The 144,179-nt window shown below is 35.0% G+C and overlaps 1 protein-coding gene across 6 annotated transcripts; it reads left to right on the top strand.

The window, feature by feature from the left end:
- Positions 1-29,491: 29,491 nt before the first annotated feature.
- Positions 29,492-141,946, top strand: LOC149784930 (ferric reductase 1-like). 6 transcript variants are annotated; one of them, XM_089978558.1, is made up of 17 exons: positions 30,973-31,135; positions 42,656-42,865; positions 49,134-49,276; positions 54,914-55,005; positions 60,686-60,821; positions 65,619-65,792; positions 78,106-78,201; positions 80,581-80,761; positions 87,395-87,505; positions 92,164-92,279; positions 101,742-101,828; positions 105,430-105,504; positions 112,585-112,684; positions 118,779-118,910; positions 133,447-133,514; positions 138,555-138,661; positions 139,623-141,946. In XM_089978558.1, exons 1-16 carry the CDS (start codon positions 31,117-31,119, stop codon positions 138,657-138,659), a joined length of 1,845 nt encoding a protein of 614 aa, XP_089834684.1. In that variant the 5' UTR covers positions 30,973-31,116; the 3' UTR covers positions 138,660-138,661; positions 139,623-141,946. The 6 variants fall into 6 exon arrangements, with proteins under 6 accessions (XP_089834687.1, XP_089834685.1, XP_089834689.1 ...); XM_089978561.1 differs by lacking the exon at positions 30,973-31,135 and adding an exon at positions 29,492-29,831 and having other exon boundaries at positions 138,555-141,946; XM_089978559.1 differs by lacking the exon at positions 30,973-31,135 and adding an exon at positions 29,887-29,949 and having other exon boundaries at positions 138,555-141,946.
- The last annotated feature ends 2,233 nt before the right edge of the window (positions 141,947-144,179 follow it).

Raw genomic sequence — 144,179 nt, 5'->3', positions numbered from 1 at the left:
ATTAGTTTTCATCGTAAAATGATTAATTAATCGCAACATTAATTGGACTTCAAGGGACGCAACATTAATTAGACTTCAAGGGACGTAACTCTTGTCATGCGACGCTATCACAAAACGAGTTATCTCCCTTTGATGTTATATATGAAAATCGAATTATATGACCCGTCTTTTTTGAGATCGCTGTTTGATATATTCGTTCTGCAACAAATTGTATTGAGGCGATACAAATGTCAAAATATTTTCCTGCCTCATTCATCGACTGAAATATTTTTTCCTCGTGAGTTGTTGTATCAAATGACTTTACGGGTTTTGCTTTCTTTGAGTATTTACCAGTTTGGCCTTTTTTACTATTTTCACTCTGAGAGATGGCTTGCAGATTACACAGTCTATTATTTTGATAATTAGAATCAATGTGATCAATAACGAGAGTATCTTTGATCAATCCGTGGAAACATTCATAGATGATTCTGTGACAGAGATATTTTTTCCCTCCAGCAGTAAACATTAAATACCCGTGATTGTTTTTCCATCCAACCGGCTTCTTCAGTCTACGATTTCTAACAATACCGTCGCGAGATGCTTCGTAATTGACGAGCAGGGGATGCGGCTGAAATTCTTGGTCCATTTGTATAATAATACTACTTGTCTAATTTATTATTTGGTTTAATTATGAATCTTTCAACGTAGTCTTGGGGGGTTTTGATGACGAAGTCGGCGGTGGGGTTAATGACGGCGTTTTTAATTCGCTTGTCATAATAGCGTTTTAGTTCCCTGTATCGCTTTCCGCCACAATTGATACACAACTGTGATTTTCCTCTTACACCGACGTGGCAAACCAAGCACGGGAGGGGGCCAAGAGAACCATTACGAACGCTTTGTAAATGATACCCGCAGAATTCACCTCTACATGATTTATTGCACGGGGTTGTCGACCCAATCATCAACCATTTGCAGTGATTCATTATACTATATTCTTTCATTTAAATACTTGTTTTAATTATATGGATGAGTTCGAGAGATTGGCAGCAATTAAGCCCCGGAAAAATATTAGGTTTAATCTCGATAGAGTCCTCAAGGACACACCAAAAGCGTTAATAAACGATAAAACCCTGTTGAGTAAAATACGCGATTGTATCAATGAATTCAAGCGTGATGGCGCATCTCACAGTTGGTCAACATTTCGAATTGATGGCATTGTTGATGCTACCATGAACGACAACCGCGCAGCAATGATAATATCACAACTTGACGGTAAAAGGTATTTCTTCAGAGTAAAATTCATTGTCCGGGTGGAATCAGGCGATTGGATCATGCGTGATAAATTTGAACCAGTTCTCAGCGACAAGAAAACAGTCACTGTCAGCCGCGACTCCAAGCCGGGGTTGTTAACCGGAATTGACAAACCATACTATGAACGAGCGTATCCTGAAACAGCAGTTGTTTATGGAATATACCTGTTAAATAAGAAACCTGATATCGGAAAACTGAAACCGATGAAACAGTCAACTGGGATAAATTGTGTAGCAGAACGAATAATAGAGCATTTTACAAATGCATGTCGAGGAAACAAATTGACTGATTTACGACGTAGCAAAATCAACCAGTGGGAACTAACCGTAAAAGAGCGTGGAGCAACCATCAGCGACATAGCGAGATTAGAAACATCGCTGAGATTTCCAATAACCGTTACAACGATAACCGGTGAAGTATTATACGAATCGAAGTATAAATCGAAGGGAGCCCCAATCAAAATTATTGATCATAACGAACACGCATGGACGCCCGTGATCACAATATTTCCACGGGATAGAACAGTAAAGTATATCCCCGAAGAATTCCTGGGAGAACAATTCTCCAAGGACGGTTTTCTCGCGGAGAGGAAACTATTTGATGCTATTGCCTACTTGTGTAAAAACGACCCTGTATCAATGTGGTTACTTCGCAGCGCTGAAAACGATGCGGATACCTTTGATCAGTTTGTAAGACCAAACGGTGAATTATATCGCACTGAAGCATTTCACAACAGGATGAAAAAAACCGCCATAGAATTTGAGGAGCATGATGAACAACTGCTAACAAATTGTTTTACGATTCCATCGGTTGTAGCTCATGTTGCAGCAAGGAAAAATGCGTGGAGACCAACGCGCAGAGAATTTCTACCGGATGTACAATCCAGTTGTTTGGAATACTATCACGGTGGACTATGGAACACTGAATACAACCGCGACGCTATGATCTCGGTTGATATGGTTGCCTGTTATCCAGCGAGTTTTCTCGGGTATGGATCCGCCGCTGAGTACTTTAGACGATTTGGACACCCCAGTCATGAAATGATTCGTGTTGCTATTAATGGACCACTGCCTGATTTTGATTTAACCGGATTCGCTCGCATAGTATCATTTGAATTCGCGGCAGGACTCCATCGCTGTTGCTATATTTGGATCGGTAGACACATGGCTGAAAAGAGATGGCTGCCAATAGCGCTGCTACGGTATATGATTGATTGTAGCATGCTAGTTTCGTTGATTGTCAGTGACGCGATTATATCATACCGGGCACAGACTGAAGTCTGGTTACCAGAACCGGAGCGTCTAGATAGCATAATTGACGAGTCCAGAAAAAACATTGATGCCGACGAGGAATATATCATCGAATGGTCCAGGAGGATATTTAACCAACGAAACCGCGAGGCAAAAGATCTCGGTAGAAGAATAATTGGTAAGTTCACACAAGGTGGAAAAAACCACGACTACAAACGATATTGCTCACGGCTGATTATAGATGACGCAGAATATGATTTCGTAATCAAGGACACAGTGGCAAAAAATAGATACGTGAACTGCAAAACAGCTTTCTTGTCCAATGGAACGAGGTTGGGTACAGTTGTTACCTACAGCGATGGAGACAGCCCGGCGTATCCACATTTGAGGGCGTCTATGCTGGGATATGCCGCTATCAATTTATTCTCGATGATAAATAGATTCCCCGATACCGCGGTTAGAGTAGCCGTTGATTCGTTTTATGTTGACGTAGCGTATAAAGGAAACGTAGCCGAGTTTACTAGTCCGGACGAGAGTTGGGGTACATGGAGAATTAAAAATGAAATACGACGCGATTATTCCCCGTCAGCAGATGTCACCGTTGAGAACAACTACTTACGCGGTGATAAATTGTCAGAATGGTCTAATGCACCATCGTGTTCTGATCCAATTTGTAGACACAAGACGGTTTATTTAAGCGGCTGTGGCGGGTCAGGAAAGACGACTCGGGCAATTGAATTATTTCGAACGCGGGCAAGTATAATCGTGCTTACACCGACCCATAGACTAGCGCGAGAGATAAAACAACGAAATGTTGACGCCGTTACTTATCACAGCTTTTTTCGATACAGCGGCGGTAAGTGGACTCCTGATCGAATGGGTGAAAAATTTATTCCCGACATTATCATCTGGGATGAGATATGTACTGTTTCGTTAGATACTTTACAAATGTTTCTTGAGTGGTTGCTGCGCGCGAATACAGCGGTAATCATGTGTGGGGACCATGGCCAACCACCACCATTTGTCGGCGAGGGTCCACATGATTGGTTAAGGGGTTTTGTGGACTATTATGAAGAAACCGATACTGATTACCGAGCACTTGATGAACAACTGCGCGAGGTTAAGAAATTAATCAGATTACAGCCGGATAGAATTCAATGTGAAATAATTCGCGAGGTGATTCCGGAAACGCCGTTAAATGAATTCTGGGAAACATGGAAACCAAACGATTTGATTGTAGCGAGTAGAAAGATAGTCAGAGACACACTTCAGCGGAAGTTGTTTACGTTGCATAAGGAAAAGTTTCCAACGCGTCCAGTGCCGTTATGTTATAGACCCGCGGACACACGGCGGCAGAACATTGAAGTTGAAATTCCAGGTCGGACAGAAAAACAAATTCTCGTGCTGAATGATATCGTGCTCGTTGATATCAGCGTCGTCGAGGACGCGCTACGTGCTGATAAATCCCCGTGGACGCTAGGATACGCAACAACAATACATTCCTCGCAGGGACTAACCATCACGGACACAATTGTTTGGATAGTTGATAATCGCATCGAATGGTCGAATCTAGTCTATCTTGCAGTGTCCAGAGTACGAAGGATAAATCAGCTTCGAAGAATTGTTATTGACGAAGCCACCGACGAAGCCGGCGACAAAGTCACCATCGATGCAAGCGTCATTGATAGAAAACTCTCGGGTTACCGCCAACAGGATAAAAAAAAACAGCGGCGTTTTGATATTGATGCCGAATTAATAATCTCGCTACGACAACAACAGAATAATCACTGCGCGAGTTGCAATTGTATAATGAGTTGGCGTTATTCGGATAAAGACACTCGCCAATTTACCGTGGATAGGATCGATAACAGTCTCGGTCATGTCAAAAACAATGTGAGGTTGACCTGTCTTGAGTGTAATAGACGCAACGGCGCTAGTTAAGACCACGCGGGGGTAATTGAGTATCGTTAGGTATCACTTGTAGTTGCTCGCGTGTAAATCCGCGCTGAGGAGCAGTTGAATCCAGTCTATAGATCGGTGGTCTACCAGTTGATCGTGTTATCGTTGATATGTTATGTGTGGTAACACTCCAAATAGGATCGGTAGCCCTTTTTTTACCGCCTTCAAGCTCTCCTGGTTCATATAGATATCTAACAGTGACATCGCCAAGAATCGGCTTAGAAACGCTATTTATTTTTAATTTTCCGGGTATATACTCGTATTTAATCGCGTCGCTGGGCTTCATGTTGATTACTCGGGTAATCTCGTTATTTAACGCTGCAATTACACCTGGCAACCTTTTAACCCATTCACGAGATCGTTTTTCTTGGATGAATTCCTTCGCGTATTGATATCCAAATAACCGTTCAGCGAGAGTCCGATTGAATCGTTCAACAATTGCCTGATCACGATGTAGCGCAGTATGACCTCGTCGTATCGCGACGCTATGATGTTTCAGCGTTGATAAAACAGCGCCGCGAAATTCACTACCAGGATCAACTTGTAATAGATTTGGCCAGCGCAGAGGACCTCTTCGATAAATCCGCTCAAACGCATCGGCTACTTCAGTTGCTGACTTTGTTTTCAACGGTTCCGCTTGTTTGTATCGACTCGCAACATCAACTACGGTTAGCGCGTATTTGTAACCGTTGTCATGCGGCAGAAATAGTATATCAGCCTGATGAACTTCATTAGGTACGCTGACATCAAAGCGCGAGAAGTTGATTTGTTTAGGCGGTGGTAGATAGATTTGCCATATAGCCTGTTTGGATAACCAATTAGCCGCAGTGGTCTTTGTTACCTTTGCAGCGCTTGCAAGCTTACCAATTGCGGCCTTCCCCTTCCAGTATCCTCTCGGAGAATAATAGATGGAATCCATCGTTTTTCTTGGATGATTGTTATTAATTACCAGCGCCAATCATTAATTTACCTTTCATAGCCGATTTTACCAACCATGAGGCCAATTTTTCTTTGACGGATTTATCAGGAATAGCATTTAGCGCGTGAATTAATTTTACATCCGCGATATGACGCTGTTGCAGATCGCTACTTTTGTAAGCAACATCATGAGCATGACACGCCTTATCGATAGCGTTTATTGGATACTCACCGGGTTTGGGCTGATTTTGATCATCGAGTCTAATATCTAATCGTGTTCCGGGGCCACAGTAGTTATATCCTGGGAGGTGTTTTTCTCCTGGATACTTTGCCCACGGTGTTCCGGGGAGTTTTGCCAATTTGGCTGCGATGTCACCTCCTCGCTTTTTTTTAAAACATCTCCGGGTCTAATAGAAATAAATCTAAATTTCTTTGTACCGCATTGTACACACTTACCAGTAAGCGCCGATCTGTTATTTCTTGTCGTAACGGTTGTCATATCATTTGTGCCAGTACGCACTCTACACTTCACACAATATAGATCCATAATTTATGTATAGAGATATGAATATAATTGATTTTTCGGCGACTAAAACAAGAGAACCAGTTAAGCATGTTGCAGCGTTACCAAACTCGATCCGGATGATTATCATCGGACCATCTGGATCCGGCAAGACGCAATTGTTACTCAATTTAATAATGAGATGGATGAAGTGGGATAAGTTGTATTTGGTTGCTCCTAGCGTAGATGATCAACGATGCTACGAGGTGTTGAAAGATTTCAACGAGAATGCATCAGCGATCGCTAAAAAGAATGTTATTGAGTTTATTACGGATATCAATGATGCACCGGGTATTGATGATATTGATGGCGACGTTAACAATCTAGTCGTGTACGATGATGTTATGTTAGACAATCAAAAGAACCCAGCTAGGATATTTTCCAGAGGCAGGCATAAAAACACTGACGTGATATATGTCACTCAACGATACACTCAGATTCCAAAAGTAATCAGAGATAACTGCAATATTCTTGCTGTATTCAACGGCGTTGATACACACACGCTACGAAATATTTGGCAGACATGGTGCGGCGGTGACATGGACTTTAATGTTTTTCGAAACCTTTTTAGTCATGCTCAGTCGACCCCACATGGATTCATAACGATAAATTTACATGATCCTCGGACACGATATCGTATCGGACTTGACCAAATATTCGGTTAGTTGTAAATAATTTTCATTGTAAATAACTTCTTAGCAGCAGAGGGGGCAATGACATCGACGCGGTCGTCGACGTGCTTACCGGACGCTGACGACGCTGGGAATCGGCGCGCAGAAGGTGTTAATTAAACCAAATGACGACGCGACGATCCCCCAACGACGTCGTCGTTTTTTTTTTACCAGGCGCTGACGACACTAGATCGTTGAGTGCAGAAAGTAATAATTAAGCAAAATAACGATTGGACAAAATGTCCGATTCGCCCCCTCTGCTGCTCTGGTCGTTTTTAAACACTGTATATCTGGTCGTTTTTAAACAATGTGTATCTGGTCGTTGTTAAACACTGTGTATCTGGTCGTTTTTAAAGTCTGTGTATCTGATTGTTTTTAAACACTGTTTATCTGGTCGTTTTTAAACAATGTGTATCTGGCCATTTTTAAACACTGTGTATGTGGTCGTTGTTAAACTCTGTCTATCTGGTCGTTTTTATAGACTCTGTATCTGATCGTTGTCAAACACTGTGTATCTTGTCGTTGCTAAACACTGTGTATGTGGTCGTTTTTAAACATTGTGTATCTGGTCGTTGTTAAACACTGTGTATCTGGTCTTTGTTAAACACTGTGTATCTGGTCGCGTACCTGGTCGTTTTAAACAGTGTGCATCTTATCGTTGTTAAACACAGTGTATCTGGTCGTTGTTAAACACTGTGTATCTGGTCGTTTCTAAACACTGTGTATGTGGTCGTTTTTAAACATTGTGTATCTGGTCGTTGTTAAACACTGTGTATCTGGTCTTTGTTAAACACTGTGTATCTGGTCGCTGTTAAACACGGTGTATCTTGTCGTTGTTAAATACTGTGTATGTGTTCGTTGTTAAACTCTCTGTACCTGGTCGTTTTTATAGACTGTATCAGATCGTTGTTAAACACTATGTATCTTGTTGTTGCTAAACACTGTGTATCTGGCTTTTAAACACTGTGTATCTGGTCGTTTTTAAACACTGTATCTGTTCGTGGTTAAAGACTGTGTATCTGGTCGTTGTTAAACTGTATCTGGTCGTTGCTACACACTGTGTATATGGTCGTTGTTAAACACTGTGTATCTGGTTTTTAAACACTGTGTATCTGGTCGTTGTTAAACAGTGTCACTCTGTTCGTTGTTAAACAATGTGTATCTGATGATCTAAAGTTATTTATATAAAACATAACTCATCTTGGAACGATATAATATTTTCTTTTTTTCAATTGAGTCATGCGTTGATAATATTTAGACTTAAGGATAGGTATTACTTGAGGTAGTTCAATATTACAAGTTTCAACCTCTGTTTACTATTACTTGAAATGTATAGCTGGTCAAATATGCAGGAACCTTAGGACTGCATATGACCTATTAGAAATACTCCCTAAAGTGTGACAATACAAGTGTTAGGGCGTCCACTTCTTTTATGCTGGAATGACAGAGATCTAAGCAGAGTTATAAACAGAACAACACGAAATCCTCCTATATAAAATATAACAATTTAATCAATTACATAAATAAAAGTAAAATTGAATATGACATTTGAATGATACAATTTCTCATAAAACTAAAATTACCAAATTTTAATAAGCCCCTCTGGACGTCTTGTCCTATCTACATCACCACAAAGCAATTCATTGGCATCACATTTCCAGGCAGAGTAAAAATCAATTCCCAGTCAATTATAATTCATATCATTAAAATTAGATGAATCCACACAATTCTCCCAGTTAGCATCATACGTAATGCATGAAACTCATAGACTACATGATTTCTAATACATAAAATAAATTCTCACAATTCTCTGAAAATTCGTATAATATTATATGGCATTCTTTAAATACAAGATTGATATAACATTCAAGACAAATCAATACAAACAATTAACTTCCTAATTCAAGGAAAATTTATGTATGAATTTAAAACCGATGCATGCAACAAATAATTAAAAGCTTATATTAATTAACATATGGCATACCATTGAGACAAATCGTGTGCATTCCGAGACTCGCTTTCTTTTCTATGAAGCCGAATCTCTCTGTTTCGTCACAACCTTCTGACACCCGTCCCTCCCCCGGAGTCAAAAACTTCCCCTTCCGTAGGAAAACTTGGGCTGACTAATTTCGCGAAGGAAATTATTTTGAATTTCGTATTGGAACCCGCCCTCCCATTTAACTTATCCAGTCGGGATTAATTTCAACAAAAATAAAACACGCTTATCGACGTTAGAGTAATTATCTCTATTCCTATTTCGCATTTATCAATAACTATTTGTGGAAAGAAAAAAAAAATCATTTTATGACACTTATTTCCAAATGTCACAAATCGTCCCTGGATTGTCTCTATTCTGTCGTTTCCCACTCCTTAACCCCAAGTTAACACATCTGTCTAACCGTTATTCAAATGAATTCTAATTAAAAATCAATCAGGCACCCACCCAGAATGGTTAAACCATCGCAGCTAAGCGACTTATCGCTGGCTGAGCCCCTGCGTCAAAATTAATTGTTATGTATCACGCTGACCGCGACAAGATTGACTTCCGTTATCGGGCAGTAATATTCTTCTTCAATATTCGCTTTGTTACAAGGAGGCTACATCACAATACCACTCATGCAACTCTGAGAATTTTTAAGACGTGCGACTAGTGTCTAATGCTCAATTCACAAGCTTACACATTGTTTATTCTCAAGTTTGTTTTATGAAACACTGCTAAAACTATAACCAAAAAAAAAAAAAAAAAAAAAAGATGATGACTATCAATGCATCATTCCATCATTCCTGCCAAGTGGAGTATACCGGTAAAACTATAACATATTACGCTGATGACTATCAATGTGTCATTCCTGCCAAATGGAGTATACCGGTAAAACTATAACATATAACGCTGATGACTATCAATGCGTCATTCCTGCCAAATGGAGTATACCGGTAAAACTATAACATAAAACGCTGGTGACTATCAATGCGTCATTCCTGCCAAATGTAGTATACCGGTAAAACTATAACATATAACGCTGATGACTATCAATGTGTCATTCCTGCCAAATAGAGTATACCGGTAAAACTATAACATATAACGCTGATGACTATCAATGCATCATTCCTGCCAAATGTAGTATACCGGTAAAACTATAACATATAACGCTGATGACTATCAATGCATCATTCCTGCCAAATGGAGTATACCGGTAAAACTATAACATAAAACGCTGATGACTATCAATGCGTCATTCCTGCCAAATGGAGTATACCGGTAAAACTATAACATATAACGCTGATGACTATCAATGCGTCATTCCTGCCAAGTGGAGTATACCGGTAAAACTATAACATATAACGCTGATGACTATCAATGCATCATTCCTGCCAAGTGGAGTATACCGGTAAAACTATAACATATAACGCTGATGACTATCAATGCGTCATTCCTGCCAAATGGAGTATACCGGTAAAACTATAACATATAACGCTGATGACTATCAATGCATCATTCCTGCCAAATGGAGTATACCGGTAAAACTATAACATAAAACGCTGATGACTATCAATGCGTCATTCCTGCCAAATGGAGTATACCGGTAAAACTATAACATATAACGCTGATGACTATCAATGCGTCATTCCTGCCAAGTGGAGTATACCGGTTAAACTATAACATATAACGCTGATGACTATCAATGCATCATTCCTGCCAAGTGGAGTATACCGGTAAAACTATAACATAAAACGCTGATGACTATCAATGCATCATTCCTGCCAAATGGAGCATACCGGTAAAACTATAACATATAAAGTTGATGACTATCATCATTTATAGGGAATAAGAGCTTTAGAAACAAAACACGTGTTGGGTATTTTAAAGCATAATTTTGTCCGTTTTATTGCATATATGCTTGTTAATTCTTGCCATCGAAGATTCTGACCAACATTCATTTCCAAATATTTTACTAACGATTTAATTTCACCCACCCGACCTGGTTATTGGTTCCATAATGCCTTCTAAAATACAAGTATGCTCAATGACATGACAGTCTGTTAATTATGTAAATGACACGAAAACACGTTGATTATAAACTGTTGAAACTGAATGCAAACTAACAGTACACCACAATCGATCAAACTTTCGTTCAAATAGTGCATCTCTGACACCCACACACACGAAGCACACATAAGCAGAGATCGGCAAAGCCTCATGTATATGTGTTATGCGTATCACATAATACACAAAAGTGAAAATGTAGAATAATGAGAGCGGCTAATAATGTAGCATGTGTAAGGAAATACAAAACAATGGTATGGAATTGCATTTTTATTGCTGCTTTTATCTTACAGCCTTCAACAATGAGAAATATATATATATATATATATATATATATATATATATATATATATATGACAGAAAAAAGATATAAATATAATGGAGTGATTGACATGATTCTCTGTTTTGATTTAGTCTACATTGAAGACACTTTTAATTCATGTTTTTAAAACATTTTGAAGAGTTAATCTACATGTATCACTTCAAAAAAAGGTTGTATATTCTTTTAGTGATAATACACTTGCACACACAAGAAGTTTTAAAACTGATGCCAATGTAAAAATGTTTACCATTTAGTAAATAACATGCTATCCTGAAATATTCATGAATCATTTTACTTTTAGATAGAATATCAAAATAAAATCTATTGGTGATGCAGCTTTTTTTAAAGGAAGTTTCCACCGTTTTGGAATCATTGTTTCCTTTATATTTTTAATGGCAACCACATCAAACTGCCATATTAGGTAGTTTGTGTCCCAGCATCATAAACAGGGGTTGCTCTATACATAATGGCCTCTTCTTGTATCTACAAAACGAATCAGAAGACATAAGTAAATATGTTACATATCACAGTTGAATTTTGAATGTGTGAGATTTATAAGTTTGTTTACTCGTGTTTTTATTTTTACACTTAAAAATAAATATCTGAATAAAGGTTCCTACATATTAAATAAGCTGCCATTTGAACAGTGACATTGTCTTACTATGTAATATATAAACTGCAAATTTTGGAAATACAGGAATTATGCCCCATGGGTCCCACTACTAGTTAATTTTTTGTATAAAAACATCTTTGTACAGTTTTGTATACCAAGCCTATAATAATCTACCATTATTTAGACACCTGTAAGGATAACATTTTAAAATTAATAATTAAAATATTTTTTTCTTCTGAGTTGATGGCGGGAATACCCCCCCCCCCCCCCTTTCACCGAGCAGGCCTGTATATAAGTCTGAAGTATACAAATGAGTGAGGAGGCAGGACATATATATTGGTGATTTTGTCTAGTTTATTATGCACGTTGTTTACGCAATTACGTCTTAATTGAGGTCCCGCCTCCTCTGCTGCTATATTAATTAAATCATTATATTATAATAAAATGGTACATCCGGAAACTTAAACTGCAAGAATAGCACGAGAACGATTAGAAGCAATAAAAAAAATTCTTCCTGTTAGAGATTCATTTAGAAAAAACCTACAAGCGCAGCAACAATCACAAGTTGAGTACGAAGAAGACACTGAAAAACTATTTAAGCCCGTCACTGCAGCTACTAAGAAAGCTGCAGCGGATGTTGAAAAAACTATATGGGGAGATTTTAAGGAGGAAGATGAGAAGAGGAAAGAGGGTATTTTTCCAGTATTAAAACAAACCGCAGAACAAACTAAAAAAATAGCAAGAAGAACCAAACAAACAAAAAAGATTTTACGAGATCTTCCAACTGATATAGCTGCAGCTCAACCTCCACCTGTCGATGAAGAAATAATTGAAGATATTGGAAAACTTCGTACTGAAGTCACCGACGTGAGAAAAGAACTTGCATCTGAACCCAAACCAGTAGAAGAAAATGTTAAATTGATTGCAAAATTTAACGATGGGTTTGTTGAAGATATTAGAAATACTAAAAGAGAAAAATTACCCGAAATAATATTATTTGGTATATTTAATAAATCTAATATTTATAAAAAAAAACATAAAAAAGTAAGTAATGATAATCTTATTAAATGGATATATCGCGTATATAGAAACAAAAAACAAGCTAGAGGTCCAGAATACAAAAGTCTTGATGAAGAAGTAAGAAGACTTTATAGAGAGAGACTAGAACAACTAGAACAAGAACAACTCTCCCAGCAGGAACCTTCATATCAACTTCCTCCACCGCAGCAGGAACCTTCATATCAACTTCCTCCACCGCAGCAGGAACCTTCATATCAACTTCCTCCACCGCAGCAGGAACCATCATATCAGCTTCCTCCACCTTTACAACGTAAAAAAATTTCTGCGCCGGTAATGGCATTTACACCGACAGATTCACCACGTGGATTTCGAAGTGATTCACCTGACACACACCCGGTCACCACTGAATCATTTTATCCGGTAATGCAACCACCAGTATTTAAAACACCTCAAGATGAACCTAAAAAAGTTTCTGGTTTATGTCCTGACAATATCCTCAATGACGTGTCACGGTTAGAAGTTCTCATAAGGGGAAAACGTGCCGGAAATAACTCACCAGAAATAACCAATGAAGCAGCTGATATTTGCCAGCGATTATTTCGCGGCGGCATCATGGATATCAGTATTTACCGGGAACTTATTGATGAGCTCGTTGATGATTAGTCACCGCGATTAGATAAATGGTAAACAAAATAAGATGATAGTACACAATAATCATCGTAAATCCGTATCAGTCAGAGCGGTAAACTCACGATTACCAATCTATGGAGCAATTTACAGAGATGGACTTGGTGATGTTATTCAGGCATTATTTACAAGGTTAGCCCCAAAATCAGCGCCTATTGCAAAACAATTATCGATGAAAGCTATCGATGTTATTAGTGAAAAGGCTCCTGGTGCAATTGTCAATGTTGCTGGTAAGGCGTTCTCGGCGATCAAAGATAGACTAGCACGATTAATAAGACGAAAACGACAACCAGTAAAATTGCCAAGTACTGAAATTATGCCCGCAGATGTCAGTAAAATAATAAATCAAGCTGCAAATCAAAAACTAGCAGCGTTAGCAGATCGGGGACTCGGTGAATCGGGAAATAATATCTCAAGTTTAATATCCGGAAGTGGGACTTCACGAAGTGGAACTTCACGAAAGCGGTAATCAACGTGTTAGACGAAAATAATTACAATAAAATGTTCAAGCGCGTATCCGACACAGCATTTGACATGGAAGCACCTGTCCTTAAAGATGAATCGGTACGTGATTATCAGTTTTATTCTTATGACGCACGAACACCAGATCAACGTGGAGGAAGAATTGAACTACAAGTTCATGACACAAGTAGATAATTTTTACCCGCTGAGGCTTTTATTGAGGTAGAAGGTACAATTGTAAAAGCGGATTATAATACTAATTACGGAGATGCAGTAAAAGTTGGTTTTGTCAACAACGGCATCATGGCATTATTTGGTAGCGCCACGTATATGATTGATGGAAAAAATATTGAATCGATTCAGAATGATGTCGACGTTGCTGCAACAATAATAGGATTGGCAAGATATTCTGATGATTATACAAGATCAGCAGGTCCCACAATGAAGTTTGCGAAAGATAATTCTGATCACCCTGAAATCAATCCGTATAATATAAGACGACCAAGAAATTTTGCCAATGCCGCTGATGTTGATGTGTGGCCAGTGGTTCATGGTTCTAATGAAAATTTCAACTTGGGATTTACAATGCGTAGAAATATGTTGGTAGAAGGCAATAGAAGTTTTTCATGTACAATTCCACTATCGCATATTTTTGGATTTTGTAGGAATGTTGAAAAGGTTATTTTTGGAGCTAGACAAACGGTTGTTCTTGTAAGAAAGGGTGATGATAACAATGCTCTGTGGAGACCTCTTGGTGATGCTGGTAAAGTAGTATTATCGAAACTTTCACTGTGGATGCCGGTAATGACTCCAACGATCGCAGAAGAACAAAAATTGATTTCTTTCATGGACACAGGTGGTAAATCCTTGTTGTCATGGTTAACAACAAGCACGGATAATATGCAAACTGGCGTGAACGGTCAGTTTACATGGCATATAGCATCACGACAAGGTATTTCTGCACCACGGCATATTTTTATTGCGTTTCAGAACACTAATCGATTAGGCTCACAAACTCACTCTCATATGATATTTGACCAACTAGGTATCACAAATATTTCCTTACGGATAAACGGACAACAAGAACCAACAGAGAATATACAACTAAATTATGATCAAAATCATATAGGACGTGTATATTATCGTTTGATGTCATTCATGGGACATGATCAAAATGAAGATACTGGGTTGCAAATATCACAACATGATTTCAGAACTTTGTATCCGATTTATTATTTTTCACTGGAGCATCTTGATCTATCAAAACAATCTGTCGTTGATATACATCTTAAAGCAACATTAAATACAGCTGGTGCTAATTATAGAGCAATCGCGGTTATACTCAGCGATAAAGCCATGTTACTTGAAGATGGTAGTGGTCGAATGAGGGTCGTTGATGCACCAGTGGAAAATCTTTAATTATTATTTGGAGCGTGGCAAGTATTTATTATAAAATGCCATATCATCACGTTAGTGTCAGTCTGACTCCTGGTCAGATTAAGAACCTTCATTCAAATTCAGCAAAAAACTGCGGAATGAAAATATCACTAAAGCGAGATCAGATCACGGGTGGTCAAAATAAATTATCATTATCAGAACGTCTGCTTAAACATTTCAACGGCGCTAAACAATCAAAAACAGGAGTCAAACTTAATCTCTCTGCGGGTGCGATTAAGGACTCAGCTAAAACCGGTGGTATTTTTCCACTTCTCGCGGCCATTCCAGCATTAATAGCTGCTGCTGCTCCAGTCGTAGCAAAAGCAGCCGCATTAGGTGCTGTTGGAACAGCTGCTGGAATGGCCTTAAAGAAAGCAACAGGAAAGGGATATAAAAAAGGGACGCGCCCTAAGATTACCGGGATCTCGTTGGGGAAGTGGTCTGAGGCTTCCAGGATCACTTCGTTAGACACTCCAGCATCAAATTTTGATTTACTTGATGCTGATAAACGATTAAAAATAAAAAACTTCAGAGGTGTTTTTATGCGAGATCAATTACCGAAACAACCGAACAAACTCGAAACAGGTATTATTAATCTTGACTCGAATTCAGGACCCGGTACTCATTGGGTATCATACGCGGTTGATCCACGTGGAATCGTTTATTTTGATTCATACGGGTTAGCTCCACCGCGTGAGTTTATCAAGTATGTCGCGCCACTTCACGCGCAAGTTTGGTATTCAACGCTACCCACCAAACAATGACAGATCCGTCAATATGCGGCCGTGAAGTAATTAATGTACTTAACGCTATATCAAAATCATCCAAACCGCCACATAAAGTCGTGCATGATTATACAAGCAACCAATTCGTTTTAAACAGATCTTAGATCTTAGATCTTATATAATGGTTGATATTTACGGAAGAAGATCTTCTTCACGCATTAAGAAAAAGTCCGATGACGTTGATCTGTCAAAGTACGCGACTAAAGATGAACTCGCTGATATTATGAACCTGGCTGGAATTGACCCAGATGAGGTTGTTATTTTTCAGGATCGATATGGTAAACTAAAAACCAGCAATATCAAATGGAATGATATAATTCGACGAGTACTTGGTGCGGTCACGGATAATATCCCTGTGTTTACTGACGGCGGTAGAATCAGGGATTCAAGTGTATCGTTTACAACCATCAGAGATCAAATTACAGCAAGTGTTGCTAATCGCGTGAAAAATACCGGTGACACAATGACGGGAGAACTCAGCATGAACGGGAATAAGATAGTAGTTTTGAGAGATCCAACATCCGACGAAGATGCCGCAACAAAAAACTACATTGACGTCAACTACAACACCGTAGATGATAAATTATCCACGTTGCGGGCCGAGTATGATGTGCACGCAGGCGCTTTTGGAAGATTTCGAAGAAATTTTCAAAAAACCGATGAATCCATGGATAAATTCTTCGGCACTCCGCACGCCGTTGACATAAAGCTCGTTGATATCAAGACGAACATCGACACGACTAAAAAAACACTCGAAAATATACCGCAACAGTCACTGGCGTGTACAGGCTGTCTGTGTTCAGTGCTGCAAAATTTGAAGTATTTACAACGTATCCTTGGCGTCATTCAACTGATAAGTTTTCCGGGGTTGTATCTGTTATATTAAATAGCGGAAACGAAGAAATATTTATTCTGGAAACAGCTGATAAGAAATTAACTGCAACATCTTTCTGGTGGTGTTTGGAATTTGTAGCTGAAACACCTCAATTGGTTACTGCATAAAATATAATGAGTTCCTCAATCGACGTTCAAAAATTTAGGTATAATCAAGCGCGTGAATGGCAAACGAACTTAAAAGATCGAGTCGAACAATAAACAGTAAAAGTGAAGAAATATCGACGACGACTAGTTATCGTCGACGTGATCGTTTATTCAGTATCCGCTGTTGTTGCTGGAACCGGTGTGATATTATCAACAATGATAATGATGGCACCAGTAGCCGTAACTATCTGTATTTCAGCAGCAACAACGATTGCAGGTGTGCTCAATATCATTGCAAAAAAAAAAAAATATGTACTTGCACGAATGAAAAATTATCCGATTACATGATAAGATTACATACAGCGACGGTCGCATACTCGAAGTTATCTTCGTTTTATATGAGCGAGTCTCAGTGGTGGAATTATATCTGATTTTGAGTTTTCAGAAATGATTAAAATATATAACAGGCTGTTAAAGGTACGAGTATTAATGATGACAGAATTACTCCAGCAGATCGTGACGAACACAACCCCGCACAAGATCACGACGATCTCGGTAAGCTCGACTAATCCTGAATTTAACATCAATTTTCCAACTGCAATTCCAGTAAAAGAAATTGCACTAGCGCAATTACGAGTATACCATAGTTGGCCAAATATCAAATCGAGATCATTTAATGGTACATTAGCAAATAATTCTGACTGGGTTGTTGTTGGAATACCAACTGGTAATTATGAGATCGAAAAAATCAATGATGAATTTGCGTGTAGAATAAAATCAATAACAGGAAAAGAAACAAAAATATCAATTAACGTTTATCAACCAACACTATCTTCTGTAATCCAAATAAACTCTCCTGATTATGTCGTTGATATTTATCAATCTTCAATCAGAAACGTGCTAGGTTGGCCTGAAATAGCACCACCAATATCAGCACAGATGCCAGAACCAACTCGGGCTGATTTTACATCGACGAAAAGTTTTCATCGTAATATTAAAATGAATTATACGAGTTTTTGGTGGAACATAGAAAAACGAGTATGGGATAAAAGGGATCAATTTCGTGTCGATAAAACTGGTGAATATTATTGGCTTTTACACAACGCTGATAACGGTAATAACCTGTATAATTCAATTTACGATATAAATATCAATAATGTCATTAATATCATAAATTCAGATCACGAAGAACAATTGGTTAATTTACGTGTTCTTTCTCATGAATATTTGTCTGATTTGACATCTACGCGTGAAGAAATTATTAAACGAATAGATATTTTAAATCATACAGCTGATACCATTGAATATTTTCATAATAGAATCATAAACTTGGTTTTTGAATCATCGGGCGATTATAGAAGGTTTTTCGCAACCAAATACAAAATACCCGAAGCTGACATTGCAACGTTTAAGTTCCCTGATTATAATCCAGATAGATTAAGAAAATCTGTCAATGATCTCATTGATGAATATTTTCCTAAAATACTCGATGAGTGGAGAAAAATAACCCCACCAGCAACTGTTCTTGGCTATAATAATGATCCACATGGCGGCGGTAGACATGTATCTCCGGGAATCGTTAATATAACATAGACAATCGCAGTTAATCTAGCTTGTGACGTAATCGATGGCAGCTATCAAATAAATCTCGGAAAATCAAATCAGGCTCAACAAGGATATATCCTATAAACGTTCACACCACAAGTTCCCCCTGGGGATTTGATCGTGCAAGAACCAACTAATCCTGTTTATCTGCGGTGTCATAATAATATGTTAACACGAATAAATTTTAAACTCACAGACCACATAGGACACTTAACTGACCTGAGGGGAGAGGAATTGATTGTCAGTCTGTATGTGAAATCTTAAGATTTCTGTCGTAGATTTTTCAGAAATATTGTATTTTATCAGAAATATTTTATTATTGAAACTCAAAGTCAGGTAAATCGATCAGTTTGTTAATCTTGATATGTATTTACGTAGTCAAAATCAAGTAAATCGATCGGTTTGTTAATCTTGATATGTATTTAGGTAGTCAAAATCATGTAAATCAATCAGTTTGTTAATTTTGATATGTATTTAGGTAGCCAAATCATGTAAATCAATCAGTTTTGCAAAAAAAATCCTATTATTATTTTGAAATATTTTTTTTATTCTGAAATTGATATAGTGATTGGTACTCAAAATTAACAAAATCAATCAGATTGTTTGTTTTGATATAGTGACTGGTACTCAAAATTAACAAAATCAATTAGTTTTGCAAAAAATACTGCAAAAAATATATTATCATTCTGAAATATTTTATCATTATTCTGAAATATTTTGTTTTATCAGAAATATCTTAAATTGATATGGTGGTTGGTACTCAATATCATGTAAATCAATCAGTTTTGCTAGTAATCTGAAATAATTATTATAATCTGAAATAATTATTATAATCTGAAATATTTTGTTTATTCAGAAATTGACTAGTAAATGGGTACTCAAAATCGTGCAAATCAACCAATTTTGTAATCCTGATATGTAGTTAGGTGCTCAAAATTAACAAAATCAATCAGTTTTGCAAAAAATACTACAAATAAAATATTTTATTATTATTCTGAAATATTTTATTTTTTTCTGAAATAATTTTATTTTATCAGAAATATCTTAAGTTGATATGTAGTTAGGTACTCAGAATTATGCAAATCGATAAGATTTTATGAAAAATAAAAATATTTCTGATAAAATATTACACGTGTTCGGTCGTTTCACCAACGAGGTTACTTTGGATCGTTTGACGATCTAACATAATTTTTCTTAATTGTCTTATACGAGTACTAATCGTTTTCTTTGCCTCGTATTCGTGGGATAATTCCAATCTAATTTTTTCTACTGCGGCAGAGAGAGGAACGAATTCCTTGACCTGATCATCTTTTACTGCAGCTAGTGACCGGAACATCGCCGCCTGAATTCGTTTTATGAACTTGTATTCAGACGACAGCGTAAAACCGCCATCACTTTGACGTTCTTCTAAGATTTCAAAATCAGAAATAATCTTTACATGATTCAGTTCATGAGATATGTTAATACTGTCTTTTTCTAATTTTTTAATAGCAACAATTACATCATTGATATTTTCATGGTTCATTATTTAGTATATATATATATTTAAAAGAAAAAATATATCCTCAAACCCCTAGTCGAGTGTTCTAGCGAGTTCAGGAGGATGTTTCAAGGACGGCACAAACATATAGCATTTACATATTTACGACCCAGAACTCGTAGCTTGCCACTGCATTCTACCAAGTTCAACGGGCACACAATGCAATGAATGAATGAAATATATACAATGAATGACATGAAATATATACAATGAATGAAATCTTAATTAAGGACAGCACAAACATATACAATGAATGAATGAATGAAATATATACAATGAATGAAATCTTAATTAAGGACGGCACAAACATATATGGGGCCATTTTCTACGCTCAACAGAACACCCACCCCCAATAATCAGCCCTTGGGTGATACAAAACATGTATCAACCACCAGTGACGTGTGGTTGGAGGGGTTCTGTTGAGCAGAGAGGAGCTGGCGGGGCCCAAATTTAATTATAAAAATTACTAATAAGCGTAAACCACCGACAGTTGTCAGTCATGGGATTCGATCCTGGAACCTCAAGTATCACGGTCAGATACGTTATCAACTGAGCTATCTAATCATATAACAATATATGTTTCAGAAGTTATTATATAGCTACAGATCGGTTTCTGAATAGATTGTGTATATTTCAGTATGGATATAATAAAACAGCGGTTTCTGAATATATTGTAAATATTTCTGTATGGATATAATAAAACAGCGGTTTCTGAATATGTAAATGAGCAGCGTGTTTCTGCCTTGATTTCTCGTAACAGATTGTAAATATCTTGCGCTAACAGCGTGTTCTGCCTTGATAAAATATATTTACATACTACCACTGCACCATCAAACGTTTTACCACCTTCAGATCGGTTTAAATATTTCTGTATTTCTAAACAGATTGTAAATATCTGCATTAAAACAGCGTGTTTTGCCTCGATTTCTCGTAACAGATCTAAAAATAACTCCGCTATATTGTATGATGTAAAATACGTTTATTCTTCTATTTTGTAAGTTAGAAACCATAAATATCTTTCTTTGGTATAATTATTGATATTAATTACGACGTAGATGATTAATTGACTAATTACGACCATAAAAATCATAAATCTACGAAGAAAGCTATATTGAGAGAATTATCTCCCTTTCGCATAAGTCAAAAATAAGTAGTATAAAAGTGAGGCTTTTTGCCAAAAAGGATAAATAATTAAAAAATGGTTAATAAGTAGAATTCGAGGTAGTGATGATAGTTTATCTCATTAACAATATTGGAAGGTGATTTTCTGTTTATATTTCTTGGAAAAAGTGGATTTATATATAGTTTCGACGACAAATTGTACTGAAAGCGGATTAACATCAAAATATTTCGCAGCCACGTTCATTGATTGAAATATAATTTCTTCGCCAGTTTCTATGTTTGTAGATTTTACCGCCCTCTTTCCGGTTGTTTTACATCTCCCATTATTACCACGTGTATTATTCTCGCTCTGTGTAACAGCTTGAAGATTGGATAAACTATTGTCAATTTTCACCCCCTTGATATGATCGAACACAAGACCGTCTTTGATCAACCCCTTGTGACACTCGTATGTGGAACGATGACAGAGATAAGGTTTCTTCCCAACAGTAAACAATAGATAACCGTGATTATTAATATAACCAACCGGTACTTTTTTCTGACAATTTCTGATTATACCATCAATATTTGATTCGTAGTTTGTTATTATAGGATGTGGAATAAATTTATTTTGCTCCATTATACAATAATATTATTTACTTAAATCATAATTTGTCTGAAAACATAGATAATCCTCCACGGATTTTATAGCGTTGTTATTGACTCTGTCAGGGTCGTTTTTTTTTGGTCATAATATCTTTTAAGCTCTCTGTATCGTTTACCACCACAACACGCACACAACTGTGTTTTTCCTCGTACTCCAGCACCACATCGCAGACATGGTATTGGTCCTAAGCTTCCACGGTGAATGTTTTGCATGTGTTGTCCGCAGAATTCCTTTTTACAGGATTTATTACAACGCGTCAATGAACCCACCATAAGCCATTTGCATTGAGACATTGTATACATAATATTTTAATTTAAATATTTGTTTGAAATATAATATGAACGAATTCGATAGATTATTCCGAATAAAGCCCTGGAGCGTGGATAAATTTAATCTCGACAGAATATCTCCTGACCTACCGATGCAAGATCTGGTTGATCCGAAAAATAAAAGTTTGATTAATAAAATTCACGACGCCAAGAAAGAATTTCACGCAGATGGTGCATCTCATGTCTGGTCAACGTTTAAGATTATACAACAAAGATATCATCGACGCTACGATGAACGGCAAACGAGCGACAACTATCATTAAATACCTTGATAATCGAAAGTATCTTTTCAGAATAAAATTTGTCGTGTTGACAGAAACAGATGATTGGATTATCCGTGACAAATATGATCCTGTCCACGGTAATAAAAAAAACTCGTACTAAGTAAAGATTCCAAACCAGGTCTATTGACCGGTATTGACAAACCGTATCATGAACGAGCATATCCTGTGACCGCGGTTATTTATGGAATCTATGTGATAAATGAAAAACCCAACGTTGATAAACTGGCGCCGATGAAATTTTCAAAAATAAACTGTGTAGCCGAGCGAGTAACAGAACATTTTAGAAACGCGGCCCGTGGAAACGGTCTAATGGATAAAAGACGTAAAATAATAAACACGTGGGGAGAAATGGTTAAAGATACCGGTGCGTCTATCAAAGATGTCGCTGGGTTAGGAAAAATATTAAAATTTCCAATAACAGTAGCGACGATAACAGGAGAGATTTTGTATGAATCAAAATATAAATCAAAAGGAGCTTCGATCGAAATTATTGATTATAACGCACACGCGTGGACTAACGCAGTAATAGTGTTTCCACGAGATCGAACTGTTAAATACTATCGCGGAGATATGTTTGATTTTATTAACGAAATAAGTAAAAACGATCCTGTGTCAGTATGGTTATTTCAGAGTTCTAACGACGAATCAGATATAAAAGAAAAGAATAAATTTGATCAGTTTGGAAGACCAAATGGCGTTATTTATCGAACAGATCTTCTTCACGAGAAAATGAAAAATCTTGCACTGCAATATACTGATGATACTGACGAACTATTGAGCAACTGTTTTACTATTCTGTCAGTTGCGGCTCATTTTGCTAGAAAGAAAAATTCGTGGAAGCCAACTCGGTCTGATTTTCTCAATGACATAATATCTAGTTGTGACGAATACGGACACGGCGGACTATGGAATACTAAATACGATCATAAAGATGTTATTTCAGTTGATATGGTTGCATGTTATCCGGGAAGTTTTCTTGGATACGGAGATTGTTCTGTGTACTTTGAGCGATTCGGTCATCCGACGCACGAGATGTCACGAGTATCGATAAATGGACCATTACCGGAATTTGATCTGACTGGATTCGCTTGTATCGAGTCATTCGAAATGTCTAAAGGACTTCATCCAATTCGTTATGTTTGGTTTGGAAAACATTTTTCAGGAAAAATGTGGGCACCAATAGTACTATTACGGTATATTCTCGATTGTGCGATGTTAACACGGTTGATTGTAAGTGAAGCAATTATATCATACCGGAAACAAACCAGAGTTTGGTTACCACAACAAAAGAAATATTCTGATGATTAAAATCCCGATATAACCGATTACGACAATAAAATTACAAAAGATCTTGGTAGAAAAATAATTGGCAAGTTTACCCAAGGAGGAGCATATCATCACAGACGACATTGTACAAGATTGATTATGGATGATGCTGAGTTAGATTTTATAATCGCTGATACAACGAACAGAAATAAGTTTATAAGTGGAGAAATAGCTTTCTTGTCAAATGGAACTAAATTAGGTACAATTGTAAGTTATATGGACGGTGAGTCACCGCAGTATACTCATTTAAGATCTTCAGTGCTCGCGTACGTTTCAATAAACCTATTATCGATGATAAATTAAGTTTCTACACTCGCTGTCATAGTTGCTACTGATTCGTTTTATATAAGTAAAAAATATTCAATACTGTTAGAAAGATTAAGCATAGGCACTTGTGCATCATGGGGTTCGTGGATAATAAAAGGGGAATATACACTCGATTATTCCGAATCCGCTGCTGTTGCGGTTAAAGATATTTATCTCATAAAATCAGGCAGAAATAATCAGATATCTTCTGCACCATCAGTATACGATCCAATAACCAGAAATAAAACAGTTTATCTAAACGGACCTGACGGTTCTGGTAAAACCACTCGAGCTATCGAACTATTTCAGAATTCATATATGATTGTGCTAACACCTACACACAGACTCGCGCGAGAAATGTAACAACGAGGAGTACAGTCATATACTTATCACAGCTTCTTCCGATGGAAGGGTGATACATGGACATCTTTAAGGATGGGAGAAAAATATATTCCAAGGATCATAATATGGGATGAAATATGCACTGTACCGCTAGAAACATTAAAAACGTTTCTTGATTGGTTATTAACAAGAAATACTGTTGTGATAATGTGCGGCGATCACGGTCAACCACCACCCGTAGTTGGACCATCTCCACGTGATTGGCTAAAAGATTTCGTCGACCACTACGAAGCAGTGGCTGATGATCATAGAGCACTTGATGCAGAATTAAAGGAATTTAAAAAATTAATCAGACTACAACCGAATAAAATTCAGTGTGAAGTAATGCGCGAGATAATTTCAGAAACACCCATCAAAGACTTTTTGCGCGCGTGGAGACCAAACGATTTGATAGTTGCAAGTAGAAAGATAGTTCGTGATACACTTCAAAGGGAGTTGTTTCAGTTACAACGAGAAAAGTTTCCAACGTTGCCAGTTCCGTTATGTTATCGACCAGCAGATACGCGACGGCAAAATATTGACGTTGATATACCAGAACACTTGACAGAGTCAAGGAAACAGAATCTTGTGTTGAATGATATTGTTGCAGTTGATGTTGATGTTGTTAAAGATGCTCTACGTGCTGATAAATCCCCGTGGACGCTTGGATACGCGATGACGATTCATTCATCTCAGGGATTAACCATCTCTGATACAGTTGTTTGGATCGTTGATGATCGTATCGAATGGTCGAACTTAGTTTATCTTGCAGTGTCTCGAGTTAGAAAAATATCTCAACTGCAGAGAATCGTCATGGACTCGTCAGTGATCAACGATGATATTGACAGTGATATAATAAGAAAAAATTATCTGGTTATAATCAAGGTGACAAAAAAAAAACAAACGCGATTTTGATCTTGATGTTGATTTTATTAATGCGCTGAAACAACAACAGAATAATCATTGTGCAAGTTGTAATTGTATAATGTTATGGCGGTATCTGAAAAATGATCCAAGACAATTTACCGTAGATAGAAAAAATAACAATCTTGGTCATACATGAGAAAATATCATGTTGACCTGTCTTGAATGCAACCGACGTCGGGGCGCTAATTAAGTGATTTGGGTGGTAATTGTGTGTCATCGGGAATTACTTGTAATTGTTCACGTACAAATCCACGTTGAGGAGCACTTGAATCCAGTCTGTAGATTGCAGGTCTACCAGAGGATCTTGTCACGGTGGATATCTTGTGTGTGGTAATACTCCAAATAGGATCAGTCGCTCTTTTTTACCACCTTGGAGTTCGCCGGGCTCATATAAATACCTTACAGTGATATTACCTAATACTGGCTGTGCTGAAAGATCACGTTTTGTTGTACGGATATATGTTTTTTTGTAATTGCATTAATAGGTTTCATGTTGGTCGTTCGAGTAATCTCATTATTTAACGCGGCTATCACACTTGGTAATCTTGCAACCCATTCACGAGATCTTTTGTTTTGAATAAATTCCTTCGTGTATTGATATCCAAATAACCGCTCAGCAAGTGTTCGATTAAATCGTTCAACAATTGCCTCATCACGATGAATTGCAGTATGTCCTGGTCGTATTTTGGTATTATGTTGCTTCATTAACGATGATACTGGACCAATAAATTCCTTGCCAGGATCAACCTGTAGCAGCTGTGGCCATCGTAGACCACCTCGTTGATAAATTCGTTTAAACGCAGAAGCAACTTCAGCAGCTGTCTTTGTTGACAACGGCTCTGCTTCCTTATATCTACTTGCAACATCAACAACAGTTAGCGCGTATTTGTACGTTTTTCTTCGTACAGTATCATGTGGTAAAAACAGAATATGAGCTTGATGAACTTCATTAGGAACACTAACATCGAAATACGCGTACTGAATTTGTTTCGGTGGTGGTAAGTAAATTTGCCATATTGCCTGTTTGGATAACCACGCTTTAGCAGTAGAATGTTTAACCGCTGCTGCATCAGCAAGTTTACTAATTGCTGCTTTACCTTTCCAGTACCCATTTGTGGAATAATAAATCGATTCCATTTTATATATTACCAGCCCCTAGCGCTAATTTACCTTTCATCGCGGATCTTACTAACCAATTAGCTAATTTTTCTTTGATATTTTTATTTTTTTTATAGAATCTAGCGCATGAATTAATTTCGCGTCTGCAATATGCCTATGTTGTAGATCATTGCATTTATACGCAACATCATGAGCATGACATGCTTTATCAATAGCATTTATTGGTTCCTCGCCTGGGTTTGGTTGATCTTGATTATCAAGCCTGATATCGAGTCAAGTACCAGGACCGCAATAATTATATCCTGGTAGGTGTTTTTCTCCTGGGTATTTAGCCCACGAAGTTCCCGGTAATTTTGTTAATTTTGCTGCAATATCACCTCCGCGTTGCTTTTTTTTTACTTGACTTTGGCTTTGACTTTGACTTTGACTTTGGTTTTGGCTTTTGCTTTGTTTTTTCACCTGACTGAGTGGAGATAAATTTAAATTTCTTTGTACCACACCGCGTACACTTGCCCGTAACCGCTGATCTATTATTTTTTGTGGTAATAGTTGTTAGTGTATCCGTCGGGGTACGCGTCCTGCACTTCACACAATATAAATCCATATATATTTTATACAGCATGGATATAATTGATTTCTCAGCGAGAAGAAAACGAGAAACTGTCAAGCACCATCCTGCGTTACCAAATTCCATCAGAATGATAATAATAGGACCATCTGGAAGTGGAAAGTCACAGTTGTTACTTAGTCTTATAATGAGATAGTTAAAGTGGGATAAATTGTATTTGGTAGCCCCGTCAGTTGATGATCAACGATGTTATGATGTGCTCAAGGATTTTTATGAAAACGCGCAAATAGATAAAGATAACGATGTTATCGAGTTTATAACCGATACTGATGAAGCACCATCAGTAGATTCCATAGACGGATTTATTAATAATTTAGTTGTATATGATGATGTGATGTTGGACAAACAATCAAATCCAGCTAGGATTTTTTCTCGAGGTAGACATAAAAACACCGATGTTATTTATGTTACTCAACGATACACACAAATACCAAAAGTGATCAGAGATAACTGTAATATTTTAGTTGTGTTTAATGGAGTTGATACACACACGATTATAAATATTTATTAAACTTGGTGCAGCGGTGACATGGATATAATTAAATTTAAAAACTTCTTTTCACGAGCGCAAGCTACTCCGCATGGATTTATAACAATACATTTGCACGATCCTAGAACAAGATATCGTATTGGACTTGATAAAATATTTGGATAAATTAATATAGCAGCAGAGGAGGCGGGACCTCAATTAAGACGTAATTGCGTAAACAACGTGCATTATAAACTAGAAAAAATCATCAACGACAATGGAGTAATATTAATTAGAAAAATTCCATAGAGACTCTCTCAGTAAAGTGTCGACGCTAATTTAAATCTGTCGACGCTTTTCTTTTTTCCGATCTTTTATATATATATACTCCTTAAAGTTTGAGGTCTTGTGTACTTTTTTATTTATTTATTTATTTCTCTAGACCCCCTCTGTTTCATTCTCGGATATGCCCCTGTATCACGGAACTGAAAGGCTTTGCATTACTAGCACATCTATTGATTAAAAACATCCCCCACTCCCGATGTTAATCGAACATGTTCTAGTTTCTAAACAGATGTAAGTGACGAACCTGATTTGGTGTAAGTGTTGCTGGGATTAGGTCGGGATGAACCGTCGTCGGTCTTTTCCCACCTACGAAATGTTTGCTGCAGATGTATATCCATCTTGTGATTTTGTCCGTAGTAAAAGTTTCCCTTCCACAAGCATACACCTAACACCCACACTTCTCGAGATTTCTTTCGGTTTTGGAAATGGAATCCAAAATGCACACGTCATATGTTCACGATCTGAATATCTACTATCGCTGTTACAAAGTACAAAGTTCTGCAGCCTAGACTCCGAGCTATAAATAGGCGTGCTATATTTAGCAATTAATAGTGGCGGATTATCTCTGCTGTACGATTTTGCAATCTTTCACCGTACCCACTCTCTATAACTCACACATAATGGCTGAAAATGACAGTACTGCATAGTCAAACACACAGTGCAGCTTTAATGTTTTTTTTTTTTTTTGGGGGGGGGTGCACCAGACAGAGACCCCCCCCCCCTTAGCCAAAGAGTAAATGTTTTTATGTGTTACTGATTTCCCCCGATATGTTGCAATGTGTTTTTATATAATAGAATTTTGTTCAAAAATTTAATGAATTTTTGACGGGGTATTTTAGACTCCCTAGTGTATTCCATAGGTTTGTTCTTCCGAGTAGGTTTTTATCACCTAACTAGGAGTCCCGCTCCTATTTTTTTTCTTTCTTTTTGGTGACCTTGGCTAGAGGTCCCTATATCCTGTGTCTGCTGTAGGTGTTCATGCTATATGTTTGTTTGTGCTATAAATGTTTTCGTGTAGGGATAGCCTTATGTCGTATCATACCTAGTTGTCTTATGATCCTCATAAACGGATCTTATAAATTTATTCAAAGGTTAATTTAATATATTTTGGAATTTAGGCGAAGTGGCGGTGCGTTACATTTTATTCAAAAGAAAATAGTGTTAGTGTTTTGATGTGTGCTATATATGAGTCGCTCTTCGAAGATTTTGTATAAATTTATCCGAATTTGAGAGAGCTCCGTATTTTCTTTAATATTTTATACTTCACTCCCTCGAAAGGTTGCTTCTATTTTCTTTATTTCCGAGATCAAAAGTCTTCCAGGATATGATTTTATAGAGAGAAAACAAAATTTAAAAGGGGAGGAGGGGGGCGGCCGGTGCGAGTGCAAAGTCCTTTTAAGGTTTTAAGCTTTAATGGACGCAGTTCCGACTAGTACAACGAAAAAACCGGCGGCGATACAGATGGAAATATCTTATTTATTGTTATTTCTTTACTACCCACACATTTTCGGATTACTTCCGCCATCTTGAATTTCTCCACAGGTATCCAATGGCACGTGCCTGGTCTCGTGTGCGGAGCATCATGGGAGGTCAGGATATGAGGCCTGTAACACTTAACCAGACGACGAACGTAAATCTTGTGCATCCGATAAGTACAGTAAGCAGCTGAAAATTATTTTCAGCTTAGCACATGTACATATTGTTTATTTCTGGTTGCGCTGGTGACTGCTGGAGAAAATTGCTTATAGGAGTTTTCAAATCTGCCTGCACAGCTTTTGAACAAAGTACATGATTCTCTATTAGTAAGTATCACTTACTTTGTTTACACAGGGTTTAATAGAGCGTGAACTAATGAACTGATCGTCCGGATTGTGTAATTCTTGTAGTTTTGTCGTCACAGCAAAATGCAAGAGCATATATGTAAGTATTGAGGGAAAATACAAACAATCATTAGCGTTCCAAAAACATTGAAAGGGTTAATTAGGTGTAAACATTTAAAGGGTTAATTGTGTGTATTTAAATCGGAGATAGCCTCAGATAGGTGTTGAAGGAAGCGGGAGATGGAGTGAGGTGGTGGAAAATATTGGAGAAGCACATTTGTATGAAAACCTCTATAGATTTTCACCCATGATATTCACCCCATATTGAGAATATAGCATTGTACAAGTTTTAACAACAACTTAGTTACAGACATGTTAGAGTTGTAAGGCTTCTACTAGTCTGACTGGGGCCTTGAGTGGACGAGTGGTCTAATGTGGGTATGTGAGCAAGCTTGCCAGTAGCTTCTCATGGGTCGGTGGTTCTTTCCGGGGTTTTCTCGGGTTTTTCCTCCACCATTTACACTGGCCACCATTTATAGCCTATCTTGTGTTAAAAATGGTCTTAAACCCTACAACAATAACAACTTATCTGACTAAAAATGTCTTCTTACCCATCCCACCCCATTTGTTTTATATTTTCGATTTTTGGACATTTTCACCAGGGCATAGACCCGAAATGTCTAAATATCACAAATGGGGTGTAGACCCTACCACCAAACATAAATGTCCAAATATCAAAAATAAAAGATGGGATGCCATGGGTCGGAGGAAACTCGGACATCAACAAGTGTTGACTGTGGGCTCGCATCCTAGCTTACAGTTTACACATACACGTACTGTTAAATACAAGTAACATTACGATTTATAGAGCTACAATGTAAGAAACGATACGAACAATAAATACCATGGTGCATCATACAACGCCTTGCATATCCAGCCCGTGTACACATTTTCCCGCTGTCACGTTTTACACTTAAACGTTACCTATTAAGCAAACTGCGTAACATCACACCTTCGCTGCCCACGCAAGTTTTGATGAGGGCTGTTAAAATGACGTGTTTGAATTCTTTTGTTTTAGCAACGAGGATAACACTTCTGAGTGTAATGAATCATTCGTAGCACGAGGTCATTCCTCCATATCAAGACTGAAATGTATGCGGACAGGCTGCCCATACTATGGGAGTATGCTCTTTCAGCATTAGGCCTCACGGCCGATAGGCTGCTACGAAAGGGTCGAGCATGGAAACTTGTACAGTAATACAGTTGTATGTATATTGGAGTGCTAGGTAATCATAGAATGTAAGACGTATCACGTCATGTTTTTGTTTTGGTAGCATCAGAAACAAATGACAACAAGTGATACGTCTTGCATTTTAGGACGAGAGAGCTATTCTGTCACGGATCTTAAAGTTAACGGTTGGCGACTAAGTAAATATACACACTGGCCTTCAAGATGTTATGTGTGTTTATTTGTGATCTTTGCTCTATATTAATATACATTTAATTTCCGGTTTAAATCATATGATTGTGGGAAACCACGACAAAAAGACGCTTGATACTTTTGGAATGTAATGATGGTGACATGAATGTTACTGAGTTACTGATAGGATAAACTTCGTGATGCTGTGTGGAACGAACTATAGTGTGTTCATGGTGTCATGTATGTACTTCTTGGCTTGTGTAAATAATGACCTTCGAACAGAATATGAACTGATGAGGATCCGAATAAAGTTAATAATTTCCACTTAAAGCTATGTACAAATTCTTTTTTTTTAAACGACACTCGTTACTGAAATATTTCTGTATGACCTGCATGACTTTTACTTTAGCACAATGCAAGTTGCAAGTAAGTTGTTAGCACAATGCAAGTTGCAAGTAAGTTGTTAGCACAATGCAAGTTGCAAGTAAGTTGTTAGCACAATGCAAGTTGTAATGAAATGATGTCCCATTACGACAACATGTGTCGCTGTAGCATTAAAAACTATAATTCGATAGATAATTATGCTATTTACTTTGATATCAGATAATGTCAATGGTTCTTTCAATCAATATTTTCTATACGGATTTCTTAAAAGTCTCAGCATAGCTGCATCTCTGTCTTCGTTACTTTTATAGTCAACGTCAGTCTTTTAAACTAATGATTAAACAGCAAATTCGTTATCGGGGAAATTGAAAATGAAGAAAACTTTTCAGAGGATTAAGACACCGGTGAAGACAAATATATTCTCTCTCTCTCTCTCTCTCTCTCTTAGGTTTTTAACGTAGCTTTAACAGTTTTTATGTCATAAGGCTATGATGTCTGCAGTGTGGCAGCTTATAGCGATGTCTAGCACTGGGGCATTTTGCCGCCGACATTTAGCACCATGGCCCACCCAGTCACATTATCCTGACACCAGGCCAACCAGTCCTAGCACGAACCGCTTAATGCTGAGCGCCAAGCAAGGTAGCTGCTCGTACCATTTCTAAAAGACTTTGGTTGACTCGGCCAGAGTTCATACCCGTAACCTCCCACTTCCAAGGCGGACATTCTAACCATTTAAACCATAGGAGCAGTCGAAAATATTGTTATTGCTACTCCTCTTAAATGAAAGGTCATATTGACATGGGTTTTCACCAGGAGAATATAATGATGTCTAGTCGGTCCTGAATGATAATGGTACCAGTCTGACCTTAAAGGTTATTATACAGTGTTCTGTACCTTTTGGATTTTATTGAACTAGTCGTGTACACATCACTGTATACTAGCCACTTTAACATATTATTACCTAATAAAATGGAATACAAGACCATGTTATGCCAATTACATGTGTTATAATGAAGGGTCATACAGTGCGAGAGTGTTGCACCTGAAACTTCAAAAACCAGGTTATACATGTTTTAACAGGAAATGTGTGATAATGAAAGGTCTTATAGTGAGGGAGTATTGTATCTGAAGTTACTAGACAATGTTATAACAGGAAATGTATTATTATAAAGGATCAAATAGAGAGTGTTTTATCGGTATGTTACTAGACAATGTTATAACAGGAAATGTATTATTATAAAGGATCAAATAGAGAGTGTTTTATCGGTATGTTACTAGACTATGTTATAACAGGAAATGTATTATTATAAAGGATCAAATAGAGAGTGTTTTATCGGTATATTACTAGACTATGTTATAACAGGAAATGTATTATTATAAAGGATCAAATAGAGAGTGTTTTATCGGTATGTTACTAGACTATGTTATAACAGGAAATCTATTATTATAAAGGATCAAATAGAGAGTGTTTTATCGGTATATTACTAGACAAAGCTATAACAGGAAATGTATTATTATAAAGGATCAAATAGAGAGTGTTTTATCGGTATGTTATACTAGACTATGTTATGTATGTTATAACATGAAATGTGTTATAATGAAGGGTCACAGTGATGGAGTGCTGTACGGTAAAACCTGTTATGAGAGGCAGCCCCTTCTGCCAACAAAAAACAGTTTCTCAAGACAGGTGGTCTCTCATAACAGGTTTGTACAAAAAGACGTTTACAAGGTCCAGTTTCATAACAATTTAAAGAAACATAACCACAGTCACTGTACATATATTATTATTTTTTATTAATGGTTCTTGCTAAAATATTGTATGCATTCATCTGAAACAAATTATATTGCAAATAAAGATATACTTCTGTCATTAAACATAAAATCACATTTACATTTGAAGATCATATGTACATGTATTAGCATATACAGTCGTTTCTGATTTACTCCTTTTCCCTTATAACACCCTAAATTTGTTTTACCGGCGTTTAAACCACTATTTTGCGAGTGGTCGGGGGAGGGTGGGGGTATTTATTTTTTTTATTTTTTTTCAGTTACAATAATTGTTTTCTCCAGCGTTAAAATTTATCTCGTTTTAGCTGGCGGTTGTTCCGTTGTTATTAAGGTACTTGTCAACGTTATTAGTGCTCAGTTGCAATGTCGATTGTAAATAACGTTTTGACTATATTTTATAGTCTTTGGGAAAATATGAAGAAAAAAAATAATTGCATGTGCATTGCATATTTAACAATTAATGAAATAAAAAGAAATATTTATCTCATTTAGAGACAGAATTATTAACTTAGAAACAAAAGTCCACCGCATAATTAAAAAAAAAGACATACAGGGATTAACTTTGTGAACAAAGTGTGCAATCTGGTCGCATCAAATTGACGACAGCTTGGTGACTGGGAAGTAATCATTAACATCTGGGGGTGGGGTGGTTAACATACATCCCAGGCTTTCAACACTATTAGTCGAATCCCTCAAACGATTCTCACTTGCTGGCTTAATAGACGAAGACCCTATTCACCTCCAGACAATACGAATTAACTCTGAAGACAAACGATATATGCGACCACTACGTTAATTTGGGCACTACGGTGGCAAATTCGCGACATATATATTAGCCTGGTTTACGGATTATACCATCTGTCACTGTATACAATCCAAGTAGCCAGAATCCTTTTTTTGTGTGTGTGCTTTTCATCCGTGTTTTTAAGCAGAGCTATCTTTACTATTCAAGCGGTCGTTGTTACAAATGATCACATAAAGTTCAGTGGTGTCTGTCTCTTTTCTCGCGATAGGGACGGTCGTTCGTATAGTTGGATACGGCCGGGAACCAGGCCAAGTGCTGAAATAACTACAGGTACTTTTAGCCAGGTCTACAATATAAAATATGAAACACTAAAAGAATAACTTCAAAATTTCAGATACCGGTAACCAGCCTCTCTTTATTTATTTTTTTATAGAACGTACAAGCGTTCATTTGGATTAAATAAAGGTCGGTGGAGTTTTTCCCCGTTTTTGCAATTGCGGTCGTTCATAGAAGCGTCGAAATGCATATTTTGCCAAGACATCGTGGTCCGTGGTCGCATTCAGCAGGTGGTCGCTTACGACAGAGCGGTTCTATAATAAAATCGATCAGCACGATTGTGGTCGGAAATGACCGGTGGTCGCTCATAGCAGAGGTCGTTCATAACAGTTTTACTGTACCATTTTCTTAAATGTCAGACAAAGAGAGCAAATAAAATGTTGATCCTGATGTATATACTGTAATACATAACTATATCATGTTAATTAGAACATATATACTGTAATACATAACTATATCATGTTAATTAGAACATATATAATGTAATGCATAACTATTTCATGTTAATTAGAACATAGATTATGCTTAATTGATTCATTTTCTTTCTGTAAGATCAATAAACCTGTGGACATAAATGCAATCCAAAACATGTATTATCGATACTCAGTCGCATGAATATCAACAAACCATAAATTGTACGCAGAATCTACTCTCATAAATTATGTATGTAAATCTTATTTATAATATCGCTTGGGGCACTTGTGATATGTGTCATTGACTAGAACATGTTACCAGATATATGACTCAAACATGTTGTAAATACATGACAAACATAATGAAATAGATTGAACCATAATTTGACCCATTTTTCTCAAAAAGAAAGAAATATTTGAAATCTGAAATTCAAAATGTTTCATTGAAGAATTGATTTTTAAAAATAGATTTCCTTTATCACCCAAAAACAGTTTAAATAATTTTTTTTGACCATATTGAAGCAATTGATGTTGGGTAACAACTTCAGTTTAGGTGTAGCCTTTTCCCTATTTACTGTATATGCACTTAGCATTTTATGTGATGCAGGGAGAAGGAGAGTAAGTAATCATTTACAAACCTGAAGAAAACAACCCGGAACAAGCTATTTGCCCCTGCAAACTGAAATGGGATTAGAAGTACAAAATAATATTCATACACAGATAAGGAACAGATTAAGCTCAGAAATGGTCAACAGATTAATGCTACATCTAAAGTGGACAGTTTATGAAAATTTTGATTTCAGAAGAGACCTAACAATGTGGAATAGGAAGAAAGAGAAAAGGAAATTTAAGTGTTGGTTAAATAATGAACTGTAGTGATTACCCACCCCTTTTCTACTCCCATCTTGTTTTGGCAACAAAAGGCGAGATCCCCATATACATTCTGATAATATCTCTGTAGTACAGACCCTGGGGCATCTTTATAATTAATACAATTTAAGGTTTTTGAAAAGTACAGGAGATCTGCCTTCACACTTATTGTGTCTTGTGTTTTGTTGTTATAGAATGTTTAAACAATTTGGAAAACAACAAACAAACATGCTTAGTCGACAACTTCTCTATTGATTGTCTGCAAAGATCTGTAAACCAGACCTAGTGACCTTTGAAGTTTACTTTATTAAGGTGTTTGTGTGGCAGTTTAATGGTTAAACAAATCAATGAAAGTTGATACAGTGTGTAATGATAGTGAGATATCCTATGACCAGTGTCCAGTTATGTCCAGTTGCCCGAGGTTCAGCAAATAAAGTGACTGGTATACCTGAAACTCATTCATCAGAGTTTCTTTGTAGGAAGCTCTGTGTATGGGGTGGGGGTATGGTGGGGTGAGGTGTGTGATATACAGAGTTCATATCCAAGGAAGTTTACTTCATCTGTATTTACCTGGCGGTAAGATTACGGCTATTTACTTTTTGCTCTGGTATACCAATCTTATACTTTTGTTAAACCAGAAGTCCTTGGTTATCGTCCATCCAGAAAACAGATACAAAAAAAGTTAATGGCATCAGGGGTGGCACTTTTTGATCAGAATGACTGAAACTATTTGCAATGGAATATACAATAGTCAGAATATTTGTAATGGAGTATCGCCATAATCACAGTATTTGGAATGGAGTTTGCAGCAGTCCCGAAAATTGAAATTATCACTTGAGATTCATACATTTTAATACAAACTAATTAATTTCTTGGGCTATTCATTGACAAATTAGGGTATTGGACAGCATGTAGTGTTCACTAATAATGACAGTAAAGACCAAAAACTTGAGACCCAATTATGTTATGGCATCAGCAGGCCAAGTTTAATTCTCCAAATTGTTTCTCAGACTGAGAATTTACTAATATCATTGATTGAATTGTGAAGCATAGTGTCATAATATTTTGATTTATCTGTAAAAAATTGTATTTTATCCCTGCAGAAAATCTTAATCATGCTGTAAGCATTGAGAAAGTCAGCTTTGATAATAAAAAGTAAAGGATGCCAAATCACCATTTAAGTTATCAAAAGTAAAATTCTTTTCATTGCAGTTAAATATTATAACATCAAGTTTTTTGTATGCTACCATAATGCCATTCTTTACATCATGTAAATTATGATGTCATAATCTCATTGTAAACAATCTGTAAATGAGCTTAGATTCAGTTGTATTTTCCCCTCGCTGGTCTCTGCAAATTCAGCATGCAGATATGGTCTGGGCAGGCCAGGACTAAAATATTGCACTTTTGTAACCATTATGGACCATGCCAATGTCAAACTACCAAACAACCATTACAGTTGATGGGTGAGTTTCCATTTAACCGTTATGGGAATGATGTCACTGACTTGTTAATCAGGAGACATTGATTTTTCTAGTAACTGGTCTGTGATATTGGCTTCCAAATTTTGACTAAATCCAGGCAGTATCATAGCAAGATAATGTCAAGTCTCTGCCAGGTCAGGTACTCTGCTGTTTGTTCTACAATTGATTTTTAAAAAATTGAAGTGTATAGCACCTGAGTGTGATGTATATTTAATTTGTATTGTGTATTGGCTTAAATATATGATTATATGTTGCATATATTTAATTTGTATTGTGTAACTGACCTTTGTCCATAATTGAGTGTGAATTTGGGCCTACCTGACTTTTTTTTAATCAACAACATATTACATAGCTAATAATTTCATATATATTTTAAGATTATTACTTGGAGGTATACATGTTTTCATATGTTGAGTTCAATGTCTAGTTTTTTATTTATTTATAAAAGTTAACAACAGGAGGTTATTTACAAATTTGATGGGGAAATGACCCTCATCCTGGTTCTGTTATTGTGTCTTGGCTATATATATATATATATATATATATATATATATATATATATATATATATATATATATATATATATATATATGTGTGTGTGTGTGTGTGTGTGTGTGTTGTTTAATTCAGAATTACTCATTCATGTCTTCACGTCAGTCTTTAGTGGAATCAGTTTTAAGTTGTGCTGAAGCTAATATTTAAGAGGATTTATTTATTTAAATTAATCATTGGAATCACAAAGTGTTTATTGATACTTTTGGGATGAAATTGCTGTTTTGGGATCATTGTAAAATCATTCAAGGACAATTCAGATTATATCATTGTGAGACATCAAGACAGCACATAATCACATTCCAGGCTATTGGTACATATGGAAATTCAAAGTTGGAATGCATTCAGAATACCTCTAGAATTCATTAGGAATACTCTGTTCTTTTGGACTTGTAATAACTTTTTGGACTATATGGGATTTAATTCACAATACTGTTAGTTTTATAAAAAAATTTCACCTTGTATTTTAGGAAAAGAAATCATATGTTGAATTTTACAAACCTTGTTCTTTTTTTCCTTTTATCTGTTACTTAATTTAAGACTAATTAGGTGTAACATTGAAACATTATTAGCAGATCCACAATACATTCTGGTCATATGCTGCATGTGTTATATGCAAACAAATGTGGTTGAGTGAAATTTAGTGCATTATTCCCCCTCTTTTGAGAATCCCCCACAAGTGGCTACCTTTTTTATAAGGCCACCTTGGCTGGTACCAAAATTTTATATATTAGCTATTTAGTATCCCTCACCCCATATATAAGGTCATGTTTTCATTTCAGAAGGAGTGGTCTTATAAGAGGGAGACCAGTATAGGTGCAAGTGCATACATGATAAACCATACACCACTGTGCACATATACACTCCTGTGAGTCAGAAATGGATGATGGTTATTTGTAACCAGCTATTTTTAAATTCTTCATTCAAAATCAAAAAAAAGTTTTCAGGTCATGCCCACATTTCTGTGAGAATTAAATGAATGGAAGACAGTCTCTATGTCGTAAACAATGCCTGAAGGGCATATAGTATGTGTGAGAAGAAACTTCATTGGGCTATATCCTGTACAGCTAGGTCAGAATTGATAAAAGGACACTGTTTGTATACCTGGTCTACAGTAAGCTGTTTAAGTATTAGTGAGGTAAGTTGGTAAATGTGTCGTTAAGAAACTCTGGCATTGTGGGTGTATAACTAGTGCACAGGTTGAGTATTATTTTTGTTCATCATTTTTGTTTCTCACTTTTCTCCTGTGTATATTTAAAATTTATCGACTATAAAATAGATTTTAAAAAATAGCTATTTTTCACCTTATTTTGTGTCTCTGCTGAAAGTTATAAGAGAATTATTGTTTTCATGGACAATTTTAAATATTGTGTGCCAGTATTGTTTTCTTCTTCTCATTTTGATGGTTGTTCATGTCATTAATATATTGAATTTGATAGTATTAATTCAAATTGTTACTGATTTTTCATGATGTTACTGTCATTCCTGATTTGAAGGTTGGTCCAAAATTTCATGGACGCTGCACATACTTATACATCAAACCAATCTGCATAAATCAAACTTTTCCATATGTAAATGAATGAAATTATGTTGAAATTTATGTGACTATTTTGAAAATACCTGGTAAAACAGTTTCTTTTTAAAGTGTACCTTACCCAGCACAGTATGAAATGTTTCCATTTTATATTGGTTCATTAGTACAGTTTAGATGGAAATATCCCAGCAGAATTTTAGTACTGTATTACAAAATGATGTGCTTAAATCTGACTTCACTCATTTACTGTGTTTCACAAATTTGAGAGTGGTATGTAAAATCAAACCCAAGGAAAAACATGACATCATTATAAAAACATTACATTTGATCATCATTCAGTGTTGCATACAACCCTGGATAATTGTTGATTAAAACAAAGGCCTTGAGTTCCTTTGAATAGTTTCTGTAACCATGTTTATGTTAGCTTGTAGTCCATGTGGCAAAACAATTGTGGGGAGGACAAGGATCATTTTTGGTGTTAAGGATAGTGTGGAAAGTCAAGGGAATAGACTTGGCTACTTAGTAAACAACATAGCATTTGTCTAGTAAGGATAAAATTCCCTGCATTAGTAAATGTATAACTCTGTAAAGTTTGGACCCGGGATGTGCAGAATTAGTGAAGAGAATACGGGAAATGAAAACTCAGTACAGTTGGAAGAATTACCCGAGAACCATGAAGAAATGAATCTCGGCCATAAAGAGGATGTAAAAGTTGTATAAAATGTTACCACATAAATTCAGAAATTGAATATGTTTACAAAACAATGAAGTTTCAGTTATGTAGCACTTTGTTTCTACATGCTGTGTCAGTAAATGTTTTGATTGACTCTTATACATTTTCACCTTTTTGGATTTGGAAAGTTACAAATATGGTTTAATAAATAAGTCTGTAAATAAGGGATTTAATAAATAAGTCTGTAAATAAGGGATTTAATAAATAAGTCCGTAAATAAGTGATTTAATAAAAAAAAGTCTGTAAATAAATGATTTAATAAATAAGTCCATAAATAAGTGATTTAATAAATAAGTCTGTAAATAAGTGATTTAATATAAAAAAGTCCATAAATAAGTGATAATAAATATGGCCATCAGAAGCAGATGTTTTTTTTTGGTTATTTTTCTTGTTGTTGTTGACAATGTTGGCACTTTATCAATTTTACATTTATTAGTTGTGATTTGTGTTTGTGTCAGAAATAATACTGATGTTGATGATGGAAGTTGAAAAATTATGATGATTGTACAAGTAGTAGTTGTTGTATTAGTGTGATAATATAATCATTAGCAATAGTACAGTACATGTCAGGGCAGTAGTTGTATTAATGTTAATGGAGCCATTAGCAATAGTACAGTATATGTCAGGGCAGTAGTTGTATTAATGTTAATGGAGCCATTAGCAATAGTACAGTATATGTCAGTACATCATTTGTATTAATGGTAATGGAACCATTAGCAATAGTACAGTATATGTCCGTACATTATTTGTATTAATGGTAATGGAACCATTAGCAATAGTACAGTATATGTCAGGACAGTATTAATGGTTACAAAATAATTAGCAATAGTGCAGTACATGTCAGGACAGTATTAATGGTTACAAAATAATTAGCAATAGTACAGTACATGTCAGGACAGTATTAATGGTTACAAAATAATTAGCAATAGTACAGTACATGTCAGGACAGTATTAATGGTTACAAAATAATTAGCAATAGTACAGTACATGTCAGGACAGTATTAATGGTTACAAAATAATTAGCAATAGTACAGTACATGTTAGGACAGTATTAATGGTTATAAAATAATTAGCAATATTACAGTACATGTCAGGACAGTATTAATGGTTACAAAATAATTAGCAATAGTACAGTACATGTCAGGACAGTATTAATGGTTACAAAATAATTAGAAATAGTACAGTACATGTCAGGGCAGTATTAATGGTTACAAAATAATTAGAAATAGTACAGTACATGTCAGGGCAGTATTAGTGGTAATGGAATAATGAGCAGTAGTACAGTACATGTTAGGACAGTATTAATGGTTACAAAATCATTAGCAATAGTACAGTACATGTCTGCAGTATTTGTATTAATGGTATTGGAATCATTAGCAAAAGTACAGTAAATGTCAGGGCAGTAGTTGTATTAATGGTAATAGAATCATTAGCAATAGTATAGTACATGTCAGTACAGTAGTTGTATTAATGTAATGTAATCATTAGCAACGGTACAGTACATGTCAAGGCAGTAGTTGTATTAATGGTAATAGAATCATTATCAATAGTAGACAGTACATGTCAGTGCATTTAAAGTAGTGCAGCAATAGCTATATTTGCATGTGTCCAACCCACATCCTTTTTGTTACAAATTTGGCACACTAATCATTGAGCAATAATAATGTTGAGGCAGGTACTGTAGTGTGTTTGCCATTAGGCAGGTACTATGTATGTCATTAGGGTCTCCATTTTTGGCTGAAGCATTTTACTTTTGATAATATTAATTCAAATTATAACTGTAATCATAATCAAGGTAATGTAATAAAATGGAGAAAAATGTTAACCTTGAGCATATTTCTCAGGTTAATTATATTGGTTTGGTGATGTACAGCACATTAACTCCAGTAGTTTATCTAGTGCCAAGGCAATCAGAATAAATACCTTGCCCAAAGATACCACAGTAACCAGCCAAGATTCATTCATTGGTAGGATTCGAACCCTATCCCTTTAATTTACGAGTCATGGATGTTGACTGAGCATTACTAATGTTGAAACTGATGCTGTGTTTTCCCATTAGTGTTTCATTCTCTGCCTTGGGCCTACAATAACATTGTACCTGGCCCTTTAATTACAAACTGGACTCTGTGTTGTGAATGATCTGGTGGCCTAGTTTTTGGAGTGACTGCATTGGATGTGGGATGTTGTGGTTTCAAATCCCGACTGAGCCATACTGAAGACTTTTAAAAATGGTACTAACAGCTGCCTCGCTTGGTGCTCATCTAAATGAGGCTAGTGTTAGGACTGGTCAGCCTGGTATTAGGATAATGTGACTGGGTGATGATGCTACATGCCTCAGTGCTAGACATCACATTAAACTGCCACACTGCAGACATTGTAGCAGTATGATATGACTAAATTTTTTAAAAAGCTACATTAAAAATACAAAACACACGCACACACTCTGCATTATAAGTAAAGTTTGTTGACAGAGGTGCTTCAAATTGAGAACCACCCTTAAGACTGACTGAAAACAAATTACACCAAAATCATTATATTTTCCAGGTAAAATGATGGACTGTAGAAAAATATTTGCCGAGAGTTTGTTGCTGGGGATGCTACTATTCGGACAGGTGATGTGTCATTCCAGTGGAGCACCTGGGAGTGTCTGTTCTTCTATGATGCCAGATCATGGAGTCAGTGCTAGTACTATCTCTGCTCCCTACACTATTACAACATCCAAGAGTACATATATGCCAAATGAGGAAATCATAGGTGAGAATTTTTTTTATTTACTGTCTTGTCTTTTACTTTTTCATTGCCTCTAATTTTTTTGTACAGCATTAATTTATAAAAGTCCTAATTTTTATATATGTAAATTTTATACATTCACCATAAGACAGATTGTATTGTTATGATGTTGTCTGTCTGTCTGTTACCAGTTTTGGTTGAGCACAATAACTTGCATACCTGGCGCACTAAGTGGCCAAGTGGTCTAAAGCATTCACTGTTCCGGATCACTGCCATCTCGCCTCTGTCTGCCTGGGTTCGAGTCTCAGGTTCAGCTAATATGAGTATGTGAGAAAGCTTGCCAGTAGCTTCTCATGGGTCAGTGGTTCTTCCCGGGATTGTATTGTTATGACGTTGTCTGTGACCAGTTTTGCGTGAGCACAATAACTTGCATACCTGGCACCCCAAGTGGCAGAGTGGTCTAAAGCGCTCACCGTTCTGGATCACTGCCATCTCACCTCTCTGCATGGGTTCGAGTCTCAGGCTCGGCTAATATGGATATGTGAGAAAGCTTGCCAGTCAGTGGTTCATTCCGGTGTTTTCCAGGGTTCTTCTTCCACCAGTTATACTGGCCACCATGTATAGCCTGTGTTGAAAAAAGGCGTTAAACCTTACACAGGATTCCCATGCTACTGGGAAATCAGGAAAAAGTCAGGAGAACTGATAATTTTTTTCCCAACCATGAAAAGTCCTTGAATTTCACAAATATTGATGAATGTCGGGAAAACCCTGGAATTTTCCGCCACCACTTGACGCCAGAAGCAATCACATAATTGAGTCGTAACTAAACTGATTGTGAGTTAAATTTTTTGAGTTCTAACCAGAATAATCAGAGGGTGCAATATGGATCATTTGGGTGCATGCAATAAACATATATGCTTAGTGAATCCAAATGCTCAGTGATAAGATTCGTCTTGTAGACTTCTATTTTCAAAGTCAGCTTGATATCCGTATCTCTCGTTACATAGAAGGTATGAAAACTAGTCTGGCATCACAAGAGGCCACCATGATCATGGCAAAGCGTAGCCGCTTACCTTATGGCTGAGCAAACTTAAACATTGTTAGATCGAGTGATACATTCATGAAATCGATATGAAAATTACATATTTTCTCAGAAATTATCAGTATTCAAATCATTATGTCTTTAATCTGCTGAAAGACAAGATAAAACTATGGTGTTGATGAAATGTTACCTGGCACTCGCAATTTGCATTGTCAGTCGCATGAGTACACAAATCTAACAACCCACATTTTCAAATGTTGTAGAAAGAAAAGAAAAAAAATATTAAAGTCGTATGCTGATTGTAATAAAAATACAAAAATGAAAGAAAACAGACTTCTCCATATTTATATAAACTGAGAACAACTTCTGGAGTTTTGTACCACGTGACTAGCATGTTGACCTCTGCTCTCTGCTTGATAAATCAGACTGGCCAGATTGCTGGTTTTTACAAAAAGTATCTGACTTTCAGTTAAAATAATTGAATTTCTGTACAACAACATTAAAAAGGAGTTTGTTGTTGACATCACATGACTATTGGACTTCGATGTCATTGTTTAAGATCTGTGAAGTCATGTGACTAGTAATGCAGATGGCGAGTACAGGGTTAGGTTTCATCTATGCCATATTTTTGTCTAGTCTGTCAGTGGATTAAAGACATAACATTTATAATACTTGCCATTTCTGAAAAAATAAATCATTTTCCTATTGATTTCATGTAGGTACTAGTGGACATAACATAAATTTACATTTTCTAGGCCCGTTGGTATGCAACTACTATATGTTGCTACTGCACAGTGTTGGCAAATTCCAAATTTTCTAAATGCATTTGTAATGACCCCACACCCCAACCTAAATGTTCAACTATGAATAATGGGGTGGGAATATTCAGAGGAAACTCAGATTAGAAAATGGACTGCTATTTGTTTTAAGCCAAATTTGTAGTCCAAATTGTTGAATCTCAAAGCTGAAATGAGAAATTGTTGTTCCTTATATTAATTTATATTTTAAAAAAATGATTCGAGCCCCTATATTAATACAGGTTTGGGGACTGGTTTAATGAATTACAAGAAGACAAGTTGATTTTACAGAAAATTCAGTCCTTGTTTATACAACAGTATATAATTTTGAAGGTCTTTTGTCGAAATTTAAATCAACCCTTTTGAATTTTTTTTAAAAAATGATGACCAGATCGTCTTTAGGAGATTAGGTTGTTTGAAAAATCTTGTTCTGGATTTTATTGGCACAGATAAATTCGGCGTTAAACTCTTGTCGTTACAAGACAAGATTCTAATTATTTTCTTTTATTGTTTTTTTTTTTAATACTGTAATAGAAAATGTTACTTTCTATGAGATGCATATATATATATATATATATATATATATATATATATATATATATATATATATATATTGCTATGGAATTCTTTAGAATTAATGGTTTGAAAGGAAACAAAACATAATTTATGTTCATTATGTTGTTCCCACTTAGCAAAATATTGCAGCAAAATAAAGTTAGAATTTTTATTTTGTACATTGAAATGACTTTACATGTCAATTTATAGAAATATAATCAAACTTGTTTTGTGCGATACATTTTGTGGTTTTGTACATGATCATCTTTTCCGTCTTCAGTGTTTTTTGGAGAGCCTTGAAAGAAAAACAATTTTTAGATTTATAAAAATGCATGTTTCATAATCTAAAATATTCTTTAATTCCACTCAGTAATGGCCATATATGAACCTTGAAAAAGGTAATTTCATCCTGGAAAAACCCAGGAAATGACTTGGAAATTTATCTTTAGAAATGAATAGGAACCATGCTTACAACAACAACAACAACTTGAGTGACTTCAAAATGATATTTGTCAAGCTCAAGGTCACTGTGACTGAAAGGAGAAAATTGGCTTCTGCACAACAACTTGATTCTCCATTGTCTTTAATTACCAAGCTTTGTAGATAGCATGTTCTTAGAGTAAAGAAGAAGCCTAATGATTTCAAGGTCAGAAGCTCAAGGGAAAAGGTCACTGAATGAAAGAAGAAGAATGGTCAAAATGCAGTGTGAGCTTTTGGAATGTCCCTTTTGCATTTCATATGTAGTTTGTTCTATTCTAAAACTGCTGAAGAAATTTTGATTAAACTTAGTTGAAATTTTATGTCTTATTTTTTTGTTGATGATATGTGTTTATTTTTCTTTTCTTTCTTGGAACCATTTGATTCTATGCAGAGTAACTGAAAGTAAAATCTGTTTTCAGCATCTCTGATGAAAATGCTGGGTCAGCTGTAATCAGACTTTGGAGATGTGCAGTGTTAATTATGAGAGGTCAATAGTGTAACAGACTTGCTTTTTGTGGGTTTTTTGTTCTCCAAGCAGCCATTGGTCTTTCACATCAACCTGGTTGAAAACATTATAGACATTTTCCGTGAAACCATTATGCTAATTTGTATCAGACCTTTGTATAAATGGTTTTTATTCCATTTTCTACAAGGGGCTTCCCTAGCAACCCTTTGTGTTTGATGGTAACTACAGGTAGGTGAAAGACATATTTAGGACATCTTCTGGACCTCTAGGTCAGTTTTAATTGTTATCAGTAGGAGTTATCCATCCTGGTACTGTTAGACTTTACAATTTCAAGGTTTAATGAAACAACCTTTAAATTATGGATCAGCATAAAATTTGAAAATATGATTATGACGGTTAAAGCCAGACATCGTCTTGTCCAGGTTTGCTCTGTACCCAGGTTTTCATATTAGATTCAGTAGAGTTGATCAGGAAATCAGATTAACTTTACAGGGGTAGAAGGTACTGCCTGATGGAATGTGGAGGCATACCTTCCCATCTGCTCTGGTGGTCTTCTCACCCCAGTCCCTGACTGGTTTCATTATCTTTTTAATTCATCAGATGGAATAGTTCTTGTTGATTCATTTGTTCAGCTGATTAACATGTCTTGTCAGTGCAATGTTTATACACCTTCTAACAATGGGTGTTTTCCCTGTTTGGGTCATGTGGCATTAACCCCTCTCCCCCCCTCCCCCCCGGTTTCTGTGGGCTATAGAATCATAACATATTTGCAGCCAGGATTTAAATGATATTATTCTTTAATGCAACTGGGAATTGACTTAAGGGGGCACTCACCAATTATTATGTACTTTTGAGAGACTGACGTATGTAAGGTGAAGTTATTTGCATTTGAAACATGCACAATGGAGAGAATGTTGGCATACCTTTGTGCTACATTAATGTAATGTGGATGATATTTCTTTTGGATATTGTACTTTTGGAAATTGTACATGATTTAAACACACTGCTAACTAAAATGACTGCTCCCTTGTGCTAAAAAAATCAGCCTGAATTAGGCTAAAGTACACTATCCATAGCAGATATTAAAATGGGTAAAATGAATTTTGCCAGACTAGACAATACCAGCTTCTGAAAGTGCAATGAATGAATTACCAAATATATAAAATGTAAAAAAAGTTAACAGCTCTTTTTTATACAATTTACCTCTGAAGTTCAGGAAGTGAAAATGACCAAGTGGAGCATGTATCTGGAGTAAGGCCAAGCTGTATACTCTATAACCCAAAGTACACCCATCAATCATACACCAAAATAAAGGGAATTAAAGGTTCTTTGAATTATACCTAAGATATACAAGGTCTTTTTTAAATAGTCAGTATAACCAGTGAGGAAAGCTGGGGAAATTCTTTTTCTTTAAAATCCTAACCCTATGCAAAATATGAAATTGTAGAGCGCTACCTAAGTAGCATTTGAACATAAAAAAGCAAGTAAGTTTTTATGTAACAATGATAGACAACTCTCTGAATTATTTACTTCATAATTGTATTGAGTTTTTATCTAGAATCATGTAAACAACCATTACCATTATGAAATACAAAACTGCCATGGCATTATATAAGATTCTTTCTGTTTCTGTTGGCATTTGATTTTGATTCTAGCACCATTCCTGGTGTGATTGTTAGATTGTCCACAGGTGGATTGTTAGATTGTCCACCAGATTAATAAATGTTTGGATCAAAACTTCATCCTTCAGAGTCTGTTTCCAGAATCCTGTTGGACATGACGCAAGCTGAAACTAGAGTTTCTGGAAATGAACTTGAGGTCATTAAGGTCAAAATGTGTTATATGGCCTCTCAGGTTAACTTAAAGAAGCTTTCACTGCATCAGTCTACACGTCTTTGATATTTTAAATGCATGTTTTCCAAGTCAGCATTAGAAGTACTTGATATTTTGTTACAACAGTTTACAAATGGATAATACTGACTACCTAATATTGAAAAGTATAGTTGTCAGGTCTGTTTTGTTCTTCAAAAGTTATGGCTTTTTTTAAGCCTTCCTAATAAACACTTGCTGTCATAGCAGTCAGATAGAATACATAATTTTGAAATCTCAGAACCACTTTGCCAATTTTGACTACACTTTGTTGGATGGTCATATTCTATGAAAATTTTGTAGCAAAAAGCAGGAAAACACTTTTGAGGTCTCTTAAACTCTTGTACCTATTAACCTCTCTCAGGTGGGCATAATATCTTTCAGTTAGCTTTTGTATGTCGACCATTCCAATGAACTGCTGCCAACTTTATCATCCAGGCAGGTGTAAATGTTTACCTAATTGCTTATTTAGAGATATAAATTGACGTCATACAATACTTTGTCCATCTGTTGGGTCACGTAGACAGTTTTGGCCATATAACATATTCATTTGCAAATCTTTAGTAAGTCCAGTTTTTGTCATCTAGTTTTTATCAAATTTCTGCCAATATTACCATAGAAACAAAACAGAAACATATTCTGATAATTCCATAACTTCTTTGCTAGTTTGGATAAAGCATGATGGGAAAACAGTTTGAGACATTGTCATCATCCATGTGGCTGTGCTAGGGAGGTGACTGTTTAGGAGAGGTTAAATTAATGCACATGAAAAGATGAGCTGGCAACAGCAGGTTATGGTTATATACAAGAGGTACCCATTTTGGATAGTTAGATTGTATTTCATGAAATACATTCTGTTAATGTATAGATTTTCGAGGCCTTTCTGTCAGCCATTGGCTTCAATCACAATGACATAATTTTATTTGGGCAGCAACCTGGATGAATGAATAGTGGAATGGAAGATACATGTGTTTTATAATAAAAAAAAATCAATTGTATGCCAAAAAAAAATAATTGAAAGAAATCAAGACATGTAGATTAATCAGCTACTTAACAAATTCATAGTGCTGTTTCTCATTGCAGTAACCCTACAAGGCAAGTCTGGAGAGTACAATATTAAGGGATTTCTAATACTGCCAAGAAAAAAGAACAGTACTTCTCAGTTAAACACAGTTGGCACCCTAACTGGGGACTCGGCAACACGTAATCCTTGTACTGCACCCACGGTACTGGTATATCTGTTTTTCTTTCTCTTCAGCTGGTTATCTGCTTGTCGCAAATAAGAGAGAGAGAGAGAGATTGTGAAATTTCCTAGTATTTAAAAGATGAAAAAATATTAAAAATCATCAAGTACAAATTATTAAAATTCACTTGCACTTCTGTACTCAAGGTCTCATCTATCCAACAAGTCAGACCTGTACTATTCCTGACTTTATAAACTAGGTACTATTAGTCTTTGTTATCTCATTAGCAAAGTTTCCTTCCTATACGCCATTCTTCTTTCTGAATTTGCCTATCTCTTTCTTCTTTCTGAATTTGCCTATCTCTTTCTTCTTTCTGAATTTGTCTCTCTCTTTCTTCTTTCTGAATTTGTCTCTCTTTTTCCTGCATTTGTCTCTCTTTATCTTTTCCTGCATTTACATTTTTATTTCAATTTCTTTTTCTTCTTTTTGAATTTGTCTCTTTCTTTTTTCTTTCTGAATTTATCTCTCTTTTTCCTGCATTTGTCTCTCTTTATCTTTTTCCTGCATTTGCATTTTCATTTCAATTTCTGTTTTCTTCTTTTCGAATTTGTCTCTTTCTTTTCCTCTGTTTGCATTTGAGTCACTCTTTCTTCTTTTTCTTTCTGAATCTCAAGTTTTCTTAGCTCCATTGCTGTCTGGTGTTTTAATTTAAATTCTTTGCTGTCTGGTGTTTTAATTTAAATTCTTTGCTGTCTGGTGTTTTAATTTAAATTCTTTGCTGTCTGGTGTTTTAATTTAAATTCTTTTAATTTCATTTCAGAGTTTGATAGAGACTTACTGACAAATCTTAAAGCATTTCCTTTTCAGCTAAATTTTTAACCAAAATATTTTTCATCTCCTGTTTTAACAAAGTCAGTTTTATGTCAGAAAGAGAATAGCAGTTGGCAAGCTCCAACAATTCATCTTTCCTTAAACATTCAAACACTTCATGGGTCAGATTGGAAACAAAACTCTCCACCCTAGATTTTATTGTGAAAGTTTTTTGGTTTCACTGTGTAAAATCAAAAGACAAGGGACTAAGAAACTCATGAAATAAAATGAATTTAAATTTCAAAACAACTTAAATTTCTCTGAAATATTTCTGAAATTCTTATTCCCAAAGAGCCCACAATTTCTGTTACAATTATATGGTCATAAACTAAGTAACAGAAAGAAGCAAAAACAAGTTTGGTAAAACTTGACAAATAACTTAATGATCAAAGTTATAAATACAAATGTGAGAGGAACTTACAATATTATAAAGTGAATCCAAAATAATCCTGAAAAAGTTCTATTAAAGTCCAAATGAATGAAAAGTTCCGTATAAATTTCAGAATTGAAAATGTACTGGTCTGCCAAGAATCATGATGCTATCATTATGGCATTATCCAGAAATCATTGGAATAATTAACAACAGTTCCATAATTATATTATAGTCCAGAAAATGAGCACTTTCTATTTCCACTGAACAGACCGAATAAATGTTTTTCCTCTTGAATAACATCCAAACACAACATAAAACAGATCTGCAGACTTGATGTTACAACAGGAACACAAGACATAAGAATGACTGCAAAATATGAATGAATCTGATTGCTCAGTTCTTTCCTTTTGTACACCTCCAGGAGTCTGTTATGACTATATGTCGCAATGTACCCCATGTGACAGATCTTACTACTTAGTCTAATATTTCAAAATACCTAATCCTGTGACCTAACTCATCCAACAAGAATTAACTTTGTTTTTCTAAGATGCCACCTGACTGATCTGTCCAGCGGAAAAAAGGCTGAATTTTGCAAACATATTTACTAATAATTTTTTTATTAGCAACTGTCAACACATATGTAAGCGTCTAGTTATAGATATGCAATTTTACATTCTCTAATATCTTAACATAAACCCTATGCATGTATAAAATCCAGCCATAGATAATCACTACAATTTACAGCCATGAATAAAAATTACAAAAATTAGACAAAATTATGTACCAGGAGTTATAAACATATAGATATACATAACACACTCATTAATGATATCTAAGTATGCAGATGATACAATATTGTTTTCAGATAGATCTAGAAAAGCTCTTAAAAATACATTGCATGCATTAATATTCTATGCAGAGACCTGTGGCCTTAATGTTAACATAGAGAAAACAAGAATAATATGGGTAGGAAGCATGAAAGACAGCAATAACCATTTGTGTATAGAAAATAATTTATGCTGGATATATGATAGTTTCACAATATTAGGCATGTGTGTGTGTGTGATTTGGATTTTTAATGTAGCTTTAACAATTTTGCAGTCATATCACTATGATGTCTGCACTGTGACAGTTTATAGTGATGTCTAGCACTGGGGAATCATGCCTCAGACATGTAGCATGATGTCCCACCCAGTCACATTATCCTGACACCAGGCCGACCAGTCCTAACACTAACCTCTTATTGCTGAGTGCCAAGCTAGTCAGCTGTTAGTACCATTTTTATAAGTCTTTGATATAACTAGGCCAGGGATCAATCCCACGACCTCCCGCATCTGAGGCGGATGCTCTAACCACTTGGTATCAGTTACATGTATATAGAAAAGAACATAGAAGATGTTGATAATATATTTTGGAAGGATGTTTTTACTTCTTATAGCTTATGCTCTAAAAAAGTCATTCAAAAAACTTTTTCAGACCTTTTTTTACTGAAGTCCTAATGTATAAAGAAAATATGTTCGGAGTGTTTTTTTTTGTTTTTTTCAACAGTGGTTTCAAAAGGTATACTATTTATGAATGATATTGTCCAAGGTAATGGACAATTCCTTTCATGGCAAAAAATGAAATGAAATATATATGTTGGAACTGACTTTCTACATTATACTGGGTCCTTTACTCCACATAATCATAGGTGAATAGATCATTGAATCCCAACCAGAAATTTTGGGGAAAAAACTTTGGATTGCAAAAAGAACCACATCTCTCATTGAAACTAAGAAGGATTGCAGAAATATTTAAGTATCTTGGTGAAAGACACAGAAATATTAGAAACTAAAGCAGTAACTAAATGGAAAACAACTTGATATACCAAACCAATTTAATTGGACAAGGCATTTTGTCTTAATATACAAAAATTACAAAAGATTCTAATCTTATTTGGTTTCAGTTTAAATTGCTGCATAGAGTTGTTGCAACAAACACTTTTCTTGAAACAATTGAAACAGCAAATAATAATAAATGTTCCTTTTGTATGGATTCACCTGAAACATTAATTCATCTTTTTGGGACTGTGCAGCTGTGAAACAATTTTTTGGATTAATTTAAACCAGTGGATTAGAAATAACACTAATTTCCTGCATTCTTTTTCACTTACAGGAATAATTATTGGTATGTTAGAAGCAGGCAGTGTAATTTTTTATTGCTGATATGTAAAAGATACATGTATAATATGTTCCATGAAAGAAAACCTCCATTCCTACATTTGTTTAGAAACTTCTTAATACAACTGTGAGCCTAAAGAAACAAATAACTGGAATGTTTGGAAACAGAATGGCACACATTTATTAATTTAGTAGTATAGGACAATTATTGTTTCTGTCTATTGGTTGAAATGGTTTAGATATATTTACGAAAATCATTTGATGCCTGTACAATTTTGAATGATCTCTTGGTTATATTTTTGCATGTGTGTGTGTGATTTGGATTTTTAATGTAGCTTTAAACAATTTTTCAGTCATATCACTATTATGTCTGCAGTGCTAGTGATGTCTAGCACTAAGGCATCATGCTGCAGACATGTAGCATGATGTTCCACCCAGTCACATTATCCCGACACCAGGCTGACCAATCCTAACATTAACCTCTTATTGCTGAGTGCATAGTGAGGCAACTGTTAGTACCATTTTTGTAAGTCTCTGGTATGACTCTGCAGAGGTTGTGATCTTATTTTACATCTTAAACTAGTTTTATAAGATTTATGCATCTAACTATCATATACTTATACTCTTATAATTCAACTGTTTCTTAAAATATATGTATGTATGTATGTATGTATGTATTTATGTATGTATGTATGTACACACATAAGAAAAGACAGGTAGAACAGAAAAACGAAATGTAAGGTAGTCCATGGGATGACTCTATGCAAGGCAAAATAAAAAAAAAGATACATCAAGCGGCTTGAATTAGCAAAAGCAATAGATAAAATCTTGTCATGTATTGAATAGATCACGTTTGAACAATCTTTTTCAGCCAAGGGCCAGATTGTATTTTCCAAGACCACTTGAGTGCCACGAACACTAATTTCTTTAATATAATTACTGTTCATGTGCCAGATTTCTGTGCGGAGCATGTTTGTGGGCTGGATCTGGCCCGTGGACCAGGGGATGTGCACCCCTGGAATAGATCTTTGATGTATAACCAGACAATGACTTTGAAAACAATTTCTGTAAACTAATGAATAATGCTGTGTTCCATAAACAGATGTAACATGTAAGAAAGAGAATGAAGGCAGAAATATATATTATGAAGAAAACTATTTTAACCTTCAAAATAATTTTTTATTTGCATGGAACAATGATATAAAACATATGGAGTTAATTAGTTTAAGGAATAAAAAAGAATAATAAAATTAACCAAACCAATTTGTAGTGACTTGGGTAGTGCAAGATTTAAGTATATATACTTGGTTAAATTTTACTACAACAGTTTCAAAAACAAAAATGGTGAAGAATGAAACTTCTAATAGATACGGATAAGTTATGTATTGATGCTGTGACTGATAACATTTCCAGTAACATGAAGGAATTTATTCAGATTTTATTCCAATTTCTATTTAGTGATTCATGCACACGTTTATAGTCATTTATGCTATATTTATCTTTTACAAGTTAAATGTATGTGATATTATTCCTTTTCATTGCATGTATAACATAATTATTTCACAAGGACATTGATTGGTTTGTAATAGCCTCAGTAAGTGAATTTCTTGTTGATATTTTGTCCTTTTTTCTCAAAATGACATATGATATAACTTTCTTGTTCATCAGTATCATTCTTATTACAGCTGATACACTTTAAAAACATCATACACGAAACCAGTTTGTCATGTCAAATCTCAGATGGATTGATTTAATTAAGTTGTAGTGTTTCAAAACATTTTAATATTTTGTTGGGTTGTTTTAAATGTTTACTTGAGCATTAGATACAAAATTAACATACATTTTTATGAAATAAAATTATCATAAAAAGGCTCCAGCTTTCTTATGACAACCAGACACCAGCTAGGTTCCCATCTTTCCCAGCTGTGCCCAACATATTTTATTTTGTTGTTGCACTGACTTAGCCTTGCACTTTTAAATTTGAACTGGTAAAGGTAATGAGAAAGTTGTAATATCATGTGAACATATATTAACAATTTCTCTTTAGAAATGTATATAAGATGAGTAAGCAGATGCTTCCACCTGCCAGACTTGAACCCCTTTTAGAAAGTAGTATGGAAGGAAAACTGCTGAAAAGAGTTGGTGACTGCATAACAAATGCCTTGCAAATGAACACATCACATTTAGAACATAATATCTTGACAGTAATCAGTATTTTTGCAACGATAATCTCTAATGACAATAATTAATATTTTTTCATCGATCAATATTTTGCAGGCAGCCCTCACTCACATAAATAGCAACAATAAGACCATAGTAAATATGATGTGGAAGGCCCCTGCCGAAGCAATAGAAACTGTGGTATTTGTGTAAGTATTATTTATCTCATAGGAAAGTGGTACACGGCAGCCTTTACCAAGAAAACAGGCTGTTGTTACCATGTTTGTAACACATCACAACCTTAAGAAATTACTTTGCTGATTATCTGTACATTTTATAGCCAGTACATTTTTTACCCAATTTATTGCCTCATTAAAAGATGATAATTTATATTTGTTGAAGAGAACTTTCCGGAAACATCGCCAAGTTTGGTAGTTAGCTCTGGTAATGCAGAAGCCATATATTTATGGATGCCATCACCTACCACTGTAGCAGGGACCATATATTTATGGTCAGATGGAACCTATGTCTGTATGTGGATTCTATAAAAATAATTAGTAGTTATTTCTGGTCTAACTGCAGTAATTCTGGCTTCCTACAACATAAATCAAGGTGTATAAATTTAATTATAGAGAATACAAATATACCCCAGATAGAATGGAAAAGTGCTATCCCTGGATTCTACAGGAGTATGCTTAATAAAACTAGGCTGAATTAATATTTATTACAACTAATGTTATGATACAACAATTAATGCTATGACACAGGGTAGATAATTTTTATTCATAATACATACTAATTTGTTTCAATCTCCTTAGAGTACAAATTAAAAATTCTCTAACCTGTGATATATATATATATATATATATATATATATATATATATATATATATATATATATATATATATATATGCAAAGTCTTCAGTTAAAATAGTTGCTAAGATTTAATATAATATATAACACACAGGGATGGTCCTGGCTTTTAAAAGCTGTCGCCAAAAAAATCGCCAACCTCAATATTTTGTCGCCAATTTTCAAAAAGTGTCGCCAGAACAAGTAGTGTACAGTTTTTCAAGTGTTAATTTAATCTATTAATGTAACAGGCAATGAAAATTACAAAAGATGGGTTAGTTAATACTCTAATTACAACAAGCATTAACAAAATGTTACAAAGTGTTACATGAAGATCTGTCACGATTTTAGGGCTGCCCACTTGTTGAATGCAGTTTCAAAGTCTAATTGTTCACATCTGTACATGCTGATTCTCATTAAATTCTCGAGAGATGAGATGCAGAGTTTATTTCTGATGTCAGTTTTTATGAGGTTCATCTTACTGAATCCACGTTCACAGTCTACAGTGCTGACAGGTGACACCAGTAGTCTCTCAGCAGCCCCCCCCCCCCGGCTATCTTCACAAAGCTTGTAGTGAATTGCTTCCTTATTCCCAAGAGTGATCACTGAATGCTGTATACATTTTCTCGACAAGCAAAATAGGATCTCCATTCCCACGAATGAAACTTACACGAGTCAACACCTGGCAATATTGGACCGTATAAATAAGCATAAATTCACACCCAATTTAGGGATTCTTTCACTCCTGTATTTTGAGAAATAAATAATTATTATTAATTATGCAAAACTTTTTTTTTTTTTTGCTATTTCTTGTTGCGGAGTTTAAGTCTCTGCAGCCGTAACACGGATTGATGGCAAAAGGAAAAGATCAATGAGTAAAATGCTTCACTGGCGACAGATATAAGTGTGATTGAGGAGTAGTCGGTACTTCAGTGGTTATCAGTTTTCTATAAAGGTTCAGCAAAACTATTGTATTGGTATATGTAAAAAAAAAAAAAGCAACAGAAGGATTAGCCATTCAATTAATTGTATCTGTTCTATTCGCGTCTTCAGAAGTCGGTCAGTTGTAGGTATAGTTTGGTAGCATGATTGACTGTATCACAGCATACAGTATTCAGCCCAGATGTCAGCATAAGCAGATTATGATGTAACAATGCACTGTAAAGATGGGGTTGTCAATACAAACAAAGGATCGTTTGTGTAACAGATTGATTCCAATGCATTGCTTAGTCAAGTTTGTGGCTTCCTTTCATTCTCCGTTTTAATTTATCCAGTCCAAATCCATGATTGTATGTACAAATTCAATAACCAAAAAGTCACCAAAAAAATCGCCAGATGGGATATTTTTGTCGCCAATAAGGAAAAAAAATCGCAATTTGCGACATTGGCGAAGCCCAGGACGATCCCAGAACACAGATATTCATAGAATGGCAGATGTTAGTGAATAATTTATGCCAAGTAACTGTTCAACTGCTTGGTTTAAATCTTCCTGGGAAAAATATATATCGTTTCCCATTAAAATAGCCTTCTGTTCATACAGCCTAAGTGCCAACAACTTAGCAAACAAAAATGCCTTATAAACCAAGCTATAGAAGATAGCAATTCCACTACAAATCGATTAAGATAGCAATTCTACTACAAATCTGTGCAAGATAGCAATTCCACTACAAATCTGTGGAAGATAGCAATCCACTACATATCTGTGGAAGATAGCAATTCCACTACAAATTTGTAGAAGATAACAATTCTGCTACAAATCTGTAGAAGATAGTAATTCCACTACAAATCTGTGAAAGATAGCAATTCCACTACAAATCTGTGGAATATAGCAATTCCACTGCAAATCTGTGAAAGATAACGATTCCACTACAAATCGATTAAGATAGCAATTCTACTACATATCTGTGGAAGATAACAATCCACTACAAATCTATGGAAGATAGCAATTCCACTACAAATGTGTAGAAGATAACAATTCCACTACAAATCTGTAAAAGATAACAATTCCACTACAAATCTGAGTGGTCTAAAGCGCTCTCCATTACAGATCACTGCCATCTCACCTCTGTCTGCGCTGGTTCGAGTCTCAGATTCAGCCAATGTGGGTATGTGAGAAAGCTTGCCAGTAGCTTCTCGTGGGTCAGTGGTTCTTTCCGGGGCTTTCCCCTGGTTCTTCCTCCATCATTAATAATGGCCGCCATGTATAGCCTATCATGTACTGAAAAATGGCATTAAACCCCACAACAATGACAATGACAAATCTGTAGAAGATAGCAATTCTGCTACAAATCTGTAGAAGATAGCAATTCCACTACATATCTGTGGAAGATAGCAGTTCCACTACATATCTGTGGAAGATAATAATCCACCACAAATCTGTAGAATATAGCAATTCCACTACATATCTGTAGAAGATAACAATTCCACTACAGATCTGTAGAATATAGCATTTTCACTACTAATCTGTAGAAGATAGCAATTCTGCTACAAATCTGTAGAAGTGAGCAATTCCACTACAAATCTGTGAAAGATAGCAATTCCACTACAAATCCATACAAGATAGCAATTCCACTACATATCTGTGGAAGATAGCAATTCCACTACATATCTGTGGAAGATAACAATCCACTACATATCTGTGGAAGATAGCAATTCCACTACAAATTTGTAGAAGATAACAATTCTGCTACAAATCTGTAGAAGATAGTAATTCCACTACAAATCTGTGAAAGATAGCAATTCCACTACAAATCTGTGGAATATAGCAATTCCACTACAAATCTGTGAAAGATAACGATTCCACTACAAATCTGTGGAATATAGCAATTCCACTGCAAATCTGTACAAGATAATGATTCCACTACAAATCTGTGGAATGTAGCAATTCCACTACAAATCTGTGGAATGTAGCAATTCCACTACAAATCTATAGGAGATAATAATTCCACTACAAATCTGTGGAATGTAGAAATTTCACTACAGATTTGTAGAAGATAACAGTTCTGCTACAAATCTGTAGAAGATAGAAATTCCACTACAACTCTGTAGAAAGTAGCAATTCCACTACAAATCTGTGGAATATAGCAGTTCCACTAAAAATCTGTAGAAGATAACAATTCCACTACAAATCTGTTGAATATAGCAATTCCACTAGAAATCTGTAGAAGATAATAACAGTTCCATTACAAATGTGTAGAAGATAGAAATTCCACTACAGATCAGTAGAAGATAACAATTCCACTCAAAATCTGTTGAATATAGCAATTCTACTAGAAATCTGTAGAAGATAACAACAGTTCCATTACAAATGTGTAGAAGATAGCAATTCCACTAGAAATCTGTAGAATGCAGCAATTCCACTACATATCTGTAGAAGATTACATTTCCACTATAAATCTTTAGAATGTAGCAGTTCCACTACAAGTCTGTAGAAGATTGCAATTCCACTACACGTATGTAGAAGATAATAATTCTGCTACAGATATGTAGAAGATAGCAATTCCACTACAAATCTGTGGAAGATAGCAGTTCCACTATAAATCTGTAGAAGGTAGCAATTCCACTACAAATCAGTAGAAGAAAACAATCCACTACAAACCTGTAGAAGGTAGCAATTCCTTCCACTACAAATCTGTAGAAGATAGCAATTCCACAACAAAACTGTTGAAGATAACAATTCTGCTACAGATCTGTAGAAGATAACAATTCAATTGCAAATTTGTATAACAATGCGCTGGTGTCCTGGTGGTTAGAGCATCGATGTCGGATGCGGGATGTCGTGGGTTCAAACCCCAGCCGAGTCATACCGAAGACTTTCAGAAATGGTACTAACAGCTGCCTCGCTTGATGCTCAGCATTAAGAGGTTAGTGTTAGAACTGGTTGCCTGGTGACAGGATAATGTGACTGGGTGGGACATCATGCTACATGTTTGCGGCATGATGCCTCAGTGCTAGACATCACTATAAACTGTTACACTGCAGACATCGTAGCGATATGACTCAAAAATTGTTAAAGCTATGTTAAAAATAAAAATCACACACACACATGCAAATCTGTATAAGATGGTGATTCTACTACAGATCTGTAGAAGATAACAATTCCACTACAGATCTACAATTGTAACAAAATCAAAGCAGTGTCATGACTAAATTGGCATATATGTGATCACTCTGTTTAATCCGGATGCATTTTAAATCCCACTGAAAATGAATTTTAGGAGTCAAAATTTCAGGTTGGAGGGAGGTTGAGCCATGAAATTTCTTAAGATAGGAAGAGTAGTTTTTGAATCAATTAGTTAAAGTGGGTACCTTTATATGCATTGTTTATTTTTGCAAAATTTAAATTTGAAATTAAAAGCTGAGATTATTAATAAACTCTTAGCATGAAAAATACATGTCATTCTAATAGATGTTCACTGTATTATCAGTATACTGGTTACCATGGTATTTTTTCTGGCAGTACATAATCACAGTGCTTGTACACCATAACCATACTTCCATCAGTTTCTGTCATTAAGAAATGTAGGAAAATTCCAGAGTAATCTTAAAATTTAAAGATTAAAAGCATATTGTCATTTCTCATGACAAAACAATTCCAGAAATTAATTTTTTTTTACCAAATAGTTTTATCTGTTATAGATTATCTATTATAATATAGTTCTGATATACTGTGGTGTATATCATGGAATGTACAGAAAATACCTCAGTTCACCATGGTAATGGTACAGAAAATACCTCAGTTCACCATGGTACAGAAAATACCTCAGTTTACCATGGTACAGAAAATACCTCAGTTTACCATGGTACAGAAAATACCTTAGTTCACCATGGTACAGAAAATACCTCAGTTCACCATGGTACGGAAAATACATCAGTTTACCATGGTACAGAAAATACCTCAGTTTACCATGGTACAAAAGATTTTGTGGTACCCAACTCTACATTGCATTATGTAATGATCTCTTGAAAAACAGTTTCACTGGAATAAAGATTGATGTATCCCAAAAAAGTGATATGTTTTCTTCTAAATTTTGCAGAGCAACCATTGTACAGGCAAAACAAACATACTGGGTGAATGTAGAGAGTCGAGAGCTTACACCTGATTCAAACGTACCAGGTGGTGGTGGTGGAGTTACTACACCTTCCCCTGTGGTGACAACAGTGCCATCTGGAGTAAGTCTCTTGTAGTCTGATGTGGGTTTTTTTGTGTGCATAAGTATTGTTGAACAGTCAAATGTCAATTATCCAGACTACATATTTGACATGAATTTTTTTCCAGATAAATGATTGTTTTGATAAAAAAATGATAATATTAAATTGCAAGTCCAGTATATATTTTATTTATCAGGATGAGCGAAAAGTCCAGATAAAAATGTATGGATAAAAATAAATACTGTACAGTAAATTGTTAATTTTTATTTTTAAATTAAAGCTATTTTCCCATTAGTATAAGCCAAATTAGGCAGAGTATACTTCATCCCAGATGACTATTAAGGTTCATGAAATAATTGAATTTGACTGCATATTCCCATATGACTACTAAGTTTCATGAAATAATTTGAATTTGACTGCATATTCCCAGATGACTATTAAGGTTCATGAAATAATTTGAATTTGACTGCATATTCCCAGATGACTATTAAGGTTCATGAAATAATTTGAATTTGACTGCATATTCCCAGATGACTATTAAGGTTCATGAAATAATTTGAATTTGACTGCTTATTCCCAGATGACTACTAAGTTTCATGAAATAATCTATTTTGACTATTAAAAATGTTGTACATTATAAACAAGAGATATTACCAACCAGCTTATTGCTCTACATTTTGGTTGCTACCATATTTAAATTTTTTAGCAGAACAAAGTCATGTTGATTATAAAAGTAAGCTTTTTATTTTTAGGTAGCAGTGGGCAATGTCTGTGTCAGTTCAATGTAAATAACCTTGAATGATTATGGTGAATTATGTCTGTAACATTTTAACAGTCAAAATTAAGACTTAAATTCTCATTGCACCTTGTTGTGGAAATTTCTTTAATTCAGGGGTTCTACTGTTAAGATTTTTCACTCTCCTAAAAATGTATTTTCCCTTGTCAAACTGGTCATGACTCAACAAATATAATACAGGCTGACATGAAAATAGCTAATGAAAGATAAATTTTTTATTTAATATTGAGATACAGTGAAATTTTGATAGCACAAACTCCATTGGACCTAGAGTATCAGTTTGAGAGATCTGTAGTTCTTGCAAATGAGATTTGCATATCTGGTCGAATTTAATCAAATGTTATTGCTGAATACAAACTGTAAAATGATGAATTTATAACTGAAGCATCTTACTTTGTTAACATTACTTTAGGAGTGAGTTGTCAATCGGAATGCAGTGTCACCCATGGCAAGGCAGACTTTCATGCATCAGGTAACTTGACTGGTTGACTAAAGGCTGGCAGACTTTCATGCATCAGGTAACTTGACTGGTTGACTAAAGGCTGGCAGACTTTCATGCATCAGGTAACTTGACTGGTTGACTAAAGGCTGGCAGACTTTCATGCATCAGGTAACTTGACTGGTTGACTAAAGGCTGGCAGACTTTCATGCATCAGGTAACTTGACTGGTTGACTAAAGGCTGGCAGACTTTCATGCATCAGGTAACTTGACTGGTTGACTAAAGGCTGGCAGACTTTTATGCATCAGGTAACTTGACTGGTTGACTAAAGGCTGGCAGACTTTCATGCATCAGGTAACTTGACTGGTTGACTAAAGGGTGGCAGACTTTCATGCATCAGGTAACTTGACTGATTGACTAAAGGCTGGCAGACTTTCATGCATCAGGTAACTTGACTGGTTGACTAAAGGCTGGCAGACTTTCATGCATTAGGTAACTTGACTGGTTGACTAAAGGCTGGCAGACTTTCATGCATCAGGTAACTTGACTGGTTGACTAAAGGCTGGCAGACTTTCATGCATCAGGTAACTTGACTGGTTGACTAAAGGCTGGCAGACTTTCATGCATCAGGTAACTTGACTGGTTGACTAAAGGCTGGCAGACTTTTATGCATCAGGTAACTTGACTGGTTGACTAAAGGCTGGCAGACTTTAATGCATCAAGTAACTTGACTGGTTGACTAAAGGCTGGCAGACATTAGATTAGAACATTTCAACAGTAAACTTGATGATCCCACTTTTTTTGCAAAGTAGATGAGGTTGTTCTTCGTAAGCTTGTGGCAGCATCTTCCATGTTAGATTTAGCAATGATACACCTATTTTGCGAAAAGTTTTTCTGGTGAGGCTGAACTGTTTCAAATAGCAGCAGTCATGGGTGTGTCATGCTTGTGGGCCAAGGTCAGGAAAGCCTTGCAAGGAAAGGAATTTTTTAAACCGTTAGTTTTGGAGAGAATCTCACAAGTTAAATGGCCCACCACTTTGAAGGCTTTGAGGGAAAATGGCATGTTTGGTGCAAGGTCAAACAGCACTGTCCCTTTGAGTGCCTGAGTCCTGCAGATGGCTGACTTTCATCTTTAGTTCTTATACACTGAAGAGTTAGGTACAGTTACTATCAAAGGCTACCACTCCATGATATCTGACAGTTTCAGGTATAATGTAGGAAGAGATATTGATCATGCTAAAACTCTAAGAGACCTGCTAGCCAAATTTGACTTTAACTGGCCAAAATCTCTCACCCTATGTCCTAAATGGAATTTTTTGTGGGTTTTTTGATGTGGCTGAAGTCAGGTCAGTTTGAACCTTATTCTTCAGTATCATGCTGAATCGCTATCATATGAGACATGCTTACTGGTAGCGTGAGCCACTATCATGTGAGACATGCTTACTGGTAGCGTGAGCCACTATCATGTGAGACATGCTTACTGGTAGTGTGAGCCACTATCATATGAGACATGCTTACTGGTAGCATGAGCCACTATCATATGAGACATGCTTACTGGTAGCATGAGTCACTATCATATGAGACATGCTTACTGGTAGCATGAACCTCTATCATATGAGACATGCTTACTGGTAGCATGAGCCTCTATCTATGAGACATGCTTACTGGTAGCGTGAGTCACTCATATGAGACATGCTTACTGGTAGCATGAGCCACTCATATGTGACGTGCTTACTGGTAGTGTGAGCCACTATCATATGAGACATGCTTACTGGTAGCATGAGCCTCTATCATATGAGACATGCTTACTGGTAGCGTGAGCCTCTATCATATGAGACATGCTTACTGGTAGGCAGTTACATTTGCTTTTGCATGCAAGGTGAGTGAGCTGGATTATCTTATAATGGACCCAAATCTGAACACTCTCAAATCCCAGTTTGATGGTTCCGTGGTCCTAATGATACAACTAGGCTTTGTAACTAAGAATAGGTGGCCATCAGCAGTCAGCCAAAAAGTGGTCATACTCTGTCTCTCTCCATGTTCTCAAGTAGGTCGTAAACGACATTGGTTCTGATCCAGAATTCTAATATGACTGCCACAATGGCCATCTTGTAAATCTTATCACTTTTTATCTGAGATGGCTGACCTCATGTTTTCACATTTAGTTGATACTAGGTAGACATTTTGCCAATCTGATACCCAGTATGGCTACTGCAGTATCCATCTTGAAAACAGTTTGTCATTGCTCTTTCCAAAACTAAAAGTTATGTAAACACTTGGCTTCTCGACAGCAGCTAATTTGAAACTCTTGTTATGGCCAAAGAATTCAAAGATGGTTTCAGCACTCAACAGCTTTAAGTCAGAAATGGACTAATCTTGATATTTTGGACATTCTTTTCAACCAGCAGAACATCAATCACTTTGAAAGACTCTTTTTAGTTTGAATTTGTATGGGTTGTACCATTATAAAACTCATTGTGCACTGGCAGTTGATTTACAGGTTTGAATTTGTATGGGTTGTACCATTATAAAACTCATTGTGCACTGGCAGTTGATTTACAGTTTGAATTTGTATGGGTTGTACCATTATAAAACTCATTGTGCACTGACAGTTGATTTACAGGTTTGAATTTGTATGGGTTGTACCATTATAAAACTCATTATGCGCTGACAGTTGATTTACAGGTTTGAATTAGTATGGGTTGTACCATTATAAAACTCATTATGCACTGACAGTTGATTTACAGGTTTGAATTTGTATGGGTTGTACCATTATAAAACTCATTGTGCACTGACAGTTGATTTACAGGTTTGAATTTGTATGGGTTGTACCATTATAAAACTCATTATGCGCTGACAGTTGATTTACAGGTTTGAATTTGTATGGGTTGTACCATTATAAAACTCATTATGCGCTGACAGTTGATTTAAAGGTTTGAATTTGTATGGGTTGTACCATTATAAAACTCATTATGCGCTGACAGTTGATTTACAGGTTTGAATTTGTATGGGTTGTGCCATTATAAAACTCATTATGCACTGACAGTTGATTTACAGGTTTGAATTTGTATGGGTTGTACCATTATAAAACTCATTATGTGCTGACAGTTGATTTACAGGTTTGAATTTGTATGGGTTGTGCCATTATAAAACTCATTATGCACTGACAGTTGATTTACAGGTTTGAATTTGTATGGGTTGTACCAATATAAAACTCATTATGCACTGACAGTTGATACAGGTTTGAATTTGTATGGGTTGTACCATTATAAAACTCATTGTGCACTGACATTGATTTTTATCTGTGTTATAATATTTCAATGACACTTGAGAAACTCGTTAAACTTGACTCATTAAAGTTAATAATTTGCATGCTATATCCTTACCATAATTTATAACAAGTTTTATTATTTGTACCTGCTGATCACTATATTCCCTTGATCCTCCAAAGAGACACCCAGGGTGAGACAGATAGATAGAAGATAATGAGAGAGATAGGAAGAGAGAGAATTTTGTTTTCTTAAAACAAAAAGTGTAAATACATTGATTGAATAAATTTCTTCTATTTTTCTGCCAATCAAGGGGAACTTTTTTGATCCAGCCTGTGGAAAGAGTAAAGGTTGTTTCCGTGACAGTACATTCCTGATTACCTGGGCTGATAATGGAGGGAGTTCTATTGACTTTGAAATGAAAGCCAGTATTCCTGTTTCTGATAATTACTGGATGTCACTGGGTTTCTCATCTGACACTAAAATGGTGAGTTGCTAGAGTTGAGTGTCATTACTTAACCATTACGAAGTATTTCTGGAGAATAACCTATCCATCTGCAAATATGATAGAGCTAGATGCTTGGTAGTATACATGTGATAGACCTAGATCCATGGTAGTATAAATGTGATAGACCTAGATTCATGGTAGTATAAATGTGATAAACCTAGATGCATTGTAATATAAATATGATGGACCTAGATGCATGGTAGTATAAATGTGATAGACCTAGATCCATGGTAGTATAAATGTGACAGACCTAGATCCATAGTAGTATAAATGTGATAGACCTAGATCCATGGTAGTATAAATGTGATAGACCTAGATGCATTGTAGTATAAATGTGATAAACCTAGATGCATTGTAATATAAATATGATGGACCTAGATGCATTGTAGTATAAATGTGATAGACCTAGATCCATGGTAGTATAAATGTGATAGACCTAGATGCATTGTAGTATAAATGTGATAGACCTAGATTCATGGTAGTATAAATGTGATAGACCTGGATCCATGGTAGTATAAATGTGATAAACCTAGATGCATTGTAATATAAATATGATGGACCTAGATGCATGGTAGTATGAATGTGATAGACCTAGATTCATGGTAATATAAATGTGATAAACCTAGATGCATTATAATATAAATGTGATAGACCTAGATGCATGGTAGTATAAATGTGATAGACCTAGATCCATGGTAGTATAAATTTGGTAGACTTAGATCCATGATAGTATAAATGTGATAGACCTAGATTCATGGTAGTATAAATATGATAGACCTAGATCCATGGTAGTATAAATGTGATAGACCTAGATCCATGGTAGTATAAATGTGATAGACCCAGATGCATTGTAGCATAAATGTGATAAACCTAGATGCATTGTAATATAAATATGATGGACCTAGATCCATGGTAGAATAAATGTGATAAACCTAGATGCATTGTAATATAAATATGATGGACCTAGATGCATGGTAGTATAAATGTGATAGACCTAGATTCATGGTAATATAAATGTGATAAACCTAGATGCATTGTAATATAAATATGATGGACCTAGATCCATGGTAGAATAAATGTGATAAACCTAGATGCATTGTAATATAAATATGATGGACCTAGATGCATGGTAGTATAAATGTGATAGACCTAGATTCATGGTAATATAAATGTGATAAACCTAGATGCATTGTAATATAAATGTGATAGACCTAGATCCATGGTAGTATAAATTTGGTAGACTTAGATCCATGATAGTATAAATGTGATAGACCTAGATTCATGGTAGTATAAATGTGATAGACCTAGATTCATGGTAGTATAAATGTGATAGACCTATATCCATGGTAGTATAAATGTGATAGACCTAGATCCATGGTAGTATAAATGTGATAGACCTAGATGCATGGTAGTATAAATGTGATAGACCTAGATTCATAGTAGTATAAATGTGATAGACCTAGACACATGGTAGTATAAATATGATAGACCTTGATCCATGGTAGTATAAATGTGATAGACCTAGATTCATGGTAGTATAAATGTGATAAACCTAAATGCATTGTAATATAAATATGATGGACCTAGATCCATGGTAGTATAAATGTGATAGACCTAGATCCATGGTAGTATAAATTTGATAGACTTAGATGCATGGTAGTATAAATGTGATAGACCTAGATTCATGGTAGTATAAATACTATAGATCTGTATGCTAGGTAGTATAATTGTGATAGACCTAGATCCATGGTAGTATAAAAGTGATAGACCTAGATCCATGGTAGTATAAATGTGATAGACCTAGATCCATGGTAGTATAAATATTATAGACCTGTATGCTTGGTAGTATAAATGTGATAGACCTAGATTCATGGTAGTATAAATGTGATAGACCTAGATGAATTGTAATATAAATGTGATAGACCTAGAGCCATGGTAGTATAAATGTGATAGACCTAGATCCATGGTAGTATAATTGTGATAGACCTAGATCTATTGTAGTACACAGCACTGAAATGCATGCAGAAGACATTTGTGTTTTAGATAAATTTTGTTTAATTGAAGCTCATCACAAATAGTACATACTGACAGTATCATAAAGAATATATCCATCATATGTATGTATGTATGTATTGTTATGTATATTTGATTTAGTTTAATTGTTTGTTTGTTAGTTTTAATTTTTTTAATTCTATTACATGTTGTTGTAATGTAACTTTATTTACTGGATTTTATTTTGTCCAGAATAGAGTTAAGTTTTGACTTTAAAAAAAAAAATATTTTTGATGTAAACAACTTTATGAGACATTGTATCTAATGCTGACCAAGTTCCTGACCTTGATTCATAACCAGTGATAGTTTTTGGTAAAAACTTATTTTATTTTTTTAATCTTTCTCAAAGTAAGATTCATAAAGTGGAATCAAGGCCATACTTGGAGTACATGACAAATAACATGCGTTTATTGTTACAAACGTTTGGTTTTCTCAGAAGGATGAACTCTTGACCTCCATCTAGGAATTTGTTATGCATTGTAGTTAGACTTATTATTAATGTTTTGAGAAGGAATTGTCATGCATGCCTTAACACTTAAGGAGTCAAGTTGTTTTATGTTGTGTTTAGATTTGAGCTAATTATTTTATTTTCTTCAAATTATTTTTAAGAAAAGTGATTCTTTTCCCTGGAAATACTAGTGCTCTAAAAAAAATTCTTGGACAAGGACATTTATCAAAATTTATATAGGATTCAAAAACCAGAATAATATTTTTCATGATTCAACAAAAGACTGTTGACACTGCAGCGCTTCACAGGTTACAAATGATATCATCTTCCATTTTGGATTTCATCGGGACTCAAACTCAGTTTCATTTAGAACTTTTTGATAATAGGACTTCTGTTTTTTCATTCTTGGATTAATTTTGGATTTGATTCTCAAAACCATAAGTTCTTATCTTTTTTTAACTTGTTTGTCTAGGGAAATAAATTTTTAAATTTTGCAAAGCTTGTGCTTTTTTCTTGTTACATTTTGTAAGAGTCTAAACATGTAACAGTATGTATGTGTGTGTGTGTGTGTGTGTGTGTGTGTGTGTGTGCGTGCTTGCATGTATGTATATATGCATTAACTAGGAGAGTTAGCTCCATTTGGATATGATGGGAGCTCTCTGATTTGCAGGCACAAAATCTCCCAATATTGCAGTGCTTAACAAAGCATATATTAAAAAGTTTAGACTGATTTAACCCATTAAATTAAGTGGCAACAAGTCAACAGACATTAATTAATAGTGATGTGGTAATTTCCATTAAATTAAGTGGCAACATGTCAACACACATTAATTAATAGTGGTGTGGTAATTTCCAAGAGAAGTATGATCTTCTAGCAGGTTTTCCTTCCATGAGATGTGATGAGATCAAGAAATGTTTCCTTAGTAAGGATTTTTTAGGGTCAGTTTTAACCAACAAAAAAGAAGTGTTTGTACTTTAACTTCACAAGAAAGCTTGCTAGTAGCTTTTTCATGGGTCAGTTATTCTTCCCACGATTTTCCCAGGTTCTTCATCCACCAGTTACACTGGCTGCCAAGTATAGCCTATCTCGTGCTGAAAAATGGCATTAAACCCCATAACAACTTACTAGCTTACAAATGGTGGCTAAAAGGTCTCACCTTATTCCTTGAATTTAAGATAATAAAATTGTAAAATGTGACCTTATATGATTTGAAATTGGATGTCTGTTCTGAAATGTTGATATTTTTTCAATGTTCTTTTGAAAAAAGTATGTTAATATGATAGCCAAAAGCCTTTTCTTTGGAATGTTGTCACAGTTTTTTCAGTATTTTGCTACACAGAGGAATTGTTACAGAATTGGTCAACATATAATACACAAGTTTTTTCTTCAGTTGGCTGTGCTCTGGGTATGTAATTGCATCGTAACTGAACAATCAGGAGCCAAATTTATTGAGCTTTTTCAGAAATTTTGGATGGCTATGAACTCGTCAGCCAGTTGAGATACATTTGCTGTATGAATCATTTGGGTGCTTGCTCTAAATATATTTGTATAGTCAGTCCAATAATAAAGCTTTTCTTCCCCAGTTCCTATTTTTATTTGGAAAGTCAGCAAAAATGTAATGTGATGAATCTTTGATTATTGCTTGGTAGTTCTCTCTGGGAACACTGTTTTAAGTGACATCATTCATGTGTCTCCCACAACTCACCTTTAAATTTAATTTACTGTCACTAAACCTCCCACAACTCACCTTTGAATTTAATTTACTGTCACTAAACCTCCCACAACTCACCTTTGAATTTAATTTACTGTCACTAAACCTCCCACAACTCACCTTTGAATTTAATTTACTGTCGCTAAACCTCCCACAACTCATCTTTGAATTTAATTTACTGTCACTAAACCTCCCACAACTCACCTTTGAATTTAATTTACTGTCAGAATTTGCTAAACCTCCCACAACTCACCTTTGAATTTAATTTACTGTCACTAAACCTCCCACAACTCACCTTTGAATTTAATTTACTGTCACTAAACCTCCCACAACTCACCTTTGAATTTAATTTACTGTCAGAATTTGCTAAACCTCCCACAACTCACCTTTGAATTTAATTTACTGTCACTAAACCTCCCACAACTCATCTTTGAATTTAATTTACTGTCACTAAACCTCCCACAACTCACCTTTGAATTTAATTTACTGTCACTAAACCTCCCACAACTCATCTTTGAATTTAATTTACTGTCACTAAACCTCCCACAACTCACCTTTGAATTTAATTTACTGTCACTAAACCTCCCACAACTCACCTTTGAATTTAATTTACTGTCACTAAACCTCCCACAACTCATCTTTGAATTTAATTTACTGTCACTAAACCTCCCACAACTCATCTTTGAATTTAATTTACTGTCACTAAACCTCCCACAACTCATCTTTGAATTTAATTTACTGTCACTAAACCTCCCACAACTCATCTTTGAATTTAATTTACTGTCAGAATTTGCTAAACCTCCCACAACTCACCTTTGAATTTAATTTACTGTCACTAAACCTCCCACAACTCATCTTTGAATTTAATTTACTGTCACTAAACCTCCCACAACTCACCTTTGAATTTAATTTACTGTCAGAATTTGCTAAACCTCCCACAACTCACCTTTGAATTTAATTTACTGTCACTAAACCTCCCACAACTCACCTTTGAATTTAATTTACTGTCACTAAACCTCCCACAACTCATCTTTGAATTTAATTTACTGTCACTAAACCTCCCACAACTCACCTTTGAATTTAATTTACTGTCAGAATTTGCTAAACCTCCCACAACTCACCTTTGAATTTAATTTACTGTCACTAAACCTCCCACAACTCACCTTTGAATTTAATTTACTGTCACTAAACCTCCCACAACTCACCTTTGAATTTAATTTACTGTCACTAAACCTCCCACAACTCATCTTTGAATTTAATTTACTGTCACTAAACCTCCCACAACTCATCTTTGAATTTAATTTACTGTCAGAATTTGCTAAACCTCCCACAACTCATCTTTGAATTTAATTTACTGTCACTAAACCTCCCACAACTCACCTTTGAATTTAATTTACTGTCACTAAACCTCCCACAACTCACCTTTGAATTTAATTTACTGTCACTAAACCTCCCACAACTCACCTTTGAATTTAATTTACTGTCACTAAACCTCCCACAACTCACCTTTGAATTTAATTTACTGTCAGAATTTGCTAAACCTCCCACAACTCACCTTTGAATTTAATTTACTGTCACTAAACCTCCCACAACTCACCTTTGAATTTAATTTACTGTCGCTAAACCTCCCACAACTCATCTTTGAATTTAATTTACTGTCAGAATTTGCTAAACCTCCCACAACTCACCTTTGAATTTAATTTACTGTCACTAAACCTCCCACAACTCACCTTTGAATTTAATTTACTGTTGCTAAACCTCCCACAACTCATCTTTGAATTTAATTTACTGTCACTAAACCTCCCACAACTCACCTTTGAATTTAATTTACTGTCACTAAACCTCCCACAACTCACCTTTGAATTTAATTTACTGTTGCTAAACCTCCCACAACTCACCTTTGAATTTAATTTACTGTCACTAAACCTCCCACAACTCACCTTTGAATTTAATTTACTGTCGCTAAACCTCCCACAACTCATCTTTGAATTTAATTTACTGTCAGAATTTGCTAAACCTCCCACAACTCACCTTTGAATTTAATTTACTGTCGCTAAACCTCCCACAACTCACCTTTGAATTTAATTTACTGTCACTAAACCTCCCACAACTCATCTTTGAATTTAATTTACTGTTGCTAAACCTCCCACAACTCACCTTTGAATTTAATTTACTGTCACTAAACCTCCCACAACTCACCTTTGAATTTAATTTACTGTCGCTAAACCTCCCACAACTCATCTTTGAATTTAATTTACTGTCAGAATTTGCTAAACCTCCCACAACTCACCTTTGAATTTAATTTACTGTCACTAAACCTCCCACAACTCACCTTTGAATTTAATTTACTGTCACTAAACCTCCCACAACTCATCTTTGAATTTAATTTACTGTCAGAATTTGCTAAACCTCCCACAACTCACCTTTGAATTTAATTTACTGTCACTAAACCTCCCACAACTCACCTTTGAATTTAATTTACTGTCAGAATTTGCTAAACCTCCCACAACTCACCTTTGAATTTAATTTACTGTCACTAAACCTCCCACAACTCACCTTTGAATTTAATTTACTGTCACTAAACCTCCCACAACTCACCTTTGAATTTAATTTACTGTCACTAAACCTCCCACAACTCACCTTTGAATTTAATTTACTGTCAGAATTTGCTAAACCTCCCACAACTCATCTTTGAATTTAATTTACTGTCACTAAACCTCCCACAACTCACCTTTGAATTTAATTTACTGTCACTAAACCTCCCACAACTCACCTTTGAATTTAATTTACTGTCAGAATTTGCTAAACCTCCCACAACTCACCTTTGAATTTAATTTACTGTCACTAAACCTCCCACAACTCATCTTTGAATTTAATTTACTGTCACTAAACCTCCCACAACTCACCTTTGAATTTAATTTACTGTCACTAAACCTCCCACAACTCACCTTTGAATTTAATTTACTGTCACTAAACCTCCCACAACTCACCTTTGAATTTAATTTACTGTCAGAATTTGCTAAACCTCCCACAACTCACCTTTGAATTTAATTTACTGTCACTAAACCTCCCACAACTCACCTTTGAATTTAATTTACTGTCACTAAACCTCCCACAACTCACCTTTGAATTTAATTTACTGTCACTAAACCTCCCACAACTCATCTTTGAATTTAATTTACTGTCACTAAACCTCCCACAACTCACCTTTGAATTTAATTTACTGTCGCTAAACCTCCCACAACTCATCTTTGAATTTAATTTACTGTCAGAATTTGCTAAACCTCCCACAACTCACCTTTGAATTTAATTTACTGTCACTAAACCTCCCACAACTCACCTTTGAATTTAATTTACTGTCACTAAACCTCCCACAACTCACCTTTGAATTTAATTTACTGTCACTAAACCTCCCACAACTCACCTTTGAATTTAATTTACTGTCGCTAAACCTCCCACAACTCATCTTTGAATTTAATTTACTGTCACTAAACCTCCCACAACTCACCTTTGAATTTAATTTACTGTCAGAATTTGCTAAACCTCCCACAACTCATCTTTGAATTTAATTTACTGTCACTAAACCTCCCACAACTCATCTTTGAATTTAATTTACTGTCACTAAACCTCCCACAACTCATCTTTGAATTTAATTTACTGTCACTAAACCTCCCACAACTCATCTTTGAATTTAATTTACTGTCACTAAACCTCCCACAACTCATCTTTGAATTTAATTTACTGTCAGAATTTGCTAAATACATCAGAATGATTCCAACAATAAAGTTTTGAGGATGCCATATCTAGAATTGGGAATCTTTTTTATGGTGAAATTAATTTTTTTGAATTCTGAAAATATTTTGGGGAATTTTAAACACAATATCTTATGATTTCTAACCTTCTATCTCTCATCACTTGTAATTTTTGTTCCAGTTATTTTCAGATGTTCCTTATAGCCAGCTAAATAAATAATTAATATTATAAGGGTTTTTGTATAGTGTAAACCACAATTATTTAATAGTACATATTTTATTCTTGTTTTGTAGAGACATTGCCTTCAAAAGTAACAATGGTAGTAGTTGTGTTCTTGTAAAAAAAATAACTATTTTTAACTACAAGTCATCAAGACAAAACAAATTTATCTGTTGATTCTTCTTACCTACATAAATTAAGACTACATTGTAATAATTGTGTTTGTTGCTTACAAGTGCTACTGAAATAAAGTTGGCATAAGATCATATGGCATCATTAGTTCCATATCATATTAATAGACTCTTTTGTGTTAAAGGAATCATTGCTGTTTATTTACCAGGTAGACACAAGTCAACAAACTAGAATAATGAACACTGTTAAAAGCTAATTTTCTTACAACACAAAAGGCAAGAAATAAACTTTTGTGAAAACATAATTTGGTTCATTAGAGGTAAAGAGTGAAAGAGTTCATTAGCATTTCACGTTATGCCACACTTTGCCTTCTATTTATTTCAAGATTGCATTCCTCTATACAATGTATTACTTACTAATCAGAGTAAAATGTTGACCTTTTGTGAATTTTACCTTCAGAGAGGACGTTGGAAATATGGAAAGAGAAGTTTCATGTTTGTAGTCAGTTTTTGTGCATATTGATCATCATATGTACTGGAAATGATGTGTGGCTTTTCTGCAGAATTTCTGCCAGAATTTGTATGTGATGAATGAAAAACGAGTGAAAATTAAAAGTTGTGTAGACCAGTCTGAAGCAAGTCATGACTCATTGGATCATATCCATTACAAATACAGATGGGGACCCCAAGTGGCTGAGTCATGACTCACTGGACCATGTCCATTACAAATACAGATGGGGACCCCAAGTGGCTGAGTCATGACTCATTGGACCATGTCCATTACAAATACAGATGGGGGCCCCAAGTGGCTGAGTCATGACTCATTGGACCATGTCCATTACAAATACAGATGGGGGCCCCAAGTGGCCTAGTCATGACTCACTGGACCATGTCTGTTACAAATACAGATGATGATTGTTTTTAATATTTCATACAGATGTATAAAAAGAGACCTTCTGGTATGGAAATGGCTGCCAGCTTTTTTTCTAACATGATTTCAAGGTTGCCATTTTATGTTATACATCAGCTGTAATGGAGGAATATAGGAAAAGAGTTTCTGTATTTTCAAAACCTTGTAATAGAATATCATCAGCATTTGAGTAATTTGACATGAAAATATGCAAAATCTTACATTCATGTGACGATTTTGAACCATCTTTCCCCAATTTTGGCAAGAGAGAGGTAATTTCTCCCAAGTGTTGAAATCGTGCATGGAGTTGGACTCATTTTGAATAAATGCACTCAAAAGCATTGCCATTGAGGTAAAAGTTGTTGCAAGCAGGATTTACTTTCAGTTGGGATATTTCACAATAAAATGCTTGCAGGCTGCCCCACTTAATATAGCAGATTCACCCATGTACTTAGGTACTGGCTGACTACTGGGACAATTTTCAAGCAGAATCCCATGTTTTAGGTGTGCTTGACACTTACTGCCATTAATATACAGTCCTTGGTCCGACTGCATTAAATATACAGTCCAAGGTCAGACTGCATTACTGGTAAATGTGCAGTCCATGGTCAGACTGCATTGAATGTGCAGTCTTTGGTCAGACTGTAGTAATTGTACAGTCCTTGGTCAGATTACATTGAAATGTGCATATTACAGCAACAATTTGATCTAAGTGGTAAAAATTCATTCCTTCTTTTTATATTAGGCATTTGGTTTTGAAGGGCTTTTTGTCTAACATTTTTTTCTATAAATGAAAATTTATATGAATTCATTAGTTGTGCTTCCTTTTCTAGTGATACATCAAGTCTTTTGGGACATGGTCATATGATTAATTCAGATGTGATGTGATGGTCTTCAAATAGAAATAACTTTTGAATTTAAATAAGCACATTTTTTACACCAACATTCTTTTTATATTATATCCAGCAAGGGTTTTTGGTGTTTCTGAAAAAAAAAAAGATTTCATCCAGAAAGAAAACTGTAAAAAGCATGAGAACTGTGAGTACTTCTAAAGTCATAGCCTGAAATCAGGACCTTTAACCTCAAATTCCTGACATTAATCTCTAAAATTATTTCTGATTGATCCAATTTCTATTTGTTTCAACTTGGCAAGATGTCATTCCAACTGAATTTCCAGTATAGATAAGTAGATAGTGCTTTTTCTTATCTCTGTATATGCAGCAAATTAGTTTAACATTTTTGCTCTAAATTTGACTTTCAATCATTTTGGAACAAGATATATATGAACAAATGAAAGACTATTCTCAATAGGAATTTGTCAGCTTTCTTTTTCTTTGCAACACCATTTTTCATTATCAGAAAATTCTGTTGCAAGAGATACATTTTTCTTCAGTTGTCAAAATAGCATAATTTTATTGATGTTAGCTTTGCTGGTTTTATATCCAAAGCATTTATTGGATTTTCATTTTCCTCTTGTCTTATACCCAACCATCTGTTAGCACAAGTTTATTATTGCTACTCCTCCCAAACTGCTAGGAGGATTGCCATGAAACCACACACACACATTTATTCCAAGGTCTAGTTGTTCCTAAAGGAAAATGATGCCTCTTGAACATCAAGTGTGGCTGCCACTGCAGCCATCTTGAAAATTTCATTATTGGTACTTCTGCTGAATGGATGGTGATATCTACAAGTCTTTTTTAAAGAAAGACTTCTTATAATTTCTAGTTGAACCTAAGTGAAAATGGCCTCCAGTATGGTCACCACATCAATCATCTTGAAATTCTTTTTGTCACTATTACTCATTAACACAAAGCCATATCAAGATGGGGTTTCTGCTGAAAGATTTGTTATGATGTTGAGTTGGTACAAAATTTAAAATGGCTCTGCTCAGACATCTGTTATAACTACCACATTGACCATTTTTGAAAATCATATCACTAGTATCTAATATGGCCACCATGGCAGCCATCTTGAAGGTCTTGTTATCGTTACTCCACAAATGGAATTTCACATCTGCATGGAGTCTCCATCAGAAGACTTCATACGATATCTTCTTGGCCCTAATGATGTCTCATTGGTCCCAAATGAAAATGGGGTCATCCCTAATAATGTCTCCTTGGTCCCAAATGAAAATGGGGCCATCTTGACCCTAATAATGTCTCATTGGTCCCAAAATGAAAATGGAGTCATTCGGACATCCAGTCTGATCACCACTGAAATAAATTTGAAACTCCTGTTATTACTGAAGAGTATGAATTAGTTTCAACACTTAGCAGTTAAATGGAATAAATAGTCTTGTCATCAATTCCTGGAAATTCTTTTCAGACAGCATCAGTCCCCTTTAACACTATTTAAATGTGATGCAGCAGTGTTGAGTGGATTTGCCATTTTTTATTTGATGAAGCATTTAGGTAAGTACTTGCTGAAATCAGACACTTTCTCAATGGTCTCTTTCAAAATATGGCAGCTGTTCGAATTTTCCGTCTTTGTTTACAAGACAGGAACATACTTTTCATGTCGTTATACCACTGATGTTATTGTTTGTTCCATGAGTGATACTGTTTTGGGGTTCAGAGATAACAATTTCAGCTTTTGTATGGTTTACCTTTATTGCCAATCATGGTATGATCACAAAATAAATTTTAAAACTGTTATAATAATTTCCATATTTATATTGGTTCAGATGGGATATATATAGGTTCATGGTGTTTGGCCTTGACACTTATATAATTGATGGTTTATTTTATCTTTTATCTACAGGTTAGCACTACTGAGACTGTTATTGTTATCGATATAATTGCAGAACAATAACTAGGTTTTATTTATATTTATTGTATGTACTGATTGCCAGTGTAGGTTACTGTAATATCCAAAATGTGACTGAAAAATTACTGCAGAAAAAATACTTTCTTTTTTGTGAGAATGACACACACACAGAACAAGACTGAGATTGCTGCAAAGTCTTTAGGATTTTATTTCCTATCTTATTTGAGATACTGCACTGATAGTATTCTAACCACATCAAAAATATTTCTTATTATGTCTCTATCTCCTCTACTTTCAGGGTGACGACAGTGTTGCGGACTGTTCAGTGCAATCAGGGGCAGTAACGTCACATTCATCCTACAATCCGGGAAAATCAAATGAACCACTGGTTGATGTAAGCATTGATTAGAGCAGGGATAGAATATAAGACAGGGATTGGAAATTCTTTAGAACTTCCAGATATTACACATTTCCTGTTGATATGCAAATGAGATTGCCAGTGATTGGTTGAGCAGTAAGACCAAAGTTACAACAGATGTGAACATACTCTCAGTCTAGAAACCTAGCTAATGTTTCCTTGGTAACATGTTGAAGTTATCTCCTTGCTTTGTCCTGTTAGAAAAAAATTTACTTTGGTAACATGTTGAAGTTATCTCTTACACTGGCCTGATGGAAAGCAGTTTACCTTAGTGAAATGTTGAAGTTAAGTCATACACTGTCCTGCTGGAAAATATTTTACCTTGGCACTTTACAGACACACATTCATGCCATGGTCTAGTTTAAAATAAAAATAAATAAAAATGACTCTGCTTCAACATACAGTCTGGCAGCCATCTTGAAAATCTTGTTATCACTACTCTCCTGCTGAACAGATAGTCATATCAACATGGAGTTTAAACTAAAAGACTGCTTATGGAGGCACTGTACAGATGTTGTAAACTTCTGAGATAATAGTCGGTGTAAGGTGAAGTTGTTTACATTTGCAGCTTGCACAGTGGAGATATTATTAATATACCTCTATATTACTTTCATGTACTTTCGATATTTTACTTACAGTAGGCACACAGCTAACTAAAATGACTGCTCCCTTGTGCTCAAAAGATCAGCCTGAATTAGCATAAAGTACATTATCTTTTGTAACTATTAAAACCGGGAAAATGAATTTTGCCAGACTAGACAATACCAGCTTCTAAAAGTGCAATGAATGAATTACTATATATAAAAATTGTAAAAATAAAGTTATGAACTCTTTTTTGTTACAATTTACCACTATGTCGGTCAATTCTGCGCATCGGCTAATTCTGCGCAGTGATACGTCATTTCTGTAAACATTGGCTTATGTTCTATTCTGGGTCAAAAATCCATTTTGTTTCAAGAAAGAACGATTGTACTTTAATAAAGAAAACTGATATTCATAAAGTGTACACAAATATTCTATATTTCAACTTGAAAGTCCTATGAAAATATGATTTCTAAATGTCAACATGAAGACCCACTCCATGACCTTCTTAAACCTGTAACCCAGAAAATCCTATTTACTCTGTATCTTTTAGAATCATAAAAATAAATACATTATATAAAAGATGGAAATGTATACCTTAAAAAGTTCTACCTCTTAATCCAAGTTTTCCATTTTCCAAGAAGTTGTCCCACATGTACATTATGGTCTGCTACCCAGCATGTCAATTTGCCACTAGAAGAGCATTCTCAAGAAATTACCTGACATATAGTCTGTTTCTAAATTCTTTAGTAATTCTTCCTCATAAACAAAACATTGTAAACACAATACATTCTATTCATTGTTGTTTTTCTTCCACATAATAGCTTAGTTTTTATAAAATGTTGAACTTTACTAATGTTTTTTACAAGATTGCTTTAGTTTGCTTAATATCTCTTGCCATTTATTGGCATTGTTACATTGAATTTTGTAAAACTAGCTATAAACCTGACCTAATTACTCAAATGAAATGCTGACAGAAACAGTCGAAAGTAATGTATTTCATTTCTATAGGCCGAAGGATAAGCATAATATCTTTTCAAAGCTGTGTGCAGAATATGCCGACATATCGTGAGTCATGAAAAAACACGGGGGTGGTTACCCATGTGTCCAAAATTAATATTATTTTAAACAGAATATTCTGGTGACAATCGCCTCATTTCAAATGGTAAGCATTGCAGTATTTTGTTTTCATCAGTCAGGGAATTCGGTAAGCGTTTTGCTTCAATATCAGAGACGCAAACCCTAGGTGCGCAGAAATGCCAGACATCATTGTACCTTTGAAGTCCAGGAAGTGAAAATGACCAAATGGAGCTTGCAGTTTTTCGATGTCCAAATATGGCTGCCTTAGCAACCATCTTAATTTTTTTTTTTATTGCTACTCTTATAAATGGAAAGCCATATTGACACAAGACTCTCACAGAAGACTTTTTATGATATCTAGTTGGTCCTCATGAAAATGATGTTCATTTTATATTAAAAATTGCCACAAAAGCAACCATCTTGTAAATCTGGCTATCACCACATCACTCCTTTTAAGTGGATGGTAATAATCAACATGAGGCTTGTACAAAAAGACATTTGATGATGCCTGGGTTCATGTAAAAAATTCCCAAAAATATTTAAAATAATTATTTTTTAAAATTTTTATGGGAATGAACCTTTTTGTTGGTCATCAGTCATCTCAACATTGATTTTTTTAAATGTAGATAAAAGATTAAAATACTATACAAGTATTTTATATTTAATTTAATAAAGTTATTGAATCACTTGCAGAATACATATGGTATTACTGGAAAAGGCGGAAGTGTGCAAAATGGGATCTTCACTTGCTCATTTTCTCGGGCCATAAAAGTTGCAGCCACACATAAAAAGCGAGCTGCTGTCTCAGCTGCAACCTTCTTTGACCTCAATGAAGACTGGTATCTCATGTTTGCACATGGAAGAGGACCAGCAAGTGAGTTGTTATCTATATTGTCTGTAATGGATCTTTAGTCATTGCTTTTGTCAGATAAGATTATATGAAACACTATGAATTACATAATATGCAATGAAAACCTTGATATTAAAGATGTATTAATTCAAAGAATTTTATAAATATTTCTGATGAATATAAGTTTGACATTCTAATTATCATATGATTTGAACTGCATTAACAGAATGTTCTATGAAATGTTTGTTGGATTTTGTCACAATGTGACCTACATTTTTTATGACATGAAATTACAACACAGTGTAATGATGCTATGTAAGTTATATGTTAACAAGGTGTGATAAAGTAAGTTTGGTATGTAGTACAAAAGCATCCCAAATCTTAAAGAAATATGATCTGCTCATAAAATCAAGAAGAAGTGTTTTGTTGGCTGCCCTGTCACATTGGTATTAAGGGCAGTGAAAGGGTACATCTGTATTAAGGGCAGTGAAAGGGTACATTGGATTTAAAGACAATGAAAGGGTACATTGGTATTAAGGGCAGTGGAAGGGTACATTGGATTTAAAGACAATGAAAGGGTACATTGGTATTAAGGGCAGTGAAAGGGTATATTGGTATTAAAGACAGTGAAAGGGTACATTGATATTAAGGGCAATGAAAGGGTACATCGCTATTAAGGGCAATGAAAGGGTACATTGGTATTAAGGCAGTGAAAGAGTAGATATAGCGGCCAAAACTGCCCTGCATTCACCTGTTTCTCAATGGTACATTAGAAATAATGACTGAAATATGTAAAACATCATGTTCCATAAGTGATACTGTATTATTTGCATATAGACACATATCTGAACCCTTGCCTGAACCTCAGCCAGAGTGCATGCACTGACAGTTGAACACATTTGCACTGAGGGGCCCTGAGTGGCAGAGTGGTATAAAGCACTCTTCGTTACGGATCACTGCCATCTCACCTCTGTCTGCGTAGGTTCGAGTCTCAGATTCGGCCAATGTGGATATGTGAGAAAGCTTGCCAGTAGTTTCTCGAGGGTCGGTGGTTCTTTCTGGGGTTTTCCCGGGTTCTTCCTCCACTATTAATACTGGCCGCCATACATAGCCTATCTTGTGTTGAAAAATGGCGTTAAACCCCACAACAACAACAACAACATTTACACTGATTGTATTGAGTTTAAACCTGAGAGATGGAATGTTTTTTACATGTGAACCCAATTGAAGGGCATTTGATGATGTACAACCATAGAAAATCTTGGACTTTTTTAAAAGAAGTTGACCTTATATTTTAAGGATTATACATTTATTTCCTTGAACCATCTTGAAAATCACATTAATACTACACCATCAGAATAGATGGTACAATCAGCATGATGTTTTCATTGTAAAACTATTGACGATATCTAGTTTGTCATAAATGAAAATGGTGCCAATACGACCTCCAATATGGCCACCATAGTGGACATTTTAAAAATCTTTTAATTGCTTCTCCTCTGAGATTGCTAATTGTGTCGATATTGTGCTTTCACCGAAAGACTTCTTAATATATCTAGTTAGTGTTAAATGGAAATGGTGCCAATCTGATATCCAATATGTCTAGTTAGTGTTAAATGGAACTGGTGCCAATCTGATATCCAATATCAGCACCATTTGGGTTTCATTAGAAGACTTCTTAAGATGTCTTGTTTGACTTATATTAATGGTGCCAATCCAATGTCCAATATAACCACCATGGTGGAAATCTGAAAAATATTGTTACTAATACTCTTTTTAAATGGAAAGTCATTTTAACATGGGGTTTCATCAGAAGATTTGTTATGGTGTCTAGTTGGTCCTAAATGAAAATAATGCAAACTGACCATCATGGGAGTATAGTTTATCTAGAGTTTGAAATGCCATTATTTCTCTTAAGATGATATGTCAATTGTATGAGAATTATTTTTAGCAAATTTAACATTTATGGTAAACTGGATATGTTTCAGGAATGATAAGTGATTGTAAGCCTCATTTTTTGTTCATTGTGATCAGAACCTTATTTCACCAATCTATCCTTTAATTTTAATGCACATTCAGCAATAAGGAACTCCCTGCAAACAGTACTGATTATACAGTTCTTTACACTGCCATGCAGTTACAAAACAGTCTGTATAAGGGATGAAAAGGTCAGCTTTTGGTAAAGGGGCTACAGCTGATACCAAATTTCCTTATTCAAATATTCGTTAATGTTAATAGATTCATCATATATTCTTTCTGAGCTTACCCCCACCCCCAAGTCATTGAAAACACTGTACACTCTGATCTAAATGTAATTGACTGATATTTTGGGGTCTTGATTAAATGTTCTTTTGGATTCAGTATAATAATGAAATGAATGGTGATGTTTCAGCACAAGTATCAGTAATACAAAACCTGCTGTGATCGTGTAGCTGGTAATTTTCTGGGTGGAAAATACCACAAGATTGCCCTTGCTCCATCCTCGTAGATATCTTGTCAATGTGCACTGTCCTTTTTGTCTGGTTGCATTATGTTCTGCTTAAATTTTACATCATGGAGAAAATGTCTTTGCTTCATGCTTCACGTTGTGATTTGAGTTTTCTCTTTATGTGCATGATTTGTATACCCCTGCACAACAATTTTTTCTGTTCAGATTGAGCTCTCTATCAAGAACTATTCACATTTTTTTATTCTGGGTAAATTTGGTATAACCAAGGCTGCATTTAGGTTCTTACCCCCCAGGATTGATAACGTAATTATTATTGTTGAGAATATATTTATAGATTATAGATCATGTATCTATTTGATAAATATCCCTGCCGAATTTGGTCTTCAGACTTGTACTGACTTGGTTTGTTTTAGCACAGTAACAGAGCTTCATGTTTCACATTTCTTTTAATGTCACTTGTGTTTTGATCTTGGAAAAGTAGATCGTAAACCATTTTTTACCTTTATCTTAAGTGTTTAATTACCAAACAACAGCTTATTTTCATATTAGTACTAGTATATTCCTGTTATCATTACTCATATTTAGTACTAGTATATTCCTGTTATCATTACTCATATTTAGTACTAGTATATTCCTTGTTATCATTACTCATATTTAGTACTAGTATATTCCTTGTTATCATTACTCATATTTAGTACTAGTATATTCCTGTTATCATTACTCATATTTATTACTAGTATATTTATGTTATCATTACTCATATTTAGTACTAGTATATTCCTTGTTATCATTACTCATATTTAGTACTAGTATATTCCTGTTATCATTACTCATATTTATTACTAGTATATTTATGTTATCATTACTCATATTTAGTACTAGTATATTTATGTTATCATTACTCATATTTAGTACTAGTATATTCCTTGTTATCATTACTCATATTTAGTACTGGTATATTCCTTGTTATCTTTACTCATATTTAGTACTAGTATATTCCTTGTTATCATTACTCATATTTAGTACTAGTATATTCCTTGTTATCATTACTCATATTTAGCAATAGTATATTCCTTGTTATCATTACTCATATTTAGTACTAGTATATTCCTGTTATCATTACTCATATTTATTACTAGTATATTCCTTGTTATTATTACTCATATTTAGTACTAGTATATTCCTGTTATCATTACTCATATTTATTACTAGTATATTTATGTTATCATTACTCATATTTAGTACTAGTATATTCCTTGTTATCATTACTCATATTTAGTACTAGTATATTCCTGTTATCATTACTCATATTTATTACTAGTATATTTATGTTATCATTACTCATATTTAGTACTAGTATATTCCTTGTTATCATTACTCATATTTAGTACTAGTATATTCCTGTTATCATTACTCATATTTATTACTAGTATATTTATGTTATCATTACTCATATTTAGTACTAGTATATTCCTTGTTATCATTACTCATATTTAGTACTGGTATATTCCTTGTTATCTTTACTCATATTTAGTACTAGTATATTCCTTGTTATCATTACTCATATTTAGTACTAGTATATTCCTTGTTATCATTACTCATATTTAGCAATAGTATATTCCTTGTTATCATTACTCATATTTAGTACTAGTATATTCCTTGTTATTATTACTCATATTTAGTACTAGTATATTCCTTGTTATCATTACTCATATTAGCAGTCTCACCAAATTAGATTTTTGTGTCAGTTCTCAAATAAGGCTGGTTGACATCAATTTTTAATTATCTTCAGTATTATTTGTTGGTTTTATTGGCTTAAAGAAATTTGGTGTGCAGACTTGTATTGATTCTGTTTATTATTTATTAGCTATGAATCATCATATTTCACACCTTCTGTTGTGTTTAGTAATCAAACACCAGTTTATTCTCAGTTTAAAGTTGTCTCCCATTTGAATTAAAACATTAATGATTGTTTTAATTCCCTGAGATATCACCTAGGTAAGGTGAGATCTTGCTGTTATCATATTAGTTATGACATATTCAGTGCAAATACATTTATGCATTTACTTTTACAGACGCTTTTGAATACATTGTGTTTATAGCAATGGTTAAACAGGGTGTCAGTGGTTGTGACCACAGGAAAGCTCCCCTGGGATGCCCAACCCACTTGCCTATCTCTGTTCAGATGAGATCTGGGATCCTCCAGTTTAGTTCTTCACAATTTTCCTCAGAACCTCTGGAGTTTTCCTTTTCCAGGTCTTTCAGTCTTAGGGAGGGACCCTTTTGGGAGACTCTTAGGATTAGTGGGACCCTTCCCAAGGGAAGTTATAAAAGATGGATAGAGTGAGTCACACCCTTCATTTAGGGAGGAGCATCACCCTTCCCGTTTCATGAGGGCACAGAGTCTGCAACACCTTCCCATGAAGTGCTTTTTTCCACTAGGACTTAGAGTGGATTGTGCCCCCCAAGGAGAGCAATGCCCTCTTCTTTCTAAGAAGAAAGTCATGCTTCCCCATGTGAAAACTGAGAGGGCTAATTCTAAAGCGTTCATGCTCAGAGAAGAAGCTATCCTGCACATCAACAATTTGGAAATAAGGGCAAGGCTTTCAAGGGTACATCAGTGTAATAAGAGTTATCAGTGTGGCCAATGTGGGCATATGAGAAAGTTTGCCATTAACTTTCCATGGATCAGTGGTTCTTAACAAGGGTTTTCCCAGATTCTTCCTCAACCAGTTATATTGGCTGCCACAAATAGCCTATCATGTGCTGAAAAATGATAAACCCACACCAATAGCAATAACAAGCTTCTGGAACACCAGACTTGATCAGTTCCTTATCTGAAAGTTTATTTAAAATAGAAACTTGTTGTTGTCTCCCTTCAAGGTAGGTTTGAAACCAAGATAAGCTTTCATGGTTAACTTGATATATGCTGAGCTTTTCCAGCAGGATTTTGTGATTTACAAGGTCAAAAGCATTTGTAAGGTCAAGAAAAACTGTGTCTAGAAGGTTGATTTGATCTATTATTGTTAACCAATCATACACCATTCTAATTAGTGTAGTCTGGCATAAATGTTCTTCACAGAAGCCTGATTGTCATGGATGAAGTAAATTAAATTATTCCAGATAGTTTCTAAATTCAGCACAAACTTGTCTTTCTAATATCAATAAACGTAACAATACAATTGAGATAGGTCTTTAATTATTCATATCTTATGTATTTTTGCCTGTTTGGAAAATACTTAGATTTAAGATATGCATAAGTGACAGTGCAATCACTTGAGATGAGTTTTAGGAATTTATATCATCTAGATCTGTACCTGTTCCAACATCGAGTTTATTTAATTCATTTAAAATGAATTCAAGACTCATTTTAGGTTTTCTGAAGCACTCTTATTTGCATAGTTTTGAGGAAATATGCCCTTTTAATTCATCACTTGAGAATCTTTTATGAGCTGTAAGATCCATAAGTTTGTTGTTTATATTCACAGAGCAACCATTGAGTGATTTTGCAATTTCAACAGGTTCTTGCTGAATATGATGATTTTCATCAGTAGTACATTTACATAATGGCAGGTTATTGACAGATTTGCACCTCAAGTCATGGAAGATTTCCCAGAATTTTCTAGGATTCTTTTTTGTAATACTATCTGGTATTTGAGTGGAATAATAAGTTTTCTTTGCCTTTTGAATCATTGACTTGACTCTGTTTCTCCATAATCTGTAATTGTCATTATCTTTTAATTTACGAAATCTATCCGTTGTCTTAATAGCATTCAGTATATTACCTGTAATCCAGTTTGGTTGATTTTGTTGCTTGACTCTCTTGAAATTAAAAGGAGCATGAGTGCTCAGGGTGTCAGTAAACATATCTATCCAGATGTCAAGAGCATCTGATGGGTCATCCAAACATTCAATTACTGACCAAGGGATATCTTTCCATTCTTTAAAGACTATATATGAATTGAATCTTTTCATTTTTGATACATGATATATTTGTGATGACAAGTTTTACTGTACCTATTCAGTTGGGATACCTCAAAATAAATTCTGGGGCCACCAGTGCCACCCAATTAATATAGCAGAACGATCCTGACAGGCATGTTTCACATTTTCAAAGTGAAACAAATATCTTGTCTTTATGAATGGATAGATGAACATGTCTTTGTATGATGCTTCATGTTTTTTAAAAAGTATTTTCATTATTTTAGCTGCCAAGAGCCCACATACTATGAACCCAAAGATATCTAATAAGAAAGCGGATCTTCAGTCTATGATTGATCTTGCAGCCGAATCTAAGGTGGATCTAGCCAAGGTTCATGGTAAGGCCTCATTATGTCACACTATATGTGTTGTCTGCATTAATTCCTCTATGAATAGCTATGGCATGAAGAGAAGGCATCTGCCTTGTATATTTAACGGGGGGTGGGGGGGCTTATTGTAATAAATAGATTTCTTAACTAAATGTGTACCAGGTCATGTGAAACTAATGGATGAGCTTATCATCAAGCATGGGGTCGTCATGGAAGAAATGCAATAAGATCTTCTTGCCACTTTGTACATGGTAGTGAAAATAACATTGGTACTTTAGAGAAGCACCAAAAGAGGATCTGGTGGAATTGTGTGAAACATTGTCGTTACTGTGTTTTCCATTCCTGAAACATTTCAGATTATAGATTTTGTCTCTTCTTTCACTCATAAATCAAAACGTCAAAGTACTGAGAATGAATCAATATGAAATTTGTAGAATGCTTTGTCTCACCTGTTTTGCCATAATCCAAAATCTTTGCATAGCCATATTAGCAAGAAAGATGGGTTATTACAACCCACAATTTACTTTTTATGAGTGCTAACTTGAGTGATAAAGGTGAATACACACATAAGATTTTATGGCCATGCATGTAGCAGTGTCTGGGACTCTGAGCTACATGTAAAAGCAAACAATTTAAATATTTAATCGATCAGAAAAGGTACATGTTTTTCACTTATAACTGCATGTTAGATGTACCAACCTTTACGATTTTGCCGTAAGCCCTATGGAAATAAAATATGGACTTATAAAATAAGAGCACAAATTACGAAAATATGATTGAGGTGAAATCTGGGTACTGGCATTGATTCAGATCTGGTTTTCATATTAGATTCAGTGGAATTAGTTAGGGAACCAGACTAACTTTACCAGAATACCTCTTGCTTTAACTGTTCATATTTTGTGATGCAGAACATCTGCAAGGTCAAGCTTTTGCTAATTTTGTTTTTTCTTTGTAAATGGTGTCCAACAAGCAGCCGGTCAGGAGGGAATGGACAATCTCTTAAAAAGTTTTAATATTACAGATGAATGAATGGGAATATTCAGATTCTTGGAGAAAAATTAAGGAAGAGCAACAATTCTGTTTAGTGGACATCATGTATTGATTTTAGTATGTCACATGGTGGGGAAAATGATTGCCGTTGCCATGGCCCATCTGAAATTTAATTCTTTTTTAAGGATTACATCAATTTGAGATATCAAGAGCTCCATAAGGTTTGGAACTGCAGTTTGTAAACCTGTGCTGGAGTTTTAAGACTCAGTGTACTTTACAAACTACTGAGTTGAATGTGATGTTTACTATCGCTTGTCAGTCTTGATTCACACTTCTTGACCTTTAATTTAAATAAACAATGTCAAACTTAATAATAACAATACATGATGTCTTGTTACACCTTACCGAAAACTGGTCCATCTGACATCACCTCCTTTTGTGTAGATGAAGTGGTCATAGGTGGTGGGCAGCCTTTTTCCTCCAACTGATCAGTGATGATCAGGAAGTGTTCTGGTCTTCCTACTAAGTCTACCACAGGGTCAGTTCCATTACAGTAAACAGTTGACAATTACAGGGGACAAGAACATTCTCTCCAGTTTTGGAGAAAATTTTGGAGAATGTCTCATGCCTAGATCTTCTGTTACTCTGCCATTTTAGCTATGGTTAGGTCTGGAATTTTTTAGCAGCATAAGGGGTGCCCTGTCCTCCATGTCCCAACATATATATATATATATGTATATATATATATATATATATATATATATATATATATATATATATATATACACAAACTGAGCCCTCAGGTCTCTGCTGCCAGCTACAGAGTGCACTTCTCTGCTTGGTCCCTCAAGCCTCTCCACTTTGGCATACCAGAGCAATGTCCAGTAGCTAGCCTATCATGTGCTGAAAAATGGCATTAAACCCCACAACAACAAAAAAACATTAGCAATGTCCAATAGCTGTGAAACAAAAATAACCAAGTAAAACAATTTTTATATTAGTTTTTGAGTCTGTCAGCCCAATGCTGCACTGCCAAATTGAGCAACACAATAGTAATGCATAATGTATCACTGATTTTAAAATACATTTTTTTTTACATCCTGTTGCTCCATATCTCCATGGATTTCTCAGTTTCCAGTAGGCATGGCATACCTATTTATTTCTGTTTAGAACGTCCCTCAGTAACTCGTGCCCTCACTTGTAGTGTACTCTATGTTTTTTGACCACATTGGGTGCAAGTTATCAGGGGAGAGGTGTATTGTTACACCTCCTAAATGGACTACAATACCTCCCTGCTTTTCACCAGAAGACTAATTATGATTTATAGTTGGTCCTGAATGAATATGAGGGTGTGTATATGTATGTATGTATGTATGTATGTATGTATGTATGTATGTATTTATATGTTTGTATGTATATGTATATATATCAGATAAATACAGCAAAACAGAGCAAAATTAAAATTGTTTCCAAAGACAGCATTCTTGGTATTTTTGTAACAGTAATTTACTTTGGTCTGATCATATAAGTCTCATTACAAAGAAAACAGACTCCTATCTTTGGCAGTTAGGAAAGATGAAGTATTTAATTATAAAACAGAGACTTTTTAGAAGAGCTACATTCAGACCCATTGTAACTATTTTGATATCATCTGATGTTAATATTAAGAAAATATTTTGGCTGCAAAAACAAGCCTGTACAATATAACAAGATGTGCAACCTGGAAACATTATAGAGACAATGGATACATTAAACATCCTACTTTTTGTAAGAATTACATCACCTAGGGAAAGCCATAATGATGTACAAAGCTTATGGTAAGTCTGCCCCAGTTTACTTGAGACATAATTTGAAATGCAGGGAGACCAGTAGCACCCCAAACCTTAGATCAACGACAGCTAAAAACTTCCTTATTCTAAAACCAAATAAAGAATTATTTTATTTAAAAAATGGTTTTCAGCACTCAGGAGTCATTATATGGAATAATGTCCCAGAAGTAATCAAGAATCTCCTACATATCAGTTTTTCACCATGGGTATACTAAACAGATGGAATCTAAATCTTAATACCAGATTACCTATTCACTTCTTCCAGCCATATTTTTATATATAAGTATGTCAATATGTGCTGTGCAGAAGTGACTAGTTTACCTTAAAGTAAGTTCATCTGTTGGTATAGTTAACTGGCCTGGGTCTGTAATTTAAATGTACATGACTATGAATATATATGTGTGTGAGATGGGTAGTAATTGATGGCACTCTGTATATATCTTTGAGGGTCTCAAGGTTCTGTTTTGTAGATAATTGACTTATCCTCATTAAATAATCTTTGTTATTATTTTTATTATTACTGTTATTAATTACTGTGCTGTCATTTTTAGTGGCAGATTCATTGTATGATGTACACATAGACCGACATATATCTTGGTCTGTACTGTGCATGTCTGGGTGAGAATTGTACACAATACCAGGTAGATAGAGATGGTTTTTATTATTATTGCTGGATCCCTTATGATTCGGTCCATACTTTACATGTTAGGGTAAGAATTGTACATAGGTAGATACTGATGTATTCATCCTATTGCAGGATCCCTGATGATTGGGTCTATACTGTACATGTTTGGGTAAGAATTGTACATAGGTAGATACTGATGTATTCATCCTATTGCAGGATCCCGTATGATTGGGTCTATACTGTACATGTTTGGGTAAGAATGTACACAGGTAGATACTGATGTATTCATCCTATTGCAGGATGCCTTATGATTGGGTCTATACTTTACATGTTTGGGTGAGAATTGTACACAGGTAGATACTGATGTATCCATCCTATTGCAGGATCCCTGATGATTGGATCTATACTGTACATGTTTGGGTATGAATTGTGCACAGGTAGATACTGATGTATTCATCCTATTGCAGGATCCCTGATGATTGGGTCTATGCTGTACATGTCTGGGTGAGAATTGTACACAGGTAGATACTGATGTATTCATCCTATTGCTGGATCCCTGATGATTGGGTCTATGCTGTACATGTTTGGGTGAGAATTGTACACAGGTAGATACTGATGTATTCATCCTATTGCTGGATCCCTGATGATTGGGTCTATGCTGTACATGTTTGGGTGAGAATTGTACACAGGTAGATACTGATGTATTCATCCTATTGCTGGATCCCTTATGATTGGGTCTATACTGTACATGTTTGGGTGAGAAATGTACACAGGTAGATACTGATGTGTTCATCCTATTACAGCATGCCTTATGATTGGGTCTATACTTTACATGTTTGGGTGAGAATTGTACACAGGTAGATGCTGATGTATTCATCCTTTTGCAGGATCCCTTATGATTCGGTCTATACTGTACATGTTTGGGTAAGAATTGTACACAGGTAGATACTGATGTATTCATCCTATTACAGGATGCCTTATGATTGGGTCTATACTGTACATGTTTGGGTGAGAATTGTACACAGGTAGATACTGATGTATTCATCCTATTACAGGATGCCTTATGATTGGGTCTATACTGTACATGTTTGGATGGGAATTGTACACAGGTAGATACTGATGTATTCATCCTATTACAGGATCCCTGATGATTGGGTCTATACTTTACATGTTTGGGTGAGAATTGTACACAGGTAGATACTGATGTATTCATCTTATTGCAGGATCCTTGATGATTGTTGCTTGGATCTTTCTAGCCAGCATTGGGATTGTCATGGCAAGATTCTACAAACCTGTTTGGCCCGACTCCAGAATATTTGGTGAAAAAGTCTGGTTTCAGGTAAATATGGAAAGAGAATTTGCCATCAAGCAGAGTTCATCCTATTCATACTTGATGGAAAATCATATTTTAAGTGATGTATTGACCCCACATTCAGAATAGAGCAACTTCAGAGGCTTGCCATTGCAGATCTCGAAGCTTTTCACAAACTACCTAATGCATTGCATATACAGTCACAGCAGGATGGCTTGATGTATGTCATGGATTAAGGAACTGTGTTGTCTCCCTGCTGTGATTACATAATTGTTACATCATCTCAAGTTTTGACAGAAAGTAAAGTACTTTAATTTAATTTTAGAAATTTACCTTTTGAGTAAGTTACCCCCCCTTGTTCCACCACAGTTCCTTAATCCATGATATACATCATGTCATCTTTCTGTGACTGCATATACAATGTATACAGTTTTATAAGAGAACAAAATTGTACATTTAATAATTAAATTTTAATACAAACAGGCTTTTGAAGAAATTCTCACAGGAACCTCTGAAGAGGAAGCTGAAAATTAAAACTCCTCAAGTAACATCAGTATATGGATAAGTATCATACAGTTAGTTTTGTGATTTTTGATCCATTGGTTTAAGAGGAAATACAGTTATGGCCAGACAGATGTGTATATGAAAGAGAACATAATATCCCCAATACATTTTTTCAGGAAAAAGGAAAGATCGATAAATCAACTCGTATTGAGATTAAAGCAAGTATGATGAATAGTAGTTGTAATAATAAATACATTACAAGAGAAAATAATGTAGTACCATATTTACCATATATATTGGGACACCATATATGTTGGGGCACTATAAATTAATTTTCAGATAAGTCTTTTGTCCGCTGTATGCCTAGGGACAAATCTTGATTTTTGAGTCATAAGTTTTGTGACATCTTTTCAATCATGGTATCAATGCATAGCTGGTAAAATGAATAATAAGGGTATCAATTATAGGATTTGAAAACAAAATCATTCAAAATGTGCATGTCCAAAAATGCACAAAAACTTTTATTAAAAATAAAAAATAAAATCCAGTTATTGATGAATACTATAAATTCAGATACACCACTCTCTCGATAGCTCGTGCCCTGATAACTCACAAACCCACTTATAATGCAGGGTCAGGCATGGATCCCATTTTTTAAACCAGAAAATACAAACAAAATTAACCCTATTTCTAGAACTTGAAAAAAAAATCTTGATCAAATTTGGTAACTAAAACATTGATATATCCCTTATATTGTTTTATGACCTGGAAATTTTCATCAACATTTTAAAATTATCAATTTTTAATAAGAAGTCATATAATTGGTTACATTTTCTTTCCAAACAACATTCTTAGTATACTGTAGTTAAAGACATTCAAGGAAATTTGGATCAATGAAAATGCCAGTTACGTCTAGTTTTATGCAATGCATTAATATTTAAATGCCAATTAAATAATTTTTATTAAGTGAAATTTGTGTTTTAATTCTATCTTTTAGTTCCACTTAAGTGTTAGTAGCATAAATGCAATGTGTATTTAAACATAAAATGTGTAAATCTACCATAACAGCTATGTCCGCAAGTGTGTCTCTAAGAAACTAATTACGTGCCAACCGTGTTTTGATAACTGACTTGCAGAAGTATTTGTTGTATTGTTGCACTGAATTAAAAGCTGGCCTCCTTTGTATTATCACAGTAATTACGTCTTTTGAATCAAATAAAGGAGGTGGAATTAAAAAAGTTAAAAGGCGTGCAGATCCTGCATACTTAAAATCTAGCGGCCCCATTCTTATGTCGGGTGAACTCACTTCATTTGATCAATCACACACTGTTATAAATGTTATTGTGTATGTAACATAAACTACCTTAAATTAACCGACTCCTTCATAAATGTGATCAAAGATGGCAAGGCAACCAAATGAAATGAATACTTCTTTAGAACAAAGAGCTGGGTTTAAATTAACCGACTCCTTCATAAATGTGATCAAAGATGGCAAGGCAACCAAATGAAATGAATACTTTAGAACAAAGAGCTGGGTTTCACAGATATGGACCATGTAGGCAAGCGCTTTTCAAAGAATTCCTGAACTGGTACTTAGATATATCCTCAGGGATGATAAGAAGTTTCAGCATTACATTCAGTGAAATCACAACATCATTAATGTACTAACTGAACAATAAAAAAACTGAGTTTCAGCATTTGTCTCATGAACTAAATGTCATTGGTTTTTGAAAAAAAGGCGTCTTGTTTGGTGGTGTATCAACAGTTAGTCTAGTTCCTGGCTGCTGTGACTCCCAACTTGTAGTATACTATTTTATACCAATCTGGGAACCAGGTTAATCTACAAAACAAAAAACTGACATAATGCACAGATGTTTTCTTGTACATGTGAAGATTGTTGAAACCAGTGGGAACAATCTTTCACATGTTGGACTTTTTGAAAATAAATGTTCTTTATACAGAATAACGAACAACTTCATGAGAAAAAGTGCATTACTAACAATTATTATCAGCTTGTTTGTAAAATGAGGATTCAGTCATTAAACAGCCCAGTTCCCTACCCCCCGTGTGGATTTCTCAATGTATAAGCAGACTTTTTCAATTTTTGGAGGTCCCTCGGTAATTCATGCCCTCGCCTATAGTGTAGTCTATGTTTGTGTACCCCGTTGTGCACGAGTTATCGAGGGAGAGGTTTATTTATGTTTCATGTCACTGTTCCATTCAGAAAGGTATGATATGCACTGTCTTTATTTTTTTTATTATGGTATTCATTACATAGTACTTGGACACAAATTTATTTAGATTTTAATTATTTGAAAATATTAAATTAAATATTACCCACTGCAGAGTGAAGTGTTCATCAATGTTGTTTACTCTCAGGTGTTAACTATTAAGTATATTGGTTCCTATTTTGTGCAAGCCAAAACAACCCATATTTATATTATAGTTTGTGTTTTACTAAACAAATTCTGATTTGATTGATAACTTTGCCTTTCTTTAAGCCAGATCTAATTCTCAAGTATTATTTCTTTAGTTATCTGTCATTACAAAGCCTTTTGCTTGTAGTGGCAGCAGTCACTTTGTTTTCCCACCCTTTGATCAAGCCATGAATTTGATACTTGTTTATTGTCAAGTAGAGTCATATATTTTGTTAACAAAGTTTAATTTAAATTCATGCCACACAATTGACACCTATTTGTTTGTGGCATATCCTTTAATAGATTTTATGAATGTGGGCTCAAAGTGTCATTCACAGAGTCCCAGCTCTTCCATATTTTTTTTTCCAATTATTTTTTGTAATTTCAGTGAATACCAGTAAAATGAAACCATTTTCAGTTTCCCTAGGTCAGCCCAATTTGTATATTTAGACAAATATAATTCCATGGAGATTTCAAGATTCAGTTCTTACTATTAGATATTCTTGTCATCATGATTGAAAACTCACATTTTCTCATCACTTCATGAAAATTGAATACATTATAGTTTACAAACATAGTTGCACTGTACCATCTTGGAAATCTTAATAGCAAATGAAGATTGTTATTATAACCAATGACTAGTTTTCACAAAAATTTCTTCACAGAAGAGCATAGTAAAATGAGCAGCAATTATATTGGAATAATCTAATTTCGATATTCAAGGAACAATTTCTAAATTTTATGTAAAATCTATGCTGTCTCATCGAATCTTCATCATCTGACCAATTGGTGTTTAAAATATAATCCAAATACATATAACTGTTGGCTTATGCAAGAACATGGTTGTTCAGAAATACAGAGGGAGGAGATGGTAATTTAAAAGAAGATGAATGAAAGACCATTCATACCGATTTTTGTGTACTGTACATTATATAATTCTCAAATGTGTAATGTTCACATATCTTCAATAATTTCCTTCAATGTGCAATAGCAAGACTTGTCAATGACATATCATTATCAAAAATAAAATTGGTAAGAAAAAACACATTTGGTGTCAGATGTAATGCCACATGACACTGACCCAGCTTACGATTTAACTTGTATATGTATATATTAAATAACAACAGCAAAAGAACACCATCGTTGCTTCGCCTCCTTGGTTACTTGGAAGGATCTGGATACTACACTTCCCCAATGAATATACTACAGATGTTTGCCATACCAGTTAACTAGAGTATGATCTATGTAAACGGGTATATGAATGTCAAGCAACTTTGTAAAGAGTGTCCTATGATTGACCATATTACTGGCATCTAAAAAACATGGAAATACAGGGCTACCATGTTCTACATAATAGTTGACAGTTGTGCTGAAGGCATAGAGGCATAGGCACAGTCAGCATAGACAAAACTATAAATAGCATACACAGTATTAATTGTCTTTAAAAATACTTTTATAACTCATGATCGCTAAAATATTATTATTTGCTTTCGTTGTGAATGTTTTTAGTAATGATTTATATTTGCAAACCATTGTTCTGTTGTTAACCTGTGTATATTTTAACCTGAGTATAATACACTCTTGCTTGTTTTGCACCATATGCCATGTTATGTGTATATTGCTGGTGCTTTGAAGCAATTGGTTGTTATCTCTCTCTCTCTCTCACATGCATGCACTCTCTTTCTGATTTCGTTGAATCCAGTTTTCAGTTTGATAATATACTGAAACCCTTGAGGACAACCAAATACAATTCATTTATATAATATTCACATCAATGAACAATGTGGTTTTGTTTTATCTGACATAAGTGATACACACAATGGATGTATATGCTGCATCACAGTACCATGCATATTTTTGGACAAGGGATATGTTTGTTTCTTTTGCACATAACTTGCTTATAAATAACAACAGGCATATTTAACATGATTTATTTCTTTCTGTAAGTTTTTGGGACATATGATCTCTGTGTAAAAGAAAGTTGAACCATTTGTTTTGGGACAGTACAAAAATCATTCATTTATCTTTGTCCCAAGACATATGATAAATACGGTATCAAAGATGGTCACAAAGAAATGACATACTGTAGAATGATCTTGGCCTCCTAGTTTTTAGGAAAATATGTCCTAGCTACCACAGTGCACAATAAAGTCATGGAAAATATGTGATAGCTACCACAGTGCACAATAAAGTCATGGGAAATATGTCCTAGCTACCACAGTGCACAATAAAATCATGGGAAATATGTCCTAGCTACCACAGTGCACAATAAAGTCGTGGAAAATATGTCCTAGCTACCACAGTGCACAATAAAGTCATGGGAAATATGTCCTAGCTACCACAGTGCACAATAAAGTCATGGAAGATATGTCCTAGCTACTTGATTGCACAATAAAGTCATGGGAAATATGTCCTAGCTACCACAGTGCACAATAAAGTTGTGGGAAATATGTCCTAGCTACCACAGTGCACAATAAAGTCAAGGGAAATATGTGATAGCTACCACAGTGCACAATAAAGTCATGGAAAATATGTCCTAGCTACCACAGTGCACAATAAAGTCATGGGAAATATGTCCTAGCTACCACAGTGCACAATAAAGTCATGGAAAATATGTTCTAGCTACCACAGTGCACAATAAAGTCATGGAAAATATGTGATAGCTACCACAGTGCACAATAAAGTCATGGAAAATATGTCCTAGCTACCACGGTGCACAATAAAGTCATGGGAAATATGTGATAGCTACCACAATGCACAATAAAGTCATGGAAAATATGTCCTAGCTTCTTGATTGCACAATAAAGTCATGGAAAATATGTCCTAGCTACTTGATTGCACAATAAAGTCATGGAAAATATGTGATAGCTACCACAGTGCACAATAAAGTCATGGAAAATATGTCCTAGCTACTTGATTGCACAATACAGTCATGGAAAATATGTCCTAGCTACCACAGTGCACAATAAAGTCATGGAAAATATGTCCTAGCTACCACAGTGCACAATAAAGTCATGGGAAATATGTGATAGCTACCACAATGCACAATAAAGTCATGGGAAATATGTCCTAGCTACCACAGTGCACAATAAAGTCATGGAAAATATGTCCTAGCTACTTGATTGCACAATAAAGTCATGGAAAATATGTCCTAGCTACTTGATTGCACAATACAGTCATGGAAAATATGTGATAGCTACCACAGTGCACAATAAAGTCATGGAAAATATGTCCTAGCTACTTGATTGCACAATAAAATCATGGAAAATGTTGCTTTGGGAATAATTTATTAAGTCCAATTTATTACAGATATTTTAAGTTATTTTTTTTTCAGCTGTTTTAAAAAGAGTTGTGGTGATCCAAAATGAAAGTTGCTTATTCCTATGTTTGTTTTCTTTTTGGGGGGATTTAATGCCTTGTTTTTAGCACTTGATAGGTTATACATGGTTGCCAATATATCTTGTGGAGGAAAAATCTAGGGCAAACAGCTGTGCCATGGGAAGCTAGTCGGGTTTTTTCATTTACCCACATTAGCCTGAGACTTGAATCCATGCAGACAGAGGTGAGATTTGAGTGATCTGTAAAGGTGAGTGCTTTAGACCACTCTGCCACTCAGGGACCCTGCTAATATTTAGAATCTGATCAAGGCTGTATGTACAATGCAAAAGAAGCGCAACAGCCTTTGACTTGTTTATGTTAAAGGACCTGCCAACCCTTACGATTTTGCTGTAAGTCTTATGGAAATGACCCTGAAAATATTGACTTGTGTAATAAAAGCACAAGTTACAGAAATATTATTGTTGTGGTAAAATCCAGAGACTGGTTTGTCCATGATTGATAAGAGCTGGGGTTTCATATTAGATTTTGTGGCTTTCCTCACTGGTTATATAGATTTTGTGGAATTGGTTGTGGAACCAGACTAACTTAACCAGAGTACCTATGATTCTTAAAACTCTATGTATTTTGTGATAAAAAAAATTGCATGATCACACTTTTGCTTACTTTTTTTAAATGGCATCCAACAAGTGACAAGTCAGGACAACAATTTTTATTAAATTTAAATAGTACAGAAAAATAAAAAGGAAAATTCAGATTCTTGAAGAAGAAAGTAGTTAAGTGGACATTATGCATTGATTGTGGCACAGACAGGAAAGATGAATGCTATTCCTAAGGTCTACGTGAAATTATTTTCTTTAATGATTATGGCAAGTTGAAAAATAACAAGAAGCCATTGAGCTCTCTTGGTTCGGAACTGCTGTTTCTGAAACTGTACTGGAGGTAATTAAGGTTCAGATAAACTTTACAAATTTTCTGAGTTCAGCAAAATAATTGCCTTTGCTGTGAATTCCTGAGATGTCAACAATAAATTTTACAGTTTGAAAAGGGATGGAACAGATGTGGTTCATAAAGGTCAAAGGATAAAATATTTGCCTATTGTTTAATATGGAAGAAGCAAATTTGCTTTTTCTTCTTTTATTTTTTAATTTCATTGCAAATAAATCTAAAGACACATTTTCACTATATACTACTTTTACTTAAAGCAGCAGTTTTAAATTTAAGTTGACTCTGTTCCTATATTCTAAGACTTCTAATTTCCCCATAATTAAGGTTACTACTCACACAAACATGCCTCATGGCAAATTATGTAAGCAAGAGCAAAATGAGCATAATTAGCTTTTTTCATGCTTAACATCAATATGAATGTACCATTTTATTCAGAATATCATACAAAATGATATTTAAATAAGAAAAATAATTGCATACATTTTTATATTTGTTTTAACATGGCACTCTACAGTTTCGTTTTTTGCTTAGGGTTAGAATTTTAAAGAAAAAGAATTTCCCCAGCTTTCCTCACTGGTTATACTGGCTGTTTAAAAAAGACCTTGTATATCTTAAGTATAATTCAAAGAACCTTTAATTCCCTTTATTTTGATGTATGATTGATGGGTGTAATATGGGTTATAGAGCATACAGCTTGGCCTTACTCTAGATATACACCTTTCAAAAAAGTACTAGCTCCACTTGGTCATTTTCACTTCCTGAACTCCAGAGATATATTGTGCAAAAAAGAGCCAATAACTTTTTTTACATTTTATATGTTTGGTAATTCATTCATTGCACTTTCAGAAGCTGGTATTGTCTAGTCTGGCAAAATTCATTTTCCTTATTTTAATAGCTGCTATGAATAGTGTACTTTAGACTAATTTAGGCTGACTCTTTTAGCACAAGGCAGCAGTCCTTTTAGTTAGCAGTGTGCTTAGATCATGTACAATTTCCAAAAGTACAATATCCAAATAAATGTCAGCCACATTACATTAAAGTTGCATAGAGGTATGCCAACATTCTCTACACTGTGCATGTTTTAAATGCAAACAACTTCACCTTACATGCATCACTCTCTCAAAAGAACATAATAACTGGTGAGCACCCCCTATATCACTCACATACTCCATATCACTCAGATGCTGTATTATTCTACATCACGTACATCAGTATCACTCAGATGCTGAATTATCCCTTTACCTCATGCAAGCGTCTTTGGACGCCTCTACTCCATTCGCATGGAAGCGCCTTTTGATGCCTGCTGTAAACATTAGCCATTTTGAGCTGGTTTTCATAGCGCCACCTTCGAGAAAACCCCCTATTAGATACTACATTCATTTCTGTAAATGACAATTACGTCAGATTACGTGGTCACTGTTTATGCACTGGTCGATATCTGCTATTTAAAGTAACTGGGTCATAATCTCCACTCTCCAAAATGGCGGTCGCAGATTTCATTCAGTACTTACAAAGTTTTCACGATTAGAATCATAACTATGAAAGATTCAATAACTTAGGTAAAGGCTCTGATATTGATGTAGGCAGCAATTAGTTTTTATAAATTATCAAATTCAGATGACTTAGTGATGTAGACTCAGATGAAAAACTTGTAAATTTTGGGTATGAGAAATGGCAGCTACAGTTGGTCATGCGGTCTCACTGACATGACAGTGAACAAGTTCTCTCAAGATTTTAAAGCACATAAAATATTCTTCCATGAAAAATAATTACACAGCTATAACAATTGGACTTTACTCTTAAATTTTTCCACATATAATAGATGGGTACCAAAAATGAAAAATGGTTAAAATTGCTGTTAAACGTAACATACACTACATTGCTTAACAGTTCACAGGCAGGCCTATGCATATAGAGTCAACAAGGTAACAGGTGTTCTATTTATAGTGCTGTGCACTTTGTAACTATGCTCTATGAGGTAAAGGGTTATACTACATCACTGAGATACTCCATATCACTAAGATGCTGTATTATTCTGCATCACTGAGATCACTCATTCCTTGCAAAACTCATTCCTACACGTTTTCCTTTGATCTTTAAAACTCAGACAGATCTAGTGCCCCTTCCTAAAACAAATACAAAAATGTTTACACAGATTTGAACCCTGCATCCAGTGCTTCAAGTTTCCAAAGTTGTACTAAGCATTTCTTGGTTTATTGTTGTAGAAGTATTTATATAGATCTAGTTTAATATATATAAATTTGAAAATTGATATTTTTTTCAGATTCATCGTGCATGCATGGTTTTAGTCCTCTTTCTTGTGGCTGCATCTTTTGTCATTATTTTCATCGAGGTTGATGGTTACAGTGAGGTAAGTCACTTATGATTTTAAGTCTGCATCAACAAAATTTCTGTAGTATGATTTAACGCTCACACAAATTTATCCTTACATCAAGTAGTATTTAGTCACTTTTTTAATGGAGTGTGAATTGTTAACACTTGAATTAAATAATTCCCTCTTAATTTTTTTACAATTATTCATTTGGAAAATTTGTTTTTTTATTCAGAAATAAATTTCACAAGAAGTATTTGTTGAAAAATAATAAATTATTTTTAATGGTTGCTTCACAGACTTGAATAAAAGATGTCATATGTATACATTTAAAAAAATAATTGCATTTTTAATAAAAATTAATGTTTAATTTGAGATTATTTTTGTTTTGTTTATTGGACATATATCAGATGGCATGTGGCACCAGATGTTTAACCCAAGAATCACTTTTATGTGTTCTGATCTGACAATTAAGTTGAGTTATTGAGTGCAAGATGCTTCACTCAGTGTTCTCAGTATTCCTTCATGAGTCTGGTAGTGCATCCAACTAGTAATCTAAAGGTTCTGGGTTTGATTCTAATCCACCCCAAGGCCAGCCTGCCTTGATGTGTTCTTGGAAAAGACACCTGGCTCCTGCCTTGATGTGTTCTTGGAAAATACACCTGGCTCCTCTTATAATACTGTCCTGAAAATGCCATTAGGAAACCAACCAACCAACCAACCAGCCAATCCACCAAAATCAAGCTCACGCTGAATGGTTACTGTTGTATAATTGAATATCTTTCTTTGTTTTTTTAACCCCATGCCACATAATTTGGAGTGGGTAGATAGTGCGACAAAAGTCCATCAGTCCTGTATATCAAGAGATTGTTTTTTATTCAGTAACTTTGATGGATTTAGAGAATTGAAGTCAAATTTGGTATCCAGTTACAAATCTGGAATATCCCAAGTTAGATTTTCACATTTTTTTCCCCATCAAATTTTGAGTTAAGGTCCCTGTTTGACCTAGAAGTTTGCTCTCCCATCATAAATTTCATTTCCAAATACAGCAAAACCTTTACTACCAAACCTTACTAACTAAAATCCTATTAAAATGGAAACACCTTTCTGTTGCAAACTTTTTAATTTGAACAAAATATTCAGTAAACAAAAAAAACTTTCCTCTGATAACCAAAACACACTTTTTGACCCAAATTTCATTTTTACACTAAAATTTACCCCATAACACTGAACTTCATCAAAAGGTGTTCAGTTATCCGCCAAATCCCAGTTGCGAGGTCTGCCAATTTAAAAAAAATAACCTAGGGTCTTGCATTAAGTAATATAAAGGCCACCTCACACACACCAGCACAGGTTATACTCTGTGTCATCACTAGTCTAATCTGTAGTCTTTATACTTGGCTGAAGGGAGTAAATTTCTTGTAACAAAGATTAGATTGTGTTTTCTGACAGTCATCTATTTCTGGTACTAAATGATCTTCAGTCAGCCAAGTTTTGGACTTAACAATGCTCTCTCTCTCATATTTGACATTAGTGCCAACCATAGCTAGCAAAAGAACAATTTTTGGAACAATTTTCTCTCTTAACCAGCTGGAAGCATTTTATCAGATCATGTATATTACCATGAAAGTACAAATGCATTTTATCATGTCATGTGTATTACCATGAAAGTACAAATGCATTTTATCAAGTCATGTATATTACCATGAAAGTACAAATGCATTTTATCAGATCATGTATATTACCATGAAAGTACAAATGCATTTTATCAAATCATGTATATTACCATGAAAGTACAAATGCATTTTATCAAGTCATGTTTATTACCATGAAAGTACAAATGCATTTTATCAAGTCATGTATATTACCATGAAAGTACAAATGCATTTTATCAGATCATGTATATTACCATGAAAGTACAAATGCAATTTTATCAAGTCGTGTATATTACCTTGAAAGTACAAATGCATTTTATCAAGTCATGTTAACTACCATGAAAAAAAAATACAATGCACTTGCTGAGACAAAACTACCAACATCAAAGTGAACTGCTTAATTAACTAGGCAGTTGTTAGGAAGTTCTTCATTTTTTAGACAGTATTTTAGTAGTCCTAACCAGTTGCATGCCCTTGACACTACTATGAGGAGTAATTCCTTAATTGCTTAAGCTGTTATTTAGCAGTTACAAGTAACTCTTAAGGGAAAATTTGGCAGTTTTCAGATTTACAAGTAATAAACTTGCTGCCTGTTTGTTGTTAGCCATTTTCACCAACAGTAAAGTAAAACAGGTTATAATATTGACCAAAATCATAATCATGATAATAATAAATGTATTCATTGTTTGGGGGCTTTTTTGTACAACATTCATATAAATAGGCTGCAAAAAATATATCTTAAGGTAAAAAACAACATATCCTGACTTAAAAGAAAATCCCAGAAAAAAATAAAAGGTTGGTTACTTACACAGCCCAGTGGTCAACCTTGGTGTGTCCTTGGGAAAGTCACTTAACACCTATTTCCTTGTAATGAAATAGCCAATAAAATATTAAAAGTGCCACTAAAACCATCAAAACTATTTGTCTATCAAGACATGCAGTCTCTCATGACAGGTGAATACACTTGTTATGTATATCTGTATTATGTGTGTTAATTTTTTATGATTATAGATTATAAGGGTCATTTAGTAAATAACTTATTGAATAGATTATTTTTTGTTCGTGATGAAAAAGGTCATTTGTTTGTAAACATCTTTTTTATGGCCTTTTGACCTTGAATGGTGTGTGATATTGTTGACAAATGTTGAGTTAAAGTCATTAGTTTCCCCTAAGGAAATTCTGGATCACCTAATTTCTGACTGGTTAGCTGCTAAAGGTCCTGACCTTGTTGACTAGTTGGGATGATCTGGAAATGAGTATTTGACCCTCACCCTGGTTCCAAAATTGTGTCTTAGTTTTTTTTATAAGGAAATGTTTACCTGAGAATTAATTATTCCTATCATAAACACCAGTCTTGGTGGAATCAGCTTTAGTTGTGTTGAGGTGAGATGATTTATTTATTTCAATTATTGATTGGAATTACAAGGTGCTCATAACTTTAGGACTATGTAACTACTTTGGAATTACTGTTTATTCATTTAACTTCATTTGGGATTATTTTATTGTAATATATCGAGTCTGATAATACATCAAACTATTCCAGACTATTAACACATAAGCATAATAGACTGAACTTCATTCAGAACACCACTTGAATTTATTTTGAATACTTTATACTTTTGGACTTGAGATAGAACTTTTAGGACTATTTAAGATTTCATTCACCATACTGTAAGTTATTTTAAATTTTTCACATTGTATTTTAGAGAAATAAATTATTTGTTGAATTTTATAAAACTTGCTAACTTTTGCTCTTTTCTGTTATCTAACTGAAGACCATAAATTTTTAGCACACTGTATAATCAATAAATCTACGAAATAATAACCTGGTATGTCAGGTGGACTCTCTTGACTAGTTGTGCTGAAGTAGTATTTATTGTGTTCATTTTTGCCATTACTAATTGATCACTTGCAGTAAAAGCAGTATCGCAGGATCTGACCTTTCGGTGTCAAATCAGAACATATCATTTCTGTTTATTCTTCAGACACAACTTTGGACAAACTTTCAAAAGGCCCATCCTATACTGGGAATAATCATTATGGCACTGACTGTTATTAATGTAAGTATGTTTTACAAATTCTTGGTATTACTATTTACTCGAGTATTTTCTTCTTTTTTTCAGTACAGTAATTCTTCTATTATTATTAAGACTGATTATAATTCTTTTTGGATCATCCCCACGAAACTCTTATATCCCTTCCCACCCCCACCCCTTTGAATATGCTTATTTGAATATATACATATAGTGGTGATTTCCAGAAACCATAGTTTGCCAAGTTACTGAAAAATATATAAATATTTTTAAAAAATGCGATTCAACCAATATAATGGGATCTATTACTATGTGTGTGTTGTATCATATTACTATGTGTGTGTTGTATCATATTACTATGTGTGTGTTGTATCATATTACTATGTGTGTGTTGTATCATATTACTATGTGTGTGTTGTATCATATTACTATGTGTGTGTTGTATCATATTACTATGTGTGTGTTGTATCATATTACTATGTGTGTGTTGTATCATATTACTATGTGTGTGTTGTATCATATTACTATGTGTGTGTTGTATCATATTACTATGTGTGTGTTGTATCATATTACTATGTGTGTGTTGTATCATATTACTATGTGTGTGTTGTATCATATTACTATGTGTGTGTTGTATCATATTACTATGTGTGTGTTGTATCATATTACTATGTGTGTGTTGTATCATATTACTATGTGTGTGTTGTATCATATTACTATGTGTGTGTTGTATCATATTACTATGTGTGTGTTGTATCATATTACTATGTGTGTGTTGTATCATATTACTATGTGTGTGTTGTATCATATTACTATGTGTGTGTTGTATCATATTACTATGTGTGTGTTGTATCATATTACTATGTGTGTGTTGTATCAGGAACTTATTATGCTGTGACACATTATAGTGAGATCCATGACTACATGTGTGTTGTATCAGGAACTTATTATGCTGTGACACATTATAGTGAGATCCATGACTACATGTGTGTTATATCAGGGACTGTGATATACTGCATGACTTTATAGTGAGATTCATAACTATACTTATATTATATCAGGGACCATGTTATACTGTGGCACTCTATAGTGATGTCCATTACTATACCTGTATTATATCAGGAACCATGTTATACTGTGACACTCTATAGTGATGTCGATTACTATACCTACTGTGACACTTGTAGCAAGATCCATTACTCTACCTATGTGATATCAATGGCCATGTAATACTGAGGCACTTTAATGTGAGGTCCATTATTATACCTGAGTTATATCAGGGACTGTGTTATACTGAGGCATTTTCATAAGGGACCTTGAGGTACTTTATAGCTGTACATATGTTATATTAGAGACTGTGTCATACTGAGGAGTTCTTTAGTTAGTTACAATGGATATAGAAACTTGATTGTCCAATCTTCCTCCTTTCATCTTGACTGTATTTATGTGGCTGTTGTTGCTGGAATAATTAATGCATTCTATGAACAGTTAAAATTATGAAACATCTGTTGCATTTTGTATGCCTCTAGAAGGAAGCAAAATTAAAATAAAGCCTATTAGTAAATGAGTAATTAACCCATTACCTCATAAAGTGTATGGCTTTGTAGGCAGTTGATATACATGTACCAAATTCACACAGTGCACTGCACTATAAATAGAACACCTGTTACCTCTTTGATTACATGATCATGTGGGTTAACTGTTACAGCAGTGTTGTTGTTGTTGTTGTTGTTATAGGGTTTAACGCCATTTTTCAGCACACGATAGGCTATACATGGCGGCCAGTATTAATGATGGAGGAAGAAACCGGGAAATCCCCGGAAAGAACCACCGACCCTCGAGAAGCTACTGGCAAGCTTTCTCACATATCCACATTGGCCGAATCCGAGACTCGAATCCACACAGACAGAGGTGAGATGGCAGTGATCCATAACGGAGAGCGCTTTAGACCACTTGGCCACTCGGGACCCCGTTAAGCAGTGTAGTATATGTTACATTCAGCATCAGTTTTAACCATTTTACATTTTTGGTGCACGTCTATTATGTATAGATGCTTCCTGATAAGGTCGCTAGTAAATGATATTCTACCCATTTTACCTGGACGATGGGCAACCAGGCAGTTTCTCCTATATGCAACCGCCAAAATTGGCCATTTTGAACAAGGCACATTGAAGCATGATCAAACAATAAATTACAAATATAGATACTAACGTAAACCCTGATTTGTGTTCTGTTTATGTATTTGTGTTTTGTAACAGTATCTTGAGATTCAGTGAATTTATTTCAACTTTCAAACACCATGTAAACTTAACGGTAAATATGCCAGCATGCCACAGCATGGCTGTTGATAACACTGTTTGGGAACTATCTATAGAAAGGTTTAAGAGTAAAATCTGATCTTTATTGTTGTATAACTATTTTTCTCAGAATTTCTTTAATGTACTTTAAAATTTTGAGAGAACTTGTCACTGTCAAGCCAGTGAAGACATGTGACCAACCATAGCTGCCATTTTTCAACCTCAAAATGCACCAGTTCTTTTTTCTATGTCTATATCATTAAATTATCTGAATTTGATAAATTATAAAAACTCAGTATTGTATACATCAACATCAAAACCTTTACCTAAGTTATTAAGCTTTCATAGTTGTGTTTCTAATCATCCAAACTCCATAAATTACTGGATAAAATTCACAGCCTCCGTTTTGGAGAGTGTGGAATCCAACCAAGTTACTTTAAATAACAAATTACAACTAGATCTTAAATAGCAACCACATGATCTGACATAATGGTCATTTACCTCAATGAATGAATGTAGTATCTAGTAGAGGGTTTCCCCTGAAGGTGGCACTTTGAAAACCAGCTCAAAATGGCTGATGTTTACAGCAGGCATCCAAAGGCACTTCCATGAGAATCAGGTAGAGGCAGCCAAAGGTGTTTACATGAGGTAAAGGGTTAAAGAAGTTAATATATGGATTCATATTCCTCTACCTTTTTTATTTTTATATATTTTTGTTTATCTTTACCAATCTATGTATTTGAGATTACTATTGGAATTCCAACAGATTTCATTGATGGAATTCCATCATTTATTATATGATGATAAGATGGCGTATTACTATTGGAATTCCAACAGATAACAGATCATTTATTATATGATAACAAGATGGCGTATTACTGTTGGAAATACAACAGATAACATATTTCTGAGGTTTCATTATCTTAAAGATTTCCAGTACCTTTGAGCTTGAACAAAATGTTGGAAAATAGCTTCAGACACAAGCTACAAAACACATTCACATCATGTTTTGACTTGCTTTAGCAGCAAAAGTGATGAAATCTAGTCTGCTAGCTGAAACATAGAGTGAGATAAGAGTGGTCTCCCATTAGAGTGACTGGTACAAAATTCCAGAGTGAGATAAGAGTGGTCTCCCAGTAGAGTGACTGGCACCAAATTCCAGAGTGAGATAAGAGTGGTCTCCCATTAGAGTGACTGGTACTAAATTCCATCAATCACCAGTTGCTGCCTGATCAGCATGCTTTTGTAAATACCCTTTGACCTTTTGCCTTTTCACCAGCCTGATTTTTATCCTTCTTCGTCTTGACACCACAGGTATGTACAATGGTCCCCATCTTATACAGCCTGTACTGAACCATGCACAAGATGTAGTTTTATACACAGGTATGTACAATGGTCCCCATCTTATACAGCCTGTACTGAACCATGCACAAGATGTAGTTTTATACACAGGTATGTACAATGGTCCCCATCTTATACAGCCTGTACTGAACCATGCACAAGATGTAGTTTTATACACAGGTATGTACAATGGTCCCCATCTTATACAGCCTGTACTGAACCATGCACAAGATGTCATTTTATACACAGACTTGTCAATGCCAAGAAAACTGGACGTGTAGATGTGGTGGCCACTGGTGGGGAGGGGAAGCATATAAGAGGGGGACCACAGTATACTCCATCTGTTTTCCTACTTAATTTTGGTCTATCTTCATTATATATTAATATTTTGCTCTTCAGTTGTCTAACTTCATCATACAGTAAAGTAATTGGTGCCTACTTTATTTTCTAAAGTACTTAAAATTCTTCTCAGTACTCAACCATTTTCATATTGTAATAAATAATCTTGTAGCCCCAGTTATAAGATGATTTCTATAATTGTCTTTGGAATTTATAATAAATCATAACATCCACTTTACAGTAAGCCTAGCATTATGCTTGACTGATTTCACTAGTGTATGCCATTGTTTCTTACTCTCCAGTTACAGGTATCCTCAATAATGGGCAGGATTTACCATGAGCTGTGTTACAGATTAAAGCTGGTTGAAAACACAACCTGTACAGAGTGTCATTCAAACCAAACTTGATTTCTCCTTCTCTGTCACTGACATCATACAGAATTCCTGCATCCATTGATCACTTTACCAAGCAAGAGCGCCCTTTGTTTCAGAGTTACCATCTGGTTGAGTTGATAACATTTCAGACTAATTTGAAAGACAACTCAATGTCCTGATGGAATCAGTTGATCCATACAAAATGGTCTTTTTGCAGCTCAGTCTTCAATAAAATCTACACCTGCAGATGTAAACTTCTGGACCTCCTTGTGATGAGGTGGAAGGTCAAACTCCCAATCTTTGTCTCAGGAGTCCCATAGCAATAATCCTGAGCAATCAACACCTTCCTGAACTGGAACAACTTCAGTGCAAGCACCATTCCCCAAACCCTTCTGATTTCCAGGGCATTGCACCATTCCCCAAATCCTTCTGATTCCCAGGGCCTTGCACCATTCCCCAAACCCTTCTGATTCCCAGGGTTTTGTACCATTCCCCAAATCGTTCTGATTCCCAGGGCTTTGCATCATTCCCCAAACCCTTCTGATTCCCAGGGCCTTGCACCATTCCCCAAACCTTTCTGATTCCCAGTGCCTTGCACCATTCCCCAAACCCTTCTGATTCCTGGTGCCTTGCACCATTCCCCAAACCCTTCTGATTCCCAGTGCCTTGCATAAAGTGAGTGAATCTGAATGCTGAATAATCCAGACTGCACCGTCAAGTGGGAAAAAGTCATGGATCAACATCCTCCTCAATCTAGAGACAGAGATTTCTATGAAAATCCTGCCCTCTCCTCACCTACCAAAAACAGCACATATATAGGTTTTCCATCCAAGCATAGAGATCTTGAACATGTCACAAAAGCCATCAGAAAGTAACATGCAAGTGGTGGACAGGATTGTTTGGGAAAGAATACCCACCACTTTGAAAGAATGTGACAAGAAATGGAGAGCTTTCTTCTAGCACTGTGAGCAGAGATACCTCTCTCCTTTAAATGCCCCACTGTCACAGATAGCTAACTTTCATCTGTGGATTTTACAGGAGGATAAATCAGCTCCAGTCGTGGTCATTGGTTACCATTCCACAATTTCAGACATGTTTTGCAATCATGGAAGTGAGGACAGAGACAAGAACAATGAAGGCTCAGACCTTCTAGCAGTTTTGACTCGTCTTGACCGAAGGTCTTGGCTCTTTGTCCAAAAGGGAACTTAACATGGGTTCTAATGTAGTTGAACAAGGAACCATTTTTAACCACTTTCTAGAGCCCCTCAGACTTAACTTTCATATAAGACATGCTTATTAGTCACAGCAGGCAAAATCAGAAAGATTCATGCCTTATTAGCTGACCCAAATAAAAAATATTTCTATCATGATCTTTTGATCTCTTTCATGATGGACTTTGCTTGCAGCACCAAGAACAGGCTCCAACTTGGAGTAATACAGCCTTTCGTCTTGAAACTCCTGTTTCTTTGGACCCTTGTACCAGGCACATCTGCAGGGTGCAAAAGTAGTACTTGAAGCAAAGTGATCAGAAAAGTGAGGTCTCACTAGTTTCTATGATTCAGAAAAAGAAAGGGACATTATTTCCACTTAGCTTTGTCATCTTTAATGAATTGGCTGTTGTTGTTGTGGGGTTTAACGCCATTTTTCAGCACGATAGGCTATACATGGCGGCCAGTATTAATGGTGGAGGAAGAACCCGGAAAACCCCGGAAAGAACCACCGACCCACGAGAAGCTACTGGCAGGCTTTCTCACATGCCCACATTGGCTGAATCTTAGACTCGAACCGCCGCAGACAGAGGTGAGATGGCAGTGATCCGTAACGAAGAGCGCTTTAGACCACTCGGCCACTCGGGGCCCCAATGTATTGGCTGAATTATCCACATACATGTATTGCGTCATAAGGTTACGGTAGTTGCCACTAGCATAGCATTTAAGTGCAACTGTGCCCAAAGTGGCATCATACTAGAAGCCATTCGATGGAGGTCAGAAATGATTTTCTCCAGCTTTTACCTCAGGCACTTATATCAGCAGCACAATAGCCTACCGTAACTTGGCAGCTTTAGAATGATTTGAATTACTCTCATTTTGCTGGATTTGGAGAAGCTAAAATATTCTCAAAACCATGGCTATTCTCTTACCATCATGCTAACAGCCAAGCTAGGATTTCGCAGGATATTCAAAACTGCTTCATACAGATTGGAAGCTGGAAGGATGGTCAACTCTTGGCTAAAAAGATGTAACTCCCATTGTTGCAGACCTATATTGATTACATATTTTGAATGGGTGGCATATCTGAAGAAGAAACCAATTTTTTTAGAACATTTTTTGGGCGATACTTACCTGATCCCAGTTTGAGCACACTCACCATATCCCTATTTGCAGTTACATCTCAGGTTGGGCATGGACATCTGTTCCAGTACTAAATGATGATGGGATTTGGTACCAGGACATCACTCCAAGGGAGACCATTCTTGTCTGACTTTGGTCCTGGTAAACAAACCATTTTTAGAACTATGTTCACTGAAATAAGCCAACAGTTATAGTGAACATCTTTCTTATACTGAATCTGCAATGATTTCACAAAAGAAATTCTAAACTTCAAATTAAATTGACAACTACAATATAATTTTTTTATAAACCTATAAAAATTGATACCATAATCAACAAATGAATTCATCGACTGTATATATTTCAGTGCATAGTGTTTTTGTAGGGATAAAATGATAACTTTTATGTTCACTTATATATTTACAGCCTGTCATGGCCCTGTTTAGACCACATCCAGATGCGCCCAGAAGAAAAATGTTCAACATTGCTCATTTTGGAGTGGGAACAGTTGCTTTCATATTGGCCAGTAAGCAATAGTCTGAACATTTGATATTCATGTTGTAGAAACACCTGTACAAATTTGAACTTGAAAAATTATTGTGAAAATTCAATTTCCCATTATGTATCAAATCATAATTTTAAAAAAATCATACATTTGTGCCAACACTAGTATTTGTTTTTTGCCTTTAAATTGTATCATAAATATTAGATTATATGGTATGGATGTGGTACATGAAATGTGGCTCCACTGTGAAAAGTCTGATGGAGGTATAATTTACTGTACAACAAGTTTTCTTTGTTATGTCTTACAGCATATGAGAGAGAGACAGAGACAGAGTACAGATTGTGAGCAGTCATTGATTACTACACTGGAAGAAACAGTGTTCCATCCCTTGAGCATGACTTAACTAAAAGGACTCATGGTACTAATTCAGTTCCCATAGTAAACCTATGCAAACACCATGACATTAAAAATTCAATAACTTAAAATGACTAAACTAAAAGGACTCATGGTACTAATTCAGTTCCCATAGTAAACCTATGCAAACACCATGACATTAAAAATTCAATAACTTAAAAATTTTGAGTGCTTATGATCAAATCTATATTTATCAGTATAGATGAAACCTGGATGTCAGCTTCTGTGTTGAGGAAAGGATAAGAGCCACGACATTTTCTGGACCTGCATGTGTTTGAAACATGTACTTTCAATTATGCACCAAAGAGTCAGGTGCTAATTTTAGTAATGAATGTTCCAAACTCACGACTGTTAAAGGACTGAAATTCCATCAGTAAAACAATGTCTCTATTTTTTTTCACTAACAACTAGGATAAGCTGTCAAAAGATTCTTTTTCCTACAACATAACTTACATCATTAACCAATCTGGTCAGCCTAACCCATATATACTCTATTTTAATGTTCACCAATTTCCAGGCTGGTTCCCATTCTGCCATACCATTAGTACCATGTAAACTGAATATCTGCTGCTTTTTGTATGACTATTCTAATGACTGCTGCAAATTTATGCTTTTATTCTATTATTATTTTTGGGCAAAAAATACATCCTCTCCCCCACCCCAATACTTGATATTGGATGTGAAAGTTTGACACAGCTGCTGTTTAAAAAAGCAAATATTTGACACCAGATTATGGTTTAATCTCTCCTGTTTTATATAAGTAATGCATAACCTATCGTTATTGCATTGCTTAGCTTTCTGTAATGGAGATTGTCTGCATTTTTTGTATAAATTAAATTCCATCCTCCCATTTGATGAAAAGTTCTAGAAAGTTAAGAATAAGAAGGAAACTAGACCCAGTCTATTCCCAAATTCCCAATGTCATAGACCCAGTCTATTCCCAAATTCCCAATGTCATAGACCCAGTCTATTCCAAAATTCCCAATGTCATAGACCCATGAGCAGAAGCCTCTCTTCTTTTAATGGATGACATCTTGGATCAATTGAATTCTTCATGCTTTACAGAAATATTACCTTTTCTCATGTCAAGATGCATGCAAAATTAATACAGGTGAATATATAGGTAGAGTGTTTATCCTTTGAGTCCATGGCATATTTGGTCATAAATGTTGTTCTCTTATTAGATTTAAGGACATATTTTGTTCGGGTTTTCACTGTTGCTTTTCAGCATTACCTTTCCCATTTGATGATTGGTTAATTCATAACTATTCCTAATTTTATCATAATTATATTTTTTATAATTATTGGTACGCATAGTCTCCCCACTCATCACAGGATATTTTTGTGACCTCCACTTGAGTCTAGCTTTTTTGGAGTTTGGTATTGGGAATATCAGCATTGATGTTTCATTGGCTTCTGTTAGTTATTAATTTTTATTTTATTTTATTTTATTTTATTTATTTTTAGACTTATTTAAGTGAATCACAAATGAGGATTATTTTCTGTTGGTGTGTTTGGGTAGTGTCTTATCATTCATTTATCGTAATTGTGTGTTTTGTTATTGCTGATGTTGGATTGTGTTTGGCTGCAGGTTGCACACCATTATCAGCTGTAACAGGTTGGGATCACACTCCACACATCTGTATCCATTATATTGTGATTTACTAGTTTTGCAACATTCATTCTCATCAATAATCAGGTCAAATACTGCTGGTGTTGGGTGGTATTTGACCACAGGTCTCACACCACTCATCACTGTCATCAAAACCATACAGGTAGGTGAAGTTTTGTTGCTTTTTTCATATTGCATTTTATTTCATGTCTCATGCCATTCATTAATGTTATAATCAACAATTCAGATTATTGTTCCTCGTTTTTAGATTTTTTTATTGGCAGCAATATGTCAAAGCAGAGTGTGGGCAAATGTGGGCATAAAAGAGCCCCATGGGATACACATTCTGACTGCCTTGACTGTCCAAATTGCCAGCAGACAGGTGTACATTCTGCTGTTCATGGTCGGACAAGGCTTGGAACTTGAAGTAGATTCAGTTATTAATGGAAGATGAAAGGGCCTTCTTCTGCTTCATATGAGAACAGACTTGATCCTTCTCTTAGTCCCTTTGGTCTCAGAAGAAGATTAGCCCATTGGTGGAGAAAGGCCTCAAATCTATGGGATTAGCATACATGCTAACTTTTGGCATAATCATTACACATTTTTTCACTAAATTATGCCTTACGCATAAACATATTTGGATTATATGTTTTCGTTATGTCCTCCTCCCCAAAAAATCAATAATTTCTTTTCTTATTTTTATTAACATCCCATTAATCTTTCAGACCGTATTCTAGAAAAGACACTGCTGTGTAACTATGACATAAGAGTACGCTTGTCTGTAACCTTGCATGCACTTTCCTAACAGTTTTATGTGTTATTTATAGCATCTGCTCTATTTCCAAGAAACATGCTGGTTTTACGTTCAAACTTTTGACCTTAATTTCTATTTATAGCAGCTGTATGGCTTAGGAGAGAACAGACTGGTTTTCTTTTTAATCTTTGCTTGCAGATTCTTTGTTCTAATTCATATCTGATACAGAACCAGTCTGTTGGTATTTGGTGCTAAAAATTAAGTCAGATTTATTCCAGTAGATGCATGTGTTAGAGCAATAATGTTTTTCAAATAATTTCACAGATGGATTAGAAGAAGACAAAAACTGATTCAAAGATGAATACATGAATTACACAATACAGTGTTCCATTCTAGGGCAGCTTCCTGCCTACTGCAGGCTGTGTGGAAAGGATTTTAATGTTGGTCAAACAAAGAAACCTTGAATTACCTTGTTTTACAATCTCCAATACTAAGGTAACTTGTAACTTCTTTTTTAAAACAGAACTAATAAATGCAGAGGCATTATTTACCAAGTTCTTGATAGAAAACAGACTAGAGCAGTAGAAGCCTTTGTTGGTCCTTTGTTCAAATGGATGTTTCCTGATTCCAAAATTGCAGAAAATATGCATCTGCAAGAACAAAATCATCTAATATTTTAGGTGTTTAGCAGAAGATAATTCACTTAAACTTGCAGAAGCCATAAAAATTGAGCCGTTTAGTATTGAAACTGACAGGAGCAGTGATTATGATGACAAAATGTTGTACCCAGTCCGTGTAAGAGACTTTGACAACGAAAAAGGGCAAAGACAGAGTACTCTTCTTTGATTATCAGAATTAGCAGTAGATTCTGTCATATGATTCACCTTGTTGCAGGAAAGGCTGCTGATAATTGAGAAGGAGAACCCCTGAAGTATCAAGTTAGCATTCTACCTGATGATAAACTTCATGCAGACAGAGTTGTTTTGCAATGGCACCTTATTTCCCAACTAAAAGATCCAGTAACTGGAAGATATATATTTCTTCTTCTTTGTCAGATTATGAAAGGAATATTGGTTCTTTACCATTCTAATGCTGACTGTGAGAGATTGTTCAGTATTGTTCACAAAAATAAAACTGAATTCAGATCCAGGCTCTTTAACCCAGCACTTAGTGCTCTACTGGTGTGCAAAACATTCATAATCTCAGCTGGTACAAAGAGTTTTGAAACGAAATAAGAGAGACTTTTGCTTTTTAAATCTCAAAGTGCTGTATATGAAAATTTGAAACAGTAATTGATGTTAAAAGACCAGAAGGGGAAAATAAATCATTTGGTACATATGCTCATTGAATTTGATTATTTTATTTGTGGATTACTCTTTTTCTGCTCAGATGACTCTTTTTGTCCACTTGGATTACACTTTTTCCTCGCCAGAGGTTGGCATGTATGGATCAGTCTCATTCAGAAGGGTTCTCATTCTCCAGCTGAACCTGCTACTAGGGAGAGTTCCTCATTCCGTGTGAGGAGATACAGGATGAGGTTCACCCTACACCCAGATTTTCCCCACATCAGAGAGACACAGGGTCCCAAAGTCATGCCTTCCCAGGAGAAAGGGCAAAGAAAAGAGATTCCTGACAGTCTCAGTGAAATCAAACAAGTTTGCAGAAGAACAGGTCTAGACACCGCCTCCTCCTCTCTTCAAGTAGACTGCCTCTTCACATCCATTGTCTTATATTTGGATGAAGATCTCTTTTGATAAAGCTTTATGATTTGTTTTCCAAGCCCTCCATGCAGAGGACAAAAAAATTCTTTCTTGTTTGGAGAGACTTTCTTGAGCTGTATCACACCCAGATCTCTTTGCTCCTCCATTCAGTGATTGTCATGGAGCATTCTCATAGGATTTCTGGGGGCAAGAAGTTTGCTAGACAGCATAAAAATGGTCAGTTCCACCTTCTACTCTGAGACCTTTGGTCATTGTGGCTAGCTACAGGATACACTCACCTCCCTGGTCCCATAAGCCTCCCCACTTGGATGTCTAGCTGTTGCCAGTAGGCATTTCCATGGGGATCCGGACTCTCTTTCCAGTAGGCATTGAAACTTTAATTTAGGTTGCTTGTCACCATAACTTCACAAGCTGACCTATTCTTACCAGTCTCCTGCAGCAGGAATCTCAGTTTCCAACTGCACTTTAGTGCTTGCTGGAGGCAGTTGCCAGAATCTCTAGGCATGCCTTATTCTATGCCATGGCACTGTCTATACAGTTTCTCCATCTCTATGGCACTGTTGCTCTGGACAACTCTAATTCTTACTGGAGCACCATATGAACCTTCTTCAGGCTTCTTCTTTGGAAGAAGAGAGGGTTCATTCCATTCTTGTTATCTTAATACCTGAAGGACTAAAAAAAACCAGTCCAACATATCTGCTCCTAGCCATTCAAACAAACCAAGATGTGTAGTCATCCTGACCACCACTCCTCCACAACCAGATCTGTTGGCAAAATTCTTTCAAACAGTGTACTCACTCTGAGAAGCAACCCCAATTTACCCCCCCCCCCACACACACACATCTTTCATTTGCTAGGTGGTATTGCCAGAAAGGCCCAAGGATTAACCATATGATTTGTATTTCACTAAATATTGTACAATTCAAGGGTTTTCACATTCTTGTAGTGTGTTTCCACTTAGATTCTAATCATGTAATAATAACATTGGACAATTTTTACTTTATAACAATGGGATACATTTATGGCTCTTGGAAAGAAGCAGTTGTGTCTTGTGTTAAGTTTAGATTTCTGTGTACTCAGTTAATTTTAATTTTCTGTGTACTCAGTTATTTTAAGACAGGAAGTATTGAAATGTGAATTTTAGAGTGATTTGAATGATAAGCAACACTGTTTTATGGATCCAAAAGCATTACCTGACTTCATTTAGCTGGTCCTAACCATTATTTAATCTGCCCAGAAAATATGACACAGCTATACCCAAGTCAAAGCACTTAACATTTAAGAAAAGTTCACTTCTTTAATTGATATTAATGATAGACTTGACACATCATTTGAGATGGAAATATAACTAAATTATATGCATTGAACATTTACATTTATTAATAACTTGATTAAGTACACTATAATCCAATAATTACTTCTGATTCCATGTGAGAAAAGTGGCCAGAATATTGGCAGGTGCTCTTGTTTATATGTATTTGCTTTTCTATGAAAGAAATGCAACAGAACAAATTTATTAGGTAGTGATTTCATTGCAGGGGTGATGGAAAAGAAAGGTTTTATATTATATTTACCACATAAAATATTTATTTACTCATGACTGTCTGTTTTCAGTTATCAACATTTTCATTGGAGTGGATTTAGATATGTCCAAGAATGTGGAAAATGTCTTGTGGGCCTATGTGGGATGGTTCATTTTCATCATGATAATCTTGGAAATACATGACCTAATGCAGAGCAGAGGAGGTTAGTAACTAGGTGTCTTTTCAATACATGTGAAAACTCCTGCACAGGCAGAGATTTCTCTGAAGATTAGGGGTGACTTCTGTCCCTCCTGTCACTGACAGAAATTTACTGTGGGTGCATATTTATTGAAAAAATTAATTTTGTCCATTTTTTTCACATTTTAGTTCCATTGTAGCATATTGACAGTAATATTGTCTGCTATCACATGAATGTGAAATGGCTTAGGCACAGCAAGACAATGTAGCTACTAATTTCACACTTTGATCCTGTCAGCAGGGTCAGCTTGTTTCATTGTTTGAAGTTTATCAGAGTCAATTATACTATACCAATCCCACAGTTACTTGTGCCTCGATAATTCATGAACTCACTTATATAATGGTGGCCGGCATGTATTCCATTTTCTTTTTTTTTTACAGAAAAGGCCAACAGAAGTTATCTTCTTTTTGTTGACATGAAGAAAATTCTATCAAAATTGGTAAACAAAACCCTGGTACATTGCTCATTTTATCACAAAAAATGGCAGTTAATGTGCAGGAACATTTAAAGTTGAATCAACATCATGACATTCTCAACTTTTAAAAAGAAGTCATATATTTTGTTTCATTTTCTTTGCAAAATAATTCTCAGTACACTGTATATATCAATATTTGATCAATTCAGTCAGTGGAAATAACAATAATGCCTACTGGTGGCAACACTTGAAGAAATAAAGGCCAACGAAATACATCTTGTCAAGTGAAATCTGTGTATAAATTTATCTTTTAATTTGGTTTCATTGTAATCATCATAAATGAAATATGCCGTCTTGTATTCAGACATGAAATATGTCGTATTTACCATCACAGCAATGTCCAAGACCTCTTCTCTGAGAGCCTAATTAACTGATGAATGTGTTTTGATCTCCAATTTGTGGCCATATTTTATTGTTGTACTCTATTAAAAGCAGACATGCTTTGTATTATTATGTTAATGGCATCTTTTGTATAAAATCAAATAAAGGGGATGGAATAAGGTATGCAAATACTACTGTGCAAGAGCTTTTGATCATGGTCGTATGTCAGGTCAAGTCATTTTAATTGATCAGTTTGTAAAAATCTTATTATGTAAGTAATATAACTAAACTGCCTTAAATAAGATTACTCATTCAGTGTGATTAAATATAGCAAGGCAACCAAGTGAAATGATTACTTGGTGAATATAAAGCTTTGTTTCATATACAGTTCATTATGGAGAAGCAACTGCAAGAGTTTGTAGTGAACTTAAAATTGACACTTAAGAATAAAAATAAGTTTCACTATTCCTTTGCGTGGAATCCCAGCATCATTATTTTACTAAATGAATAATAATTTTTAAAATTAGAGTGTAAACATTTTCAGTTATTTCATAATTAAAAAGGGAAAGGATGATACCCATACGGATCTGATATCATGAAATCAGTGTCCCAGATATAAAACAAAAGAAATCTTGTTTTGTTGTGAATCAACATCCACAAAAAACAGTCCTGTAATACAAAATGTTTTTGCGTGTGTGTCATGGTTGTTGAAACCTCTTGGGGAGGTTGTGGGTTCAATCTCTGGCCGAGTCATGCCAAAGACTTACAGAAATGGTACTAACAGCTGCCTCACTTAGCACTCAGCATTAAGAGGTTAGTGTTAGGACTGGTTGGCCTGGTGTCAGGATAATGTGACTGGCTGGGACATCATGCTACATGTCTGTGGCATGATTCCCCAGTGCTAGACATCATTATAAACTGTCACATTGCAGACATCATAGTGATATGACTGAAAAATTGTTAAAGCTACATTAAAAATCCAAAACAAACACACACACACACACACAATCAGATTGCTTTAAATCATAATGACAAAAGAAAGATTAATTATATATTGTTATGCCAAGAAATTTGTTATCTCATGAATGAATGTTAATTCACAGTATCTGATTTTCACTCAGATTGTAATGAGAACAATTTACAGAAAATAATTTTATAAATCAAACCCAGTTTAATGCTTTCATGACTACAGTATCAAGAAGAGTCAACTGTTCATGGTTTTAATATAGAAGAGTTTAAGTGAATTCACTCTTCAGCATTCCATTGTCATTGAGTTTTGCATAATGCTCATGTAGCTGTAAAAAACATACTCACATCTGATATCAAATGATACCCATACAGATCTGATATCAAATGACACCCATACAGATCTGATATCAAATGATACCCATGCAGATCTGATATCAAATGATACCCATACAGAGCTGATATCAAATGATACCCATACAGATCTGATATCAAATGATACCCATACAGATCTGATATCAAATAATACCCATACAGATCTGATATCAAATGACACTGATACAGATCTAATATCAAATGACACTGATACAGATCTGATATCAAATGATACCCATACAGATCTAATATCAAATGATACCCATACAGATCTGATATCAAATGATACCCATACAGATCTGATATCAAATCATACCCATACAGATCTGATATCAAATGATACCCATACAGATCTGATATCAAATGACACTGATACAGATCTGATATCAAATGACACTGATACAGATCTGATATCAAATGATACCCATACAGATCTGATATCAAATGATACCCATACAGATCTGATATCAAATGATACCCATACAGATCTGATATCAAATAATACCCATACAGATCTGATATCAAATGATACCCATACAGATCTGATATCAAATGATACCCATACAGATCTGATATCAAATGACACTGATACAGATCTAATATCAAATGATACCCATACAGATCTGATATCAAATGATACCCATACAGATCTGATATCAAATGATACCCATACAGAGCTGATATCAAATGATACCTATACAGATCTGATATCAAATGATACCCATACAGATCTAATATCAAATGATACCCATACAGATCTAATATCAAATGATACCAATACAGATCTGATATCAAATGATACCCATACAGATCTGATATCAAATGATACCCATACAGATCTGATATCAAATGATACCCGTACAGATCTGATATCAAATAATACCCATACAGATCTGATATCAAATAATACCCATACAGATCTGATATCAAATGATACCCATACAGATCTGATATCAAATGATACCCATACAGATCTGATATCAAATAATACCCATACAGATCTGATATCAAATGATACCCATACAGATCTGATATCAAATGATACCCATACAGATCTGATATCAAATGATACCCATGCAGATCTGATATCATACCCATGCAGATCTGATATCAAATGATACCCATACAGATCTGATATCAAATGATACCCATACAGATCTGATATCAAATGATACCCATACAGATCTGATATCAAATAATACCCATACCGATCTGATATCAAATGATACCCATACAGATCTGATATCAAATGATACCCATACAGATCTGATATCATACCCATACAATTTGATATCAAATGATACCGATACAGATCTGATATCAAATGATACCCATACAGATCTGATATCAAATGATACCCATACAGATCTGATATCAAATGATACCCATACAGATCTGATATCATACCCATGCAGATCTGATGTCAAATGATACCCATACAGATCTGATATCAAATGATACCCATACAAATCTGATATCAAATAATACCCATACAGATCTGATATCATACCCATGCAGATCTGATATCAAATGATACCCATACAGATCTGATATCAAATAATACCCATACAGATCTGATATCAAATGATACCCGTACAGATCTGATATCAAATAATACCCATACAGATCTGATATCAAATGATACCCATACAGATCTGATATCAAATGACACTGATACAGATCTAATATCAAATGATACCCATACAGATCTGATATCAAATGATACCCATACAGATCTGATATCAAATGATACCCATACAGAGCTGATATCAAATGATACCCATACAGATCTGATATCAAATGATACCCATACAGATCTAATATCAAATGATACCCATACAGATCTAATATCAAATGATACCCATACAGAGCTGATATCAAATGATACCTATACAGATCTGATATCAAATGATACCCATACAGATCTAATATCAAATGATACCCATACAGAACTAATATCAAATGATACCAATACAGATCTGATATCAAATGATACCCATACAGATAAGATATCAGATGATACCCATACAGATCTGATATCAAATGATACCCATACAGATCTGATATCAAATAATACGCATACAGATCTGATATCAAATAATACCCATACAGATCTGATATCAAATGATACCCATACAGATCTGATATCAAATAATACCCATACAGATCTGATATCAAATGATACCCATACAGATCTGATATCAAATGATACCCATACAGATCTGATATCATACCCATGCAGATCTGATATCAAATGATACCCATACAGATCTGATATCAAATGATACCCATACAGATCTGATATCATACCCATACAGATTTGATATCAAATGATACCGATACAGATCTGATATCAAATGATACCCATACAGATCTGATATCATACCCATACAGATCTGATATCAAATGATACTGATACAGATCTGATATCAAATGATACCCATACAGATCTGATATCAAATGATACCCATACAGATCTGATATCAAATGATACCCATACAGATCTGATATCATACCCATGCAGATCTGATATCAAATGATACCCATACAGATCTGATATCAAATGATACCCATACAGATCTGATATCAAATGATACCGATACAGATCTGATATCAAATGATACCCATACAGATCTGATATCAAATGATACCCATACAGATCTGATATCATACCCATGCAGATCTGATATCAAATGATACCCATACAGATCTGATATCAAATGATACCCATACAGATCTGATATCAAATGATACCCATACAGATCTGATATCAAATAATGCCCATACAGATCTGATATCAAATGATACCCATACAGATCTGATATCAAATGATACCCATACCGATCTGATATCAAATGATACCCATACAGATCTGATATCAAATGATACCCATACAGATCTGATATCATACCCATACAATTTGATATCAAATGATACCGATACAGATCTGATATCAAATGATACCCATACAGATCTGATATCAAATGATACCCATACAGATCTGATATCAAATGATACCCATACAGATCTGATATCATACCCATGCAGATCTGATGTCAAATGATACCCATACAGATCTGATATCAAATGATACCCATACAAATCTGATATCAAATAATACCCATACAGATCTGATATCATACCCATGCAGATCTGATATCAAATGATACCCATACAGATCTGATATCAAATAATACCCATACAGATCTGATATCAAATGATACCCATACAGATCTGATATCAAATGATACCCATACAGATCTGATATCATACCCATGCAGATCTGATGTCAAATGATACCCATACAGATCTGATATCAAATGATACCCATACAAATCTGATATCAAATAATACCCATACAGATCTGATATCAAATGATACCCATACAGATATGATATCAAATAATACCCATACAGATCTGATATCAAATGATACCCATACAGATCTGATATCATACCCATACAGATCTGATATCAAATGATACCGATACAGATCTGATATCAAATAATACCCATACAGATCTGATATCAAATGATACCCATACAGATCTGATATCATAGCCATGCAGATCTGATATCAAATGATACCCATGCAGATCTGATATCAAATAATACCCATACAGATCTGATATCAAATGATACCCATACAGATCTGATATCAAATAATACCCATACAGATCTGATATCAAATAATACCCATACAGATCTGATATCAAATGATACCCATACAGATCTGATATCATACCCATGCAGATCTGATATCAAATGATACCCATGCAGATCTGATATCAAATAATACCCATACAGATCTGATATCAAATGATACCCATACAGATCTGATATAAAATAATACCCATACAGATATGATATCAAATGATACCGATACAGATCTGATATCAAATGATACCCATACAGATCTGATATCATACCCATGCAGATTTGATATCAAATGATACCCATACAGATCTGATATCAAATGATACCCATACAGATCTGATATCAAATGATACCCATACAGAGCTGATATCAAATGATACCTATACAGATCTGATATCAAATGATACCCATACAGATCTAATATCAAATGATACCCATACAGAACTAATATCAAATGATACCAATACAGATCTGATATCAAATGATACCCATACAGATAAGATATCAGATGATACCCATACAGATCTGATATCAAATGATACCCATACAGATCTGATATCAAATAATACCCATACAGATCTGATATCAAATAATACCCATACAGATCTGATATCAAATGATACCCATACAGATCTGATATCAAATAATACCCATACAGATCTGATATCAAATGATACCCATACAGATCTGATATCAAATGATACCCATACAGATCTGATATCAAATGATACCCATACAGATCTGATATCATACCCATGCAGATCTGATATCAAATGATACCCATACAGATCTGATATCAAATGATACCCATACAGATCTGATATCAAATAATACCCATACCGATCTGATATCAAATGATACCCATACAGATCTGATATCAAATGATACCCATACAGATCTGATATCATACCCATACAGATCTGATATCAAATGATACTGATACAGATCTGATATCAAATGATACCCATACAGATCTGATATCAAATGATACCCATACAGATCTGATATCAAATGATACCCATACAGATCTGATATCATACCCATGCAGATCTGATATCAAATGATACCCATACAGATCTGATATCAAATGATACCCATACAGATCTGATATCAAATGATACCCATACAGATCTGATATCAAATGATACCCATACAGATCTGATATCATACCCATGCAGATCTGATATCAAATGATACCCATACAGATCTGATATCAAATGATACCCATACAGATCTGATATCAAATGATACCCATACAGATCTGATATCAAATAATGCCCATACAGATCTGATATCAAATGATACCCATACAGATCTGATATCAAATGATACCCATACCGATCTGATATCAAATGATACCCATACAGATCTGATATCAAATGATACCCATACAGATCTGATATCATACCCATACAATTTGATATCAAATGATACCGATACAGATCTGATATCAAATGATACCCATACAGATCTGATATCAAATGATACCCATACAGATCTGATATCAAATGATACCCATACAGATCTGATATCATACCCATGCAGATCTGATGTCAAATGATACCCATACAGATCTGATATCAAATGATACCCATACAAATCTGATATCAAATAATACCCATACAGATCTGATATCATACCCATGCAGATCTGATATCAAATGATACCCATACAGATCTGATATCAAATAATACCCATACAGATCTGATATCAAATGATACCCATACAGATCTGATATCAAATGATACCCATACAGATCTGATATCATACCCATGCAGATCTGATGTCAAATGATACCCATACAGATCTGATATCAAATGATACCCATACAAATCTGATAACAAATAATACCCATACAGATCTGATATCAAATGATACCCATACAGATATGATATCAAATAATACCCATACAGATCTGATATCAAATGATACCCATACAGATCTGATATCATACCCATACAGATCTGATATCAAATGATACCGATACAGATCTGATATCAAATAATACCCATACAGATCTGATATCAAATGATACCCATACAGATCTGATATCATAGCCATGCAGATCTGATATCAAATGATACCCATGCAGATCTGATATCAAATAATACCCATACAGATCTGATATCAAATGATACCCATACAGATCTGATATCAAATAATACCCATACAGATCTGATATCAAATAATACCCATACAGATCTGATATCAAATGATACCCATACAGATCTGATATCATACCCATGCAGATCTGATATCAAATGATACCCATGCAGATCTGATATCAAATAATACCCATACAGATCTGATATCAAATGATACCCATACAGATCTGATATCAAATAATACCCATACAGATATGATATCAAATGATACCGATACAGATCTGATATCAAATGATACCCATACAGATCTGATATCATACCCATGCAGATTTGATATCAAATGATACCCATACAGATCTGATATCAAATGATACCCATACAGATCTGATATCAAATGATACCCATACAGAGCTGATATCAAATGATACCTATACAGATCTGATATCAAATGATACCCATACAGATCTAATATCAAATGATACCCATACAGAACTAATATCAAATGATACCAATACAGATCTGATATCAAATGATACCCATACAGATAAGATATCAGATGATACCCATACAGATCTGATATCAAATGATACCCATACAGATCTGATATCAAATAATACCCATACAGATCTGATATCAAATAATACCCATACAGATCTGATATCAAATGATACCCATACAGATCTGATATCAAATAATACCCATACAGATCTGATATCAAATGATACCCATACAGATCTGATATCAAATGATACCCATACAGATCTGATATCAAATGATACCCATACAGATCTGATATCATACCCATGCAGATCTGATATCAAATGATACCCATACAGATCTGATATCAAATGATACCCATACAGATCTGATATCAAATAATACCCATACCGATCTGATATCAAATGATACCCATACAGATCTGATATCAAATGATACCCATACAGATCTGATATCATACCCATACAGATCTGATATCAAATGATACTGATACAGATCTGATATCAAATGATACCCATACAGATCTGATATCAAATGATACCCATACAGATCTGATATCAAATGATACCCATACAGATCTGATATCATACCCATGCAGATCTGATATCAAATGATACCCATACAGATCTGATATCAAATGATACCCATACAGATCTGATATCAAATGATACCCATACAGATCTGATATCAAATGATACCGATACAGATCTGATATCAAATGATACCCATACAGATCTGATATCAAATGATACCCATACAGATCTGATATCATACCCATGCAGATCTGATATCAAATGATACCCATACAGATCTGATATCAAATGATACCCATACAGATCTGATATCAAATGATACCCATACAGATCTGATATCAAATAATGCCCATACAGATCTGATATCAAATAATACCCATACAGATCTGATATCAAATGATACCCATACAGATCTGATATCAAATAATACCCATACAGATCTGATATCAAATGATACCCATACAGATCTGATATCAAATGATACCCATACAGATCTGATATCATACCCATGCAGATCTGATGTCAAATGATACCCATACAGATCTGATATCAAATGATACCCATACTAATCTGATATCAAATAATACCCATACAGATCTGATATCAAATGATACCCATACAGATATGATATCAAATAATACCCATACAGATCTGATATCAAATGATGCCCATAGAGATCTGATATCATACCCATACAGATCTGATATCAAATGATACCGATACAGATCTGATATCAAATGATACCCATACAGATCTGATATGAAATGATACCCATACAGATCTGATATCAAATAATACCCATACAGATCTGGTATCAAATGATACCCATACAGATCTGATATCATACCCATGCAGATCTGATATCAAATGATACCCATGCAGATCTGATATCAAATAATACCCATACAGATCTGATATCAAATGATACCAATACAGATCTGGTATCAAATAATACCCATACAGATCTGATATCAAATGATACCGATACAGATCTGATATCAAATGATACCCATACAGATCTGATATCATACCCATGCAGATCTGACATCAAGTGATACCCATACAGATCTGATATCAAATGATACCCATACAGATATGATATCAAATAATACCCATACAGATCTGATATCAAATAATACCCATACAGATCTGATACCAAATGATACCCATACAGATCTGATATCAAATGATACCCATACAGATCTGATATCATACCCATGCAGATCTGATATCAAATGATACCCATACAGATCTGATATCAAATGATACTCATACAGATCTGATATCAAATGATACCCATACAGATCTAATATCAAATGATACCCATACAGATCTAATATCAAATGATACCAATACAGATCTGATATCAAATGATACCCATACAGATCTGATATCAAATGATACCCATACAGATCTGATATCAAATGATACCCATACAGATCTGATATCAAATGATACCCATACAGATCTGATATCAAATAATACCCATACAGATCTGATATCAAATGATACCCATACAGATCTGATATCAAATGATACCCATACAGATCTGATATCATTCCCATGCAGATCTGATATCAAATGATACCCATACAGATCTGATATCAAATGATACCCATACAGATCTGATATCAAATAATACCCATACCGATCTGATATCAAATGATACCCATACAGATCTGATATCAAATGATACCCATACAGATCTGATATCATACCCATACAGATTTGATATCAAATGATACCGATACAGATCTGATTTCAAATGATACCCATACAGATCTGATATCAAATGATACCCATACAGATCTGATATCATTCCCATGCAGATCTGATATCAAATGATACCCATACAGATCTGATATCAAATGATACCCATACAGATCTGATATCAAATGATACCCATACAGATCTGATATCATACTCATGCAGATCTGATATCAAATGATACCCATACAGATCTGATATCAAATGATACCGATACAGATCTGATATCAAATGATACCCATACAGATCTGATATCAAATGATACCCATGCAGATCTGATAACAAATGGCACTGATACAGATCTGATATCAAATGACACCCATGCAGATCAGATATCAAATGACACTGATACAGATCTGATATCAAATGATACCCATACAGATCTGATATCAAATGATACCCATGCAGATCTGATATCAAATGATACCCATACAGATCTGATATCAAATGATACCCATGCAGATCTGATATCAAATGATACCCATACAGATCTGATATCAAATGATACCCATGCGGATCTGATATCAAATGACACTGATACAGATCTGATATCAAATGACACGCATGCAGATCTGATATCAAATGACACTGATACCGATCTGATATCAAATGATACCCATACAGATCTGATATCAAATGATACCCATACAGATCTGATATCAAATGATACCAATACAGATCTGATATCAAATGATACCCATACAGATCTGATATCAAATGATACCCATGCAGATCTGATATCATACCCATACAGATCTGATATCAAATGATACCCATGCAGATCTGATATCAAATAATACCCATACAGATCTGATGTCAAATGATACCCATACAGATCTGATATCAAATGATACCCATGCAGATCTGATATCATACCCATACAGATCTGATATCAAATGATACCCATGCAGATCTGATATCAAATAATACCCATACAGATCTGATATCAAATAATACCCATACAGATCTGATATCAAATGATACCCATACGGATCTGATATCAAATGATACCCATACGGATCTGATATCAAATGATACCCATACAGATCTGGATGACTCTCTTCAGTTTAAATCAGAAGTAGAATAAACTGCATCAGGACTATTATTGCTGATGCACTGACAGATCTATATCTGTCTGTTCTGTTAAGTCAAGTAAATTGAACTGCATCAAGACTGATATTGCTCATGCACTGACAGATCTGTATCTATCTATTCTATTAAATCAAGTAAATTGAACTGCATCAAGACTAATATTGCTGATGCACTGACAGATCTGTATCTGTCTATTCTATTAAATCAAGTAAATTGAACTGCATCAAGACTGATATTGCTGATGCACTGACAGATCTGTATCTATCTATTCTATTAAATCAAGTAAATTGAACTGCATCAAGACTAATATTGCTGATGCACTGACAGATCTGTATCTGTCTATTCTATTAAATCAAGTAAATTGAACTGCATCAAGACTGATATTGCTAATGCACTGACAGATCTGTATCTATCTATTCTATTAAATCAAGTAAATTGAACTGCATCAAGACTAATATTGCTGATGCACTGACAGATCTGTATCTGTCTATTCTATTAAATCAAGTAAATTGAACTGCATCAAGACTGATATTGCTGATGCACTGACAGATCTGTATCTATTCTATTAAATCAAGTAAATTGAACTGTATCAGGACTGATATTGCTGATGCACTGACAGATCTGTGTCTGTCTGTTCCATTTAGGAGCCCCAAGTGGCCGAGGGGTCGAAAGCGCTCTCCTTTACATATCACTGCAATCTCACCACTTCCTCCACCATTAATACTGGCCACCATGTAAACCTATCATGTGCTGAAAATGGCATTAAACTCTACAACAGCAACAACAACTGTTCCATTTAAATCAAGTAAAATGAACTGCATCAAGACTGATATTGCTGATGTACTGACAGATACGGGTCTACAGTAGTCCCCCTCTTATAAGGCCAGCCTTATTGCAGCAGGAAAGTGGCCTTATAATGAGGGTGGCTTTTCTATAGGGGATGACAATGTGAATAGTTAATACATATGAAGAAAGTCACAAGTACATTTAATTTTAAAACATTTAATATTTTCATTAAAAAATCACGTGCATGTTGTGAAATAAATGTAAAACAAACAGTTTTCATCATTTTCAAAAGAATGTTATGAATAATCATTGATGTTTTAAAACTCTCTTTATAATTATGTTACAGATCTCATCATCTGTCACTTTGTTGGTAACAGTCTAAAAAACAAACCAGTCTTGTCACAATTAAAAATATCCTTGCTGTCATATCCCCTGCATATGTCATTTAGTCTTTCGTTCCAATCTTCGACAATTACATTATTAACATCCGCTGATTCTCCACTAAGGACAGAACACTTAATATTATGTCGCAGTTGAAATCTGTGCAACCATCCATTACTTGCGGTAAGGTCGTCATATCCCAATTCAACTGACAAAATTGTTACTTTTTCTTGTCATTCAAATCAGGATACAAACATCGCCTGGCTCAAACAATCTTCCTTTCTCCGTCCATTTCAGCTTCCCACTTCTGCAGAATTGTTTCCTTATCTTTCACGATATTGTTTATGAGTCTTTCCGACATTAGTTTTCTGCAAGGATCCTGGACCCCCCCCACCTCTTTGTCAGTTTAATTACTTTCACTTTCTCTTCTAAACTGAGAATTTTCTTTTCCTCGATGTTGTGTTGATCTTTTTGCAGTAAGTTATTCATGTTGCCAACTACAATACTGATAAAACAATTTTTTATGCATCTAAATAAATTGCCGTGTGTTTTTAAAGGAAGTGATCTTGTCACGTGATTCATTAGTCGCAGTCTGGTACCCTATTATTTTTATACATTTCTTTACAATAAGTGAGAGAAGCCAAAACGGCTTCGATATGTACCATTAAAATCATGCAGATTTGAGCTTGTGGCCAATGGATTTGTAATTTTGACAATTATTGTCAGTAGTAATAGCCACTAATTATCAAAGTGAACAAGCTCAACATCTTACTAAGAGAAGCCATAAAGGCTGTCAAACCATTTTCCTGCTGACTTGTGCATTGTACATTGATGCTGCCACTTCTCAGCTGTTACTACTGTTAAATAATTGTAATCTTAACAATTATCAGAGTGACTAAACCAGACATCTTATGATAACACAGCAGTAAGGCTAATTGGATTACATGTACTTACCCTTTTGTATGGATTAAAATTTGAGTCCTCGGTTTTTATGGAATAAATTTGGCATCTCGTGAGGCGTAAATAATATAATATTAACCTTAGTGGTACATGTACTTTAGTCAACACTTCTTTCAGTAACGAAAACCTGACATCGGGAAACAGAAATCGGATTACTTAACACACGTTATGAATAAAATACTGGTTCTGGATACATATTAAAATAAAATGCGGCCGCTTGTGAGGGGTAAATTTTATATTATTGCACTAATATGGTGGCCACTGGTCGCGTTAGCTGGGTGGTTTTTTGTGAGGGGTACTTTTGAAAACAAACTCGTTGGTGCCAATGGATTCTGGCCGTAAGGAGTGGGTGGCCATTGGTCAGGGTGGCTGTTCAAGAGGAGGACTACTGTATACAGATTGCAGTTGCATGTGTTGTGTAAAATACATAGATCAATATGCCACTTCATACTGCACTGTGCAGTGTACAGGTATGTAAAAAAAATGTCAGAGTATTTTAATTTAATCAACTAAAAAATTAGCAGTGTAATTTTTTTAATATTTATTAACTTTTTAAGTTTTTCAGATTCTTTCCTTTTATTCCAGGCAAGAATGCTGAAAGTTTTGAATTGACTAGCACAGCTGAGAAACAACACATTAGTAGAAGTTCCTTGGTAAGAAAAAGAGAGAGAGAGAGAAGGATTGCAATTAGCAAGGTTTTTTATGTACATTTATCATCAACAGTTGTTTTCAATAATTAAGCATGTAGAAAGGAAGCTTAAATTTTTATTCCTACAGAACATTTAATTTTTAAATGTAAAAAGTTACCAGAGATTGAAAATTAAATATTGACATGAGGAACTTGTCATTTTCAGCTATGAATATTTCATTGTAATAAAACTTGTAAATTTCATCAGTTTACTAAATTATGAAGGGATTATATTTTCATTTTGTGCTATCCTGAACTTGAAAAACTAATGTGTGTGTGTGTGCATTTGTATTTGGTGTAAACCGAGACAGTCATGAGATTACACACCAACGTACCGATGACACACCTCCAACTGAGGATGTCCTCAGTTGGAAAAATGGTAAAATCTTGCTTGTCCCAACTATTTTAGCCTAGAATAATGTAAAATCATGATTTTTTGGAAGGTCCCTGTTTACACGCTTGATACTTGTTCATAATTTTGGAGTGTATCTTTCTTCCAAAGCTGGCGATATACACGCCCAAAACCATGTCCTTGATTACCGGGTGGAAAACCTGTAGAGAGGTCTCCGCTATAAAATTATACATTGCAAAAATGTGTTATCTCCCTTTAGATCCAAGAATTAGATAACAACTAGTTAGCTAAACTATAAGAAGATAAGCTAGTGCATATAACAATCCCTGGTATTTTTTATTATTATTTCATGCATGTGAGACAATAGTGTTAGGAAGCTCACAATACATTTATACCATACATGTCCAATACATGCAAATAAATCTGTGACATGTACAAAAGAAGTACATCAAAATGCTATTGGAAATTTGCCTGGATTCATTGTAGAATTGTACTGAAATTGCTAATTCTCTGATCCATCTGTAAAGCTAAAACATCCTTTTTGTGGCGAGATTTTACACACATAAAGATATTGAAAAGACATCCTTGATATGCAAAATGTATTTTATGATTATTAAATGAGCTATATCTGCCCCTATTTCATCATTTGCCTACTTAGTATTCAAACAGGAGAGAACAGATGTGAATCAAGTGAAAAATCTTGTTACGGTGAGATTGAATTATCACTAACCATATTTGGAAGTTACACACACACACACAACTTCAGTGAATATAAAGAAAGATAAATATTTTATACAGAGCTCAGACATTTATCATCATGATGATCAGTCCCAAAATTAAACATTTAATTACAGCAACATGTTTTTCATTATCGCGCTCTTAAGACCTGTGACTACACGTGCAAGCAATCATAAACTGTTGAATGCATTCATTGGTCTTTTAAATGTATATACTTGCTTCCTTTGGTGATTTGATGACTTTGCTTAACATATCATGAATTATATTTGTATTGATAGACCTGTTGTAAATGAAGTCTTATTAAAACAACACACAATTGGTAAAAACAAGGCATCAATCTATATTGCTTTCCCAAATTTAAAGAGGTTTTTAACAATAGCTAAAATGCTCAGGATGTTCTACTGGACCAACTTGTATTTATAAATTAAAAGAACATTTATTTAGAGCTGCATTAGACTGTAATATTCTCATTCATTTAGTCTTTTTTAAGTATGTTTTATACAGAAGGCGACACGGAAAAAGAAACTTTTTAAAATTTCCAATCTTACAGTAATACAAAACACTTTTATGTGGTACCTTGAATTAGCAAATGTATAAACTAAGTGATTTGGAAGGTGAACTAAGAGAGTGTTGTACCATTAAAGTATATTCTTGTTCATTTATGGCTCTAAAACAATAAAACAGGATAAACTGTTTGTAAAAAGGTATTAGAAAATTACCATCTACTAACTCTATACATACATATACTCTCATAGAATTCTGCAATTACTGAACTTTATAGCTGTTTAGGCGGTTTCAGTTCAGTTAACAGATAAGTTGCCGTTGTTGTTATCATTGTTTTTAGTCTATCATTATTCTTTGTGTTGAGGTTGAGAAGAAAAAAAACTATACAGATTACAACAGAAATAATGTTGTATTCATCATCGATTTATTCAGACAAAGTGACTTGAAAATTACAGTCTCTGTGAAATACACAATATGGGTAACACAAACATTCGTTCTTGTTTTCAACATCACATCTGCACTTGCCCAAGAGAGAGAGAGAGGGAGAGAAGATTTGCACATGTATTATGCAACGATGATATTACTATATTTTGTCAAAAAGCGAATAGTCACTGCCGATAAGGCAAGTTTCCTGCCATAAATGCTCAAATCCAGCCAAATGGTATTATTACAAGCCAGGGGTATTTGCTTGACCGAGTGGTGTCAAACCCTGGTGACATTCCACTTGAAGTCATATGTTTACCCCAAATTTCCAAAGACTCCCATACAACATCAGTTGTAAATTAGAAAGACTGATGTGTCCATTCTTACTTAAATTTTTCGCTAATCATTGCAAGACCACAGGTCTCAAAACTTGACAAATATTTATCAACTGCACATCTGCATGGTTTCAATTCATTAACTTTCCTTACCATCAGCAGTTCATGCCATAGAAACTATATGACTGTCCCCTAACACAGGGAACTATTTTGACTGCACCATCTCAGGCTAGTCAATTCATCAAGGCCCAGTACAACTACATCACACTCAGGCCAGTCAATTCATCAAGGCCCAGTACAACTACATCACACTCAGGCCAGTCAATTCATGGTATCAAGGCCCAGTACAACTACATCACACTCAGGCCAGTCAATTCATCAAGGCCCAGTACAACTGCATCACATTTGCCACCATGGCGACATAAACGGTATCTGCTGTGTCCCTTCTTGTTTATTCCTTTGTGTAATTTACCAGCCTGCTACCATAAATACTGCCACTGCAGTCACACCACTAATGTACACCACTAGGTTTTAATAGGAACTATATTACTCCAGGGACACTCATGCGGTTTTGACCTGAATTCACTAAAAGTCAACCGTGTCATCATGGAAACTCACTAACACTTCACTCCCTGATGTTTGCTCCTACTAATTTGCTAATTAATTTGGGCTAAGGAATATTTTCATTGCACCAAGTTCCAATAATCAAGCAAGTTTCACACAAATCTAAGAATTCCTTATAAGCTGTTGGTACCATTTTTATGTCTTTGTTATGACTCAGCATTGGTTTGAACCCGCAACCTCCCACATCCGAGGCGAATGCTCTAACCACTAGGCCACCTGGGTGGTCGAATTGAATGTTAAGACTGGACTAGATATGCAAACATGTCCTCATTGGTCATAATGTACCAATGTTCATGGTCTCTGTGATTATGTCAAAAAGTATGCGTCCTTAGTTTGCACGGATTATACAGAACATTTGTGTAAACATGTATCCTCAATTGCATTGCTAAATTTCATATTCCTTAGAATTGATAATACAGATCCCTCCTTGATACATCACCATTTGCTATTAATTTACTGCTTCAGTCTGTATTTCTTTTCGCTCTAACATTGCCAGAACAAACGTCATCAGTATGCAATTCCATACGCGAGTCCTCGATATCCACCAAATACAAAAATGTGTGTGTCATTGGTTTTACTTCCACACAGTAACTCAGGTTGTCCACCATCTACATTTACCAAACTCATTAGCTGGCTTTCACATGGATTAAGAAAGAACACTACCAATTTTTAAGGCAAAAGGTCAGAGGTCAAGTTCAATGTGAATGAAACAAGGTAAATGGTTTATACACAACAACTTCAGTTCTCCAACATGTTCAGTTACCAAATTTTGTACATTGCTTCCACTTGATGTAAGGAACATGTCTATTGATTTTGGTTTTAAAAGGTCATAGGTCACAGATTAAGGTCATTGTGACTAAAATATGAAAATTGCTTCCACACTATGACTTTAATGCTACAGCATATGCCTGAATCAAATTTTGTGCATGGCTTAAACTTGGAGTAAAAAAAGAAGCCTATTAACTTTAAGATCAAAGGTCAAGGTCACTCAGTAGAAGTAATGTAAATTGGTTCTCCACAAAACATTGTTATAGACCATGTACTTTCACCTGTGCTTATCAATAACTTAATGTTGGACAAGAAATAAACCTATTGATTTGGGGTCAAAAGGCCACAGGTTGAGGCTGCCTTGATTGAAAGAAGAGAAGTTTTTGCATTCTTGGTGAAAGTTTGTGAAGGCCTTGAACTTAAGGTATGGAAGAGGCCTATTGATATTTGGTTGCAAAGGTCAAAGATTAAGGCCATTGTGACTCAGAGAAAAATTTATTTTACAGCTGAACTTATATTCTAGAATAAGTTTCTTAAACAAGCTTAGCTTGCACTTAGGCTGATCAAGAAACTTATAGATTCTGAGGTCTAAAGTTAAGAGGTCACAGACATGGTTAGTCTAACAGGAAAATAATGGTTTCTGCACACAAGTTTAGTTCAAGAATTCATACTAAATGCCTATGTCATTAGGACCCCATGGTCAGTAGTAAGTGTTAACCTACTAGTTCCTACATAGAGGACTGTTAAACATGGGGTGGGTGTATGATGGGATCTTCATGGTACTCTTTTAATGCTCTATCTTAGGTGAGGAAACTTTCAGTGGGTGTTTTACTGTTTCATTGTTGCATCATTACTCACATTATGGCATGTTGACTCTAACTCATTCCTTAAATTTGGAAATGTGAGAAAAATTGTCTTTCATTATGCATTATGTGATGGGAATTTTCATTAGGATTAGATCATTAAGTTACATTTCTTATTCAGTATGTTTGGTAAGGTTTTACAAGAGAGAAGACTTATCTTTGTCTGTGCAATATGGAAAATGCCTCTTGTTTTGGATGTAAATGGTGCATGACAATGACAGCTAAATTTCTTTGTAATTACAATTATTCTTCAAATTGAATATAAAATTTTAATGACAAAAATAAATATTTTTATATCTAAATTATCCCTTTGTACATTATCAGCATCATCACTATAGCAACAGAAAAACTTCCAGATGAAAGTGCCTATCTGTATTTTGGTTTCTTTCTTTTTTCAGAATGCCCATAAATGGAAGCCCTGGATAATAGCTGTCCATGTTGTAATTATCCTTGGACTAACTATTGCCCTGCTCGTTTTGGGAAATTTGCATGAGGAAGATTAAATGTAATTACATTGTCAGTTCTCCCGTGATAAGCCTCCCCCAAACATCCATGAATTCTGGTCACATTTTTACATTTGAAAGTATATATAATGCTAAGAACACCCCAGTTGTTAGGTCTGCTGGTCATTGTCAAGAAGATCTTATGGGATGGCCTGTTGTCCATCGTCCATCTGTTATTATAATTTTGTTATCACTACTCATAAACTTTAGGAAGGATTGCCATGAAAGTTTGCACATGCACTTATCAAGGTCCTAAATCAAAATGGTGCTGGTCTGATATCCAGTATGGCCATCATTGCAGCCATCTTGAAAAATCTTATCACTAATCCGAAACAGAAAGTTCTGCCAATATGTGGTTTTCTCCTAGTTGGTTCAGAATAAAAATTATTATGCTTATCTTACATACAATCCACCATGATAGCCATCTTTAAAGTATTGTTAATGATACTTGTCCTTTGTAGATGTCATAAAAATGCTGCCATCCAGAGATTCAACATGGCTGTCATCTTGAAAATCTTATCAATATTCCTAATAAATGAAAAGTCATATTGAGATTGGTTTCTGGTTGGTCCTAAAGAAAAGTTTAGTCAATCTTTTATCCAGTATGGCCACCAATTCAGCCTTATTGAAAATCCTATCATCACTTCTCCTGAGTGGATGGTCCTATCAGCATGGGGTTTTCAATACAAGACGATGATTTCTTGTTGGTCCTAATGAAAATGGTACTAATCTGACATCTGGTATGATCACTAAGTCTTGGTATTAATACTTCTCCTAACCAGAAAGTTATATTAACACAGGGAAGACTTTATACTGTATCCTAAATGAAAATGCTTATGATCTTACATCAAATACATCCTCCATGATGGCCATCTTTAAAATATTGTTATTGCTCAAGAATATCAGACGTGATTTCAGCACTAAGCAGTTAAAAAGAAGAAATGGTCTTATTTTAAATTCCAGAATTCTTGTTGAAGTGCATCAGTTCCATTGAACGACTTCAGAATATGAACCAGGCAGACCTCCACAGGGCTTATCAAAGGAGAAATACTGTTTGTCCATGGAATAATGGCCTTCATATTGACATATTAATGTATCAATTTTGAGTTTTACAAAAATTCTTTATAAGTTTGCATTATTCACCAATTTGTACTGATTTCTTTGATCATTACTTGCCAATTAATACATCTAATTTCTTTTTGATCATTACTCTCTAATTAGTATTTATTTATTTGATCTTTACTTTCCAATTAGTACTTATGATTTCTTTGATCATTTCTATCCAGTTAGCACTTCTAATTTTTTTATCAGTACCTTTAGAAGTGGGTGATTTTTTTAGACCTTTGCTTTTCAAGGAAAATAATTTAGATATTGTTAGTATCAGAATGGACATTAATGCTTGTGAGTGTATTGCTATGAGTATTATGATACAAGGCTCTGACATTGTAATAGCAATAGGGCCATTGTCATTGCCCATTTGTCATTGACATTGTAATAGCAATAGGGCCATTGTCATTGCCCATTTGTCATTGACATTGTAATAGCAATAGGGCCATTGTCTATGCCCATTTGTCATTGACATTGTAATAGCAATAGGGCCATTGTCTATGCCCATTTGTCATTGACATTGTAATAGCAATAGGGCCATTGTCATTGCCCATTTTTCATTGATATTGTAATAGCAATAGGGCCATTGTCATTGCCCATTTGTCATTGACATTGTAATAGCAATAGGGCCATTGTCTATGCCCATTTGTCATTGACATTGTAATAGCAATAGGGCCATTGTCATTGCCCATTTTTCATTGATATTGTAATAGCAATAGGGCCATTGTCTATGCCCATTTGTCATTGACATTGTAATAGCAATAGGGCCATTGTCATTGCCCATTTGTCATTGACATTGTAATAGCAATAGGGCCATTGTCATTGCCCATTTGTCATTGACATTGTAATAGCAATAGGGCCATTGTCATTGCCCATTTTTCATTGATATTGTAATAGCAATAGGGCAATTGTCTATGCCCATTTGTCATTGACATTGTAATAGCAATAGGGCCATTGTCATTGCCCATTTGTCATTGACATTGTAATAGCAATAGGGCCATTGTCATTGCCCATTTTTCATTGATATTGTAATAGCAATAGGGCCATTGTCTATGCCCATTTGTCAATAATTGCATACAAAAATTCATAGAAATTGCTGTACACAGATCTCAAAGTTTGAAAATATGTGAAAAAGTTTTTGTTTTTTTAGTTTTTCTTTAAATGTTTCATTGTAATATTAATGAATACATTTTTCAGTCATTTGATATTAATGTAGTAATTGAGGCTTTTTATGACTCAACATTAGAAATGAGGAACAAGGAAAGATAACTGCTGATTTCGTCATTATGAACAAGTAATGGTCTGCATGAAAAGTTACATTATACTCCTTTGTACTCGGTAGTTGTAAAACATCGATCAAGCAATTATAAAATGGTTTCCACAAAGAAAACCTGCTAGAGATGGTTGCATGCAGTCTGCTGACTACAGATGTGGAAATGACAATGTTATGTATGTCCCATCTTTGCTTGCCAAGGCTATGATATGTTAACCTATCTACACCTTGGTGGATGTATATGAAATTTCAGTACTTCAGGTCTTTGAATTTTATAGGATTCAGTTGTGACCTTGGCCAGCAAAGATGTGTGATTTCATTCATGACAGAAACACTCTATCCATTTTTTTGGGGCTGTTTGTTGCTTAACTGTGGCTTTACACTCAGTATATATACTCATCAATGGAGATGGAGTCGGAACTTTTTAGCTGCTCTAATCTTCTCAAATTTTTCTTCCCACTGAAGTTCTTTTGATCTGCACTTTTGCAGAGTGGTATTTGTGTCTTTCATATGTTGCAGGTTTTCCATCTTGCAGGACATGTAACTTCTTTAGGGTATGTACCTCCAGAATAATATGTTCTTCGCTGCCCATCGTTGTTTTGATTTTGCTATGCATACTCAGTGTTTTCATGGGCTGTAGAATGCTTATGATAGCGTGTGTTATCAGCTTTTCTGTTCCTCTTTTAATAGTTATGTTCAATTTCAGATTCTCATAGAAAACATCTTCATAGCCATAGTTAATAATCTGAGTTCTAATTTCATCATCATTGTTGGTGAATTCTTATTTTGCAACCATTTATCTGAGGCATAACTATGTGATATTTATTGATTTTCTCTCTTGCTATCTTCCTGAAACATGTATCTCTCATATTTTATTCATCTTTGGCATAAAAAATTCATGATGTGACTTTATAATTTTATTTCTTTGTTTCCTGGATATGTCCTATATCTCCTCTCCCACAAAATGGAGTTAAAGTGCCTGTCTCCTTTTTTTTGTAACTGTTATGTTCATTCCAGTACACATGATTTCAGTGTATACCCATTTCACCCACCTTGTGCTGATGGTGCTATTTTCTTTCACGTTAAAATATAGAAATGTAGTAGAGCTTTAGTCACATCAATAAAATGGCTGGCACTACAAAAGGCTGAATTAAGGAAGTATTGTAATATTTTGTACATATTTTTCAGTAACACTTCATTCATCATCTTTGCAAGTTATTGTATATTGTGTCTGTAAGAAAAAACAAGACATTACTCTGGTTCTACATTCTATTATGGAGTAACACTGATAGCAAGTATATATTTGATGTGAAACTGATATTGATCCTGCGATGAAAGCTAGGGTCGATATGTAGGTGATGTGTAAAACATTTAGGTCCCTGCTTGATAAGGCAATTTGAGAATTTACTACAGAAACAATTGTGTCTAAAAGTTTAGATTCATATGACTGATTCTGTACATTACAAATCTGATACAGACATAATTTTGTTAATTTATTTTGCTTGATCATTACTTTTCTCTTGAATCTCAAATGTGAATACACTGGTCAACATTCATCAAGTGATTGGTTTTATTATCTTTTTCAATTTGATCTTTGGAGTAAAGTCTCTCAATTTCAGTTGATGTTTTGTCTTGTCACTCACAAAAGAACATTGTTTTGGAATTTGCAAAAACTTTGAATGTTATCTTAGAAGTTTCCTCAAAGTGCAAGACTCTATGGCCAGTACTCTATATAAAATTCTGTAATTGCTTCTCATTTTTATATACCGTATTTGCCGGCCTGTAAGACGATACTTTTTTACCTGAAAATCTTAGCTTTGTCTTATACTCCGAATCAACTTATATTTGGATTTTGTCATCCAAATCGCTTTTTCACATGTCACATAATTATTCATATAGAAACATTTTTCCAAGAGTTCAAAAAATGTGTAAAAACATTTGATTTTGGGGAAGGGATCGTTTATGACAAAATATAGGACCCCACATTGAAAGGATTTTAAATGATTACATGATCGTCAGTATTAAACATTAACGTACATCAGATGTAATTATACTAAAGCAGCATGCATTAGTAATATACATTGTTTGTAATATACGTTGTTTAAATTTGATACGGGTACATTAGAATTGACAAGATAGAAGATGAATAACCATAACAGACAGATATTCCATCACATTTTTCTAACTGCACCTCATGATAAAAAAAAAATTATGCCCCATTATGAGAGTGAGAGAGAGAAAGACGTATTCTATATTGTTCACTTACCTGATGACTGATCTTACTCATGTACAGAAGTGCAGTACCATATTCCATTATCAATTAATACCACTAGGTAAGCAGTTTCTACTAGTTTTAGTTCTCACTTCGAATTCAAGAATCACATGGCTTTGTAGTGGCTAATTAAATATGTTACTACTGTAGTCAGGTTTTAATACATTTAAAATACTTCGTATGAATCAAAGTAATTTTAGTTACATTTATTGATCCTGACCGGAAAGGTTACTGAGTTAAAGAGAGGATAAAATTCGTGATGCTTTCTGGAACAAAGTGAAAAAACATGAAGCTGACGTATTGATCTGGCCTCGTCTTATACTCAGCATCAACTTATAGACTGGCAAATACGGTATTTATTTTTTAATTATAGGGGCATTACCCCACAAATATGTCCTCAGTTCACACCAGCACAAGCACCAATAGTAAATGGGACTGGTTTACATCCCCAGTTTACACCACCACAAGCACCAATAGTAAATGGGACTGGTTTACTTTCCCAGTTCACACCACCACAAGCACCAATGGTAAACAGGACTGGTTTAACATCCCCAGTTCATGCCAAAATGAGCACCAATAGCAAACGGGACTGGTTTACATCCCCAGTTCATGCCAAAATGAGCACCAATAGTAAAAGTGGACTGATTTCAGGCAGTAACTCCAGATACTTAAGCAAGTTGTATCTTGGACACTGCTGAAAATTAGGTCAGGAGAAAGAAGAATAAAAGTATGTTCTCTTGTATAATGTGCAGGACAAATTTATATCTGAAAAGAAACAAAATTGGGAAAAATTTGACTGCAATTGTTCTGGAATGATCCATAAATTATGGATGTGTGGAATAAAACCATAAATTATGGAAATGTAATC

The sequence above is a fragment of the Sinohyriopsis cumingii genome, chromosome 13 (assembly GCF_028554795.1).
Source record: "Sinohyriopsis cumingii isolate HCF-2022 chromosome 13, ASM2855479v2, whole genome shotgun sequence".
Classification (NCBI taxonomy): Eukaryota; Metazoa; Mollusca; class Bivalvia; order Unionida; family Unionidae; genus Sinohyriopsis; species Sinohyriopsis cumingii.
The sequence above is the reverse complement of the archived record's forward strand: the minus strand, read 5'-3'. Positions and strand labels throughout refer to the sequence as shown.

What these genes read in the sequence shown, in the direction of transcription:
- LOC149784930 (XM_089978558.1), top strand. An exon ending in ATCCTTGTACTGCACCCACG is followed by an intron (nt 49,277 to 54,913) that starts GTACTGGTATAT and finishes AATATTTTGCAG; the next exon opens with GCAGCCCTCACTCACATAAA. An exon ending in CAAATGAACCACTGGTTGAT is followed by an intron (nt 78,202 to 80,580) that starts GTAAGCATTGAT and finishes AATCACTTGCAG; the next exon opens with AATACATATGGTATTACTGG.